This window comes from Marmota flaviventris, chromosome 5 (assembly GCF_047511675.1).
Source record: "Marmota flaviventris isolate mMarFla1 chromosome 5, mMarFla1.hap1, whole genome shotgun sequence".
NCBI classification, from domain to species: Eukaryota; Metazoa; Chordata; class Mammalia; order Rodentia; family Sciuridae; genus Marmota; species Marmota flaviventris.
In genome coordinates this window covers 9,585,143-9,709,395 of record NC_092502.1, presented here as the reverse complement: position 1 = coordinate 9,709,395, position 124,253 = coordinate 9,585,143, and the positions used below count along the sequence as shown (strand labels likewise).

At 46.1% G+C, this 124,253-nt stretch overlaps 3 protein-coding genes and 1 long non-coding RNA gene across 7 annotated transcripts; 2 read left to right on the top strand and 2 right to left on the bottom strand.

The window, feature by feature from the left end:
• Positions 1–10,578: 10,578 nt before the first annotated feature.
• Positions 10,579–13,061, bottom strand: LOC139705745 (uncharacterized). The gene is made up of 3 exons (XR_011707544.1): positions 12,943–13,061; positions 11,889–12,004; positions 10,579–10,860 (listed from the first exon to the last, which is right to left on the bottom strand). It is a non-coding gene; the product is annotated as an uncharacterized lncRNA (long non-coding RNA).
• Positions 12,819–63,902, top strand: Crebrf (CREB3 regulatory factor). Of its 3 annotated transcripts, XM_071611984.1 has the most exons (10): positions 12,819–12,944; positions 31,951–32,136; positions 33,996–34,121; positions 35,712–36,798; positions 48,222–48,416; positions 49,953–50,142; positions 51,502–51,575; positions 52,521–52,643; positions 58,264–58,399; positions 63,321–63,902. In XM_071611984.1, the coding sequence occupies exons 2-9, from the start codon at positions 32,128–32,130 to the stop codon at positions 58,377–58,379; spliced, it is 1,920 nt and encodes a 639-aa protein (XP_071468085.1). In that variant the 5' UTR covers positions 12,819–12,944; positions 31,951–32,127; the 3' UTR covers positions 58,380–58,399; positions 63,321–63,902. The 3 variants fall into 3 exon arrangements, with proteins under 3 accessions (XP_071468085.1, XP_027794381.1, XP_071468084.1); XM_027938580.2 differs by having other exon boundaries at positions 58,264–63,902; XM_071611983.1 differs by lacking the exon at positions 12,819–12,944 and adding an exon at positions 13,829–14,116 and having other exon boundaries at positions 58,264–63,902.
• Positions 63,903–68,160: 4,258 nt separating this feature from the next.
• On the top strand, positions 68,161–79,324 carry Bnip1 (BCL2 interacting protein 1). Of its 2 annotated transcripts, XM_027938583.2 has the most exons (7): positions 68,270–68,343; positions 68,762–68,955; positions 70,013–70,105; positions 73,229–73,320; positions 75,646–75,747; positions 76,488–76,606; positions 78,743–79,324. In XM_027938583.2, the coding sequence occupies exons 2-7, from the start codon at positions 68,938–68,940 to the stop codon at positions 78,937–78,939; spliced, it is 621 nt and encodes a 206-aa protein (XP_027794384.1). In that variant the 5' UTR covers positions 68,270–68,343; positions 68,762–68,937; the 3' UTR covers positions 78,940–79,324. The 2 variants fall into 2 exon arrangements, with proteins under 2 accessions (XP_027794383.1, XP_027794384.1); XM_027938582.3 differs by lacking the exon at positions 68,762–68,955 and having other exon boundaries at positions 68,161–68,343.
• Positions 79,325–103,116: 23,792 nt separating this feature from the next.
• On the bottom strand, positions 103,117–105,549 carry Nkx2-5 (NK2 homeobox 5). The gene is made up of 2 exons (XM_027938543.2): positions 105,222–105,549; positions 103,117–103,757 (listed from the first exon to the last, which is right to left on the bottom strand). The coding sequence occupies exons 1-2, from the start codon at positions 105,547–105,549 to the stop codon at positions 103,117–103,119; spliced, it is 969 nt and encodes a 322-aa protein (XP_027794344.1).
• Positions 105,550–124,253: the final 18,704 nt, after the last annotated feature.

The window sequence follows — 124,253 nt, the reverse complement described above, 5'->3', positions numbered from 1 at the left end:
AGGGAGGGGAACACAGAACAATTATTAGAGCAACAGGTTTTCTGAGGCCTTCAGACCACGAAAGCCACATCACCCTGGTCATTTCCTGGTCATTGCCACTCCTTGGCCTGGTGTCCTTTTCCTAGTGCATTGTAAAAAAGCTTCTAGTCATTATTTTTTCTTCGCCCCACCACTGAGCCACACCCCAGCTCCTCTATTAACCATGGGTTGAATGTGCTTTGTCCACGTGTCCTACCTTAGTGGGACTCCAGCTAGCTTGCTCCAGAAGAGCAATTTATAGTCCTATAGTCCTGGGTAACTTGGGTTCTAGGTTTACCACGCTGCACTGTGGGTTCTCTGTGGTTTCACTAGTTGGAAGATCTAAGCCCATCAGGTGTTGCTGCTTGTCTGTGACCGTCAGCCTTGTCAGACCTGCCTGATGACTGTGTGTTGAACGAATTCAACAAGCATCCCTGCCACTCACACCCATGAGCACTTCGCCCCCACAGTTTTCACACTTAGGCACATTGTGTGCCATAGCCAGCTTGATTTCTTCTTTCTGTTCTGTCTCTGGCAGTACTAGGGATTGAACCCAGTGAGGCTCTATTCTATTACTGAGCCATATCTCCATTCCCACCTCTTTTTTTTTTTTTTTTTTTGGAGACACATCACTAAGTTGCCCAAGTGGTCTCAAACTTGTGATCCTCCTTCCTTGGCTTCCCAAGTTACTAGGTTCAGTCCTCAGTACCCAAAAAAAGGCAGCAGCAATGATTAAATTTTTGTTTCTTTATTGCCTTTTTAATTTCAAAAGTAGCATAAGTGGCTTTATTTTTTATTTATTTATTTTTTTGGGGGGGGTACTGGGGATTGAACTCATGGGCACTTGCCCACTAGCTGCATCCCCAGCCCTATTTTGTATTTTATTTAGAGACAGGGTCTCACTGAGTTGCTTAGTGCCTTGCTTTTGCTGAGGCTGGCTTTGAACTCGCAATCTTCCTGTCTCAGCCTCCCGGCTGCTGGGATTATAGATATGTGCCACTGCACCCGGCAAGGGGCTTTATTTATATAGACATCAGAACAGACTTTTCTTTGCAGTGCTGGGGACAAACCAAGGGCCTCCCGCATGCTGGGCAAGCGCTCCAGCACTGAGCTACAGCCCCGCCCAACAGAGACTTTCTATGGAGGCGTTGTGCAAGCACTGTAGGCAGTTGACTCTGTGAAGATGCTTTCTTTATGTATTTTCCAGCTTTGCAAGGGTGGTATTGCAGTTACCATACTAGAAAAAGAGACTCATTTTTCTCCTATGCTTGCTTGTGGTAGTCAGAATAGGGAGCAACCTGGAAGGCCACCTGGAGTCCTGAGGACAGGACATGGAGCCTGTTCCTGGGGAGTGGCCACTGGAGGAGAGCTTTGAACCTATGAGAGGGGAGGGGAGAACACAGGCGCTCTGGCGCTTGCGACCCTGAAGAACCCATTGGACCCCAGTACTGTTGGTCTTGGCTTCATGCTTCCTGCTTTCTGTAACATAGTCAGACTTACTGTGCGCTGTGACAGTTCAGCAGTGTCCTTGGTAATAGGAGCTTTACCCCAGCCCTGCAAAACCTGCCCACACCTTGCATGGTGATTGCGCCTGCTCTGTTGAAGGACTTTTTGAGCACCTGCCTGTTTTAAAGCATTTGCCTGATTAACTTTCTTGACGTTGGTTTTGCTCTCCGGAGGAAGGTTGGGGACTAGTTACTGGAACAATTGTGTTTTGCAGGTGGTGAGGAGAATGCCTCCTAGCTGCGGATCGCCTCCACACCCAGATCGCCTTCTTGGACTCGCCTCTCTGGGCGTCTGTGCCCCTTCTCAACACCCCTGAAGCCCTGCCCTGCAGTGCAGTATTTTCTCCTTCACTTTTTTACACTCTGATGAACGAAGTGTCTACCAACTGAGCTGGTTGCCTGTGCTCTTCTCCTGGGAAAGCTCCTCTCGCCTGGCATCTGCAGATGCGGAGAGCTCCTGCCTGCACACAGCACTGCGGCAGGATGCGTGCGGCTCCTGCAGGGCCGTGAGGAGGAGAGCGTACTCAGAGGGGAGAGCTGTCCCAGCAGATTGACACCAAGCTGTGCCTTCAGGATGAGTTTCTTACTTCTGCCATCTTTTGGAATAAATTATTTTTCTGCTTTCTATAGAATCCGGCTTCAGTGCTTATAAAGCTCATTTTTCTAAGCTCTTTTTTCTCTAGAAAGTGCCTTTTTAAAAAATGCTTTTGTTGTGTAAACTTAGGTTGGAGGTATAATCCCTGCCGCATAGTTTGAGGCACCTGAAGAGATGGTAGGCACTTTTCTTCATCATTCAGTAACCGTTGGGAGCACCATGGGCGAGGCACTGGAGAAACCGAAGATGTTTAAACTGGGGACCCTGTGAGTTCAAAAGCTGATGGCTCTGTGCAGAGAGACGGTCAGCATGCATGGGGCTCAAATATCAGCCGGCACCGCAGTGCCTGCCTTAGCCTCAGACACAGGGCTGAAGAAATCGAGGGGCTCAACCCTGGTCAGAGAATAACAAGGCTGTGTTCAGTGGCAGGTGTCTCAGTAGTTCACTAATTTGGCAGCTCTATTAGTTTTTATTTTTTAGTTGTAGATGGACACAATATCTTTATTTTCATTTTTATGTGGTGCTGAGGTTTGAACCCAGTGCCTCATGTGTGCTAGGCAAGCGTTCTACCACTGAGCCACAACCCCAGCCCCAGATCTATTAGTTTTAAGAAACTACAAATTAAAATAGATTTCAATTTTCACCAGTACATGGCTTTTTGACAGCCAGCCAAGAATGGGTTTCCTGTTTTGCAGTTTGTACTTTTCTATTCCTCCCGAACTATCTGAACTCATTACTTTGCTGTTCTAAGACCAAGAGGGTTTCAAGTTGAAATGTCTCCCTGCTTTCATTTCTTTCTTTTCATCCTTTACTTTCATTTTGAGCCCTAAGTTCTCCTGAAAGCTGGGCTGGGCTGGGGCTCAGGGGTAGCGCACATGCCTGGCATGAGCGAAGCCCTGGGTCCCCCCCAGCACTCAGAGGTTTTTTGAAGTCAGGCAGTTCACACTTTGCATTTCAGCCCTTTAGCTAACTCCATGGAATTCATGAAACACTGAGCATCTGAAGCTGAGGGCCAGGTGTGCCCTGGTGTTTTGTAGATAAGGACTCTGAGCCCAGGCAGAGGATTGACTTGCCTGGTTAGTGCAGCTGGTTCAGGCGGCCTGGGGAGCAGGATCCGGGTTTTGATTTCCCCTTTGCAGTGCTTTTCACTGACACCCTGCCTGCCCAGGGGCCAACTCTGGGTCTGTAGTGGAGAGGGAAGAATCCTGCCGTGCTGAAGACACGCTGTCTCCCATCAGAAGGGTTTTCACAACACCACAGTGAGTAGTTGTCTGTTTTGGGAACAGGGTCTTGTTATGTTGTCCTGGCGGGGCTCAAGCCATCGCCCTGCCTCAGCATGCACCACCGTGGTCAGCTTTGCAGGGTTTTCTTGCAGGTTTTTTCCAAACTGAGTGTCACGATGGCTGTGGTGTAATGGTACTTCCCTTGAGTGTGGCATTTGCCTGTCTTGAGCTTAGCACGGGGCGCTCACTGATGTGGAGCCTACCAGGGCCCAGTGCCCAGGACCTGAGCTGTAACAGGCCTTGCAGCAGTGAGGGGGCAGCTCTGGGGCCCCTCTCGTTGGTGACGATGGTTTGGCACATTTTTGGTTCAGTGGCACAACTGAGAGCAGAGTTTACAACCCTGTCTGCTGTCACTTTTTATTGATCTATTACACTCTTCTCACTGCTCTAATTGGCTGTTGGGAAGTGAACTGGATGATGTTGCTCGTTCATTTTCTCTTGGTGGCTAGCCGAGGAAGATGAGCGTGTTGCCTGCTCTGATAACAGTGGGCAACAGGCCTGGTCCATCAGTGAGGTTTTGCTGTGGACCCAGCAAACTCTCCGGACCCTGTGGAGGCCCCGTGGGTGCCGCAGAAAGCAGGAGCCCACCACTGCCTGGAAGAAGAAAAGGGTTCCCTTCCCAGCCAGACTGGATCACAGACCTCGCAGAAAGATTGACTGCAAGCTCCTCGAGGCCAGGACTAGCCATCACCCAGCCTCATTGCTGCTGTTGAAATGAGGGCACGATGGCTTCCACTGGGTTTTTGAGGGGAAACTTGATAAGTTCCCTTCGCCCAAGAAGTCACTTTACCCTTGAGCCTCAGTTTCCTCGTTTATGAAATTTTTTTTTTCAATGCAGGGATTTGAGCCGGGGCCTCGTGCATGTTCTACTATTGAACTACACCCCAGTCCATGAAATTCTTGATAAGATTAAATGCTATTGACATGCAAACTCAGGCTATGCCCTCTTTCACCTCACTCCCAATATTGGAACTACCTTGTCAGGACCTGACCCGGCGCAGAGTTTGAGTTGATGGCTATGAATCCCTTGCTGTAGTGCTTGCCAAGACCCAGCTGGGGAAGAGCTTCATTAGCCTTTTGAGAGACATGGAAAATGCCCCTCTCCCCGCAAACCTAGGCGAGTGTGCATGGCCTCGGGGACTGTCATAAGGCTAGGAGTCCCAGGCTTGCAATTTAACTCCATTGCTTGCTATTTATGTCACTTTGGGCACATAGTTTGCTTTCTGGTCCTCAGTGTTTACCAGATGAAGTATGTGAAGATGATTTGTAAATTAAGTGTATTTTCCAAAGAAATGACCCAAACCCTCAAGGTTCTTTGCTATTTTTCTTTTAAGAGGACCCAGAGGGACAGCCAACTGATTTTTTTCTTCCTATTTTGGCTTCTCTTTGATTAATCATTTGTACTTAGAGAAAAAGAAAAAAGGCACCTGTACCAGGACCCAGGCCTGGGCTGAGTGAGAGAGAGCACAGTGGACCACACCCTTCCTGCCTCTGGGTGCTGCCAGCTCTTAACACCAGGACAAGGTGCTGCTGGCACATGTGGGAAGATGGAGTCTGAGGACCGATTGGTTTCTTAGAGTGTTTTGTTGTTTGGAGAGCTGGGGTGGAACCTGGGGCCACGTACATGCTAGGCAAGCACTCTACTGCTGACTTTTACCCCAGCCCTTTTTTTTATTTTGTTGAGACGAGGTCCTGCTAAGTTGTCCAGGCTGGCTATGAATGTGTGATCCTCCTGCCTCAGCCTCCTACTGCGTCTGGCATTTATCCAGTTTTTTAGCAATAGAAGGTGTTTGGCCATACAAGGCAAATTAGAAATGAGATAGTAAATTGTTGCTCAGACTAATGGAGCGTTCAGCCTTGGATCTCATCTTCTAAAAATTTAAAAAGAGTCAACTGCTCCTTTATTTAGTGAAATCTTAATTATATTTAAAGATATGTATCTAGGCATTTTAGAATTGTTTCCTCATCCCATCCCCCAGTGCCAGAGCTGTCTTCTGCTGGGGGAATTCATGTATTTGAAGTGGAGATGTGGCCCTGAGCAGAAGCTTATTCATTGCCTTCCCCTGCCCATTTGTCAAGTTTTCTAGTTGAGTGGCTGTGATTGTAGAAAATTCCTAATTGTCAAAGGAAACACAAGGTAGAATAGCAGTGTGAAGGACGTTGGTGGCAGCAGCTAAGGCAGCATGTTTACAGTCATGCTTCTGCACCCAGCTGAAGGAATCTCAAATGTTCTGAAGTATACATCTAGAGAAGAAATCAAAAAGAACAAAACTAATTTTGCCTCTGGGTGGTAATTATAAATGATTTTAATTTCCCTTTTCCTTTTCAGCATATTCTCAAATGAAAATGTTACAGTTAAATAAAAAGAAACAATGAAAGTTACTGTAATAACAAAAGAGAATATTATATTAAGGGGAAAGACCCGGGACTTTAAACTTCTGTATGCAGAGAAAAAGCTTGGTATGAAATAGTCCAAAATGTTGGATGTAATTATTTATTTTTTGATTTTTGTGTGTTTTCCACAAGCGCACGTGTTTTTTCACAGGAGGAGGAGGAGTGTTTTTTAGGGGACCGTCGGGAGAACATCTAGTTCGCAGCCTTCCCGCAACTGAGCTCTGGAGATCTGAGGACATGCAGTCAGACACTGAGGGGTTCTGAATATGGAACCGGGGAGGGGGTGGCTGGGTCGCTGCTGCCTGCCGCATAGGTGCTCGCAGCGACAGACAGCCTGGGGCGATGAAAGGGAGCCTTAACTGGGACCCAACCGTGTGGGAGAGGGGAGGCCGGGTCTCACGGGCTAGAGAAAGCCCCACTGTCCTTCCCCCGCCAAGGGCGAGAGCCAGTTCTTCATTCAGGCTGCGTTGTCGCTGCTTCTGTTGCAGCCGGTCCCAGCCCAGCCAGGGCCCCGGGAGACTGTCTAGAGCGCCGTCGCTGCACGTGCGGTTCTCGTTGGCGCTCGCGAGCTGCCAGCCCCACACAGAATGCGCAGACAGCCTGTCCTGCTAGGCGGCCCGGGAGGAAGCAGGACTTCGCAAGCTAAGCCGGGCTGGTTCTCCAAGCCCCGAATGCTGTCCACAACACTCAGGAGGGGTCTGCAGCCTCTGTTGTGTGGGTCACCTGCTTAAACTAGGGGGAGCAGCAGAGACTGGGTCCCTGGCCTCGCGGAAAAGAGAACACAATAATGATCAGGGGCCAGCGTCGGGGTTGGGTGTGGTTCAGAGCAGCTGGCGTGGTCACCTGGAGGTGGGGCTGGTGCCAGCCAACCGCACCGCACCGCACCGGTGCTTCTCAAAAGCCCTAGATTGCCGCGGGGCAGGGCTGGGATGTGTGGTCCCAGGGAGTTTGACCAATGGCAGGGATAGTGTTTGGCCTTTACGCGGAGCTGGCTGGCCCCCCGCAGCGCGGCATCTTAGAGAAATACAGGTTGCTAGGCAGGAGGGGGGGATTTGCACAGAATGACCTTTAAGAGTAAACCTGCAGGACCAGGAAGCCTGGCAAGGGTGCGGCTGATGTGCTGGACACCGACCAGGGAGGAAGTTGCAGAGTCCAGGAGAGGCAAGTGTCCTCAGCTGTGTCCTGAACAGAAGTATCTATCTTGGGGCCACATTTATTAGCACATACAGATAAACTTCAATGACCTTCTGGATGTGGGGTGGGGGGCTAAGGGACAGGGAGACATGAAAAAATTACACCCAGGCTCCCTGAAGGGTAGACGTGGAGTCCAGGTGTGACAACACCCACACCAGAAGATACCAGTGGGCAGCTGTTCTGAGGGCCTGGAGGTTAAGAAGGACCTGGCTGGAGAGGGGAGTGGGGGACACCAAGACAGCTGAAGCTGTGTGTGGATAAGGAGACCAGTGGGGAACACTCACTCCTAAGAGGTGGGCAGAGGAAGAGGAGGAGTTTGAGGGACAGTCACCTTAACAACCATGGCTTGGGTAGCTGTGGGCACTGCCCTCACCTCCCGCTACCAAGTGCCTATTTACATTATCCTATGAGGTAAGTAGGACACACTCCTTTTTTATAGTTAGAAAAGCGGGTTAACAATACATCAAGTTCCCTCTTGTTCCAAAGGTTTTGCTGCCCTTTCACCAGGTATTTTAGTTCCCTTTTCATGACTGCAGCAAGATACCTGAGGCAGTCTACTTTATAAAGAAAAGATAATCATTTTGGCTCACAATTGTGGAGATGCAAGAGGTAGGACCTGCATCTGATGCTAAACACCAGAGAATAATCTCCCCCATTTTGTACTGTTTTTGTTTTTGTGGTACTGGGTGTTGAACCCAGGGGTACTCTACCACTGAATTGCATCCTCAGCCCTTCTTATTGTTTTGAGACAGGGTCTCACTAAATTGCTGAGGTCAACCTCATAGTTCAGATCCTCCTGCCTCAGCCTCCTGAGTGACTGGTATTACAGGTTTGTGCCATAGTACCTACTTCCATCTGTTTATCAATGGATTAATCCACAGGTGAGCAATGTCCTCATGATCCTATCACTTCCCCAAAGCCCCACCTCTGAAACTTGCTGCACTGGGGACCAAGCCTTTATGAGCCTTCGGGGATGTTTTCAGATCCAGATATAACACATGCATACTTGTGTTTTTTCAGGGGAGCAAGTCTTTGGCTTTCCTCAGGCCCATAGAAAAGTTCAGAGCCTTTTTTTAAAAAAAATCTTTTTTGTTGTAGGTAGATACAATACCTTTTTGTTTTATTTTTATGTGGTGCTGAGGATTGAACTAGTGCTTCACAGATGGCATGCTTAGGCGAGCGCTCTTTCCTTTGAGCCACAACCCCAGCCCCAGGGCCTCTTAATAACAACAGTAGCTAACGATCTAGTGCTTACCTGGTGCCCAGCCCCTGGCATGTGATGCCATTAGCATTGCCAGACATCAGTGGGGTTGGGGTGGGACAAGGAAGGGCACTGTGCACCTCTGCTTTCTGCTAGTCCCAACTCCCCTGTCCTCTACCAGGGAGAAGAGGAGAAAACCACCCACTGGGTGCCCCCGCCCATGGCCTTTACAGGAGCCTGACCCTCTCATCACTCCCTCTGTTAGGAGGAGGGGACAGCTGTCCCTACTTTGTTCTAATCCCCCTGATCCCCTGTAGTTTCCTTCACTATCTCCCAGTTTTCCCAGGGGAGGCTTCCCCTCTTGCCTCTTTTGGGACGAGGTTATTAGGTGGGTGGACAAGTGTCCCCTCACATGGGACTGACTGTTGGTTGTAGCCCGGGCACCAAGCTCCTGGAGCCAGAGCCTGGCTTTGATCTGCATGACAGGATGTGCTCTCTTGGGGTCTGTATGGCAAGGCGGGCTGCCCCACAGGAGTCTTGGGGTCCTTTGGGAAGTGACACAGTGAGACTGCAGGTGCTGCCTCTCAGCACAGGACAGAACCTGCTGCTGGCACTCAAGTCTGCTGATCGCTTTATGGCTCACTGTTGTAACTCTGGAATGTTCTAAAACATTCATTTCCCACGACTCATCTCAAAGCCTGGGCTTTGGGAAAACGAGATGAAAACTAAAATTAAAAAACAGGTGGTAATAGTCCTGGGTCTTCCTGTATCCTGAGGGACACTTATGATTTTGTGAATTTGCAGGTTAAAAAAAAAAACAACAAAAAAAAAACAAACGACTGGTCGCATCGACCCCTAACTTTTTCCTACTTCTTTCCTTTAGCAACCTCTCAGGACTTGCCTCCTGCCCTTGGGAGTCCAGCCGCACAGCCTTGGGCTCTGTCCTGTGCTGCCCATTGCAGTTCAATAAGCTGTTATCAGGCTGCAGGTCTTGGTTCCTGCTGCTTATCACCATCCCTCCACTTTCTCTTTTTATCACCCTACTTCTGGCCTCACCACAGAATGTCTTATTGTTTGTACCTGTCCTCTGGGAGTCTTTCCTATAACAAACACTGGATTGTTCCCCTGCCTGGCTTCCTGGTTTGCTATCAGTTATAGCTGCTGATACTGACTGTGAGCGTCAGCCCAGCTCACGAAAACAGAGCAAAGCTCAAAAACCCCAAACCAGACACGATTTGGCATTGGACAAGTTTTTTGGTCAGCGAAAGAGCCTAAACGGTTTTGGAAGATGACAGGACGTTAAGTGGCCTTCTGACTTCTGGCCATGCTGTCCCTTGGCTGCTTCTCTTTGAGAAGCTCCCAGTCACATTCCTCCCTGGAAAGTGGAGGACGGGGCATCTCTTATGCCCCAAGCAGTGATTTAATCTTCAAAATCAACCTGTGATGCAAGCTAGATCAGAATTAAGGATCAGGCAGACTTGCAACTTACTCAAGCTAGCAGGGAAGTGGCACTGAAATACACGTGTCCCACTTCTAAGGCACCAAGCGCCCTTCTTATGAACTCTGTCATGTGGTCAGGTTCCATGTCAGTCTCCCTCACTGGGTTCTCAGTTCCTTTAGTGCAAGGACTATGTCTTCATTAGGGACCTATGTACACATTAGGGACCGCACACCTCTAATCCCAGCAATGCAGGAGGCTGAGGCAGGAGGATTGCAAATCTGAGGGCAGCCTGGGCATTTAGTAAGACCCTATCTGAAAATTTAAAAAATTTAAAAAAAAAAAAAAGAACTCCACGGTTCAATCCCCAATACCCCTTCCTCCCCTGCCAAACAAGCAAGCAGCAGACATGGTGGAACCAGATTCTATGAAAGAGAGGGATCTTGAGCCACCAAGGGAACAGGATTTGGATCTTTATCTTTACACCACAGCCTGCTTCTATCCCATGGCAGGCTTGGTGCTGGGGGATGAGGTGGGGTGTTGAGAAATTCTTAATAAGTGATACACTAGGGAAGGGTCCTTGGGACTGAATCTGGTGCTTTCTGGGAAAAGAAACCGAGGCTTGTCAGGCATGGTGGCACATGTCTGCTATCCCAGCACCTCGGGAGCTTCAGGCAGGAGGATCACAACATAGCAAGACACTATCTCAAAAAATAAAAAGGCCAGGGGGTTGGGGTGTGGCTCAGTGGTAGAGTGCTGGCATGCAGGAGGCACTGGGTTTGATCCCCAGCACCACATAAATGTAAAGATATTGTTTCCACCTAAAACTAAAAAATAAATATTAAAAAAAATTTTAAAAAGGGCCAGGATATAGCTCAGTGATAAAATGCCCCAGTATCAAAAAAAAAAAAAAAAAAAAAAGCCCCAGAATCCGAGGCTCAGACCTGTCACATAAAGAACACTGTTCTACTGAGTGATCAGAAGAAGAATTTTTTCTTCTTCCTCCAAAGAACATTTTTTGGGTGAGATGAATGAGGGATGGGTGCCAATGGGCGACAGTCAATGAGTCTCTTTTACGTTCACCCTCAGCAATAGTCCCTTCTTCTCAGGAAGAAGCTCCGTGTTTAGTGTCAGAGGGATACAGCTTTTCCTGGAGATCTTCCAGCTTCGAGTTAATTAATCTCACTTCTGAAGCTGTGAAATCTGAACATATCACACAGGTCCAGAGGGGTCTGGAAAGAAAACAGGCCCAGAGAGGTGACACTCACTTGAAAAGCTTGTCTAGAACCAGCAGGCAGGCCCAGGCGGCTTTAATTAGGACTTAGACACTGCGGACTCAGCCATAGGAAAGTGAGGACCTGTGGCAACTTTTTTTTTTTTTTTAAGATTTAATTTTTTTTTGCAAGGCCTGAGTTTTAGACTTCCCTTAACTGCTTCCCCTGCGGCTCTGAAGCTCCCAGCTGTACTGCATGCCCAGCAACTGTTTCAAGATGTAGGGTCTTTAAAGATGTAGGGTCACTGATAAAGCTAGAAGGATCTTCAAGAACATCTAGTTCTAGTCCAGATTCCTCATGGAGAAGAGGGCATCTTACAGTGACAGAGCTCAAATCAGGTCATGGCTCCAAGAGCAGTCTTCCAAACTCATCAAGGTTTATTTTATTTTTGAGAGCCGGTCTTGTTATGTTGCCTAGGCTGGCCTTGAATCCCCAGGCTCAAGCAATCCACCTGTCTCAGTCTCCCACACATCAAGGTTTAAAGTGAATGAAATTTTCCATATCCAGAGAATATCTGGAAAGATTCCCAGAGGGTGGTAACTGGGAAGGGAAAATGAGTGGCAAGAAACATTGGGAGGAGGGAGACTTAATATCCACTTAATATGTTTTAGAATTTTGTACCATAAATGTGTTACCTAATCAAAAAATAAATATATTTTTAAAGAACTCGATGACACCCTAAGTCTCCACTGCTCTGTTTTCCCCATTATCTCATAATGGTGTAAGGCATGGCTTTCTGACTCAGGTTACTCCAGTGTGTAAATGATTCCCCAGGAGCAAGGTGGAAGTGGCAACGCCAGTTGGTTACACTTTGTGGCTAGAACAAGAGGAGCCTCCTGAACCTCAAGCCAATGTTGTCCCAGAGTCCCAAGTTCCTGCCAACTTTAACTGTGGTAGAATCTGATTGGATAAAACCCAGAGAAACACAAATCAATTAGGAGCCGTGATTTCATTCACTTCAGAGCAAGCAACAGTCATTAACAAACCTTGATGGAAAGGTCTCCTTGAGCTCTGTCCTTTCCATGGCAACCAAGGTGCAAAGGCAGTGTCTACAGGGGAGTGTTGCAAGGGAAGAGTGAGCCATCTGCTGAAGCTTTTCCAGCTGTAGTAACAGGAGAGAGGACAGTCAGTGATGTAGTCCATAAAGAGAGATTTTTTTTCAGAACTGGGAATTGAACCCAAGGCTTCACACTTGCTAAGCAAGTGCTTTATGACTGAGCTAAATCTCCAGCCCTCCATGGAGGTTTAATGCAAGAATCATGTGAACAAGTCAGAGAACCTGGCTCAAACTTCCCAAACTAGTTCTTCAATTCAGGTTTTGATTTTAAACTTCAGTTGCTGTGGAAAATTGGAATGTGTATTGTTTGTACAGTTGTGTATGGTTCTCTCTTATTAAAGTGCACTCAGTCAAGCTGATCCCTGGGTCTGGGGATACTTGCTCAATAAATGTGAGTTGAATCCGTGAATCAATGAACGAACTGAAGGCAAGGTCAGTCTTTGGGAGAATGGGGAGGCCACTCATAAAACGTCGATGTTCCCTTAACCCTTCAAGTTTCGGACAACTAAAACTGTAAAATGCGCGAACAGACACTTCAGGCCCCGCTGCGTAGTTTTGCAATCGGATAAAACGCTGGGTAGGAAAGCTTCTGAAAAAGGCACATCCTCTAAGAACGTGAGAGCGTGACTCACACCGGCGACGACCCACGCCCACGCTGCAGCTACAAGTACCAGCCCCCGCTACACCCGCTCTTCCTGGTTTTCCCCGGCAACCCGCCCCTCCGGCATCACGTGACAGGGGTGCCCGGCCGGGCCGCGTCCCTGATTGGCCGAGCTTCAGAACGCCTTGCGATTGGCCCGAGGCCGGCGGGCCTCCGCCTCCCTCCTCCTCCTCGCCGCGGCCCACGTGAGGGGGGCGAGTCACGCGATTTCCGGGAACCCGTCAGGAAGGACATAAACAAAACAAACCCGAGGCAGCATGGAGAGGGGCCGCGGCCCCTGCAGTGGAACCGGACTCAGCCCCTGAGCGGCCCCCTCACTTACAGGTAAGTGCCGCTGCCCGCCGTCCGGGGCTCGTAGGGCTCTGGGCTGGGGGACCGGCCGGGGGGCGGAGGAGGGCCGCTGGCCTAGGAGGCAGTAGCGCCGGGGCTCTGGGCCGGGCCGGCGCGGGGCGGGGACCGGGGCTCGGGCTGAGGGCGCGCGGAGCGCGGGCGGCCGCCTGCTGGTCACGGGGGCTCAGCTCCCCTCCCCCACTCTGGCCCGGGACGGTTACATAAAAGCGCGGGGCAGCGGTGGATGGGACCCGCGGGCGGGCGGCAGGCTAGGCCAGGGGTGGGCAACGCCGGGGGTCCGCCGGGTCCTTCTCCGCTGTCTCGGAGCCCCGGGCCACGGCTGCCGGCAACCGGCCTGTCAGAGCAGCGAGCGGGTGGGAGGGGCTGGGAGGGGAGGGAGGCGACGCTGGCGGGGGAGGAGGAGAGGGGCGTGTGGGGAAGGGCCGGGCCGCGGAGGTTGGAGCCCAGCTGGCAGGAGACGAGGAGGCGCGGGCTGGGGTGGGGGGTCCTGGCAGGGGTGTTTCGGGGGTGGCCGCACCCCCTTCCGTCCCCGCCCCAGAGGCGACAGGAGAGCTGGGCCTCCCTCTCGGGATTTGTTTATATGTCTTCTCAAAGCAGCTTGTAGCGGCTCGGAGGCGGAGCTCTCAGAGCTGAATGGCATCCGGTGTTGCCCAATGGGGAAGGCGGGAGGGGGACTCCGTACCAATAGGTACAGGGGAGGCGGTGCCACGGGCCCCCCAATTGGTTAGGCTGTGCAGGGGGTGGGCCGGGTGGGGCGGCCATGTTAGATGGGAGGGGACCTGTGGTGGTGGGTCACTGAAGGGGAGGAGACGGGGCAAAGGGCGAGCGAGCCGGGCCGGGGGCGTCTCGAGTGTCCGGAGGCGAGTCCGCTGGGTCCAGGAAGTAGCTCAGGGGGACCTGGCCCCAGCCTAGCGCTCTCCTCCCACGAGCGGAGGAGGCAGGGAAGTACCGAAGGCAGCCAAGCCTCCCCTGGGGGTGGTTCCTGGGACTCGATGGAGCTCAGCCTCTGGATTCTCAGTCCCGCTCGGCCCTGCGCTTCCTGACAAACCCGGCCGCCAAACCCTGTAGTCGCCCTCCTTTAACCCAAGAAAGCAGACTGTCTACTGTCTGTGAGCGGGCTTGAGCCTTAAGACTACCTTAAGGAGGTACTTGGATAGCTAGCGGTCTGAATTTCTGCACCAGGCCTCAGATGGCAGCGAGGGGGAAGTTCTGCTTTTCTGGGTTTTACCGAGAGAAAACCGGGACTGGAAAAGCCAAGGAAGTTGAGGACTGGGTGGGGTTTCTGTTTTTTTCCGCCAGGATGCCTTCTAAAGATCAGGTCCAGTGGTTGTCCTAGGCCTGGTACTAATTTGCCCCTCTTGCTCACATAAATTGGTAGTTCACGTAAATGAACTTCATGAGAAAATTGAGCCTTGAGAATATGATTTAGGTTCAGTAGTTCCTTAGGACTTTCTTTTGCTAATACTCTGCAAGTAAAAAAGAGGATCAAAGTCTGATTGTTCTTTTTTTTTAAAAAAAAAAAAAAAAAAAAAGCAGGAAACGACTGATATGTAAATTTTGTGATCTTTGGTAAACTGATTGTCACTTGATTGTACTCTAAAATATATTTTTTCCCGGTTTCTTTTAATTCAGAACAGCTAAGAGATTCACAAGGGCAGGGAAATGGTATGCAACTAGAAAATCACTCATTTAATTGCACCGTGATTACTTCAGCATCCTGTTGGCCTTGCTAAGTGCTTAATATAAACTTAACGTTAACATAATAATTTTCAACCTGTGACTACATCGGTATTGTCAAGGGTACCAGGCTATTGATGCATCTTTGGTTAAGCACTTAGGGGTAGAAACATGCCTTAGATATATCATGCAGGGTCTTTTTGATTGTATTTATTTAGAAATTTGCATTCTCTCCTTTATCAACTGGAGAAAAGTAATTGGTAAATAAATGATTTAAAGGGTTTTTTTTTGGTATTAGTTTTGTATGATATTGATTCAGTTATGATAATGATATGTAAAGAACTGGTGATATAGCTCTGGTAGAGTGCTTGAGTAGCATGCACAAGGCCTTGGGTTTCATCCTCCACAACACATACACGCACCCACACACAGTAAAAATATTATCCCAGATAATTTGGTAAACTTTTTACTTAAGCATAACTTACAGTTAATAAAAATATTAGGGTATTAGGGCATGTTAAAGCTGGGCATGTGGCACATACTTGTATTACCAGCTACTCGGAGGCTGAGGAAGGAGAATTCCCAGTTGTAGGCCAGCCTGGGCAAATAGGCTAGACATTGTTTCAAAGTAAAATAAAAGGGCAGATACAACCATAAAAAAAAGTTAATACATATTAGTTCTTATTAATAATGTGTTGTTTTCTAAACCCTAGCCCTTTACAATGTCAGTTATAAGAGTATAGCTAAAATTAAAACCAAATAAAAACTGTTTGATACCTAGAATACTTAAGGCAGGTTTTATTGTTGAATTGGTTGATAAAATCAATTAGTGTTGCTTATTTAATATTCTCATTCTAAGAACAGCAAATACATCTAACACCTTTCTTGGATGGGATTATTTTATATGACCCATATAGTAGCTTTGAATTTTTTATTTTTAGGTATTTATTCATTTAGAGAGGATTTCTCTATGTTGCCCAGGCTACGTTTTCAGTGATTGGGTTCAAGCAGTCCTTCAGCTCTGGGACTGTAGGTCCATTCCACCCATCTGAGCTCTGGGATTTTTCTGTGCTTGTCTAGTAATCTCAGAAAAGGCTAAATAAATACATCAGGAATAGATTTTGAATGCTTTATTTACTATCATTCTGTCGTGAAAGGTGCAAATAAATTTTTACAAAGACACTGATCTGCTTAGTTTATTGGCTGGATGTGTGTGGGTTCTAGAGTGCCAGAGTAAGGAGTAAAGGAGTAACTAATATGGTTGCTGGTGATGGGTAAATAAATTGGTGACAGTGGAGGCACAGGGAATTTACATGTTGACTTCAGTGTAGTAACAGTTTTTAAGAAATTAAGAGGGGTAAGTTCACTATTTGCTTTTGAAGTTTAATTTTTATTCAAGATTGGCAGTTATGTGATTTTGAAATGAATTAGCAGAGGCTTGCTTCTGTTTGGTCTTGTACTTGGATATTTGGGGAAAGAATTCATTGAATCTTGCATTATATTCAGCATTTCATTCCAGGCCAGATACATTTGTCAGATTGTTGTGATTGTTTTAAGACCGGGATTGACAAGACTTTTTCTGTACACAACCAAATAGTTACTATGTAGGCTTTGTGGACCATATAATCTCATTTCATAACAACTGGACTCTGCAATCTGTAGCATGATAACTGATTTAAAAGAGCCATAGAAAAATATGTTGGGGCTGTATTGCAATAAAATTTTATTTCTAAGAACAGGCTGTACCTCCATGTGACCCATAGCCATTGTTTGTCAACCCCGTTTGTTTTTGGAAGACATTCACTGAGTTTTAAGTAGTCAGAAGTTAAGGTGCTGCAAAGTGTGAAAATACACACTTCAGGTAATATTTGAGTATTAGCTGACTGTGTGTGTGTGTGTGTGTGTGTGTGTGTGTGGGGTATATATCCTGCCTTGAAATTTTTTGTACAAGAGCATATGGCAACATTATATTTTTATTTCATTTCCATATAGATGTTTTCCTGAAAAGCTGTTTAAAGTATATATTGGTATAAATCCTGTGTATTTTAGAGATGTATTCTGATTGAGAAAATTTTGACTCTTTAAGGTAGGATATCTAAGAATCATATATTCAGGATATGGTCCTAATGAGGTTTAAAAGTACAGTTAGCACTACATGTGGTGGTGTGGTACATGCCTGTAATACAAGAAACTCTGGACGTTCACAAGTTCAGGGTCAGCCTCAGTAACTTAGACCCTGCCTCAAAATAAAAAATAAAAAAGGTTGGGGATATAGCTCAGTGGTAAGGTGTGTCTGTTTAATCCCCAGTTTTTTTTTTTTTAAAGTTCAATTGGTGTATCATTCCTAACGAAACTGTGTGCAGCTATTTCAAGAAATATTAACTGACTAGGTAACCTCCAGAGTTCTTATATTCAGGTATACGTTAATTTAGAAGCCACACTGAACATGCTGTTGCCTGAGATACTTATAGAATTATTATTTTTAAAGCCTCAAAAGATGCAGATTGTCTTCTCTCTCCTCCTTCGAAGAATGTCAAGTGGTACTAAGTGTCCGGTGAAGCAGAGACATCACAATTTAAAAGTATTATTCAGACAAATACTTAATTTTTTTCATCTGTTGCTTTTGCTTTGTTTTAACGTAATTCTTCCTTTTTGTTGACTTAAACTGGATTTTTTGGTGAAAGCATAAAAGTTTTGAAAGGAGAATATATTGGCCTTTTTGAAGTGAAGATATTTTAGTTAGCCTAAGATTTGTCTGGATGCTGTAGGTAATCTCAGTTAATTGGTAATGATGGGGATTAATGTTGTTTCCATCTCAGGAATGGGTTTTGGGAAATTTTTAGTTATTGTGTTCTCAGGCTCTTGTATTTTAGGCTGCTTAGGACCACCTCCCAAATCTGGACTTGAGCTTCATTGACCTTTCACTTACCTTTATTAACACTTGCTTATTAGTACAGTGTTTATCTTCTGATTAAACTGTGAGCTCCTTGAGGTCAGAGTCTGCCATTTATTTCTGTTTAGTCACTGCCTCACATTGTACCTAACACCTTTTAGTGCTCTTGAACTGTTTAAATAAATGTATGCATTGCTAAGAACTGCTTACTGGGAGATGATAAAATTGATTAGTAGTCATATTGGGCTTTTCTTAGTTGAAAGGAAAGATTTAACTACTATCTGTTCAAACAGAAGCCTTTATTGTAAAATTGAACCCCAAAAGAAATTAAGAAATCTATTTGATACTAAAAAATCCCTTTAATTTTTTTGTTAAAAGTTTGTTTTCAGATATACTCCATTAGTTAAACTTACTTTCCAGGTGTGTGTGTATGTGATATTGTGCTTTGTTAGCTCCCTTGGTTCTGAGTCTTTGAGGGGTATAAATGGAACTTCTTCCCTTCTGGGAGAGGGAGCACTATTAAGTCATTCTGCTGTGTGTGTGGTGCTGAGGATGGAACCCAGGGCCTCATGCATGCTAGACTTAGCACTCTACCATGAGCCACATCCCCAGCCCTGTAAAACCATTCTTGTTAAGCAGTTTTCTAAACTGCTGCTGACCTCCCTGCTCATTCCAAGCAATTCTTATCTTCTCATCATTCCATCTCAACACCACAACCACTTTTTACTTGTATATCTTTGGGTGTTACTATTTCCTGTGAAAATGAAAACCTCATGAGCTTGCTGATTTCTTGTTCAGTTTTCTTCAGGTTTTTCTTGTACACTTTCTTCAGTATAATGTTTTGTCTTTGAGGGTTTAAAGTTCCCACTTTGGCTGCTACACACCTGCTGAAATTGCCACCTTTTCTATTAAAGTATTGTTATTTACCAAGAAATTTAAAATATTAACAAAAATAGAACTTAAAAAAGGTCCTTGATGATTGTGGGGAGGAGTTCTGGGTAGGGTAGATGTACTTGTGTTCAAAAGATTAATTTTAGAATGCCATAAAATAATAGCAAGACACCTAGCACCCTACTTGTGTCATGTAAAATGAGGTGGAATGTAATCCCAGCTACTGGGTAGACTGAGGCAGAAGGATTGAAAGTTCAAGGCCTGCCTATGCAATTTAGGAAGACCCTGTCTTAAATAAAAATGACAAGGGCTGGGGTTGTATAGCTCAGTGGTAGGGCACCCCTGGGTTCAATTCCCAGTGCCACAAAGATTAAGGGAGTTGCACATTTTTTTTTTTTTAAACTGCTTTTGGGTAACATTTCCATCCTTACTGTTGAATCCTCTACTGGAGTTGCTGAAAGACCAGGAAGGAGGACATCCTTTGTGGTCCAGTGTTATAGTATTTTGGGAAAAAAATGTTCTGAACATGAAGGATAGGGTCTTTTAACTCTGTCTTGAAACGTTGGAGAAACCTCACTGAAAAAGTGGCATTCAAACTGAGTTTTGAAGAATAGTGAAGGAAGCCTTCTGGCCCAGTTGAGGTAGAAGGGTACAACATGTATAGGTAGGGCTGGTTCTAAGGGGGTTTGAGTTAAGGCAGAGGTGGGAAGAATGGAAGAGGAAAACTGACGGTAGGATGTAGGAGGAAAGAACTGGTTTACTTTTACCTTGCCCTCTAATTCTCTTGGGCCTGCTCTAGACTGTCGAGTTGCTCGGACTCTTTGTTTTTCTCTTCTGTAGCCCTGACTTTGGTTAGTTGGTCTTTCCCCTATTTTTTAGATTTTTTAAATCTCTAGTCAAAGTCTGACCCAATTCCTTCCTCTCTTCTAATCTGCAGGTACAGTACCTTTCGTTTTGATCCTGTGTGTCCCTTACCTTCATTTGACTGTGGCCTCATTCTCATCCTTTGTTTTCTTAGATTTTCATTTTGACCTGTGCCTTTCCTTCCTTTTGCTTTATTTAAAAGCAAAACAGATAAATAGATGTTTTCACAGTCTTTTTTTCTGTGATTCACTCTTGGGAAATCTTATAAAATAAACTAGTCTTTTTTTTTGGTATTCTGGGGTTTTGAACCCAGAGGTGTTCTACCACTGAGCCACATCCCCAGCCTCCCCCGTTTTTTGTTTGTTTGGTTTTGAGATAGGATCTGGCTAAGTTGCAGAGGCTGGCCTCTAATTTGAGATCTTCCTGCCTCAGTCAATCCAGTAACTGGTGTTATAGGTATGTGCTCAGCATATCAACTGTCCTTGACACCCATCTAAGTACTACTTATCTCTGTTTCCTTTTATAAAACATTTTTCTTTATATTCAAAGATACCACTTCTCATAGGCAACAGTGCAGAATGTGACTACTTGTGGGCCAACTTTCTCCTTTCTATTCACCTTAAAATTGCTTTGTGTAAAATTGTTTTGAATATTTGGGTTGATTCCAGATTTCAGTAGTTAATATATATTGAGATCTAGTTGGGTGAGTGCAGTTAATCCCAGCAACTCTGGAAATAGGAGAATCACAATTTTGAGGCCAGGCTTAGCAGTTTAGACCCTTTCTTAACAAAACAACCAAAAAACAAAGACTGTTGATGTGACTTATTTGTAAAGTACCCTGGATTCAATCCCCATATCAAAACAATAAAATAAATTTTTTAAAATGAAATCCAATTCAAATATTCCCTCTCCCATAGGCTTTCCCAGATTGTCTCAGGTAGAATTGGTAGTATTCTAGTCTGGTTTTCTTTTTTTTTTTTTTTGGTACTACTGGGGATTTGAATGCAGAGCCTTTTGCATGATAGAAGTGCTCTACAACTGAGCTATCTCCCCAATCTTTTTATTTTTATTTTTAAGCAGGGTCTCACTAAGTTGCCCAGGCTGATCTTGAACTTGCCATCCTCCTGCCTCAGCCTCCAAGTGGCTGGGATTACAGGTGTGCACCACCATACCCGGCAATTTTCTAATGCTTTCTAAGTAACTCTTTTTAAAAATTAGCCTTATTAAAGTATAATTTACATAGAAATTTCTTTTGATACCCAGCACTCCCCCCCAAAAAAAAGTTTCTACAAATACATGCTGTCATCTAACCACCACTAGCTGTGTCTGAAACATCTCCCTCACTGCAGAAAGGTCTATCTTGATCCCTTAGCAGTCAGTTCTCCCCCACCCCTGGCTCCAATCACAGATTCATTTTGTATCACTGTGGTTTTGTCTTTTTGGAATTTCATATAATATAATGCAATCATAGGGTGTATTGTCTTATGAGTCTGACTTCTCTCACTTAACAGTGCTTTTCAGGTACTCATGTTTTGTTTTTCAGTTGCGCCCTTGTTTTTATTGGATATACCATAGTTTGATTACCCTGTCATTTGCCAGTTGAATATTTGGGTTGCTTCCAGATTTAAGGCTGTTGAGAATAAAGCTGCTATAAACACTCATGTAATGATCACTTAAATACCTGTCCTAACATTAACTACCTTTTATTTGGAAGTCAAGTTGCAATGCTGTCTAGAGTGAACGTCGAGGAGTTAGCTGCTTTCACAGACCTTGTCCTGCCCGGTGGTTCTGAGCATTTCTCAGCTTAGATTCCGCATCTGTAAAATGGGGCGAGGTGGAGCCTGAAGCAAGCTGAGGAGCACATTTTTGTTCAAGTCATCATCTTACCAGGACTATGTACCCAGTGTTGTCAGATCTCATTTTTCACTCTCACAAAATAGTGATATTTGATATCAGGAGTCAGAAATTTTCCTCGAAATTTTCCAGTTAAGCATTGTCAGTTAAAATTAAAAAGTTTAAAAACCTGTGTGTGGGCTGAACAAAACCAATCTGTGGACATTGATTTCTGGCTGCAGTCCAGTTTGAGACCTCTGCTTTAAATCTTTAGTTAACTTTGTTTTCTGTTTCTAAATGCACTACTACTAGTAGAGTGTATTTATTAGGTTTCTGTTATTTTGTTTTATAGCTTAGCTTAATAGCTTGCTGGTTGTCCCTCCTCCCAAATTAAAAGCAAATGAATGGGGTGCGGTGGTGCACTGTAATCCCAGTGGCTCAGGAGACTGAGGCAGGAGAATCGCGAGTTTAAAGTCAGCCTCAGCAAAAGCAAGGTGCCTAAGCAACTCAGTGAGACTCTGTTTCTAAATAAAATACAAAATAGGGCTGGGGATGTGGCTCAGTGGTTGAGAGTCTCTGGGTTCAATCCCAGTGCCCACCACCCCCCAAAATGCTAAGAGCATGATGGAGGGCTGGGACAGGGTTCTGGTCACTCTTCATACTTCTCTGAGAGCAGCTGATTTTATTCAGTGCTGTTTTCTCAGAAATTAGGATACTCTGCCTCCCTTGTTTGGTTGATTTTGAACCATTTCGAGACAAGTATGGTATATACCAAACACTATAAGAAACTAAAGTGTTATGAGTATACACTAACTTTTACATACGTTCTTCAAGTTGCCCAGAATCTATGGAGAAGCCACAATATTAAAAAAAGTGATAAATCATGTAATTGCATAGTAAGAGCAGTAATCTCTCTGGAGGCTCATTCCTCTTGTAATTTATCAAGTAATTCTTTATATAAAGATGACTAGTTTGCAAGTTTATGAATTGCTTTGCAAATACAAAGATTATTTTGCTGATTAAACCAGCATAATTGACAAATCACCCTCATAAAGCTGGGGACAAGGTGTTAAATGATCTGTGTTGCTTGGGTATCCCTTTCACCCTAATTCCAGGCAGCTGAGTTTTTGCAGTAATTAAGTGGGGAATTTAGAAAGATTCTGAGTTGAATTTAGGTTTATACCATAACTGCATCATCTCAGGAATTTCATTATCAAGAAGGAATCTGAGTAAAAATAACCACCATTTATCGAGTGTCTGTTTTGTGCTCCAGCCTGTGTCACAGTATCCCTGCAAAGTAAGACCTGGAATTATTAAAAGAAGTCAGGTAGGCATCTGGAATGAAATTCCAAATATTGGCTTGTAAAGAAGAGCCTAAAGAGTTTGCTTCCCTTAGAAGAAGGCTTTCAGGGGTATTAGAACTAAAGAGGCACTCAGCCCTCCTGCATATTGGAAGAGTGGCTGTGGAACTCCATGTAGGACACCTTGTAGTCCGGTGTCCCCAGGTTCCAGATAGCTGTTGTACAGTCTTGTGCTGGCGGTGTACCCTGTTTCACACAGTAGGAAGGAATTTGAAAATTGCCTCCAGTGTATGTACATGCCTCTTTCAAAAAAGTTGGATCTGAGAAAGAAGGGAGGGAACCCAGTCAACCTGATGGTGGGCATGGATCCCTGCAGTAGGAGCCTGGAATGTAAGGGTATATCTGTCAAATCCTGTGAGGGCTGTTTCCTGTGTGTTCTGATGTGTTCTCAGCACTCTGTGTTTGTGCTGCTGCCTTTCATTGTACTCTTCCCTTTTTGCATTGGGTAGATTTCTGCAAAACAACTCAGAAAACCAAGTGATTCCTTAAAACTAAAAAAAAAAAAAATTCCAATTCTGGGCATTAAACCCAAGGCCTCATGCATACTAGGCAAATGTTCTACCACTGAGCTACATCCCCAGCCCTTTTTTATTTTGAGACAGGGTCTGCCGGAATTGCCCAGGCTGCCCTTGGATTTGGGGTCCTCCTGCTTCAGCTTCCTGAGTTGCTGGGATTACAGGCTTGCACCACTGTTAAAGATTCAAATCTTTGCTGGGCAACTCAGGAGGCTGAAGCAGGAGGATCCCAAGTTTGAGGCCAGTCCCAGTAACTTAGCAAGGCCCTATCTCAAAAAAGGGACTGGGGATGTAGCTTAGTGGTTAAGCATCCCTGACTTCAGTCCCTAATACAAAGAAACAAGAGATTCAAATCTTTAACATAAAATGGTGTGTGTGTGTGTCTGAGGGGGGGGGGGAGAGGGAGAGGGAGAGAGGAGGGAGGAGGAATATGAGAATAATGTAACACATTATCAGTTCACTGCCTGGATTCAGCGTATTTAAATAATTTTTAATCCTACTCCTTCCTCTGTTCTTTCCTCATTAGACAAGAATTATCTCAAATCTTTAAAATCAACTGCAAACAGAACACTAACTGGGGATATTGAAAATTCAGGAGTTCAGTTTTTAATATTTTACTATATGTTACCACAGTGGTTCAAGATTCATTAATAAGCTACTCAGATACTTTGGAGCATGTTAGAGATGCTCAATAAATAGATATTGAATGACAACTTTTTGTAATGTCCTCATTTTGTATGCAGAGTGTCATACCTGGTTCCTTTTCTAGAAAGACCTATAGTCTTTTGCATTCATTCCCAGCCAGCTTGTTTGAGTCCTGTTCTGGGAAAGGCTCTGCTGTGGACTCTAGTGAAATAGACAAGAGATAATGGTCAGCCTCAAAGATTTTGCAGTCTGGTAGTAAGAAGCAAGGGGCTGGTGAGGCAGAGGAAGAAAAATGTGAGCAAGATGATGAAAGCCAGAGTCTTACTGTTTTGGGATCTTTAGTAAAGTGGGATTATAAGTACCTCAAGGATTTGGAGTGATGGGAAGATCAATCTAGTATTATTGTTTATTTATAGAAGAGTAGTGGATGATGGAGTTGAGAACCCAGCACAGAACCTGGTATCTGAATATCTTGGATATCCAAGAGATGTTTGGGAGTTGCTGAAGGCAGTGGATTTTGAATTGGGGCCAGAGAACTGGAGAGAAGGAAAGGCTGAAGGCAGGAAGACCGCATGTGGTAAATTTAAGTTGATGAGAGCCACATAAAGGCTGAGTGAGTGTGAAGGGCAGAGTCAGATAGATACATTTGCGCTCAGCGCTAGGTAAACAGCTAGTGTACCTTAAAGAGAATCTGCATGATTTAATAAAGTGACTGGGGAGGAAGATAAGAGAGTTAACGCTGAGATCAGCCCTCTGTGCCAGACTGTCAGAACAGCAGGCTTGGATGAGATGGTGGGATGTTGTGTGTGAGCAAACACAGAGGTGTCCTGATCCCAGATGGTTGGCTCGTGAACTCTTGTGTTGGGGCTAAACATGGATGACTGGGAGGCCAGTAGACATCATCTTTGAGGGGTGAGAATAGAGATGGTTTCTATGCCTATAGGTTTGCTTAGAGGCGTTTGTTCATAAATTTCTCTTCCTTGCTGAACTTTTTTTTTATTAGTCCAAAAAGGGCTGGACAGGGGAGAGGCGACAGTACTTACCCTGACTACTTCACTGAGATACTTTATCAAAGTACTGGTTCTTGTTACTTCACCAGGTTTTATCAGTGTGCTTTGTAATCTGTAAACGGCCACCCAAATATGAACTCTGAATGTGTTGTCCCTGGGGTAACCAGCAGTCCCTGAGGTTAGAATGCATTCTCTGCTTCTGACTGGAATTGTTCTTGCTCTTGTGCCCTGAACAGCTTAATTACCAGGGGCCTAGGCTGCAGAAAGTCTCCAGTATCTTCTAGTTGATCATTCTCAAAATAAAAAGTAGCCCTTTCCATAAAACTTGGATTGATCCAGAGTGTTGATTTATTGGTTCCTAAAGATCTTTCACTGAGCTGCCATATGTTGTCTAGCAGAAACCTTTGGAAAGGAATTGAACAAAATTCTGAGAGATCTTGTGTCTTCCCTCAAGACTATGTTCCAAGGAGACAGCACTTTGAGATTTGGAATCTTTCTTAGTCCCTTAGGATTCTCAGTAAAATATGGCTTTAATTATTTTGTTTAATTAAATTTTTATGGCAAACTAATTCAACCCCTTTATTTTTTAAATTCTGAATATGAGGATTAAAAAGAGTCCTTTGGATTGACCTGGATAAAGGAGTTTCAAGGTGATATGAATAGAAAGATCACAACTGTTCTGTTTTGGCTAGGAAAAAGATCTTTTTTACTCAACCCGAAGGGAAGGATATGTCTTTTCCCTCCTTATTCTGGCCTTTACTTTGTCTTAGATCCTTAAAGACTAGCAACAGCAGGACTTTGAAAATAATGAGGGTCTTTTGCTAATTATTCCTGACATAATCTATAACCATTTAGTTTGAAATTTATTTGCATTTGTCTAAATTTTGAAGTCTAGAGAACTGCTATTGAAGGGGATAGCCATCTGCCTACTATTGGATTTATAGGTTCATATTGCATGATAAAGGGGGATCTTGAGTCAGGTGTGGTGGCACAGGCCTGTAATCCTGGTGACTTGGATGGCTGAGGCAGGAGAATCACAAGTTTGAGGCCAGCCCCAGCTACTTAGCAAGGCTCTCAGCCACTTAGTGAGACTCTGTCTCAAAATAAAAAATGGGCTGGGAGTATGGCCCAGTGGCAAAATCCTGGGTTAAATCCCCAGAACCAAAAAAAGGAGGGGAAGGATCTTGAACAGCAGTATATTCCTCCCATTAGGCAGTCTTTGCTTCCTCTGTGGTTTGAAGATTTGGGGATCTCTGATTTCTGCTGCACCAGAAAGTAGTGGCTTGATTTAGTAAGCATCTGAAGGACTGGCAAGACTATTCTGCTCAAGTCTTGCAGAGAAGTTTTTGTTTGGGATGATCACTGAGCTACAACCCCAGCCTTTTTTTTTTGAGACAGGGTCTAAGTTGCTGAAGCTGTCTTTGAACTTGAGGCCCTCTAACTTCAACCTCTCAAGTTGCTGGGATTACAGGCACACAACAATGTCCCCACTAGAAAAGTTCTCAAAAGGAAAAGAATTGTTGAATGGGACCTGTTAAGTATAGCAGGGTGGCTTGATGATGTGGCAGATGGATCCTGATTGGCTGAGGTGCTTGGACAAAATGAAGAGCTGTCTTTCTTGTCACATAAAGAAGTCCATAATGGGGCATACCTTTCAAATTAGCAAGTCGGTGAGTGGTTTGGTTTTCTCTCTCTGTCCTCTTCCCCTCCTCCCCTTTCGGTCTCCCTTCCCTTCATTCTTCCAATGTCTTCCTTTCCTTCTTTAAGCCTCAGGAGAAATGGTTTGTTTAAATTAGGTCTTGAGACAGTTCCCCAACTCTTAGAACTGTGGATCTGGCACAATTTAAAAGCAGTGGAGCAAAGCCCAGGATCTCTGACCACATGAAAAAAATGTTGAGCATTTCCAGCAAAGCTTAGGAAAGGTCAAAATGAACCATGGTATATGAATTATGTAACATCATTAAGTAATGGTATTCTTAACCTAAAAAAATTAGAAAAACATTTCATTGTGATAAAATATACATTTATAATTTTAACCATTTCACTTAGATAAGTACTTTGACATGGTATGTCATCTTCACCATATTTGTTTCCAGCACATTGTCATCATCCCAAACGGAAGCTCTGAACCCATTAAATAACAACTCTTCCAGCCCTTGGTAATCTACTTTCAATCTTTATGAATTTGCCTCTTCTAGACACTTTCTATAAATTGAATCATACATTATTTGTCCTTTTGTGTCTGGTTCATTTCACTTAACATAATGTTTTCAAGGTTCATACTTGTTGTAGGACACATCAGAATTTCATTCCTGGGGCTGGGGCTATAGCTCAGCGGTAGAGTGCTCACCCAGTGTGCATAAAGTCCTGGGTTTGATCCCCAGCGCCACAGATAAATAAAAGTTGTATACAATTTTAGTATGTCTAGGGAGGACAAACTAACCCAGCCCTAATAAATTCATCTTTAAAAGGAAGAATTTTATTCCTTTTTATGACTGAGTTATTCATTGTTTTTGTGCTGTGGTTTGTTTATCCATTGTCTGTTGGTGGGCACTTGAGTTTGTTCATGTCTTTTGGCTTATGAAGAGTGCTGCTGTGAACACAAGTTACATACCTGCCTGAGTGCTTGCTTTCAGTTCTTCTGGGCACATACCTAGGAATGGAATTGCTGGAACATTTGGTCATTCTATGTTTAACTTTTTGAGGAACTGCTAAATTATTTCCCACACCAGCTGCACCACTTTCATTCCCACCAGCCATTCTGGTTTCTCTAGATCCTCACCAACATGTGTTACTTTCCATGGTTAATAGCCATCCTAGTGGGTGTGTCAAAATTTTTAACATTTATTCTGATCTTTGTTGGATGACTCAGAAGGGCAACTTACCATCATGAGGAGCCATTTCCTTCAGGTTACTAAAAGGTGTCAGTGGCCATATGAAAGGGAAGGTGTGGGATTCTAGCCATTTATACAGTATCATTGTATTCATAAGATATTTCATTCATAAAGAGGTTTATATTTTTCTTGATGTGACCTTTTTAAAAATATGTGGGTTCAGGGATCAGCTGAGACCCTCAGATTGAGATGGGACACAGTTTAAGAGTTTCAGGATACATATCAGCTTTTATATTTGGCTTTTAGAGTTGCGAGTAATGGTTTGGGCAGTCCTAAGCTTTGGTAAGAAGTCCTTTGATTGTACCTATTATCTTACTCTACCTGTTGCGGTGCCTGACAGATGCCTCAACAATGCTCAGTAAACAAAAACCCAGCACAGAACCTGGTAGAAAGGGATGTGGAAGAAATTGAGATGTTGGTTGTCTTAAGTGGTCCCATTGCTGCTCAAAATTTAGTTTTTAGTCCTCCTCATTGCTTCAAAGAGCTAGTTCTGTGTTTCAGGATTGTTTTCCTGTGCCTAGGAGGTGTTATTGAATATTTTTGAATGAGCCTAGGTACAGAAAATATATTGGTAAATATTATTTCTGATGAACCATAGTTCTTTCTTCCTTGAGAAACCCACAAAACTGTACTGAGAACTGGTGAGCCAGCGCTGTCAATAAAAGGAAGTGATGCCTTGGGAGAATTTAGCTCCTCTGGTGTTTGCTAGTTTGTATTTCTGGAAAAAGCACTCATCTTCAGGGAGGGAGGGCGATTATAGTCAAGTCTGGGAAATGGCGCTGCTCTTGCCCCTATTGTGATTTGCGTGCACAGCAGCTCCTTGGCCTATCCAAGAAGTCCTGCAGGAGAGGTAGCCAGTCATTTCACCTTCCTTGGAACAGACATTCCTCAGTCATACTTTGGGAAATTAGACCATTGCTTTCAGTGCATTTCAGTATCAAAGCTCTGAGTAAAACATGGATATCCTTGAGAGTAAAAAAAGTGTGAAGCCATCCTGAAAAGCAAGTTGTCACACATTCCTCCTCAGTGTTATTCTGCCACTAAGCATTAATGCTTCCCTGTGTGGCTCCCTGGTATAGGACACAGTTTATTGGAAGATGGTATGTAATGGTAACTGCTGTAGAATCCTTTATTTTTTGCTTCCACTTTCAGATGGGAAATTTTGTTCTCATGGTTGTTTCACAGCTCATGTTTAGAATAATACTCTAAATTTCTGGGAAATGGGTCCAAAATGTTGAGTGAGAAACAACCTAGGACTGGGAGCTCATTACTGAGAGGAGCCCCACTGCTTGGAGTAGAATTGGTGCTTCTCTCATCCTGTTTCCTCCTGTTTGATTTTTATTTATTTATTTTGTGGGGGGTGGATTACAGGGGATTGAACTCAGGGGCACTTAACCACTGAGCCACATCCCAGCCCTTTTTTATTTTGAGACAGGGTTTCTCTAAGTCGCCTAAGGCCTTGCTAAGTTGTTGACGTTGGCTTTGAACTTGCGATTCTCTTACCTCAGCCTCTAGAGCTGTGGTATTATAGGTATGCCACAGCCTCTGTTTTGTGCTGTTTGAGAAACAAGGAGAACCAACTTATTAGGACCTTCAGCAGCTCTTCACTTGGGAGCTTAACCCTTCACTTGGTGGGTGCCTACTCTTTGGAAACCACATCTTTGCTATCAACAGCGCTCAACTTTGCTACCAACAGTTGTCACAAATATTGAGTTTCTGAGCTGGGCTCCATGGGACAAAGAAAGCATTGGCAAAGTATACCTATTAGTCATAATCACCCTTCTAAATTTGTATTATTACTACTTTTTAATCTGATAATCTCATTAATTCTCATAGCATCCCTATTACATAAAGGAGAATAACAGATCTCAGGTTTGTGAGCTAAGGCATAAATAAGTAACATGGTTTAATTCGTATGGCTGTTTGAATTTAATCATGAGATTACAACTGGAATCAGGAGTCAAATGTGATGGTACATCCTATAATTCTCATGACTTGGGAGACTGAGGTAGGAGAATCGCAAGTTTGACACTAGCCTCGTTGATTTAGGAAAAAATAAATAAAAAAGGCTGGGGAGTAAGAGTGGTTGCTTAGCAAGTACAAATTCCTCGGTTCAATCATGAGTATTGAAAAAAAAAAAAAGGAGAAAAACTACTTGGAGGTGGGGACGGGAAGAGCAAATAAATTCAAGGCCAGCCTCAGCAACTCAGTGAGACCTTGTCTCAAAATAAAAAAATAGAAAGGGTTGGGGATGCAGCTCAGTGGTGGAGTTTCCTTGGGTTCAGTCTCCAGTACTGGAGTGGGGGACTGGAACCACATTTCTTTCTTTTTTTTTTTTAATGGATTCTGAATTTTTTAAATACCTTTATTTTATTTTTTTATGTGATGCTGAGGATTAAACCCAGGGCCTCATGTGTGCTAGGCAAGCATTCTACCACTGAGCCACAGCCTCAGTTCCGTGGAACCACATTTCTTATTGATCAAACAAGTGCTCTTTTTTTGATAACTACATTAAGTGAAATTTGGTCTTGATGTTTTAAAATAAAATTCCAAAGAAATTCTTGTATTTGTATGGAAGTTTCATGGCTTAGAAAACCTAGCAGCCAGGAGAGGGTCATAGTGTTTTTGTTTTTTTGACTTGAAATGAGAAGATTAAGGCTTAGAAAGATTTTCACCTGGTGTTGTATAGCTTGTAAGTGAGAACTGTGACTAACACTTAGCCCTTTCTATCCAGTGTTTCTGATAAATTAGACTCTTGGCAATTAGATCTTTAGTAGAAGAAGCCAGCAAGTATATGTTGACTATGACTCAACCCCTGCCTGAGTCTTCAGCCTCAGTCTGTTACTAGTCAGTGTAAGTTTTTAGGTTTTAAAGGTTGTCAGGCTTTTCTTTCAGATCCAGGTTTGAGACCAGGATTATACTAGTTCATTTTGATGATGTATGACTTGAATTCATTGCCTTCTTGGGGCCTAAATAATAGATCTAGAATAGATGACTGATCTTATCTTTCACAGGAATCAGGGGAAGAGTTTTGACTAGGACTGCTTACTGGTAATAGGACCAAGGTATGAAATCATTTGAGCAAGAACTTATCTTTAGCAGGAGCAGGGTTCAGTCCACTTGGATGATTTCACTGAACTGGAAAGCACAGCTTAACTCTGTTTCTAGGCCCTGGCTGGGTATTTGACGGTGCTTCCTAGGTGAGACCAGTGAGCTGGAATGACATCCATGAGAGGAGAGCCCAACAAAGATCCAGGAAATTGTAGTCAATTTATTAATCTAATTAAATAGAACAGTTACTTAGTGCTTTCTCAACTCTTATTTGTTCAGTAAGAGACTTTTGGAATTGAAATAATTTACCACTCTAGCTCAGAGAATGTATGAATTACAGAGGGCAGATCAGTTTAAATTGGCTCTTTATATTAGTTTAAGAAATGTCACTGCATTTAGACTGAACCATAGCAAGGGTAAGCAGCAGTCCTCCAACATCAGGGTGGGTCAGAGTCTCCTGGGAGACTTGTTTATAAACTACTCCTGAGCCCCACTCTAGGGCTTCTGTTTGGTGATGGGGCTTGGGCCCAAGATTTTGCATTTCTAACAATTCCTAGGTTGATTGTGGTGGTCCTGGGATTGCACTTTTGAGAACTACTGACTTAGGCAAGAAAATGAGTTCTAGATATAGCTATTTTTCTTCCTCCTCATTGAGGTCTTTACAAGCAGGGAAAGGGAATTAACCTATTAGTCTGCACCTTGCAAGACCCCATGCCAGATGATTTGCAGTCATTATTTAACTTAACCCTTGAAACCACTGGGCAAAGGAATCCCCATTCCATACTGCCTCAACTTACACCCTGTTTTAAAAACCTGCTGGAGTAATTCTTTTTTTTCTTTTCCCCCCAAGGACAGTTTTTAGTTATGTCTCAAAGAATAATATTGGTGTATACCATTATAGGTCTGATTTTTTTAATGTAGCCCATATGTTAAATTTCATTGCTATTGTGGATTCATTACTCTCCTTGTAGATTTATGAGATATAAGACATAATTTAGCAGTAATGATTATATAATTGATGAGATTAAATGAGGTATGTTTCCTCTCAAGTGAATGAGAGCTTGATTTACTGTTAAGTAAAATACTTTTTCTGATCATGGGAAAGATGAGGATATATTCATTTTATCACAGTAGGTTATTTTTGAGTGTTACCAGTTGGTTATTGATCAATCCTATTTTTACAAACAAGGTGAATTTCAGGATACTAGGTACAAAGACATGACTGAATTTTTGATAATAATCAGAAGACTTCCTCATTTTTAAAGTATTCTTTGTTAATGTTGTTTTTGAAAGGTCAACTTGTTTTCAATGGAGCTCAGTGAAGTTACTTTGTGTTGTTTGACAGAATCGCACAGAATTATTAAAACAGTGACCCAAGCAATTGAGTTGAAGGCATTCTGAGGAAACCTGCTCTTTATTGTGAAAATCATCTTTGATTTTGGAATAAAAAGTAAAGCTGGAAAGGAATTTACAGACGAAAAAAAGAAGTTTGAAATTGGACTCACAGGATCTGGGCTTGGAAATGCCTCAGGTAAATCATAAGGAATAGGTGCCAAGTTCTGTTTTCCTCCTGTAGAAAGCTAGCGCCATGGGCTTATAAGTTCTGAGTCTTAACACAATTTGGCATGTTGCTATTATTGCTGATCTCAACTTGTTTGGAAATCGTGTCCTCCTTCCTTTGCTTTCTGTTTTCTCCCAGCCACAGCTTTGAACTCCAATGAACTTGTCACAGGAAGCATGGTGAATAGGTAGGTTAGGAAGTGGGTAGATCTGATAGCTTTATGGGGGCTAAACCAGCTCCCTAAAAATGAATCTCCTACAGCAATCCGTTTTCCATCTCCTTTGGTTTCTTCCTGATTTCCAACTCCTTCCTTTGATTTATGACGGTTGAGAAGTAGTTAAAAGGAAACAGGGCTCTCAACCTCTTCCCATCCCATCTGTGTCTCACATGTGTGTGCATGCACATGCACACACCTCTTGAAAAATATGTCTAAGGATGATTATATTAGGGCAGTTATTTGAATTGATCAGTTCAGGTTTGAGGCAATCACTGAAACAATAAGTAGAGCCCTCTTAGTCCCTGTTCTTTCCCAAACTCCTTGCCTTTTAATGGTTAGCTCCTGCACTCCCTGTTTGTTTCGTGCTGGGAAGAAACCAAGAACTAATGAGTGGGCAGAGATTTAGGCAGCTTTCTGTAAGGTCTGTACAGAAGTATTCCTTAAACTCGGGGAGTCAATGACTTCCAGCAGAGGTGAAGAAGGGAACTTGCTAGCTGATACTAAAAATGCCAGAGGGCCACTTCCCCCAGCCCTGTGTCACATGGACTGCACATGGGTTTTAGGATTCTTGCCCAAACAAGATTTAGTTTGTTGTTATTGACTACTTGAATTTAGGACTATACAACTTTTTCCCAGCCTAAATATTTTGAGGAAGTAAGGTCCCACAGGTCTGGAAGGGGTAGGGAAAGTGAGAGAAAGAAAGAATGGGATGGGGAGCATCAAGAAAGAAAAATGGGAAGAGAGTATGTGAAAGGCCAGTCATGGTAAGCAGAGGGTGTGGGTAGAATCTTAAGCCAATAGACTAAAAGCATTTTAAAAACTTGTGCAGAAATTTGCAGAAGAAAAACAAAAAAAGTTAAAGAGAAACATTTTATTCTTTCTCATCAGAGTTAGATTTCAGAATGAGGTCTTTGTGTTATTTGAGCTGCTTTACAAGTGTGAGCTTTGACTTTGAAGTGATTTTGGATAGATGTTGAAATGTAAAAAGGCAATAGAAAGAAAACAGAGGAGTATTAACTTTGAATGCAGAGTCTTTTTTTCCCTTTCTTGTTTATTATAGAATGAAGTGTACTTCCCAAGAATCAAGATGAAAGCTACAGAGGTCATGCCCAAGTTTCTGGTCACAGCCGGGAGATTTGGGGGCTATTTTGTTGATCCTGTTTGTTGGAGTAAAGATGTCATAATTGTCCTCCAGTTTGTTCTGGGAAATGAGATGCTAAACGCACTCAGCAGTACAGAGTAGAGCTGATGTGAACCTTTGCAGGTCCCAGGAAATGCCAGGATTCTCTACTTTAGGAAGGATTTGAAGAAATGTTATAAAAGTGTTCATTAAGTGCTGCACACTGACTCTGGTGCTAAATAAACTTTAATTTTTATAAGTTAGATATTATTAGCAGTTGCTACTATTTTTTTCTATTTTTTAATGCACCTTAGGTATTTTCCTCATGTAATTCCACAGTTAAATGCTAGTGAAAGCTCTTAAATGTTTCTATACAGTAGAAAAAAATGCAGAATTATTTTCTGAAAATAAATTGCTTTGAGTGGGGTTCATGTGTAATAAATTGGTCTTAAGTACTGTTTAGCTTTCTAAAATGAAATCACTGTATTATAGCCTAGCGTCAGCGGAATGGACCCACCTTTTGGGGATGCCTTTCGAAGCCACGCCTTTTCAGAGCAGACTCTGATGAGCACAGATCTCTTAGCAAACAGTTCTGATCCAGATTTCATGTATGAACTGGTAAGCATATATATATATATATATATATTTTTTTTTAATTTCAGCTTTGATTGATTTGGGGTAAAAGTTGTGGTAGATTTTCTTAATCTATAAATGCCTGAAAAGAAAAAAAAAATATTGTGATATTTGATTTTTGTGACTATATGTCTAGTAATTTTAGAAGGATATATAAACCCATTGAAAATAGAGAAGAGGTTATAAGTATCTTCAAGTTTTTCATGAGGAGAATAAGAATCTGGCTTGTTCATTTGTTTTGAGGTGCTGGGGATTGAATCCAGGGCTTCTCGACTGCTAGGCAAGTGTTCTACCACTGATCTACATCCCCAGCCCAGAAGCTGTGGTTTCTTTTTGTTTTTGCCTGCTTCTGGTTTTTTAGCTAGAAAATTAAGGAATGATGCATTGAGCAAGATGGTAGGATACAGAGTATGTGAGGCAAAAGTAGAAATTCAAAATAATACTTGAATATACTTTTTATGATATAAAATTCTTAACATCTTCTAAAAAATAATTTTGATACATATGACATAAGTAATGTGGAAGTATATAAAACTGGAAAACTGAGTGCACAAAATGTAAATTTATTTAAAAATCATTGAATCATACACTTAATAAAATTGAGTTTTATGGTATCTAAACTCTACTGCAGTGAAGCTGTTAAAACACAGTTACACAAGCTAAAACAACCTAGATGAACAAATAAACTAAAAACTTAGAGTAGAAATGAAAAACTTCCTGGTTTCTTTTCTTTTTTCTTTTTTTTTCTTATGGTACTGGGGATTGAACCTAGGGCCTTATGCATGAGAGGCAAGCACTCTACCAATTGAGCTATATCCCTAGACCCTTCCTCATTTCTTTACTGAGTCTCCACCTTCCAGACCTTTTCTCAAAAGGTAACTACTACTAAACCAAATTTTTCCTGTGCATTTATAAACATATGGGTATGTTTCTTAATTAGATGACATACTTTTAGATGCAGTATTCTTTCACTTGCTTTTTAAACATAGAAATATATGAATTGTCTTTTTTAGGACTAACCTTCATTCTTTTTAATGGCTACAAAGTGTTACAGACTTTTAAAATCACATCTCTAAATTGCATGAGGAATATTTTACTTCCCTGTCCAGAAATTGTTACCGTGTTTTGCAAAAGATCTTACATTCTGTGGCTGAGTTCCAGCTTTCTTTGGGGTGCTCTTTGCCTCTATATTTAATCTACTTAGGAACACATATTCTTCTGTAATGAAGGTGAGGTCTTCATTATTTGCTTCTTAATTGAAGCTAAAGATACCCTGCCAAATCCTCCCAAGACCAGGAAATGTAAACTCATTTTAGGAAGCATTCATAGTAAAGCTCCAGAGCCTTTGGTGTTTGGACCATGCCTAAGCCTCTTGAGGAACACATTTTCCCTCCTTTTGTTTCTTGCCCAGTGAAATGATGATGTAGGTACAGTGGTTCAGTGTCATGTCAGTAGCGTTCTTAAAGCAGACCAGAGGTAGAGTAGTCATCTATCAGTTTGATATGTGCAAGTGGGGATGGAAGTAATTATTTTGAAAATATGGTGTGTGACTTGTTTTTTTAAAACCTTTCTTAGGATAGAGAGATGAACTATCAACAGAATCCTAGAGACAACTTACTTTCTTTGGAGGACTGCAAGGACATTGAAAATCTGGAGTCCTTCACAGATGTTCTGGATAATGAGGGTGCTTTAGCCTCAAACTGGGAGCAGTGGGATACATACTGTGAAGACTTAACCAAGTACACCAAACTAACCAGCTGTGACATCTGGGGAACAAAAGAAGTGGATTACTTGGGTCTTGATGACTTCTCTAGCCCTTACCAAGATGAAGAGGTCATAAGTAAAACTCCAACTTTGGCCCAGCTTAATAGTGAGGACTCTCAGTCTGTTTCTGATTCCCTTTATTATCCTGATTCACTTTTCAGTGTCAAACAAAATCCCTTACCCTCTTCATTCCCTGGTAAAAAGATCACAAGCAGAGCAGCTGCCCCTGTGTGTTCTTCAAAGACTCTTCAGGCTGAGGTTCCTTTGTCAGACTGTGTCCAAAAAGCAAGTAAACCCACTTCAAGCACACAAATCATGGTGAAGACCAACATGTATCATAACGAAAAGGTGAACTTTCATGTTGAATGTAAAGACTATGTAAAAAAGGCAAAGGTAAAGATCAGCCCCGTGCAACAGAGCCGGTCCTTGCTGAGCCAGGCGCATGCAGATGCTGCGAAGGAGAACATGTGCTACTGTGGTGCCGTGGCAAAGAGGCCAGAGAAAAAGGGGTTGGAACCTCTCCAGGGCCATGCCACCCCCACCTTGCCCTTCAAAGAAACCCAGGAACTATTACTTAGTCCCCTGCCCCAGGAAGGTCCAGGGTCGGTTGCCACAGGAGAGAGTAGTAGCCTTTCTGCCAGCACGTCGGTCTCAGATTCATCCCAGAAAAAAGAAGAGCACAATTACTCTCTTTTTGTCTCTGACAACTTGGGAGAACAGCCTACCAAATGCAGTCCTGAAGAAGAGGAGGATGACGAGGAGGATGTTGACGATGAGGACCATGACGAAGGGTTTGGCAGCGAGCATGAACTTTCTGAAAATGAGGAGGAAGAGGAGGAGGAAGAGGATTATGAAGATGACAAAGATGATGATATTAGTGACACTTTCTCTGAACCAGGTATTAAATGTTTGGAGGCTTACAAACTGACCTTTCTATCTCTGTTTTGAAGTGGAAAGATTTTGTTTGGGTGGTTTCTTTTAGTTTGAGGATTAAATGACTATATTGACCTGGATATATAATTGCTTTCTTAAAAATCTTTTTTTTTTTCTTCCTTTTTTTGGTCCTGAGGATTGAGGAATTGAACTCAGGGATGCTCCACCACTGAACTAAATCATTAACCCTTTTCAGTTTTTCATTTTGAAACAAGAGTCTAAGTTGCACAGGCTGGTCTTGAACCTGTGATCCTTCTATCTCAGCCTTCCAAGTGGCTGGGATCACAGGTGTGCATTGTAATGTCCAGCTTGTAATTTCTTTTTTCTATTCAAACAGCTCTAAAATGATTGCTTCTCCTCATACAGTAATTCATATACTGCGTTCCTTTCTTAAATATCTTATGTTGTGACCTGATTTGTCACTGTCCTTGAGCAGTTATGCAAAGATGCCAAGAATCTTTTGGTCTAAAATATATTACTATCTAAATATGACCCTCTACGACAGTCACAGTATATTAGAAGTATCTAGATATTGAACCAAGTAATGATAGTTCATGTTACTCAGGCCTATAACCATCAAATCCTGTTTAATGATGTAATGGTGGGCTTTTTTTCTGTCATATTTTCATTTCCACAGTATTTTCTCATTTAAGAAAAATAATGTTATAATTTGAGCATTGGGGAGACCCCTCTTCATTTTGTACAGTGCATGTAAATAAATGGGAGAAAGAAGTTGAAACTTGCAGGGAACTGGATGACTTTAGCATTTCCAGGTTTGGGCCATTATCTTTGTAGGCTGGTGTAGTCTGTTTATTGCCAAGTGACACACAGTTAAAAATGCACAAGGAAGTGAAGGTCTTTGAGCCGGGCCCTTTGGCACACACTTATAATCTCAGTGACTTGGGAAGCTGAGGCAGGAGGATCACCAAGTTTTAGGCTACCTTAGCAAATTAATGAGACCCTCAGCAACTTAGTGAGACCTTGTCTCAAAATTAAAATTAAAAGACTAAGAGTGTAGCTTAGTGGTAGAGCATGCCTGGGTTAAATCCCTAGTCCAAAAAGAAAGAAAGAAAAATTAAGATCTTCAAATTCAAACAAAAGTTATTTGCTTACCATGTTCAGCCAGAGGAAGGAGAAGCTGTGCTCCATTTGTGTACAGTATGCCAAAATGTATTCTTCTGTCATATGTAACCAATTAGAAAAAATTGTTATAAAAGATTATTTGCTTAAAAAATAGTATTGAACATTTAAGATCTGCCCATCGCAAATCTTGAGTACACAATGCAGTGTTATTTACCATAGTCAGCAAGCTATATCCAGAACTCATTCATCCCGCAGAACTGATGCTGTTGTCTTTGATCAACTCTCCCCATTTCTCCCACCTGCCAGCCCCTGGAAACCACCATTCTACACTCCACATTCTAGATTCCACATATGAGTCTGTAGTCCTCTTTCCATGCCTGGTGTGTTCACTAAACATACCGTGCTTCAGGATCAGCCTTTTAAAAAACTTGACTAATATTCTTCTCTGAGTGTGTGTACACACGTTTTCTCTCTATATATGTCCACTGATGTCCTTAAAGGCAATTCTGTATCTTGGATATTGTAAATAATGTTGCAGTAGATGTAGGAATGCAGATATGTTCTAGAGACTGATTTTGTTTCCTTTGGCTGTGTTCCTGGAAGTAGGATTGTTGAAGCATATGGTAGGTCTGTTTTAATTTTTTCTTTTTTGGTACTGGAGATCAAACCCAGGGGTGCTTTACCCAGTGTTTGATCCCCAACAATCTATCTGTCTATTTATTTTTGTGGTGCTGGGGATCCAACCCAGGGCCTCACACATGGTAGGCAAGTGCTCTACCACTGAGCCACATCCCTGTCTCATTTTATTGTTTGAGACAGGGTCTTGTTGAGTCGCTCAGCGCCTCACTGAGTTGCTCAAGCTGAGATCCTTCTGCTTCAGCCTCCTGTGTCACTGGGATTCTAGGCATGCAGTGTCTGCAGTGTTTTAGGTGTGGGATTTTTTTCAGATTTTGAAATGTTTGCATGGACTTCATTGGTTTAGTATCCTTACACCAGAATGCTCCAAAATATAGAACTTTTTGGTCATCTAGTACTCAAAAAACTTTGGATTTTGAAACATTTCAGATTTGGGGTTAGGATGCTTACCCAGCATTTTGTTCAAAACTTTTGTGTCTGTATTTATCAGGTGAATGGGCCTGTAATTTTTCTTTTCTGTTGTCCTCTAGTCTGGCTTTGGTATCTTGGTAATGTTTACCCTTGTAGAATGAGATTGGAGGTGTTCCCTTCTCTTCACTGTTTTGGAGGAATTTGAGGATCTGTGTTAATTTGTCCTGAAATATTTAGTAGAATTCACCACCGAAGCCATCATGCCCTGGGCTTTTATTTTTTGAGAATTTTTGACTACTGATTCATTCTCCTTACTTGTTACTGGTCTGTTCAGAGTTTTTGTTTCTTCTTTCCTTCCTTCTTTCTGAGAGGCAGTCTTACTGTTTTGTCCAAGCTGGCCTTGAACTCTGACTCCTCCTGTTGCAGCCTCTCAAGTAGCTGGGACTGCAGGGATGCAGCCTTGCTCCTGGCAGGGCTTCTGTTTCTTTGTGACTCAGTCTTGGTAGGATGTCTGTTCAAGAATTTATTTATTCTAGGTTATCCAATTTGTTGGTGTATAAAATTACTCACAGGGTTTCTTTTGATCCTTTGTATTTCTGTGTTATTTTGTTTTTCCTTTCATTTACAACCTTAGAGTTTTCTTTTCCTTAGTCTAGCTAATGCCTTATTAATTTTATTTCTATTTTTAAAAAACCTTCATTGATATTTTCTATTGTTTTCTAATCTTTATTTCACTTACTGACGTGATCATTGTTATTTCCCTCCTTCAGCTAACTTTCGGTTGGTTTCTTTTTTCTAGTTCTTGAGGTGTAAAGTTTACTTGTTCACTTGAAATCTTTTTTTTTTCTTAATGTAGACATTTATTATTATAAAATTCCTTCTTAAAACTCTTTTTGCTACATCTCATAAGTAAAATGGATATGTTGTTTCCATTTTAATTTCTCTCAAGGTTTTTTGTTTCTTTTGTTTTTTGACTCATTGGTTGTTCAGGAGTTTAATTTGTACATATTTGATTTTTTCCAGTTTTCTTCTCTTTATTGCTTTCTAGTTTCACGCCGTTGTGGTCAGAAATAAATTTTTTAAATAATTGGTGTGAATTTCAGCCTTTTAAATTTATTAAGACTAGTTTTGTAGCTAATTTATAATCTATTCTGGACAATATTCTTTTTATGCTTGACAAAAATGTGTGTTCTGCTGCTGTAGGTTGGATTTTCTATGTGTGTTTTTTAGGACCATTTGTTGTTTTTTTTTTTTTTGGTCCTGGGGATTAAACTAGGGAACACTTGACCACTGAGCCATATCCCAGCCCTGTTTTGTATTTTGTTTAGAGATACGGTCTCACTGAGTTGCTTAGTGCCTTGCCATTGCTGAGGCTGGCTGTGAACTCAGGATCCTCCTGCCTCAGTCTCCCGAGCCACTGGATTACAGGTGTGTGCCATCGCGCCTGGCCCATTTGTTTTTTAGTGGTTTCCTGATTGATATTCTGTCTGGACCATCTGTCCATTTTTGCAAGTGGGTGTTTAAGTCCTCTACTGTTTTATTACATCTGTTTCTCCTTTCAGTTATGTTAATGTTTGCTTTATTTTAGGTGCTCTGGCACGGGTACTATATATTAATAATTGTTTTACCCTTTAGTTTTTAACTGAAAGCCTGTTTTGTCCCAAGTATTATTCCCCCACCCCAGGTCTTTTTGGTTACAGTTTGTGTGAACTATCTTTTTCCATGTCTTTTAGTTTGCCTTCATTTATTTATTTTTTGTGGTATTTATTGGGGATTGAACCCAGAGCCCTGTACATGCTAGGCAAATGCTCTACCACTGAGTAGAGCTACATCTCCAGTCCTTGCATGTGTTCTTAAAATTGTGGGGTGTGGTGGCACACACCTGTAATCCCAGTGTCTGGGGAGTCTGGGGCAGGAAGATTACAAGTTTGAGATAATTTAGAGAGACCCTGTCTCAAAATTTAAAAAAAAAAAAAATTAAGGCTGGGTATGTGACTCAGTGGTACACATGCCCCTAAGAACAATCCAAGTACTACCAGCCAATCAACCAAACATCCAACAACCAACAACAACAACAACAACAAAAATTAAAAGTTAGTCTATTACAGCAGCATATAGTTTATGCTTGTTTTTATTCATTTAGCTACTCTAGATCTTTTGATTGATATTGATAGGTAAGATAAAGATTTACTATTGCCATTTTGCTAATCAATCTTCTGACTTTTTTGTTCTTTTGTTACATTCTTCTCTCTTCCTTTGTGATTTGTTGATTTTTTTTCCCTAATGTACTTTGATTCCTTTATCATCTAATCTACTACAGGTTTTTTTCTTTGTGGGTATTATGAAGCTTAGTTTGTCTTAGTCTTTAGTTTGTTTTAAACTGATAATAATTTAACTTCAACTGTATATAATAACTCCATTTTAACTTTGATACTTTGTTTTTGATGTCACAGTTTACATCCTTTATATTTTTGAATTCATTGACATATAGTTGTTTTTAATAACTTTGCCTTTTGACTTTTGGGCTACAGATAAAAGTGTGATTTACATACCACTATTTTAGTATCAGAGCATTCCAAATTTGGCTATATTCCTACTTTTACACAGTGAGTTTTATATTTTCATATGTTTTTGTTGTTAGCTAGCATCATTCCAATGCAAAGAACTCATGTTCATGTTTTTCATAAGCCCCATTTAGTAGTGATGAATTCCCTCAGTTTTTGTCTGGGGAAGTCTAGTCTTTATTCCTGAAGGACAACTTTTCCTAGTATTCTTGGTTGACAGGGTTTTTTTCTTTTAGCACTTTGAATATACTATCCTCCTGTCTTCTGGCCTGCAAGATTTCTGCTGAGAAAACCATTGGTAGTTTATAATGGTTCCCTTGTATGTAACACAGTTACTTTTCCTGTCTCAAAATTCTTCACTTTAAATTTTTAGAATTTAATTGAAATATATCTTTTTATTTATCTTTTGTACGTGTTTCTTTGATTGCAGTGTATCTTGATGGGAATCTTTTATTTTTAATCTACTAAGGTTTTTGAGCTTTACTGATCTAGATGTTCATTTCCTTTTGTAATCTGTCTGTCTTTTTTTTTTCTTTTTGGTACTGGGGGTTGAACTTAGGGCACTTAATCACTGAGCCACATCCCCAGCCCTTTTTATTTTTTATTTTGAGTCAGGGTCTTGCTAAGTTGCTTAAGGCCTAAGTTGGCGTCAAACTTGAGACCCCCCTGCCTCAGTCTCCCCAATTGCTGGGATTACAGGTATGCACCACTGTGTCTGGCTAAGTCAGTGGTTATTCCTTTAAATGAGCCTGCTGCCCTCCCCGTTTTTTCTGTTTCCTCTGGTATTTCTGTAATAGACATATTGTTTCCCTTGATGGTATCATGTAAGTCCTGTTATGCTTTCTTATACTGTTTTTCATTCTTAATTTCTTCTTGTTCCTCCAACTGGGTAATTTCAAATCACCTATCTTTGAATTCATTGAATGATCAAGTCTGCTGTTGAAGCTTAGTGTGGAATTTTTTTTTTCAATTTAATTCTTTAGTTCCAGAATTTCTGCTGTTTTTTCATAGTTTCTCTTTGCTGAATTTTTCATTTTTCCCATTTGTTATTTTCCTGACTCATTTAGATGTCTGTCCATGTTCTTCTACAGTTTTCTGAATTTATTTAAGATAATTATTTTGAGTTCCTTACTGGGCAGTTCTTATATTCCCCATTTATTTTGGGTAGTTACTGATGTCTTCTTTTTGTTTCCTTTGGTGGTATTCTATTTTTCTGATTATTTATAATCTTGTGGCCTTGTGTTGGTGTCCATGCAGTTGAAGATGTAAATACCTCTTCAAGCTTTACAGACTGGCTTTGCCATGAAAGCGCTCCACTGGTCAGCCTATCCAGAAACAGAGGCTAGCTGGACAGGTCCATATGTGGCTTGCTGCTGGAGTCTCATGGTAGCTAGCCTGCTACTTGGGTCAGTGGGCAGATGGGCATGATGGCTGGGTCCGTGGGGATCAGCCCTGAAACCTAGCTGACCTGGAACAGGGATGGGCATGGGCCCTGGGTGTCTATAGAAGCCATCCCAGCACCTGGAGCCAGGGATGTGGGGCTGCTCTGGGTCTGTAGCCTTCAACCTTTTTACACCCCTGATACTAGGGATAGAACTTAGGGCTTCACTTATGCTAGGCAAGTGCTCTACCACTCAACCACATCCCCAGCCCTTTTTACTTTTTATTTTGAGACAAGATCTTGCTAAGTTGCCCTGGCTGGCCTCTAACTTGCAGTCCTTCTGCCTCAATCTCCTGAGTGGCTAGGATGACAGGCATGTGCCACCGTGCCTATGTCCTTTCTTTGGTTTTTCATTTTTACTGTGTTTATTTTATTTTTGAAATAGGATCTCACTGATTTTCCCAGGCTGCTCTTGCACTTGTGATCCTCCCCTCAGCCTCCCAAATCGCTGGGATTACAGATGTGTGCCATCATGCCTGGCTCTCCTTTAATTGACTTTTTTTAAAAAAATGTTTTTAGTTGTAAATGGACACAATACTTTCATTTCATTTATTTTATTTTTATGTGATGCTAAGGATTGAACTCATTGCCTCACATGTGCTAGGCAAGCGCTCTGCCACTGAGCCCTTGATTGACTTTTATCTCCACTTTAAATTCACTGTCAGTCTTTTCACTTGGTTCCATCTTGATAAATGGGTTGAGAGTTGAAGTCCATGTAAAGAGGTCGAGGTCACATTGACCTCTTTACGTGTAGACACATAAAGTGACAATTGTAAATTGTCATATTGTAAATTGATCCCTATTTCCATTTTGTCAGCCTTTTTGACTAGCATAGAAAGAGGGAATATATTTTTGTAGTTGGTGTCCTGTCATGCCATATTCCCTTCCTTGTTCCTCATAGCAGAACCCTTGATTATGAGCTTGTTGTTCTTAAGCAACCAGGCAGTGACTGTGCATTATCTGGCACTTAGCAGGGTCAGTTCTTTTCTTGGACCTATTTAATAATGCTACTGAATGTGTGGAAGGTGTTTAAATCATCATTTCCAGTTGACTTGAAGTAAAACCCTTTTGGGTAGTATTACTTGGTCAACTCTCTCAAATGTTAATGAACAACATGCTTTAATCATAAAATTAACACATTTTTGTGATATTATTTGGGTTTTATTCACATTTGCTAATGAAAATCTCCCCTTTTCTTGAAATAAAGAGCTAAACAAGCAACTTCAGGGATATGAAAGTGAATTATTGGTGAGAGAAAGAAATTCTTTGAATCCAAAAAAGTAAGGATAAACTTCCTTCCCAGTGCTAGTTTTAGGGTGGGCTGAGGGTTGAGTGTGCAGCAGATGGTTTACAAAGGCCCTTTTGTGGTGACTCGCTCTCTGGATGCTGCTTCTTGGCAAATGGTTGCATCAGTTCATGAGCCTGTACAGTTCCAGGAAAGGTGCAAAATGGAGTTTCAGTGCCTATTCTGGACTGACTGCCAAGTTTTAATAGAGCCTATTCTGTGGACAGGCTACAACTGTTAGGAGTCATGAAATTACATGGTTCTAAGACTAAAAGTGGGGCCCCTAGAGTGAGAGTTTGTTTTGTAATCCCCACTAATCATTTTCACAGTTGACTTTACCAGCTTAATGGCAGTAGTCTGCTAACCACAGATGTTTGATTAGAATTTAAATGGTCTTCTTGACTTCCTTTTGATAATCATATCAAGAAGGAATGATATCTTTACAGTGATATAGCAAATGGAAATAGAAAAGGGCTTCATGAGAAATGTTGCATTCAAAAATTATTTATTAAATAAAGGTTTTTTTGAGCTGGGTGTGGTGGCCACACCTATAATCCCCTGGTTCTGGAGAGGTTGAGACAAGAGGATCACAAGTTTTAGGCCAGCCTGGGCAGTTTAACAAGACCTGTCTTAAAATTAAGTTTACAAAGGGACTGAGGATGTGGCTCTGTGCTAGCATGGGGGAGGTTCAATCCCTAGTACTGGAAAAAATTTTTTTTCAAGTATCTACTTTGGGTCAGGTACTGTGTGTATTAGGTATTGGCTATACAGAGATAAACAAAACAAACATAATCCTTGTCTTCATGAAACTTAGAGTTGATATGGGGAAAGGTAATTTTTCTCCATAGTTTTTATATTAAAAAATGGATGGTTTGAGGCAACAAATTTAGTGTGTGGGGGGCAGGGAAATAGGGATAGAGAGAATAGGAGAGAGAGAAGGATGGTGAATTTTTGGTATTTGCTATTAGAATATATTAATGTACTGAGTTGGAGAAAACCAATGACCCTTAACTACTTTTGGGGAAAAGGCTGGATGTGTGTGACTAAATAATACTAATAATTAATAACTAATTTGGGTAAGGCAAGAAGAAATGAAAATCTTCCTGACTCTGAACTCAACATAGAATGTGAATAAAATCCATTCAGACCATGTAATGAGTTAGGCACAGAGAAAGCAGGAAGTCCACTTGGAGGTAGACTCCATCAGTCATGTGACCTGACTCGGACTTACCTCTGCTGGATCTTGTTACCCCTCCATGAGTGTGTGTGTGTTGTACAAATGGGGTCAACAACCTCTTCCTTACCAGGTTTTTAGAAGCTTCAGATGAAACATATGAGTACATTAAGTGAGGGAGACAATATTTTGCCATCTGAGGAGAGGCAAAAAAAGATGCTAGCTAAGGGAACATATAGAGTATCCAGGAACAAGTGACTCAGCGGGGTGAGGCCAGAGGATTGCCAGTTCAACATTAAATTAAAGGGCTGGGGTTGTAGCTCAGTGGTAGAGCGCTTACCTAGCAAGCATGAGGCACTGGGTTTGATCTTCAGCACCATATAAAAATAAATAAAAAAATAAAGATATTGTATTAATATTCAACAAAAATAAATAAATTAAAAAGCTCTGGGAATGTAGCTCAGAGGTAGAGAGTCCCTGGGTTCAATCCCCAGTGCCCCCCCCCAAAAAAAAATCCAGGGGATGGATTGCCTGGGAGCTATATGAAAAATATCTCTATGCCTTGGGCTGTGTTAGACTTGTGGACCAGAAGTTGTGGCCATCAGTAGGTAGGTAGAACTCTTTTTTTTTTTTTTTTTTAATACCTCTGTTGAGGCATTCCTAGCTTAGTTATTAGCTTAGTTATGGTAATACAGTGTGCCCCTTGTGCCTTTTCCTAAGCTGGGTTGATATCTGGAACAACAATAAATCCTTTAATTTGAAATGAAACATAAGCACAAGTAAATAGTTCAAAGCTTTATGTGTCTGACAATTTTTTAAAAATCAGACTTTTGGGGGCTAGGGGCATAGTTCAGGTGGAGGGCCTACCTTGCATGCATGAAGCTCTGGGTCTTTGATCCCTAGTACTGAGGGGAAAATTCAGACTTCTGAAAATGGTTATGTCACTCAACTAGTGCATCATTTTAAAAGAAGAACCTAAGGTTCACTGTCAAACTGATTGCTATATTTCTTTAAAGTACCACATGTGCACCAGTATATACTTCACAGGTTTGTGAAGTATACTCTGTGGTGTTCAAACACCAACAAACCACCTAATGACGTATTTCTCAGATATTTCTTACTGTTATTAAGTGGCACATAATTGTATCATTCATGCCAGAATTGCCACAAAGATCTTGCCTTGACCATTGCTCAGAAAATCACTCTGCTTTCCAAATTCATCCCTTTTTTAAAGCCATGGTTATGGAGTATAATTTTCAGTCAGATTCACTCTTCTTGCAGAGTGTGCTCCTGTGAGTTTTGGTTTTCTGCAGTCCTGGGTGTAGGTCTTGACAAACGCACGTCATCATGTAGCCACCTCCCCAGTCATAACACAGGATGGTTTGGTCAGCCCCCAGATTCCCTTATGCTCCTTTACGGCCATCCTCTTCCTCCATACCCCTCCTGGCAACCACTGTGACTCTGGCTTTGCCTTTTCCAGGATGTCATATAAATGGAACTATACTCCTGATTGATTCCTACTTTGAAGAAAACTTGGTAAAATTCTGAAATTCAGACTTTTCTCCCAAAACAAACAGATGCCATCAATTTCTTAGTGATGGTCCAGAGGAGTCTTGGTTTTTAGCAGGAAATGGTTGTTTTGCTTGGCTAGTGCTGCTGGTTTCCCTGCTGCTTCAGGTTTGGATGGTGTACATGCTGTGCGTGGTCCGCCCTCTGTCCCACGTACTGAGCACTGGAGAGTACACCTCCTTCTCTGGGGAACTTTAGGTATGTAGGGCATCCTGTATTGGGTCTAATCAACAGATGTAGTAGCTTACAATTAAGTATTTTCTGAAGCTTCTTATTAGTAAACAAAATAGCTCCTTTAAAAGTGAAGTATCTGGGTGATGGTGGTGCACACTAGTAGTCCCAGCTCCTTATGAGGCCCAAGCAGCAGCAGCAGCACTTGAGCCCAGGAGAAGACCAGTGTGGGCAATGGCTAGATCTCCATCTAAAAAAAAAAAAAAAAAAAAAGTGAAGGAAATATATATTGCTTCTACTGAAATATTAGCTAGAATAGGCATATAAGTTTTTATTTGATAGTCTGGGTGAGAATTGTCTTTTGTACGTTTCCAAAGTGGGGCTGGGTGGGTGGGTAGAAAACCATTGCTGCCTCAAAAATCAGAAGAATACACAGCTTTTGGTTGGAGATGTATTAGATATATAAAAGCTAAAAGGAGGACATTTAAAAAATCACACTATAGCTTAGTTACTAGTTATTAGCTTAGTTATGGTAATAACTAAGTTATTAGTTGAGGTAGTAGCTCAGTGGTAGAGTGCTTGCCTAGCATATGTAAGACACTGGGTTCCATCCTCAGCACTATATAAAATTAAACAAGTAAAGGCATTTTGTCCGTTTACAACTAAAAAAATTTAAAACACACACACACTATAGTGTCTAAGTACATTATCGATTGGAGCTTTTGACATTCCTGTAGCTGTGTTTGTTCTTTCAATCCCATGTGAAGGTACTAAAAGAAGTGTCATACATCAACTTAGAAAAACCAAAGAGAAACCTAACAAAGATAAACAGTATAGTTAGCTATGTGTCTTAATCTCTGATATTTTATGAATTATAGATTTACCTTTTGAGTTACTTTATAGACCTGATTTATAATCTTTGATATGCCAGTTATGTTTTCAGATGAAAGGATGTATCTCAGCTTACAAATAGAAGGGTCTTTTTATTTGTACTGATTAGTTTATTGAAATTTAAGGTGCTTAACAAATTGGTGGGGCCTTTTTTTTTTTTAAGGCTATGAAAATGATTCTGTAGAAGACTTGAAGGAAATGACTTCAATATCCTCTCGGAAGAGAGGCAAAAGGAGGTACTTCTGGGAGTATAGTGAACAGTTGACACCATCACAGCAAGAGAGGATTCTGAGGCCGTCCGAATGGAGCCGAGATACCTTGCCAAGTAATATGTATCAGAAAAATGGCTTACATCATGGTAAGAGGGGGGGATTGCAGTAAAACTTTTAGTGTTGCTAAAAATGAGGATACTGAACCATGATGCCAGTGTGCTTTAGAGTCTAGCACTCCTGAGCCCACTAGAGAGTAGTGTCTAGAGCTGTCCCCAGGCTGAGGGTGCCTGGGAGGCTTCAGGTTCAATGGATTCCCAGCACTGAAAGAAGAGTAAGAGGAACATTACCTAGAGAGATGGCATGATGGTGTGAACAGTTGTTTCTAGTCCCTTCTTATTCTACTTACCACCATCTAGGAGGCTTGTGGGCCCTGGCCTGTCACAGTCACTATAACCAGAAGCATTGGTGAGAAACAAATGGCTTTAGCATCTCTCTATTCTGTACTTTTCTGGTCTCCAGACTTGAATGTAATCTGGGAAACTGGAATACCAAGGTGGTGGGGAAAAGAGAAGGAAAGAAGAGAAAGGGTGGTTGTGGAAAAGGGTGGAAGGAAGAGTTAAATGGTAGAAATCGAAGACATTTACAATCTAAGGTCAGATTTTGAATTGTGAACTAAGAAAGCTGTAATTAAATAAGAGTTTCTTCTGCAAAAGTATTTTTACAGTAATTCAAAGTTTTTACCCAAAGAAAGGCAGAGAGGGGAAGTACTAGGAAGCTTGGTGTTCAACAAAGACTTTAGTGTTCATTCAGGCTGCAGATTTAAGTCACAAGCATTTTTGAGGATAGGGATTTTATCTTAAGAGTATTTGTGCCTCATTTGCCCTACCATCAGCACCTGGAGACTCTTCTCTCAGTGAATAATTGTGTAATTTTTATATTCAGATTGATTTGCTACCAGAAATGAAAAGGTAAGTCTACTAGGTGCTTGAGATGAGCTCTAGAAAAGTTGTTGTTAATATTTTAGGAGTTTAGAGGACAGAGCCATCCTTTTTGCCTGGAGTGATAAGGCAAGACCCCTGGATTCTCCTGTAATGTTATGTATCAAAGCAGCTGAAGAAGAGCTTTCAAACATATTCTTTATTTCCTGTTGGATTTTTAGTCTGACACACAAATGTATATGTCTGACAAAAATTTCAGTACTAGCCTCAAAATGCCTGGGTTTGGGTAAAATGTACAAACTCTCTTCTGACCATATGTTATATCCTATCCTTGATTCTTGTCTGTAGTTGAACTTGAACTTCATTCCTGAGATTTGAGATATTTAGTACTATCTTTCAAAGAGTTAAGAACCTGTTATCCTGAGGCTAAAACTTAGGGGTAGAGAAGGACTTGGAAAAGCTTGAAATTGCCATATTGCTCCCATTTCTGTATGCGTGTGTGTGTGTGTGTGTGTGAGTTTCTGGAGATGGAACCCAGGGCCTTATTCATGCCAGTTCAGTGCTCTGGCACTGAGCCATACCTGCAGCCCACCCGTATAGCCAGGGGAAGGAGAGAAGGCTCACCTCTCTTGCTTAGGTTGTTAAACATGCCAGGACTTCCAACATGAAAAGGTGATGGTGTAGTAGGTGCGGAAAGTGTTCACTAAAATAATCTAACTTAAATTTCTTTTAAACTGTATATAGGGAAATATGCAGTAAAGAAGTCACGGAGAACTGATGTGGAAGACTTGACTCCAAATCCTAAAAAACTACTCCAGATAGGCAATGAGCTGAGGAAACTGAACAAGGTGATTAGTGACCTGACTCCAGTCAGTGAGCTGCCCTTAACAGCCCGGCCAAGGTCAAGAAAGGAGAAGAATAAGCTGGCTTCCAGGTACATGCTGATAATGTTCACTCATGTGAATCAAGTCTAGGAGTGAGATTAGACCCCAGGCTTTAGTAGGAGAGGTGACCTTCAACTCCATTCAGAGATATTTTTCTTTTGTAAATACTACAATGAGAATATTGTGTTTTTTCCTGTTAAAGTAAAAAATGGCATTTATGCTTTCTGGAAAAGGTTCTAAGGTGGAAGAGGTGAATGGATTTCAAGTGCATTATAATATAATAATTTTTTTTTTTAAATTTTTGTACTGGAGATTGAACTAAGGGATACTCGACCATTGAGCCACATCCACAATCCTACTTTGTATTTTATTTAGAGCAGAGTCTCACTGAGTTGCTTAGCACCTCACCGGTGCTGAGACTGGCTTCGAACTCGAGATTCTCCTATCTCAGTCTCTGAGCTGCTGGGATGACAGGTGTGGGTCACAGTACCTGGCAACAATGGGAGATTTTTATAACTGTATTTTCTGTTTGCTTTTTTTTTAGTAAATCAGATTTATTGAGGTATAATGTAAAAGTAAAATTCACCCATTTTAATGTATTATAGTACAAGTTTTGACAAACATATCCAGTCATAACATTACCACCACAATCAAGATATCAAACATTTTCATCGCCTTAAAAATTATAAAATTCTCTCATCTTAGGCTCTCACCAGCTCTGCTCTGTTTTCTGTCCTTACAATTTTGCTTTCCTTGAATGCCTTATAGATGGAAGATTATGTAGCTTAGAGTTTGGCTTCCTTCATATAACATGATGCATTTGAGGTTCATCCATATGGTCTCATGGAGTAATTGTTCTTTTTTATTACTGAGTAATAGTCCTTTGCAGGGACATACTACAGTTTCCTCTGTTTACCATTTGAAGGGTCTTTGGGTTGCTTCTAGTTTTGGGCAAGTATGAATAAAACCACCATAAACATTGACTTACTGGTAGTTTGAGTGAACATAGGTTTTCATTTCTTTTGGATAGATGACCAGGTGTATATGTTCAACTTTGTAGGAAACTACCAAACTGTTTCTCAGAGGAACTTCTATGTTTTGTTTTACATTCCCACCAGAGCAGATGGGGCACTACTTGCTTCACACCCTGTATAGTACTTGGTATTGTCAGGTTTTGTTTTACCCACACTTAATAGTTGTGTATTGGTTACAGCTTTATTTCTGAATGAGTGCTAAATTTTAAAAATTCAGTTAGATGATTATAATAAGTGTGTTTTATAATTCAGTTCCTTGATACACACTAGTAGGCAGTGATCTTTGGTTGCTATTAGAAAATGTCTGACAACAGCAAAAAAGTATATTCCAAATATTCTCTTAAAAAGTGAACTAATAGCTCCTTCCTTTTGCAGAGCTTGTCGGTTAAAGAAAAAAGCCCAGTATGAAGCTAATAAAGTGAAATTATGGGGCCTCAACACTGAATATGGTAAACCTGAGTATTGAAGAATTTGATTAACCCTCTGTGAACTTTGCTGACCACCGTTTCCCTTTAGTTTTGTTGTTGTCTTTCCCCATATGCTGCCCAGTGTTTGGCTAGCTGCCTTTGTGTTCATCCATTTAGTAAGCCACATGCATGCTTCATTCATTCTTGTTCTTCTCCTGGCGGGAACGTCTGCATCTGTGGCTCTGAGCCAGATCTCATGTCTGGGCTAGTAGCTGGTCCACTTGGACCACAGTCCTTTCTTCTATAATATAATGATGCTGGATTAGCCAGTTTTGTTGTCTGGTGTTAACACTTTTCTTGAATTGATTAATGGTATTTTAACCTCTGTGTGGATAGTTTAGATCCATGTTTCCAATTTGATTGCTCATTAGAATGTCTGTGTACTTGTTAAAATACAGATTTCTAGGCTTCTCCCCAGAGCTTCTCCATTGAAATAGAACCAAGGAATCTATATCTATACATCTCTATCTATCTATCTATCTCTCTGTATATTTTTGTACCCGGAATTGAACCCAGAGATGCTTTACCACTGAGCCATATCTCCAACCTTATTTTTTTTTTTTTCCATTTTTGAGCAGGGTCTTAGGGCCTTGCTAAGTTGCTGAGGCTGAACTTTGAATTGGTGATCCTCCTGCCTCAGCCTCCTGAGCAGCTGGAATCACAGGTGGCCCCACTCTGCCTGGCTGGGAATCTGTATTTTTGTTACTCCCCAGACTACGACTATGACTCCTCCTCCTCCTCCTCCTCCTCCTCCTCCTCCTCCTCCTCCTCTTCTTCTTTTTTTTTTTTTTTTGCAGTGCTAGGGATCAAACCCAGGGTTAGGGGCAAGTGTTCTACCACTAAGCTATGCCCCTGTATCTGTTATTACATCATTAAAAGCAATTTCTTCCATGTTAGTGACATAAAGTATTTTGTTCTGTCTTACAGATAATTTATTGTTTGTCATCAACTCCATCAAGCAAGAGATTGTAAACCGGGTACAGAATCCAAGAGAGGAGAGAGGACCCAACATGGGGCAGAAGCTTGAAATCCTCATTAAAGATACTCTTGGTAAGAATAATATTAGATAAATTCACAGCCAGTAATAACATGTAGATAATATGATTGAAGGAGATATTAAAAGTTCTTTAAGGAAAAACTCAAGTGTTCTCATAATGGTTACTCTTTCTCTCTCTCTCTTATTTTCCTATGCTGTGGTTTGAACATGAGCCTCTTGCATGCAAGGCAAGTGCTCAAACACTGAGCTACACCACATCCCATAGTTACAAAAAGAGTGATTTTGTCTTTTGATATTTAGTATTCATAAATGACTACTGTCTGCCACAATTTGTAATTTAGGTTTAAACACTGAACTGTGTTAGTGCCTAAGAAAGAACTTGTAACAACTTGAACCTCTGTGGGGAGAAGACCCTGAGCTGCAGGCCTGCAGCCGGCACTGTAGTGGGGCATCCTTCATCGCTTGCATGTCATGGGCTTCTAGCCACCTTGGTTCTCTGGCTTCCACCCTGAACAGATGCACAGTGTGGGGAAGAGCAGAGAGGCAGGCACCCAGAGCCACGCTGATGGGTAGCTGGTAGGGAGGAAAGAGCAAGCCAGTGTCGACAGAAAGAATGTACAGGAGCAAATCACCCTATGGATTGTAGCATCCCAAGGGCTTCACATTCAGTCCATGAAAATCTAAAAATCAAATTCATGCAACAAAAGGCTTATATACATCTCCTCTTTTCTCTTTCTTTCTCCACCCCTCCCCCTGCCCCAGCACTGGGGATTGAGCCTAGTGACACTCTTCTACTGAGCTACATCCTTGGTCCTTTTGATTTTTTTTATTTTGAGGTTAAGTCTCACTAAGCTGCCCAGGCTGGCCCTGTGCTACAATCCTCCTGCCTCATCCTTCTGAGCAGTTGGGATTACAGGCTGTGCTTTGTTCCCTCCCTCTGGGATTCTGTTTCTTTTTCTTTTTCTTATTTTTCTTTTCTTTTTTTTGTGGTGCTGGGGATTGAACCCAGGGTCTTGTGCATGCGAGGCAAAACTGAGATATATCTCCAACCCCCCTGTTTCTTTGTTAAAGCATTATTTTTTGTTCCTCTTGTGTCCTGCTGAGGATAGAACCCCGGGACTCTAACATGCTCAACATGCAATTTGCTACTGAGCCATTTCCCAACCCATTGTGTTCCTTTTAATTTGGTTTTAATTCCAGGAATTAATTTTTCCTTTTATTCTAATTATTTTTTGTATTCTGTTATCTTATTTCTGAGTTTTTCTATTTCTGGTTCATTTTCTTTCATGTCTTGTGGTATTTTCTTTACTGTCTTTTAATTCATTTTGAAATACTAGTATGTTATATATGATTTTCATCCAATTCAAGGTCTTATCTAGAGGCATCTGTTCTCTGTTTGCAGAAATATTTTTATACTTATATATTTTTTTCATAGAATACTTTTATGGGATTCTAAACTTGATATTTTTCTGTTGCTCATTTATATGCACAATTAGCTTTCCTGAACTTTTTTTTGTTTTGTTTTGTTTTTTTTATGCTGGGGATTGAACTCGGGGGCACTCGACCACTGAGCCACATCCCCAGCCTTATTAGAGACAGGGTCTCACTGAGTTGCTTAGTGTTTCAACTTTGCTGAGGCTGGCTTTGAACTTGTGATCCTCCTGCCTCAGCCTCCTGAGTTGCTGGGATTATAGGCGTGTGCCACCTCACAGGGCTAGCTTTCCTGAACTTTTAAAAAGAAGGCATGGGTCAGAATACTTTTTCTAGCTTTAAAGACTGCCCCCACACAGACTTTTTTTTTTTTGGTCAAATGTTTAAAACCAGGCCAGCTTGCTTTCTGACATTTCTTTTTTTTTTAGAGAGAGAGAGAATTTTATTTATTTTTTAGTTTTTCGGCGGACACAACATCTTTGTTTGCATGTGGTGCTGAGGGTCGAACCCGGGCCGCACGCATGCCAGGCGAGCGTGCTACCGCTTGAGCCACATCCTCAGCCCCTATGACATTTCTTATTCTGTACCTGCCATCCCCACTTTATTTGGACCATCTCTTTTATATCTTTTCTCCTATCTTGCTTAATTTTGGTTCCAGCTTCAGAGGTTTCTTATCGGTACTGGAAGAGTCCTAGAACCTGGAGTGTGGGCCCTTCCATCTTACCTTAGGTTCCAGGCATTCACCTTGGGTTCACTGTTGAGCTGGCCAGAATCTCACAGCTCTACCTGCAGTTCTCAAGCTGGCCCCCTGTGCTGTACAGTGAATTACAGATTGGCTATTAGACTTCTTTTGCTCTTAAGTACATGACTTCTTTTGGGTCAGCCCATATAAAACAGATAATGATGTCACCATGCAGGTCTTACAGCTTTTGGTAGTTTTTTCCCATCCTCTTAAATGTTGGGATATATGGGGATACCTTGAAATTTGTCAGTGTTTTTGTGGATTTGTTAAGAAACAGGGTCTTACTGTGTGGCCCAGGCTGGCTCTGTTCACTTGGACTCAAGTAATCCTCCTGCCAGCTGGGAACACAGGCACACACCATCATGGCCAGATTGGTTGTTCTGTTCGTTTATGGGGAGATGGAGATTAAAAATCTCTGCTGCCATACAGCTACCTTCTCAGAATTTTTCTCTGCAGTAACTTAAATACATTGCAATTTTTCATTTTTTCTTAAAGATTTGGAAGAATATTCTTTGAAACTATCTGGCTACAGGGTTTTTGTGATTAACTCTTTGAAAACTTTTCTCTATCTTTTATGATACATAAAAAATTATAGCCTCTTTTGGAGTCAAGTTTTGATTACTAATTATATATTCCTACAAAATTATTCACTTCCTCCAGGCCCTCAAGTTTATTAAAATTGAGCCAAGTAGATCTCATCTTTTTTATTTCCTCCATATTCATGGTTAGTGCTTCATTTTTATTCCTTATTTTGTGTCTGTTGTGTCCTTCTATATTTCTTTATGAATTAGTTAAGTTATTCTACTTTTCCCTGCAAAGAACCAACTCTTGAATTTACCAATTCTTATAATTTTTTGAGTTATTAGATTCTTAAGTCATTTTTTAAAAATTCTATATGTTCATTAATATAAACAAAACCTCTGAAAATTTCTTTTGACACTTGCTTTAGCTCTTCATCCTAAAATTTTTTTACTAATTTTTTTAATTTGTTGATAGACCTTTATTTTATTTATTTATATGTGGTGCTGAGAATCAAGCCCAGTGCCACACACGTGCTAGACAAGCGCTCTACCACTGAGCTACAACTCCAGCCTCTCCATCTAAATTTGATTTGCATTGTTTTCTGAGTATTTGGAAATTTTAGGTTTGATTTACTTTTTTACCAAGAATTTTTGGAGATTTAAAATTTCCCAGAAGGTCAGAATTATTACTTCTTTAGATTGTTTTTATTTTTTTGTAGTTGTAGATGGACAGAATGCCTTTGTTTTATTTTTAAAATTTTTTTTATGTGGTGCTGAGGATGAATCCAGCGCCTCATACATGCTAGGCAAGCGCTCTGCCACAGAGCCACAGCCCAGCCCTACTGTTTTAGTTTTATTACTTTCATTTTTCATTTATGGAGCTTATCTATATGATCAAGTTTTAAATGTTCTGTGGGTCTTTGAAAAAGAAGGCATATTCTCTGCTTTATCAATGAGTCCTATACCTCCCCCTTTGTTCTCATGGGGAGTACCCCCCTTTGTTCTCGTGGGGAGTCCATTCTGCAGGGGCTCTCACAGGTGGTTTCAGTTTTATCTCACGTTTTCTGTGTTTTTGATTTTTGAATGCTGAGTTGCTTGAACAGGCTTCATTACTGATAGATCTTCATATGGATTATAATTTTTATCATTTTAAAGTATACTTCTGCATAGTTCTGTCATCAAAAGATCTGTTAGGATTTGTTTATGTGACCTTTTTTGCCTTTTTAAATTGTTCACTCTATAGTCCATTATTATGGTTTCACTTTTGTTTGTGTGCAGTGATAATTTATGAACTTTATTTTGTGTCTTGTGGGTTGCATTTTCACTAGAATATAAAATGTATACTTAATTTTTTCTCCTTCCCATTTAAGATTTCAATCGTTCACTGTACTGTTGTGTAGATCTTTATTTCATTCAACTCAGTCCATCAGTTGTTAATATTTGTTTTCTGCTCCTGTCTACATGTATTTTGGGGAGAAGGTATTTGAAGGTAACTTGTAAGCATCATGATTATTTATTCCTATTTCTGCATGTATCTTTTGAAGATAAGAGCATTCTTCTACTCACCCACAGTATCAATATTATATTCAAGTACTTGAGCATTGATGTAACATTAATAAAGAGCTGATATTTGCATTTCCCCATTTGTATCAGTAATGTCCTTTGAGCCAGGCAAAGTAGTACATGCCTGTGATCCCAGCAACTCAGGAGGCTAAGGGAGGAGAATTGCAAATATGAGGCCAGCCTGAGCAACTAGGCAAAACCTTGTCTCAAAAAGGACTGGGGGCATAGCTCAGTGGTAAAGCATCCTAGGGTTTGATCCTAAGTACCCCCAAAATAAAAATAATGTCTTTTGTAGTCTTTAACCTACTTCAGTCTTCTCATCTTTTTAAATGAAAAGTTCAAGTAGTTGTTTTTTAAAAAACATTGCTAGCATTTGAGTTTATTTGCTTCCTTATGGAAAGATGCAATTTCCTTTTGGAAGGATTCATCATATTTTCTCTCTATAATCCATTCATCTCTATTCATTTAGAAGCACATGGTATCAGTCCTGTTACTGGTCAAGTTAAGTATGATCACAGGGTTAGTAGGTATTCTTGATAGTTTTTACCTTATCTTTTGATTTCTTTCTATGAGCTATGACTAAATATATTTTCCTCCTACCCTTTTGTTTTTCTTAGTCTCTTATTTACTCTTTTTTTTTGGCGGGGGGACCAGGGATTGAACTCAGGGCACTCTACCACTGAGCCCCATCCCCAGCCCTATTTTGTATTTTATTTAGAGACAGGGTCTCACTGTGTTGCTTAGCACCTCACTTTTGCTGAGACTGGCTTTGAACTCTCCATCCTCCTGCCTCAGCCTCCCAAGCCCGCTGGGATTACAGGTGTAAATTTACTGTCTTCTCCTATTGACTCTTAATACTCTTATTGACTTTAAGTATATCATAGCTTTGCCATAGAAGATCCAGAAGATAAAGTCACCTCTTTATGCTGCTCCTATCTTTTTTCCCTCATCTCTTCCACTTTTTCTTAATTACTTTTCTGTAAAAAAGAACAAAAGAATATCTTTTGGTTCTATAGCTTCAGTTGTGCGGGTGAGACCTACCTGAGGAGCAGGTGAGGATAGAGCAGTTGGGATGGGTGTGGGTGGAGGCTTGGGGAAAAGGGAAAGCAAGGGCAGTGGGCGTAAGAGGTATTGTCCCCTGACAGGCTTTGAGCCTGGCTTTGTACTGTTATAGCTTGTCATCTACCCCACTTTAAGATGTTGATTAATCACTGTTCCTGGAAATTCTTGGTTTTGACTCTTCTAGTCTTAAAATTATAGACCCAAATTTGATGGGTGGAGTGGTTTTCTCGGAGTAGAAGCAGCAGAGCACCTACTTGGGACCAGTGTCAAGCTGAAGACCACACCTGACTTCCCTTTCCTTTCCTTGATGTTCTCTCCATTTCTGGGTCTAAATGTACTTTGTATTTTCTTCAGGTCTCCCAGTCGCTGGGCAAACCTCAGAATTTGTTAACCAAGTGTTAGAGAAGACTGCAGAGGGCAACCCCACCGGAGGCCTTGTAGGACTAAGGATACCAACATCAAAAGTGTAATCAGCCTCGTTGGACCACTGGTCAGAAATGTCTGTTTTTGTCACATTATCCATTGTAAATTTCATTCTGTTTTGCATGTCAGTTAGCATTATGTAAACATTTATAATTAGGTTACATTGTTTTAAGAACTTGTAGCATAAGTGAAGCATGATCCAAAATACTTGATTATTGCATTTTCAGAGCGTAAACCATGGTTAATCGGCTACTGGCATTAGAATTGAAACACACGTGCAGAACGCAAACACCCGTCAGAGCAGAACATTGTGGAGGCAGGAGCGTGTTCATCTGATGCCCAGCGTGGTGCCAGGCTGTGCTCTGCACCACATAAAATATTGAGGAAGCATTTTTTAAGCAGTCCGTTAGATTGTTTTTAGAATTCTGCTTTTTGTTCTAATTTTCCACAACCATAAATCTCACTTGTACATGGCACACCCAGCACTCACACCAGTGTGCCATGTTAGATGTTCATTTTCAGAGCCCAACATGATATATATAATATATATAGATATATATATATATATATACGTAAATATATACGTGTCTGTGCAAGTAAGAAAAAAAGCATATTCTTTGTGCCTTGTATTTTGGGGAAACTATAAAACTGGTAATATTTTGTATGATGAAAACCCTAATGAGGAAAAATAAGATATATAGATGGAAAAATTATGGGGTTTAAATGTTTTTTTGTTCCAACTCTTTTTCAGATTTTTTGAATGTATATAGGACTATGTTGAAATGTAGATATATGCCACAGAGTCTGTGTATTGTATAAAAAACAAAACAAAAAAATAACAAAAAAAAGATGGCTCTAGAAAAACTCATATTTCGGTACTTGACCGGAAGAAGACAAATACTTGCACATTATTGCGATTGTTTTATTTTTTGTACCAAAGACAAATGCAACTGATATGGCAAACTGCCAGTCTAAGTAAAGTTTTGCACAGCTTACATGATACTGTATGAATGTATGAAAAAAAGGAGAAAAAAAAAGAAAAAATTAAAAGGTCAGGGTTAGGGATCTTATTGAACTGTGAATTTTATTTCTGTTTGGGTCCAATTATCTACAGAAGGAGCATCCATACATACAAATGTTATTTTGCTGTTCCTCTAGTTCGCTTCCATAGTAGATAAGTTGGTGGCCATCTAGGTATCTGTAAGTCTTTTATTTCTGCACTTATTGTAGGAAATTTTAATATATTTCATTTTAGTAAGCTATTGATAAAATAGTTTTTGACTTTGAAAATTAAAGTTTATTTAGCTTATTGTAGTATACTTCCACCAAACAACCAAAATACAGATTATTTTTATTGTATTATGTATATATGTGTAAAGAAAGACAAAAGCTAAAAATATCTAATTCCTTAGTTGCCACTTTTCCAATTGATGTATTATTGTGCATGTAATATTTTCAAAGATCAACACAAGCTTAAAACAAACAAAAAAATTTATAGATTTTTATATTTTTGTACAGGTATTTTCAGACTAGCTTCTTCAGACTTACATGTGACTTATTCTTCTATCGTTTCTAGAATTGAGAAACATTAACACATTTAGTTTTTAGGTGCTCTTTTTTGCTCACATAAAACGGCTTCACTAGTCAGTGTTTTAACTGTTCAAGCTTTACCTCTTGAAAAATCTCTTCTATCAAGGCAGCATTATACCCTTCCCCACAGATCTTTCCCTTCTGTCTCTCAGACTGTTCTATTCTCAAATTTTGCATTTGGAACTCTGAAAACTGGTGGCTTAAACACTATATTTAAAAGAAAAAACAAACATTTAGCAAAGAAAACAAAAACCAAAAATAAATAAAAATAAAAAACCAAAAATTAAAAAAGCCTGAAAATTTCAGACCTACCTACTGAAAAAGAATCGTTTTCTTCATTACCTGTAATAGACTATATTCCTTCATTTTACTTTGTCTCTCTGGTACATTTCCTTTTCTTCCACTCCCTCACCTTCCCCATTTGTAAGCTCTGGCACACGAGGGTTCCATTCTGCAACATACAGTGACAGCCTGCTCTGTTGCTTGCTCGCTTCTTTGACACCATGAAACATGAAGCTGGGAAGGACTGTCTGACACTTTAGCTGGACTGTGGTGCACAAGATTTTCCTGCGTTTGGTGAAAATGCACCTGGCTAGTGCGTTCACACGAAGCAGATGATGAACTCAAGTCTCATAGAATGTGAGTTCATCATGTGGGGTTTTTCCTTTTAGGTGGGAGAAGGCAAAGCACAGGTTTGCAACTTGGAGGTATATGAAGTCTTGACAGTGTGTCTGGTAAATTGACCAGACATATTTTGTTCCAAAATATGGCAGTTTTGCAGTCAGTGAAAATTGCTTCATGATAGCGATTTATCTGGCAAGGTTTATAAAATTGCCCCTTTCTAGCTGCTCTCTTAGGAATTCTGGTTTTTGATACTTTTTTCCTGTCTGCAAACCAGAATTTGATTTTTTGGTCTTGCATTTCAAAAAAAAAAGAATAAAAAAAAAAAGACTTTGAATCTGTTTAGTAGATTCCATATCCTTGCATTTCAGTGTTTTATATGTACTACTTAAGTTAAATAGTTAAAAGCTTTTAAATAGTTGAGCTTTTTAATGTTGACACTTTATTTTGTACCTATTTATATTTGTATGTATATCTTAGAAAAGCACTTTGTTAAAAAAAATTGCATTTTATATGATTCCTGCCATTTGCTGCTAAATCTGGGCTGGTCAGAATGCTGCAGCGATACTTGATCTAAATAAAAACCTGGCAGTAAAATGTAGAGTGAAAGTTAAATCCTCTTGCTGTTTTAACTTTATCATAAAGATGACATAGGCAAGCTGTGCAGCTTTACATTTTAACCAGGGGACTCTGTGGCATTTAAACCGTCTAGAAATGGTTGTACTTTAATGCCAGTAATAATCTGCTTCCTCTATTGTCATTAAAATATGTATGTTTAGTGTATCACACAAACCAATCTTATAAGGTAATGTAAAAACCCCAACAGTTGTACATGTTCTGTTTTTGAAAATTGTGGCGTGTATTTTTGGGTGAAGATCATTAGAGAACATCTCTCTAAAGGTTTTCTGTGCTCATACATGGTATACAGATTGCTCATAATGAAGTCCAGAATCTTACTTTAAGTGAAGGCATTGTGAATTCACCTCAAATAAACCCATTGTTCCAAAAGCAATGATAAACGTTGACTCTAGTACTATTATGATTTTCAGAAAAAAACAAAAACAACTTTCTTCCTAGTTTCAGATACACTGGATTCTTTACTGAATTTGTCTCCATGAAAGCATGCTGTCCAGTTGCTCTTGTTAAGATACTGTCTGCGTGTTGAGTTGGGTGCCACACCTCCTCAGTCAGTACGATTGCTTGTTCTGCTGCACCATGTAGGATTCTTGTCCTTTCCTCTGCCCTCCATGACAGATTATGATGTGGCTTTATATTGTGCCTTACTTGTACATTTACAACTCCATGTCTCCATTCCCTTCCACTTCCTAGACTTTTGACCTTTTTGGTAAGAGAATCTGAGCTGTTACAAAAGCATCATGAAGGATTTTCAGATGGGTATGGTTTCATATTCCCTCTCTTTATAGTTATTTTATATTTGTATGAAAGACCAGTTTTAAATGGTCTTTGAATAAGAGAGGGAAAGGGTAGCAGTAACTTCACTACATCCCCTTCCTCTGACTTTCATGGATTTCTCATACATCTTCTTTCTGATGCTTGACTTTATTTGCGTCTCAGCAATAGTCTGCATTTAGAGAAAGGTGTATTCAGTTCATCTGCTTTCATTTTTCCAGAACTTTTTAGGAGAAGAGTTCCCATTTTGTTTGTTTTATACAACAGATGACAAGTCTCTTTAAAAGAAACAGAAGAACAGTACTTTTGAAATACAATGCTGTTAGTTTGGATTTCTTTTTTTTATATATAATATTCATACAGTTATATGATGTTTGCCTTCATTAATAAAGCTGTTAGTTTATTCACCAAAATGTCAAGAATGGATGTGCTTTTCTTTATTCCATACATTTAAAATATTTTAGCTGCTAAGATTTAGTTAACTTTGTAAGAAATGAATTCAAGTTGCCTTCAGCAGGAATTAACAAAAACTTACGTTCCCTGTCTATATTTTATATAGTCTTCCTAAAATTCTGTTCAAGTATTTTCTAGTTAATTGTGTAACAGAATGTCAGCATCTCTCCAAATCTTGAAACTTGAATTTTGAGAATGCATTGAATTATGCTTTCAGTGTTAAAGTAAAAGGTTTCAATTATTCTTCTGGTGAAGTCTGTTGTGGAAAACATTTCCCATGGAACTGAGGCCATTTCCACAACTTTGCACAGAACTGCAGTCTTGTTCTTCCCTTGGATCATGACAAATAAGTCTCACACAGTGCCGTAATACTTGTGGATTCTTTTGTAATCTTTGTAATCTTAATAAGGGCATTATGAGAAGATGACTCCATGTTTTTTAATATTTCAAACACATTGGGATATAACAATGAATGTCAACCATAGGAGTGGTTGTTTTGTTTTAAGGAATCAGTGTGTCGGGGAAAGATGGTGAAAATGTACTACTGAGAGGAGCACTTCCACGGCAGGGGAGACTGTGTGTTGAAGCATGGTCCCCGTGCTGACCTGTACGCTGACGGAAATTGTAGGAAACACACCTAGGGACTGAACTATGCCAAATTGCCATTTTTGTTTAGAAAAGAGAGATTTGGAGTGGTCGCGAGGGAACAGAGCCTCACGATGACCTCCAGATAGTATTTTGAAGACTTGGTTACTCATGAGCCCGGAGTGGGTATTCAGTGTGCCAAGTTTGGGTGGACCAGGCTGCCTCTTTCCTAGTGATGGAAACAGTGGTTTTGTGAGCTGTCCTGGGTGAGAGGAGCGAGACCGGGTACTGAGTCTTGCCCTTCACCCTTTGTTTTTTTTTTTTTTCAGAACCAAATAACAGAAACGTGTGTATGTGTGTACTGTATCTGCCTCTCCACCCACTGTTACGACACTGTAATCCGCTGCCTGCTTTTTGACCTTCTCTCCCCAGGATTTGTCTTGTAGCTTAGCATTTGTGGTCAACAGTAACACTAGGGCTACCAGCACAGAAGTCACAAGAGAAGAGTGGAAAGGCGAGAAGTCAAAGCATTCGTTTCTACACTGTGGCAACCTCTTTTGCATAGTTGCTTAGGATCCAGTTTGTAACGCTATCATGAATATTCTGTAGTTTTTGTTTATTTTTCCTGCCCCCCCCACCACCACCTGGAGCTATGACACCTTTTATTGGATTCAGTCTTGTCTCTTGTCTGGAAAGAATTTTGTCTTACTGACGCATGAGCTGTTTAAAAACTATTCTATTCAATGTTGGTTAATAGTTGTGCAGTTTTTCATTTCAGACGAGAAGGCTGTGCCAAGGCTGCCCTTGCTTTCTGTCCCTTCCCACCCCTGGCACTTCCAGTCAGATACAGATTCATCAGTGTATGCAACACCCTTTGTAATTTAAAATAAAAAAAAAAAGATGAAAAGGTTTTGGATTGTTTGCCTCATATTTTTGTCCTTCGCTTCTCTCCTGCCTTTCCATTGCCTCCCAAGAGGACCATCCACTCCTCCACAGCCTATCCCAAAGCAGTTCCCAAGTGCAGAGAGCAGGGAACCACCTGCTACCTCTCTTGGTAGTGTACAAGGAGCGAAGTGATTTTTTTTTTTACACTTTAAACGGAGTTTTCAATATTTCAGTGATACTCAGATATGACATAGATTTATTGATATAAACATTTGTGTTCTTATAGTTTTAGGTCATAGTTTATACTTAATTACTTTTGATTTGGGGGGCAAATGATTTCTCCAAAATATCCAGGGTCTCTCCTGGTTTAAACATTGGTGTTGGAGTGTTTAATTATTCTGATCTTTAGGCTAGGCCAGGCATGTACAGAAAGCCTAAAGCCACTAGCCAGAGTGTCGCCTCCATGGCAGCATGTGCTCCTGCAGCTGACAGACCCTAGGTAGCGTTTAACTTTGCCAGGAGTTGTGCAAGATACCAGGCTGTAGAGCGACTGAAGGGGCCTCCCAGAGCTCAGTCAGCCCAGGCGCAGGCCACATGCAAGGACCTCAGAGTTTTACCAGCGACTGGCAAGGGCACTAGGCTTCACACCAATGAACATGTTAAGACTTGACATCCTGCTGTGATTGACAGGCTAGACCCTTTTACTTTAATTGAGTGACACTGGGGTCATCAGGAAGCAAAGTAGACAGGGCCTCCCGTGAACTGGTTCTTCCCCAGGACTTTTCTCTCAAGACCACCGTGCACAGGAGCCTCCTGGTGGTCCTGGAACATGAATTGGGTGAGCAGATCAGAACAGGCCTTAGAAAACAATTTACTGTGGGTCACATCCAGTTAGGTAAGTTCTTTGGTAGTTCCTCCCCACTGAAGGTGAATTTGGAAGGAGGTGAGTTTGTTAGCTACAGTGCAGTGAATGATTTGAAAGAACAGGAAGTACACTTGCATCCCAGCTAGAAAGTAGAAAACAGGAAGGTCCTCCATGTCCTGAGGGGCGGGGTGGAAATCCTCCAACCCCTGCTAGGGAGCTCTGCTGCTGCTCTCAAGACCAGTGAGGCTGGGTGGGGGTCATGTCCATTTACAGAAGAGCAGGCACGACTCAGCCGAGCTGCGTGACAGCCCAGTCCTAGTCACTCAGGGACGATTCACACTGCTCTCTGTTGGACCAGGCCAAGTCACAGGCAATATTTGGAAAGATGTCTGTGTAGGAAGTAAGTAATGGGCTTAGACTCTGAAAATCAAAAGGAATTAAAGCCCAAACCTAGCAGATGTAGTAACCAAAAGCCAGTCTCGGGATCAGTGCATAAAGGTAAGAGGCAGAGCAAAGAGAGTTGGGAACAATCGGTGACGGGGTTTGCAGGTCACAAGATTGTGCACCTGCCCCTCAGTAATGACCTCCAACTCAAGGGCACAGGAGTGGGTCCCTTGGTGAGAAGGAAGTGTGTTGGGAGTGGAGGAAGGGGGGCTGTTTTCTCTAGCTGCTGTGTGGAGGTGCAGCCGAGGCCACTGATGGATGGCACAGAGATGTCTCACCAGGAGCGTGGTGGGAGGGGCCGCGGACAGGGGCACCAGTGCTGGCTCTGGGTTTCTCCAACCTCCTCAAGAGGAAGCTGCCTTTTTTTTTTTTTTTTAAATTTTTTATATGTACTTTTAGTTATCAGTGGGCCTTTATTTTGTTCGTTTATTTATATGTGGTGCTGAGAATCGAACCGCGTGCCTCACACATGCTAGGCAAGTGCTCTACCACTGAGCTACAGCCCCAGCCCCTACCTTTCATTTTCAGTTAAAAAATTTTTATTAAGGCATTATGATCACCTGTGACTGTGGGGTGTGCTGTTATGTTTGTATGTGACACACAGCGACACAGTGTGTCCGTTCCGTCCCCAGCACCTCGCCTCCCGTTCCCTCCCTCTCAGCCCTCTTTCTCTGCTCTACTGGTCTTCCTTCTATTTTCATGAAATAGAAAATTTTAGTCTTAAGATATTATCAGGAATAAACAAAAAATATATAAAGACTAGATAAAGAAAAACACTACTGAGGATACAGAAGAAAACTTGAACTAACGGGAAGATATTCCAAGTTCTCGAACAGGAGCAATCAGAGCTATCAGCTCTAAATTACATTAAAAACGTCCTGCTCCTAGTAAAACACCAGTCACAGAGGGTTAAAAGACACGACGTTCACCCGAGGGAAATACAAGCTGGAAGATGTTGGAGGACAGGGATCAATGGGGTGTGTTATCCTAGTCAGATATTAAGAAGCCCATGAGTGGCCAGGCCAGTAAAGCAGATGAAAAGTCTGGAAATCGACTCCACCACATGCTAGCATTCAGTTGGTGAGTGTGGCAGGACCACAGAGAGAGGACGGCTGCAGTCAGTGGTGTTGGAACCACTGGGCAGCCCAGAAAATGTGCAGTGACTCCATACCTCACTCCATAAGCCAATATATTTCAAAATGGATAAAGATCTAAATGTAAAATAGAAATAAAACCATAAAATCCCTAGAAGGCAATCCTTTAAAGCCCTGGGTGTGGGGAAGTCCTTTTCAACTTGGACCCCAAATCCAGGAGCCTTAAATGAAGACCAATCAAATTCTGTATAAAACAAAATCTTCTTTAAGAACAACAACAATAAAAACAATTTGAAATTCTAGAGACCCCCCAAATAAAAGATTCTCAACACATCTCTAATGATTGCTATATAAAGAGCTGCTAGAAACTAATATGAAAGACAAATGACCCGATACAAAATTGAGCAAAGCAAATACAGAAAGGAAAAGTTTTCAATATCATTTATGATAAAAGAAATGCAAAATAAATAAAGCCTGTTTTTTTTTTTTTTTTTTTTTGGCCTAATCTGATGCGTGAAAAAAATCCACGTGTGTGGAAAGGCTATGGGGGACCAGCATTTGTACCACTTGTCTGGTGGGAGTGTAAATCGACATAACCCCCATGAAGAGTCATTTTGACAGGATTGGTCAGAATTTTAGAAAGGACATATCCTTGCACTGGGCAAGTCACTCTTCCTCTCTGTCCTATCTTTTAACCTTGTAGAGTTCTGAGAATTAAGAGATGATGTCAGTGAAGCCCTTAAGATAAAGTGTCTGTAACATTGATGTGATCCCATAGTACTGGTTAGTAATAGGGCAACAGCAACTAACAGGCATTGAGCTCTTAGCACTGCCACATTATCTGTGTCTCATTTCTGTGAATTGTCTCATTCCACACAACAGCCTCCTGCTTCTGTATCAGATGTGGGTGAAGCAAACACTTAAAGGGAAGGTTCGCGGAGTCCCCTAGGAACGCAGATGGGCCAGCACATAGCCCTGCTTGTACCATTCTACCTATGGGGAAATTTCTTTCTTTTTTTTTTTTTTTTTTTGGTGGTGCTAAGGATGGAAACCAGGGCCCAGGGCCTTGTACACATGTGCAGTACCAACCACCTCAGCCCTCCAGGGGCCATATTGGTTTTGTGTGTTTGAGTCCATCTCTGGGGAATTACCATTTTCAAGGGTGGCTGTGAGGATTAAGAGAGATGAACATCTGTAGGCCCTCAGGTCCTCAGAATCTGTGGAGGCTGAGGGGACGTGAAAAGTAGATGGGGCAGGGGATGTGGCTCAGCAGCGGAGCACAGGAAGCTCCCGGCTAGCCTGGCAAGCCTTCCAAGGCCAGAGTCAAAGGAGCCTTCGGAGTCCAGGAAAGGGTGGGGCGAGGGGGTGGCTGAGGGCCTTGAGGCCAACTAGAAGCATGGACTGTTAATGATCAAATGCAGGAGCTACCACTTGTTGAAGGTTTGCTCTGACATTATCCCCATCAAAACCATTCCAGCCAGACAAATATAATCTGATTACACAAGAAAGGGAACTGAAGGACTATAAGCACGTCCCAGTTCCATATTTTAGAAGCATCCCTTTGATAGAGATTGCATACGTTTAAAAAAAGTTAATCACAATTCATATAGTAGAAAATATGAAAAATACAAGGAAATTAAAAAAAAAACCAAAATGACACATCCCAACTGATACTTTTCTTATGTTTTTTCTTCTATGCAAAAAAAAAAAATGTAGTCATTAGAAAGCCCGATAGGTAGAAGATGGACAGTGACCACTGTTAAGCATTCTTGAAATTCTCTTTCTTTTCCTCTCCGTTTTATTAGGGCCAAACCGAGAGGACCCGCGAGTGCTCCCGACTGTCAGACTGTCGCCTGTCGCTCGCCGCTCGCGGCGGTCTCTAGGGGGCGCTGCCCCGAGTCGGGAGGGAAGCAAAAGAAGGCGGTGCGAAAACGCGTTCAAACTTGGGCCCCGCTCCGGCCCGTAGCCGGCGTCTCCAACATGGCGGCCCCCCAAGATGTCCACGTCCGGATCTGTAACCAGGAGATCGTCAAGTTCGACCTGGAGGTGAAAGCGCTTATCCAGGTACTGTTCCTGGGCCCTGCCGGCCTCGCCCTCCCGCGGTGCCGAGCGCGGTCTTTTCCGGGCTCCCTCGCGTCCGCCCCACCCCCCGCGCGCCCGGCGGCGTCCCCGAGGGTGGCACCCGCCGCCTGGCGCAGACCGCCCGCACCTCGCTGTGGTCATGAATGGAGAAATCGAGTAAAGGGCCAGAGGCGGACCCAGGCAAAACCCGGACCCGGACCCGGACCCGGACGCGGAAAGTCCGGGGGGAGGCTCCAGCGAGCGCCTCCGCCCCGCCGGCAGAGGGTCCCCTGGGCTTCGCCGAGCCTTGGGAGGGTCGAGGCCGCGGTGCAGCGAGCCGCTCAGCGGAGGAGGCCGAGTGGGGTCTGCGGGTGCAGCAAGAAGAAACCGAGAGTCCAGACAAGCTGCTTCCCTTTGCTAGGAGCGCCTCCTGACAGTAGAGGTAGATTGCAGAGGTGGCGACCAGCTGTGGCTAAAAATGAAGGACAGCGGGTCTCCCCAGGCAGACCAGCCGCAGAACGATCCAGGCTGAGTGAACCACAGACAAGAGAAGAGGCTTGGTGCCAACGTTGGAATTTCCTGAACTTCACTTCTCCGATGTACAATCTACAGAAGGTCGGGGCCAATTCTGGAAAAAGAAACTGGGGATTGGATTAACACAAATGAGTGACCAGGGTCTGAGCGTGTGGCTCGGTGGTAGAATGTGTGCTCAGCATGTGCACGGCCGTTTGATCCGCAGCACCAGGAAAGAAAGAAAGAAAGAAAAAAAATGACCCTTTTAAGCTCTCTGAATTGCCTGGACCCCCTTCTCCTTCTAGCGCTTGGGTTCTTGTGGTTGCTAACAAGAAAGAGTGGTTGTAACTAGATGTATTGCATTCTGACCGTGTTCCATCTGCTCCATTGAGTGCCTTACACAGATATATGGCCTTAGGACAGGTGCTGTGATAACGATATTGAGGTACAGAGAATTTAAGTAACTTTTAAACATTGCACAGTCAGTTCTTACAGCCAGAATTTGCACATAATCTGGATCTAGAGTCTGCTCTGAAACCTGGCCCCAATGATTCTGAATTTATTTTCAGAAACAAATTCTAAATCTACCCTTAAACATGTCTGTAAACACTGTGACTTATAACAGATGGTTTGTAAAATCAGATCAAGTTAATCTTCTCATACTTTGCCAGGAATTTAAGCATTCTGGTTTTCAAGTTGGAAGGATCTAAAGTTACAGTATCACTTTTGGGTGCCCATTCTTGTTGGGCATGCAAGCTGCTTTAAGTCTTCATGCTGACTGGGTGATGCTTTGTCAAACTTAAGGGGCTAATAATTTGGGTCAAAGCATAGTTATGATTCTATGTACTTGATATTTCTTTTTTATTTTGTGGTGTTGGTGATCAAATCCAGGGCCTTGCACATGCCAGGCAAGTGCCCTACTACTGAACTATACCCCTAGCCTGCTCTTATATTATTGGTTCAACATTAATCTAAAGAAGGATGAGGAAAATGCAAGAGAGAATGGTTTTGCTTGTGTCACAAAAGTAAACAGCAAAGATCAGGATGAATTATAGTTAGGCCAACCTTAGTGGGCTGAGTCAGCTTTCTTGCTGTACAGATGACATGATTTCATTTTGTTGCCACAAGAAAGGCCCCTCATCTCTTCCATGTCTCCTAGGATATCCAAGACTGTTCTGGACCCTTAAGTGCACTTACCCAACTGAATACTAAAGTGAAAGAGAAATTTCAACAGCTACGGCACAGAATACAGGTGAGTGTGGCTGCAGAACTGAGATATGGAGAATGGGTCACAACAAAGAGAGCTGTGTCCCCTGTGTAGTCTCTGCTTAAAAGTTGTCCAGGTCCCTCAGACACTAGCTGGAATGGGTCATTACATTTGGACAGCGAGGGTGACCGCTAACCTCTCCCCAGTGAGGGAGCAGTGAGGAACTTGAATGCCAGCTGGAAATTTTGAACTTGAAGAACCTAAGATCACTTCAACTATTTTCTCTTGTCTACTGCTCTCTCTGGCCAACTCATTCTCCACCTCAGTCTGTCAACTGCTTTTCTTGCATGTGTCTTCCTGTTTATGGAGACATGGGTCACATTAGTATGCCTGCGTTCAGCAATGGGCTAGGTATCTCTCCAAGCACACCAGGGCATGAGAAGGAGCTGTTGGAGTAGTGGAGCCTCTCCACTGCCTGCCCAGCAAGTGTGAGAGGGGTAGCAGGGTCTGCCCATCTCTGGTGACTCTAGAGGCACTTGGTCTTGCTCCCTGTGGTAAAGACTTGTGCCTCGAGTGTGATGTCACCCGGAAGCCAGCCAGCAGCTTTGTTGGTGCTCAGCAGATGAAGATAGTCTGTTCCAAAGCTGCAGAAACACTGGCCTGTTGGGTCACAGGGCAATAGGATGTTGTGTCCTACGTGTGGCCTTCCTGGGGAGTCTTAAGTTCAATTCTGAAAATACTCAGTTTTTCCCGTAGAGTTAACTTTAGAATTTTAGCAGTCACTCTACCTAGCTCATCTCTTTGTCTCTATCTCTGGCACTTATAATCATCTTAATTTTTGAAAGATTGTTACTTTCATGGTTTATGTTTGTGTGCGTATGAGCAGAAATAAGTTGCTCAGTTATACCTCTTATTTGTTTCTGTCCCCCACCCCTCACACAGGTACCCATTTTCATTTTTTACTTATATATCTTTCCAGAATTTCTCTACTCAAATATTTTAAAAGACAAATGTAATTTCTTACTTATTTTCCATTTCTCATTTAAAAGTTAGCCTAATTATAACACCACTTTTGTAAACTTACAGTATGTATTGGAGGACTTTTTACAGCAGAAATTAAAGAGCTTCCTTGGTCTTTTTGTATAACTATGATTTGTTTTGGCCTCTTCTCTATCAAGGAGGATTGATTTGGATTGTTTCCACTTTTTTTTTTTTTTTGCTTTCAAAAGCTAATTTATTGCCTAAAAGGCTTTCTTCAGCTAATCCCCTACACCCTCTACCTTCAATACAAGTATTTCCTTGTTCTATTTAAGTATTTACATGCTTACCTGATGTTTATTTTCTTCACTAATTTATGTAAATTGCCTCACTAATATATTTACATATTTACTGTGGTCCTTGTCCCCATTAGCTCCTCAGCACAGGTATGTCTCCATCTGTCAAGGGGACAGGCTCATACCCAGTGAATGAATAACCCCACCGCAATTCTAATCTACATTCCTGCGCATGTACATGTTCTCTTCATGCCTGGAATTATATAAGAGATTTCTGTTGGTTTGATGTTTTTAGCTCTTATGTGATTGTCTTTTTTGTGCATTTGCAACAAAATTGTGATACTAGAAGAGAAATGGCCATATATTCTCAAAATACACTGTTCTACAGGTAGTCGGTATTGACTGTAAATGTCTTGGTTCTCAACCTGGAATTTGAGAATTACTCTACCCCCTTGCTTTTCTCCAGAACTGATGCTGGTTCTCTGTGACTGAACTCCAGGCAGCTTTTCATGAGGAAATCATACATTGCTCCCTCCTGTCCTCCATGTCTCCTCTCCCTGTGCCTCCATTCTTCCATTCAGTAATTCAGTGCCTACTACATGCCAGGCACGAGGGATAAAGGTAGTGAACAACAGTAGATACAGTTCTGCCTTCGGTTTTCAGCCTACTAGGGAATTTTAAACAAACAGTTATGCAAACATCTGATGACATTTGCAAAAATTTTCCAATTCACAATTTTCTCTGCGTTAGCTGGTATTTGGGGAAATAAATTGGAAGTAATTTCTGAGCTATTGAAATGGTGGATACATAGCTTGTTCCAAATTAGCACATGCAAATAAGCATGTAAATAAATAAATTAGTATACAAATAAGCTAACACAGAGGTTTTAGATGAATAGCTGGATTGAAACTGGAACTTGTTTCAATTTGTAAACAAAAAAGTGTGACTTGAGACTTGAGGTGCAGAGACAGCTTTAATTACTGTGTGCTGAAGTCACGGGGGTCTGATAGGCTGTTTGCTGTTCAAGTCTGCAGCTCCTACGCAGGCTGGAGTGTGCTGGTATTGGTTTCCAGGCCATGAGCCTCACCTTCTGCAGACCTTACTGTGAGGCTGTGGCCTGGCCCCGGGCTGATCCCTCTAGAGGCTTTCTGCTTCTGCTGGTCTCCTGAGATTATCAAACCTAGGCGTGCTTTCTATTATTTTCTTTAAATTTGAACCCCAGATCAATGTGAGAGCAGCTTCTCTAATTATAAATACCCAGGGAAGTCTTGCTTTTTGTTGCTTTTTTGTTTTTGCATCTCTATCCAGAACCCCATAGTGCCCCCACTGTGTCTCTGTTTTCACTCTGTTGATGGATAGACCTCTTTGCTGAGGGTGTGGCCTTTCGTGGGTCCTGGATTTGTGATGTTTTCAGTTCCAAATCTCAGCCTTAGATGGCTTGAATCTTCATTTTTCTGTCCCTACATGAGCTTTCAAACTCTCAAACTCTTCGTAACCATTCTCTGATGAACTAGGGACAGTAGCCGAGAGAGAGCATTTGGAAACATGTGGCCGTTTGATCTTCTCATGATGGCTAAGTGTGGGGTCAGTGGCTTTCCATGTCAGGCATGCCCTGGTCATAGGGTGGCAGCTCCCACATCCTTGCCGGCTGAGCACTCTGGCTTGAGATTACTACTCACTTTTGGGCCCTGGGGATTTTCCTTACTTCTTGCAGACTGGGCTGTAAACTTGCAGACTGGGCTGTAAGGATATACGTTACCTATCCTTCCTGGATGTTCTGTTTTAAAGGGGGGCTTCAAGTGCCCTTATGCACCTTTGCTAGAAATAGAAATGCTCTTCTGTTTTCATATCGGCTTTCAAAACTGTTTAACACAGAGCTGTTTTCTCCTTGAAGGAACTTGAGCAGTCAGCTAAGGAGCAAGACAAAGAGTCGGAGAAGCAGCTTCTACTGCAGGAAGTGGAGAATCACAAAAAGCAGATGCTCAGGTAGCAGGGCCTGGCCTCACGCCAGCGCCTCTGGGTCCCTTGCTTCCATGAAGCTTAGGGGAGTATTTGCCTAATAAACCCAGGCTCATTGAGTGGTTTGCACAGGGCTGAGGGTGCTCTCCAGCAGTGATTCTGCAGTGGAGGGGGCAGGGGAGCTGTGCATAGTTCACACACAGGAGCACATTTAACAACATGCTGTATTTTATATTTTCGAAACAAAACAAAACCCATGATTAGTTTTATAATACAGGGTCAATTTTATCTAAGAGTAATTGGTACTAGGAAAACTCCAGTGGAAGTGAACCTACTTGAGGGAACAAAATTTTAGATAATGTTATCTAAAAAAATGTCACACTAAAGATGTAAATGAGCTTCTGTTATGTCCAACAAAATGGAATTTTAATCCATCTGTGTGCCCATCCTGACTATAAAACCACAGCTATGTGCTACTTACTTTTTAAAAAGATTATAACCTTTGTTCCTGTGTGTGTTTATGTATTTATGTGGTGCTGGGGATGAACTCAGGGCCTCATGCGAAGGAGGCAAGCACTCTACCCAACTACACCCTAGCCCTGAGCTATTTCTTGATTTGAATTGAGGGGGGAATAACTTTTCCAACCGGGTGATCTGAAAACGCGAAGCACTACCTTTCCCTTCACATTTGGCTTATGTGGGGTCATCTCGGAGGGTAAGGGTGGTTGCTGCGGAGATTCTACGGGCTCCAGGAGCTTTCCCAGTCCCTGGTCTTGGGGTGCTCTCACCTGAAGCCCTGCTGTGTCTGTGTTCCTGGGGGTTTTCTCTGAGGCCCTCCTCCTTGGCTTTGATTCTGAGTCATCTTCCAGCAGCATCCTTGCTGGCCACTGGCCGCTGGCCGAAGCTGCGTGCCCTCGGGGAGGCGCTGACTGGTGGACGGGGTGGGTGGAGCAGTGTCTGGGGCTTTCGTGTTAGTGACTGCTTCGTGTTAGGATACTTTTGCTTTCCTGTTCTACCACGTATACTCCCATCTCAACCTGGAATAGAGAGGAGCCTTGTGTCAAGTTCAGCAAGCTGCTCCAGACACGGTCAGCTCAGGACAGGCTTGAGCTGCAAATGGCCATGCATGATGTGGAGCTGGCTGGCATAGACGTGGAGGTGAGAAAGCAGTGCCTGAGTACGTATTGGTGGCTGCTGTGGTGGGGACAGTACTTGAGCGGGCTTGGATAGCCACGCTTGTCACACTGTGCAGTGAGTATCTGTTCACCTGTCCTCACCCGGTATATTGTGAGCCCCGGAAGGGCAGGCACTGTGCCCCCTGGTTGCTGCACACCGGGCCTTGCAGAACTCTCTTGCAAATTCTTTGAAGATACAGTTGATTCTTTTAAGATGGCAAGTGTGAAGTGGCATGGCAGGTGCTGCACAGCATCAGAGAGCCCTTGGGAGACCTTTGGCGTTTAGGTGTTATTAGAAACCACCTGAGTTCATGTGCTCTGCTTTGGTTTTGAATATTTCCAGGGATTAGTACAATTGCTGTGAGCTGGTGCATGAGTTCCTGAGCATGGGTTTCATCCCCAGAGGGGTACAGTTAACTTTTATTTTTTTATGTTTTTTGCAGTGCTGGGGATTGAACCCAGGGCCTTGAGTATGCTGGGCAAGTGCTCTGCCACTAAGCTGTATCCCAGCCTCACAGTTAGCTTTTTTATGGTCTGTCAGCTGTATTGCTATATCTTAGGGAGCTGTTCACCAAATTGGAGTTGTAACCACAAAGTAGATTAGATAAAGAATGTAAATAAATCATGTCAATAAGGCCCCTGCCGATACAGTGTATTTGTACTGCTCTTGAGTGATCTGTAAAGAACTGCAGATCTTGGAGAAATACTGACAAAGGTGGTGCATTTGGTCTTTTTCCTTCTATAACAACACACATTCACTGAGCAGCTAAGGGGTCAGAAACGGTTCTTCCAGTGATGGGAAGGGGCCTAGTGGGTTGGGGCTCTCAAGGAATGGCCGCACCAAGACACACACAGCAGACCTCTAATGCCTTAGAGGTCACTTGACAGAATGGGGCCTTTTGTGCCCAGCTAAGGGGTTGGATGCCACCCTGCAGTCTGGAGGTGTCATGGGGCTGTAAACTGTGCCTGCAGGGAGAATGGCAATGATAGGACATCCTGGAGACAGCTTCTGGGGTCCAGAGGAGAGCTGTTAGGACCTGAGCTACATCAGTTGCCAGGGCAACTGAGGGGCAGGGATGGGCGCCACGGGCTGCGCTTGGAAGGACGGACTGCTGTGACAGCTGGCTGATAGCCGGGGGAGTTGACGGAAACTCAGCTGGGACCCTTCTTCTTTCAGCAACCAGACCTCCTGGAGGAAAGCCAACCTCACCTGCAAAATTGCAATTGACAACCTAGAGAAGGCAGAGCTTCTCCAGGGAGGAGACCCCCTAAGGCAAAGGTAACCTGCCTTTTGTCTTTCTGGGCTCAGATAACAGGTAACAGTTGGCCTGCTGTCCAACCCTCTGTGGGACAACATTCGTGCTTAATGTTATTATATTTTTAAAGTATGAAAGAAGTGTATGCTTATTGGTAGTAAATGAGTAAAATAAAGAAAAATGCCACTTACAGAATGAGCATAGCTGCGATCTTGTTGTCCATAAACATTTGGCACATTGCCTCCCCTGTTACTTTTCCTTTCATGTCTTTTACAAAGTCAAAATTGTACTATATATAAATTTAGCATCCTACACTTCTGCATTTTGAACTGTGGCACAAAGACTCAGTTATTTTTTTAAACAATGCACAAAGCATCACTTTAACGTGCCCAGAATGCCATCGTTTAGCCAGTTCCTGCTTGCATATGTCCCCGAGTCTGGTTTTTCGGTGCGGTGAGCGGCACACCTTAGAATGAAAGGCTTTATCCACGTTTTGGGTGGTTCCTTGGGAGGCATCCCAGGCATGAGATTGCCGCGTCAAGGATGAACGTGTCTAACGTGCTCTGTAGACAGTGTCACTGATTCCGTCCCTGTCGCGCTGTCACAGTCTGCACAAGCCCCGTCTCTACACACACCCTAGCTGGTGACCAGTCATTTAAAATGCCAGCTAATGTGATAGACGAAGAATTGGGGCCTCGTTTGAACATGGGGCTTTCTTGAGGGCGGTTTAGTTGACATTCCTTCCCCTCCTCTGGGCTTTTAGGAAAACCACCAAAGAGAGCCTGGCGCAGACATCGAGCGCCATCACGGAGAGCCTCATGGGCATCAGCAGGGTGATGTCGCAGCAGGTGCAGCAGAGTGAGGAGGCCATGCAGACTTTAGGTGAGCCCACCCTGGGCGGGAGTCTTCTCCCAGGGCCCCCAGCTCCAGGGCGGCTGCCCCCCCCACTTTTGCCCAGGGCTCCTTCGCCTCTGCCCACCTGAAGCTTCCTGGCTTGTGTGGCATCTTGCTCGTGAGGTGAGGTGACATCTCGGGCCTGTCCAGAGTAGGGCACACTGCTCCTGCCTCTCCTGTCTGTGCCTGCAGGTGTGCCACAGACAGCCCCCCGCAGCATTTCCAGTAGAGCATTCCTAGGGCCTCAGGGATTCCTGCCCTCCCCTGGGGACTGTGTGCCAGCAGTCGGAGGCAGGAGGCCTGGCGTCTAGTTTTCAGTGAGTGCTCTGGGGTCCTGTGTGACCAGGTAGGTTGGGAATCACGACTGCTGTCGAGACGCCCAGACTGCTACAGCTGTGCTCCTGAGCATTATTTACCGTGCGCTCCTTTTCCCAGGACCAGTCAGAGGCTGCTGAACTTAGAAGAGTCACAGTAGGCGGAAGTAGAGAGCATGGTAGTGTGCAGCCCTGAGCGCCCCCTGGCTCCAGCTGGTCTATCTGTCATTTTCAAAATGCTCTGTTTCCTCTGATGATTCATTTTTTAGCTTAATTTTGTGAAAAGGTAAAATACATAACGTGGTTAAAGGAAAGATGCTGTCCATGTGCTGCCTGGTAGAAACATAATGGGAGTCACGCATGTGACTTTGAATTTTCTGGTAGATATGTTATAAACAGTAAAAAGAAATGTGAAGTTAATTTGAATGATATATTTCATTTAAGCCATTAGATGTAAAATATTCCCATTTCATCAGGCAGTTAGTAGTAAAATTATTGAAATAGTCACTGCTCAGTGTTCCTGTGTGGTTCAGGAACCACACAGATGTCAGGATCTGAGGGTGCTCAAGTCCCTCATGTAAAATGGCACAGTATTTGCATACAACCTACCCACATGCTCCTGTGGACCTTAAGGTACCTCTGGATGATTTACAATACCTAACACAGTGGGAATGCTGTGTAATAGTCGGCACGCTGTGTCCTTCAGGGGAATAGGACAAGAAAAAAATTTCTACATGTTTATTACGGATACATTTTTTTCCCACACGTCCATCCTGAGGTTGGTGGAATCCAGGGGTGTGGAGCCTGAGGAGGTGGCGGAGGCCTGTGTTGTACGCTGTCCCCTCCTGCTGTCTTGAGACCACGTGTGTATTTTATACCTCCAGATCTCTCAGTTTGCATTCGCCATATCTTACATGGTCAGGAGTCATAGAGTGTGTCGCGGCTGCTTATTGTCAGTGCAAAAGGTGCCCAACTAAGTAGAACAAAAAGAAAATACAACAGACCACTGTCCCGAGAGGTCAGAGACCCCTGACCTTCATCCCTCTGGTTCCCTCCCCAGAGCCCACCTGGGCTTCCATTTTCTTTTACATCCGGGGTCCTCCAGGCTGTGAACACAAGCAAATGAACATCCTCAATGCCCCTTCCTGCGCAAGCGGAGTGGCTGTCACCCTTAGCTCCTGCCTTCACGATCAACGCTTGTTCAGTGGATGTTCTGAGGACACCTTACTGGGCTTTGTAGGTGAAGTTGGCCAGGCAGACCTTCTTCTCTGAGTGTCAGGCCCATAGTCTGCACTCAGAAGGATTCCTGACTTGGCACAGTGAACCCTTAAGGGACACGGACCTCTTGGGAGTCACCCAGGTGGAGCATAGGTGTTAGTTACATCTTTAAAGCTGAAGCCAGTGTCCAGGACTGCAGGGCTGGTACATGGGATGACTCTTGCCAGGGCCCAGGCGGTCCTTGCCTTTGTGTGGATTGCAAAGAGCGCATCTGACCTCAGGTGTCCTGGGGGAGCCACAGCTCACAGGTGGAAGTACCGGTGCCCCCAGCCCATGAGCTGACCTAGCCTGTCTACTTTGGAGAGCTGAGTTTGGTACCTGGGTGGCCCACCTGCCTCCCTTCTCCTTGCTAGTGTCCCTCTTCCATACTCCTGAGCCAACCCCATCAGCTGGCTGGACCTTGGGAGGAGCCTCCCTGTCCGGGCCGTTCTCTGCTCCCAACGCAGTGTGCCTTCTTGGCAGCCAGCGGCAGCAAGCTCCTGGCCACACGTGCAGAGGGTCTCTGAGTCAGGCCCTCCCTCTTCTTTTTCAGTCAATTCTTCGCGGACCATCCTGGACGCAAACGAGGAATTCAAGTCCATGTCCGGGACCATCCAGCTGGGCCGGAAGCTCATCACGAAATACAACCGCCGCGAGCTGACTGACAAGCTGCTCATCTTCCTGGCGCTGGCCCTCTTTCTCGCCACAGTCCTCTACATCGTGAAGAAGCGCCTCTTTCCATTTCTCTAACATCCGGGAGCGGCCAGCTTGGTTCTCCTCAGGCCCCTGTCTCAGGAGCCATCCAGCCCGAGCTCCGGCCAGGCTGCCAAACTGAGCCAGTCCCCATCTGCTCCGGTTGCTCAGCAGGTCAGAGAGGAGACTCAGCCCCCAGCTTTTCTGCAGGTGACTGGTGTGTAAAGGGCAGGCAGAGCAATGGGCTGCTTGTGTGACACAGGGACTCCGAGGGCACTGGGCAGTTGAGCACTGTGGGTGGCTGCCACAGGGGCACCAGCTCCAGATGCCCTGCCCCCCTGGAAGCTTAGTGCCCAGTCTGGTGGGGGGACAAGAGAAGAGATGGAAGAAGGGTGACACAAACTCCCGGTCATTCCTTGAATAAACTAGCCTGTATTCAGTAGACGCGGTGTGTCTGTTTCTCAGAATTCGCTCTGGGATCCCTGTGCCTCTTCTTGTCCTGGTTTCTCAGACATGAATTTAAACAGTCTGTCCATTTGTTCAGTGAAGCCTTGTTAGGCAGCCAAGGCACCATGTCCCAGACGCTGCGGGTAGTTGCCGAGGTTGGGAGGCCAGCACGCTCCTCCCTCAAGCAGCAGAGTGTCTGTCGGGAGGGGCCTCGCTCCAGCGAGGTGACTCAGGCCAGTGTCTGACAGTGCAGAGGGAGAGGCTTTCTGACCACAGCAGCCTGGCGAGTCCAGCGCTGGGCAGTGACTGTGGGGCCAGCTGACCCCTTTCTGAGGTCCAGACCAAGTGGAAGCAAGGAGAGGGAAGCCAAGGAAAGCTGAGGCCCACTTGGACCTGAGTTCTGCCAAGGCCGGGGGCAGGGCCTGGGCCTGGCCAGTCCTGGAGGTGTCAGTGTCTTCTTGAGCTATAGGCCTGCTTGACCTCACACTTGAAGTCCCCCTCCCCACTGCCCCAGAGGACCTGGAAGGGGTGATGTGGAGGAAGAAGGGTCAGTGGAAAGAACATGGATTTTGGACCTTGGTTGAAGCACTGGGCTTGGAGTCTGGGGCTCTAGATTGGTGCTAATACACGACCCAGAGTGGGTTACCCATTTGTAGAGTGGGGGTGATTGTTGGTGTCAAGTTCAGAGTCAAATTGAGAATCAGAGGACAGTGTGAAGAAGCAGATGCAGCCCCTGGCCAGGCTTCCTGAATGCTGCCATCCCCGGGGCTCTGGGCCCTGAAATGTCCTGCAGCAGAAGCCCCCGGGTTCCAGAAGAGCTGGCCAGGCAGAGACCAGTCTTTAGACCTGTGGGAGTGGAGGGTGTTGAGGGCTGGGGCAGTGTGTGGGGCAGTACCAAGGGCCACGCTGGATTGCCTGCAGTCCTCATTGCTGGCTTCACAGTAGGTCCTGAGTAGTACGTTATGTGTTTCGATAGTTCTGTGGTCCCAGTTACCTATGGTCAACCATGATCTGAAAATGTTAAATGGAAAGTTCTGGAAATGAAAAGTTTGCAAGCTTTAATTGCATGCTCTTCTGAGCAGCACAATGAGCTCTCAGGCCATTCTACTTCCTCCTGCCCAGGATGTGAGTTGTCCCTTTGTCCAACACGTCCACACTGTGCCTTTAGCCTCCCGCTAGCCCTTCGGCGGCCTGGTCAGCTGGCGATGCACTGCTGGGGATCGCAGTGCACAGGGTCTGTGCTGGCCGCACTGCAGCACCCACCAGGGGTTTCAGAGCCAGCCCGGGGTGGAGGGCTATTGTGTGGGCCACTGTGATGGAAACATACTTCACATAGACCATCTTTAAACAGTTCTTGGCCCCAAAAGACATTCAGCACAAATTATACACACATGTGTCTTATTTTGGGTCAAATTAAAGCTGAGAATAAAGCACAGATGGGAAGTTCCCACTCGGATTCCAGCTGTACGCGCAGCAGATGGGTGCCCTCAAGTCGGGATTTTCTTGTCTCAACATTTCTCTTCACTACTTCCTGCTAATCGGAACAGCCTCCTCACAGTATGGAGATGTGTGGCTCCATACTCCCTGAAATTCTCCCTCTGACCTGCCGCTTGAATATAGCATCAAACTTGACCCATTTTGAAACATCCTGTCCTACAACCCTGCCAGACTGGCCTGCAGAAATCCGCTCTCCTGCTATCAGCCATGAGAGGGCAGTGTCCACATTCGCTCTGTCTTGAGATAGGTATGAAGGGCTCCTTAGGCCATTTGAAAAACTCTTGTGGATTTTTTTTTTTTTTTCTTTTTCTTTCCAGATTTTTTTTTCTTAATCAATGTGTGAAGCTTACCCATATTTTGGTTTTGGAGTATATTTCATGAGTGGTTTTAGTTTTCACTCTTAAGCAATAAGGTGAGTTCATGTGCTACATTGCTACATGTGCTACACCGAGCCTTCGATGAGCCGACAGTCAAGGAATTAAAACACAGCAGCCCTCAAGACGGTTTTCATTCAAGAAGTGTTTCTGAGCACCCACTATTTGCCAGGCATTTGTGTTAGGGACACAGTGAACACAAGATTCCCTTTGTCGTGGAGCCTATGATTTGTGGGGGAGGGTAAGCAGGTAATTCATACGCAAAGTCTGCACTGGGTTGGAAAATGCAGCTGGCTCTCTGCATCCCTTGGATTCAATCATTCTTGGGTTGAAAATGTGTGTGACTTCATTCCCTGTCATTACCCCCCAATTAGCATAGCTATTCACAGACATTCACATGTCTTAGGCATTACAGGTCACCTAGAGGAGATTCAAAGTGCACAGGAGGGGCTGGGGCTGGGGCTCAGTGGTAGAGCACTCGCCTGGCTTGTGTGTGTGAGAGGCCCTGGGTTCGATCCTCAGCACCGCATATAAATAAAGTGAAAAATCCATTGTCAACTAAAAAATATTTTAAAAAAATAAAATGCACAGGAGGATGTGCATGGGTTCTCTGCAGATCCTATGCCATTTTATATGAGGAACTTGAGCTCTGTGGGGTTTGGTGTCCTCGGGGGTCCTGGAACTGGTCCCTTTGGACACAGTGGACAACACAGTGCCTTCGGGGAAGGGGAACAGGCTCATGGCTATCTGGGACATGGAAATGGGTAGGTATGCAATAAGCAGGAAGAAGAGCAGTCCAGGATGGCTTTTTTAAAAACAAGAAAAATTATCTAATAAAATGTCTTAAATTTTAGATCTATGGTCTAAATCATTTTAAATGCATTCAAAGAAAAACTCATATACACACGTTGGCAGCAGCACTCCCCCCAGGATCCAGAGGTCCTTTGGCAAGTGGGTGAACAGAATGGTGTATGCACAATGGACGCCACTCAGCTAGGGAAGGAGGCTGAGCCGCCGCTGTGCACCGAGCCTTGAAAACTCTGCGCGTTTAAGAAGCCAGCTATGGAAGGCCACATGTCATGTGATTCCATTTATATGAAGTACCCATGTGGACAGCTGGTTGGTGGTGGCCAGGGCCAGGGCCAGGCGAGGAGGAAACTGCAGTGACTGCTTAAAGAATGTGGGATTTTCTTTGGGGCTCATGACAATGTTCTGGAGGCACCCATGCTGCATACTGCCGTGAATGCACAAAGCATCACTAATGGCAAATTTTATGTGTATTTTGCCACAAAAATCATCAAAACTGTCTTGTTTATGGGAGGGCTTTTAAAAGGATTTAAAACGGGATCTGATTGGACCTGAGGGCAGTGGCGAAGCTCAATGTTACAAATAGACAAGGCTGGGCGCCTCCTCTTACCTGAGGAGTCTGAGGCAGTCAGTCACAGCCAGGGAGAGCCGCGTGGGCTCGCTGCTCTACGGCATCTGGTCTCTGGATATGTGTTGAACGACGAACTCAGAACTACTGACCTGTGTGCTGAAGGATGGTCTGGATGGCCAATGTTATGTGACGTGCCACAGTTAAACCTTACAGCCACCTTCTGCGTGGTCAGGTGGTGAGCTAGGGGAGGGTCCTGCTGAGAGCAGGGGGAACAGAGGCCAGGTGGGGACAACACAGGCACCTGCAGGAACCGCAGGGAAGCCAGTGTGGCCGGAGCAGAGCGCAAGGTCTCTATCCTGAGGACTCTACACCGAATCCCTCCCGGAGGCAGTGATCCCCTGGACACTGGTTCCCTCAGAAGCCTCCCCGCCCCGGGCACCAGGCTCTCTGGGTTTTCCTCTTGCTTCTTGGACACTCTTAATTTTGGTTCATCTTTTCAACCTGAAGTGCAGACTTAACTCGGGTTCTCTCCCCCTGTCCTGAACCTCTCTCAAAGACAAGGTGGCCGCGGCCTCACAGCAAGCCCGTCACTGTGGGAGGACCTCCAGTGGTTCCCAAGCCACAGCCGTGCCACGGACTTCCCGGCAGAGCTGTGGACCCAGACTGTCTCCATTCCCCTGTCCTGGGCTCGGCAGACCTCCTGGCCTCCCTGAGGCCGGCCGACCACACTGTCCTCAGGGGTCCTGTGGGGCTCAGCGAACACCATCCCAAAATGTGACTGCGAGACCAGAATATGCTGTCCCAAGGTACACCTGCACAGCCGTCCTCTACACAGCACTTAGGCACACAGGGCCAACCCACAGCAGGACGCATCTGCAGGGGGAAGAGAGAGCTGTCACCCACCCTCCCCTGGCCCCCCATAACCCGCCCCTCCCTGGGGCCCACGGCTGTGGTCCTTCCTGGAGCTCAGGGGGCTGGACAAGCCTCAGTCACCGGCCCTCCCTCACCTTGTGTTTTCTGCGGCTCCCCTCCTCAAATATGGCTTCTCCCCATTCATCTGTTTTCCGTATATTTAATTCATTATCCAAAGAACCTAAAGGCGGGAGGGAAGCCATATTTCCCTCCACTACGGCCCTTTCCCTTCCCCAAGCCTGTCTCCTCAAAGCCTCCCTCCCATGGAACCAGGGGACAAGACGTCACTGCAAGTGGCACTTATGGTGGTGCTCAGGGCAGGCTTTGGTGCACCGTGTTCTCTGTGTAGGAGGCCAGGACTCCCTGTGGGAGGCGCTTCCACAGGGGACTCGACGTGCGGATAGACGTGTGGATATGTCTCAGGGGACAAAGGTAGTTTAAAAAAATTTTTTTTCTTTAAGGCTATGGCTCAGTGGTGGAGCGCTTGCCTGGCATGTGTAAGGAGCAGGGTTCCATCCTCAGCACCACGTATAAATAAATAAATAAACAAACAAATAGAGAGTGTCCATCTACAACAAAAATTTATATATTTTTTTTAAAAAAAGGTAGTAAAACAAGTTGTTTTCTCCCCGGCTCACGGTGGTCTTCCAGGGGCCCTGCCCGGGGTTGGCCCACGCTGCGTTTCTCCCCTAAGCAAGGGCAGAATAAAAATAGCTGCAGGCTAATCTAAGAGATAGCAGGCGGCAGTCTCAGTGGTGTTGTCAGGAACCAAGGGCTACAGCCTGGGAGCGAAGGGAGGGCTGGTGTTATCACCCCCCCCCCCCAGTGTCCCTTCAGACCCAGCAGCAAGCCCAGGCTCCACACCAGAGGCCCCAGGCCCACGGCCTCCAGCACGTTGTTGGTCAACTGTACCTCAATGGGTCACAGTGCCATGGTCATTAAAAGCGTGGCCTTTGGTGGCAGAGAGGCCTGGGTTCTAATTGCACTCTTGCTGGCCATATGTCCCTGGGCACAGGATCGCCCTCTCTGATGTGGGTTCCTCATCTACATCACAGGGACAGCTGGGCAGCTCTGACCCTAGTCGTGCTGGGGGATTCTAAGTTGCACCTCCACCCCAAGAGCTCACATGGTGCCTCTCAGAGTGGCCCCCACAGGTGACACATTCTACATCAAACAGAAGCCAAGCAACCTCACTTTGGACTTAACTTTAGGAGAACAGTGTCTAGCAGGGGTTGGCAAGGAGTCAGGATCCAGGGAGGGAGGGATTCCTCAAATGGCACTCGGCAGAGTGGGCAAGCGGCGGCAGACAGCCGGCCTTCCAACCCGGGGAAAGGGCAGGCGTGGAAGTAGCTCCATGTGAAGTGATCTTCACTTTTAAACTTGAATCTTTGTTTCCCTTCTCCCCTTGCCATCTTATTCTCTGGCAAAGAGTACTCCCAGATCAAATTATTCCACAGGGAAGCAGATGTGGAATGAGGATGGCACTGGCTGGTTTAAAGCCGAGCGTTCTCTGGTGTGGAAACCGCAGTGCCCCAGACCCAGCTGAGTTTCTAAGAAAGGTGTTCCTGGTTTGCACAAGACAGTCTCCGAGGTCCTCCACCTTCATCTGGACAGGCTGCAGGATAGTGGATGGGAGGACCAGAGGGCGTGAGTTAGACTGTAATCTCCCGGCTGCCCCGTGACCTCCCCTCCCCTCCCCTTTCCACTAAGGTACTGCTGTGTCCTTGGGCCACACTCTGTGCTGAGTCCTGAGGACAAGAATACAAGATCCCACCTGCTCTGCAGAGCCAGCAGCCTGCTGGAGGCTGACCTGAGTCCCAACGGGTGCTCCAGAGAGTGTTAAGTACTCAAGAGGAGGCCCAGGGATCCCAGGGGAGCCTAAAGTGACAATTCCTTTGAACCACTTAGAAATAATGGTGCTCAAAATAAAATTAATGATTAGCTGTTATACATGGAGCACTCGCTGGTGTGGAAACTGCAGTGCCCCAGACACAGCTGAGTTTCTAAGAAAGGGGTTCCTGATTTCACAAGACGACTCTCCTGGGGTCCTCCACCTTCATCTGGACAGGCTGCAGGACAGTGGATGGGAGGATCGGAGGGCGCAATATTTGATGAAGAGTTTCAGTTCAGTATGTGATGATGCTACTTTTTAAATTTTTGTTTTTTGAGATGAGGTTTTGCTGTGTTGCCCAGTTGGTCTTGAACTGCCTCACCCTCCCCAGTGCTGGGACTGCAGGTCCACACCACTGTGCACAGCTCCGGATTAATAAATCTGAGCACTTACTATGTGCAAATATGTCACTTTATCCAGGAATTCCACCAGGGAGGCAGCGGACGTACAGTCAGCTGAGGCAACTGAGGCCCAGGAAAGTCAAGGAACCTACCCACGGCAACAGCCAGGAGCTGGTGGATCTGGGCTTCAATTCAAATCCAGGCAGGTGGGCTCCGGAGTCTCTGGACACCAGAAATGAGCAAGGCCAAGGAGGCTCTCCTGCAGACAGTCTGGCCTCCTCAAGAGACTCCGCCCACAGCCACACTGCACTGGGGAGGTGGGAGCCACCTGGCAGACCCTGTCTCAAGCCATGTGGAGAGGCCACCGCAAGGCACTCTGGCTCACAGTTCCGAGTCCTGTCTCCGAGTCGTCCCACTCTGGCACCAGAGGAGTGAAGAGGCCTCCAGATAACCCAAGCCCACAGCCTTCCAGTCTCCCAGCGGAGGCTGCAGCAGACCTTGTGGAGTAGGAAGGAGCCATCCACACGGTGCCTTGTTGGAATCATTGGCTACAGAACATTAGAATGCTGGGGTTTGGGGCTGGTGATGTAGCTCAGTTGGCAAAGTGCTTGTCTTGCATGCACAATCTGCCATCTCCTGGTACCCGAGGCCCCAGGGCTGCAGTCAAGGTGTCCAAGGCCACGCCCCTGGGCCTCTGTGGAGAACCCTCCCAGCCTCTTCCCGCTTCTGGGGCCTGCTGCCAATCGCTGTGTCCTGGCCTGCTGCCGCCCACCCAGCCCCAGCCTCCACCCCCACGTCATCTTCTCCTGTGACCCCGCCCCCGACTCCCCTCTATGCCCAGGCTCTGTGACCTTTACTGTAAGGACACCAGTCCTGCTGGATTAGGGCTCACCTGATGACCACATCCTAACGTAAGGTCACATTCTGACGTACTTGGGCAGGACTTGGCTGCGTCATTACAGGGGACACAGTCCACCCTGAATAGCCTGGATAACCTGGTTCACCCTTGAGACAAGGACCGACCCTGTGCTGCTGCTCCAAGGTCTTCGGAGTCAGTGGGAGAAGGGGGCGAGCCAGGCCTGGAGGGGTCCATCAGGCACCCCCTGCGGCACCTCAGGGGCTTCTGGGGGCCCTGATGGGTCCCCTACCCGGAGAGGCTGCTGCCGCCTTCTAAAGACGTCCCTACTCTCACGATCCTTCTGCGCCTCCCTGCAGGTGGCGCTCACCTCAACCCCCCAGTGTTGCCCATTCTAAGGGCCAGGAAGGGCGGGTCCCGTGTGTCACCTTAGCGCCCCAGCGGGCGGGGGGGGGGGGGGGTGCTGGGATAGGCCCCTCTGGTCGGTGCCGTCCCCTGGGCTCCACGGGTGGACAGAGCGCCCTTGAACCATGCTGAGGTTGGATCCAGGGGGACGGGGAGGTGGCCGCAGCCACGGCGGTCATCTAGAGGAAATCACTGGACATTTGATTTGCGGAGACTTAACCTGAAAGCAAAATGCAGCCGCCCCGCGATAAGGGCCTCCTTCTGCCGCCGCGGGTCGGACCGCTGGGTCGCACGCCCGTCCCCCCCGCCCTGGAGCCTGTTCCCCCTTTCCTTTCTGGGGCTCAAGGTGCCTAGGGACAATGACAGGGGAGCAGGCGGGTACCCTTAGCAAACCTGCAAGAACCAGTCATGTTGGCCAGGGATCAGACCCGGCAGAGCCATTACTCCAGCTCCTCTGCTTAGTGGTTTCCAAATCATGCGACAGCTGCCACTCAGTGAGGGCCTCGCCTCAGCCTGTCGCAGCCGCTCTTGAGATGGGGCTGCTGTTATCCCAGGGGCAGGGGAGGAGCCAGAGGCCCCGTGGGCCCAAATCACACAGCTGGTCAGTCCCAAGCCTGTTCCCTGACCACTGCACCATCCAACCCAGTTCCGCCTGCCCTGGAGTGTCTCCCAGGAGCCTCATCGGGGAGGGGAACCACGAGAAGGGATCGACCTTTGTCATCATCTGGCTTTAGTGTCCATCAGCAGGGTAGTGGGATTTGAGCCTCATTTTGCAGGCAAGGAATCAGAGGGGCAGAGGGGTTGTCTGGTGGTGATGGTGGAGTGGGGATTGGCCTTGGTCAGCGGATGCTAAAACAGGTACCCTGTGGTCTCTTTTGGAAGAAGGCCTCCTGGTCCTCTTGCTCCCCAGTCATCAGGTCCCCATCCATCACAGCAGGGACTCCTGCTCCAGGCCCAGCCCCTACGGGCCACCTGCTCGTGGCTGCAGGGTGTGACTGGCTCTCCCTGCCCTTTGGAAGACAGGAGGGTGGTGACTGCTGGGCAAGATGGGGTAGCATCGAGGGATGGAAGCAGCCTTCATGTGCATGAGGCCCGGGTAGAGAGAGACCCAAGTGACTCTGTGGCCCTTGTGGGCCAGCAGGATTTGAGAGTGAGGTTACTCTGTGGAAAACCAATGAAGGTGGACAAGGTCCAAGGTTGAGACACTCTTGAATGTGACCTTGACCTCTCATGGGAAAATCGTTGGCATGAATTCTGAAGCGAGGCTGCCTGGTTGATGCTCTGGCTCCTGCAGCTGTTGCCACTGCCATTGTAGCATTTGCCACATCCCGTCACACTCACCCATTTATAATCCTTTCTGTATCAGTTAGCAATGGCCCCAATAATGCTGCATAACAAAGAGTACCACAGACCCTCAGAGGCAAACCCCAGCAAACATGAAATGAGCTCTCTGGCCCTAGCGGGCCAGCTGGGGACTGGTGGGGACGGGTTGGGCTGGGCTGGCAGACCTGATTCCAGGGGCCTCCCCACCTCCTGAGCCACAGAAAGACACACAGAGCACAACCTAACTGTGCAAATGCTGCTCCAGCCTCTACTGCCATGTGGTTTGCTAGGATGTATTTTCTGCTTATAAAAGTGGAGAAAAGAGAAATGTAATGATAAATATGTTGTAGTAATAAATGCATCTACCGCTTCCCACAGCTCCATGGGACCCTTGCTGATTGCTGGATTCCTAGCCCTCGATAGACAGGAACACATCACTACTGTTGTCTGAGCACCTATTATGTGCAGGTGCCGTGATACACTTGAGCTGGGTTTTCTCGTTTGTCTCAACCACTCTGGTGCAGGTCCTGACGTTCCCCATTTGTGGAGGAGAACACTGGGGCGCACGGGAATTCAGTAACATGTCCCAGGTGAAGGGCTGCATGAGTGGGAGTCAGAACACAGCCCGGTGGCCCCGCAGAGTCTGACCCACAGGGCCGAGCACTCGCCAGGGGAAGGCTGGGCTCAGCGGGGCAGGGGCAGGGGCAGGGGTGGGCAGGAGAAGCAGCCAGGCCAAGACTGGAAGGCTGAGGGAGGTCTTACCAGGGCCACCAGGGGAGGCTTCTGCACAGAGGGCACAGCAGGTGGCACACAGGTGGACAGAGTGGCTACTGGGAGCCCGAGGTGGTGGAGCGCTGTGGAGAGCCTGCTTCAGAGGCAGATGGCGAGCTGAGGCTGAGGGTGAGCAGGGCAACTGCGGCTGGGGATGTCACCCGCCCCTTCCCCAGGCTCCATTGCTAAGGGCATCGCTAGGGTGGACTGTGATCCCCAAGGGTCACGTGCTGGGAGCTTGGTCCCCCTGTGGCCATGGTGGGGGTGGGGCTGTAAGGGGGGGCCCGTGGGAGGTGCTTACTGACCCCCATCCTCTCTGGCTGTCCCAACCCCATCTGTCCACAAAGTCCCTTACACATAATAAACACCATGATGGTCTGAAAGCGAAGGGCACGGGAGGCTGGAATGGTGATACACAGGAGTGTCCGAGGTCTCCTGGGCCTTACCTGTCCTTGGGTCACCGTGGTCCCTGCTGCAGCAGCCTCCCGCCCCAGGAGCTCCGTGAAATTCACCCAGGCACCGCCCTATGGCGCCAGCCCTAGGCCACACATCAGGCCTCTTATGCCTGTGCTAGGGCTGCCGTGTGCCCCCTGAGGGCCATGCTGTGCCTGTATGTGGGTCCCCATGCACACAAAACCCACAAACAGGGGAGCTGACACCCTGGGGCCACCCACCAGCAGGAGACGGGCAGCTTTACCTCCGCTCTGCCTCCTGACGAACTGGACCACGGCACCAGGAAGGCAAGTGGAAATGGGAGTGGACTTCCCACTCACAAAACGGGTTAAAGTATTGAGAATATCACCTGGTGTCTACCAAGAGGGTACTATGAATAACACACCGTGGAACACATAGCTAACCATATGCCAAGGAACAGGACAGTAACAAATGATTCAAAAACTAGAAATACAGGAAGTATTTGACAAAATCACCGTGTCATGGAGACTTTAATAAAATCTAGTAGGGTATTATCTAACCAACTAGGCAAAATACACACATGGAGGAGTCATATAATAAACAGGCTAAACTCAATGTTCCATGCTTCTAATTTAAGAAGATAAAAAGTAAACTGAAGGCACACAAGAAGAAGTAATTTATACAGAGATGTGCATAAGTTCACCAAGGCCCCGAGTAGTTACTGACAGTGGTGAAGATAAAGAGGGAATGGATAGAAAATATGTCGTAGCAGTCAGCGCTTGCTGTGTAACAAACAACGCCCAGCAGGGCTTACGTCTTAGGCGCTTGCTGCTGCTCTTGAGTTTCCAGGTAACTAGGCACTTTCTGGTGGGACAGGGTCGGCCGGGCTGTGAGCCAGTGTGTGTTCTCCCCACAAGCTCTGCTGATCTCGGCTGGACTCTGCCCTGCCAAAGGCCAGCTTGCGGGAGGCTGGTCTGGATGGCCTGTCTCCCCCTCTGGCAGGCCACCTCTGTCATGCCGTAATGACAGGGACAGGGTTCCAAGACAGTGAGCAGAATCACCAACCCTCTTGAATGCTAGGCTCAAAGCTGACGCCCTCATCCCACAACCCGGTGCTGCTGGGAGGCACTCACGAGGCCAGCCCAGACCCCGGGGTGACTCCTCGCGAGGTCACATGGTAGGGGTGCCGTCCAGAGGGGGCTGAGGGGCCATTCTGTCACCAACCAGCCACAGACACCAACTTGAATGTGTCGGTTCCTTATCAGAAATAGGAGTTTATCAGATAAAGATAAGCAGGAACTCAAGGGGGAGCCTGCAGTTTGGTTGCTGGGTGGACAATTCTTTTTTTTTTTTTAAATTGTAGTAAAATACACATAACATGGAATGTTCCATTTTAGCCATTTTCAAGCAAACGGCTCGATGGTAGTGAGCACACTCGCATCGCACAGCCATCACCTCCGCCATCTTTGCATCTTCTCAACTGAAACTCTGTAGGCAGTAAGCAGTGACTCTCCTTCCCATTCCAACCCTGGGACCCACCACCCTCCAGGAGCTTTACTGCTGTAGGCACCTCTTATATAAATGGAATCATACAGTATTTGTCCTTTGGCATCTTGCTTACTTCGCTTAGCATAGTGTCTTCAAGACTTGGTCATTCTGCGGTGTGGGTCAAAATTTCTGTCCTTTTTATGGCTGAATAATATTCCACTGTTTACACATTTTCTGTCTGTTGACTGACACTTGAGTGCTTCCACCATTTGGCTATTGTGAGCAACACTGCTGTGGCTGTGGGTGTTCAGTGTCTATGCTGGTTCCTGCTTTTACTTCTTTGGATTATGTACTCAGAAGTTGGATTGCTACATCATATGGATATTTGGTTTCTTTTTTGGCCATTGCCATCCTGGTCACCATAGCAGCTGCCCCACTGTGCCTTCCCCGCACTCTGGTTTGATCTGCCTTTCCCCAACTAGTGGTGTGGACCATCATTGTTGTTGAATTGCCATAGTTCTTTATATATTCTGGATACCAGTTTGTTATCAGATATATGAGCTGCAATATTTTCTGCCTCTTGTGTATGGCCTTTCATTCTGGTGACAGTGTTCTTTATAAAAGTTTGTGATTTTGATGAAGGACATCTTTTCCTTTGTTTCCTAAGGTGTCCTCTGTGTGTCGGGCTGTCACTTTCTCCAGTAGCCTCGTTGTTCTTCTGGAACTACCAAATGGGGCCAAAGTGGGGCCACGGTCACAAGGGACCTACTGTTAAAAACACCTGCCTTCCTGAGCCCCCAGGGGTGCTGCCGCCCAGGAGCACAGCTCAGGGCAAAACCATGTTTCTGGTTAAAACATCAGGAACATGAAAAGAAGTGCCGTCTAGGCAGGGGGTCTAATTGCCTCACCTGCCCGGCAAGGGGGGGGCAGGGGGGCTCGCGAGGGGGGGTGGGGGAGGCTCGACCCACACTTGACTCTGGACCGCAGGCCCTAGAGGCTGCAGATGAAAGAGCAGAGAGGATCAGTTCAGAATCTTGATTTCGCCCGCGCTTGGACAGCTGGATGAGTCAGGCCCCTTATTCCACAAGGGAAAGGAGGGCCCGCCATCTGGTTGGGGGCGCGAGTGGCTTCGTCTAAATGTGCCTAAATGTGTCTAAAGACCCCCTGGCTTTGAAGACGATGCCTGCAGGAGCCATGAGTTCACTTCCTCCCTGGGAAACGCAGGTTTGAAAGCGCTCATTCCCGGCAGCCCAGCCCCTCTGTCAACACCGCTGAGGGGGGACTTGCTTTCAGCTTTAGCAAGATCAAACCCCTCCAGCGAGCTTGCACTTGATGAGAACAGGGCAGCACAGGGAACAGATGGGCAGTTGGGCCATTGATGGCCCCGAGTAGTTTGATGTTGTTCTCTTTTGATTTTCATTTGTGTATCTTATTTAAACAGAGGTCACTCTTCCCATCAGAGGATGTCTAATTCTCCACCTCGCCGCTGCACCTCCTACTCATCCACTTTCCTTACTGTAACAAAGCGCTTGAGGCTGGGTAACTTGTAAAGAAAAGAGGTTTGATTAGCTCATAGTTTTGGAGGCTGAAAGTCCTCACAGCATGGTGCAGGTTCTGGTGAGGCACCCCCTGGCTCCATCACTTCATGACAGATGGCATTGCAATGGCAAAGATGCAAATGGGAGTGACCAAATGCGAGAAAGGCTACTAGAGGGCACCTGAGAACTAGGTTAATTCCTTTGAAGACCTGGGTCCCACCCCTTCCAGGCACTACCACCTCTTAACATGGCCAAGTGTGCGACACAGGGAACATTTGGGCACACCCTCACACTGTCTGCGTACCCAGGACACTTCTAGATCACAGCCATTCATTTGCTATACATTTATTGAGTGACTACTGTGTGCCAGGCAATGGTGAGCCAGGCGGTCAGCAGGGCCCTGGGTGCAGGTGATGGAGGCAGCCTTCCCGGGCCTGGCTCTGCTTCTGGCCCTCTGCGTCCTGGGCCTGTCTGAGCAGTGCAGGTGACGGTGCTGTCTGCCTTAGGCTCCCGCAAGGGCCGTGCCTCATGTGGAGAGTGCCATTGCTGAGTAAGATGAGCCGTGATGACACCTCCCTGCCATCGTGTGCTTGACGTCTAGGAGGGAGGACAGTAGGTCAGCCAGGCCTGGGGGCCCGGGCCTGTACCCCAGCTGCCCAGGAGCCTGAGGCAGGAGGGTCTCATGTCCCAGGCCAGCCTCAGCACCTCAGTGAGACCCCGTCTCAGAGGAGAGCGCTGAAGTACAGCCACAAATGAGAGCCGCAGAGTGTCCCAAGGGTGCGGGAGGTCCAGCCTGAGAAGGGGCTTCAGGCCGGGTCCAGGGTACCAGGGACAGGCAGGCCACGGTGGCTGAGGAGAGATCTGCAGTGTGGCTGGACAGAGTGGCCATGGGGAGCCAGGGCCAGTCCCCCTCCCCACAGGTGTCCATCTGCACTTGAGCCTGGGTGTCCTGGTGCCCCAAGGTGCACACCCCATGGTGGGCCACTTCACAGGGGCTCCTGGCCAGAGACACACCTGCAGGCAGGACGGCATTCCCCCACCCCCCCACAGCTTCCTGCGCCTGGGAACCTGGGGACAGCTCGCAGTGAAGCCTGGCCCTGGCCCTTGCTGCCTGCAGATCTGGCCATGGGTGATGCACACGGCTGCAGCCCCCCTACTCAGACAAGCAGGTGATCAGCGCACCCTGGGCCCACCTCATATGGGGCGAAGGGGCCATCCTCGGGCCACCCAGGAGGACATGTGGGTGCTGGTGGGCTGCCCACTGCCTGCCACCTGGCCGTGGAGACGCGTTCCGGCAGCAGGCCCAGCCTCCTGCTTCCTACTGCGGTCCCCTCCGCACAGTAGACAATGGCTAACCTGGGGTCAGCTGGGCCTCACTCAGGAGACCAGCTGCGAGAGCCCCTGTGAGAGGCCAGGAGGCAGGTCCCTGTTGGGAACCTGGGTGACGGCCAAGGTGGGGAGACAGAGCCAGTGCCAAGCCCCGAGTAGCCGAGGCTGAGTCCACGTCTTGCCAGGAACTGTCCTAGGACCGGGGAGTGCTGCAGTCTGGCTGGGCAAGAATCACCAGCCACTGAAGCAGGAACACACTTTATTTCTGAACTCCACCAGCACGCTCCACACACGCTCCCCGGGAACTCTCCCGATGGCCAGGCTGCTCCTCCAGGAACCGCCAACCGGAAATATCCCTCCTCCGGCACTTCCCCAACCAATGGGAACTCTTCAGGAATCCCCGCAAGAGCTCAACGGGAACTCCGCGAGAACTCAAAAGTCATTATCTTAATGGCTGATGGCGTCACCTCTCAACCACTACTTGTGGCAAAAATGCCATGCGTCATCCCGACTTGGCTGTGGCCCTCAACAGGGGAGCCCAGAGCCTCAGTCCTCACAGGGCCTCCAGGGCAGCTTCGAGACAGGAGCAAGGATGACGTGGGCATTTCCTCCGGCCTGGACCCGGTTCATAGCTTCTGGAAGCTCCTGAGGCAGGCCCTCCCCACCCACCCGCTGACTTATATTTAGTATTTGCATTTTTAAACTCTGATCTCGTCGCTCATTATAGAGGACGGGCTGGAGGGGCCAGTGGTATTCTCTGTATGAATCTGAATCAGCAGAGGACTGGGAAGTCCCTCCCTGAGACCCCTCCGCCAGCTGGTGTTCCACCAAGTTTCCAGGAATCACGCTGGGGAGACACGTGGCCTCTTCAACACGCGGGGAGGCTGAGACTTTGCCCTCTCTCACCATCACACACATCGGACCAGAGGGGATCAAAGACCCAAAGCGCAACCGGAAACTAGGGAGCTGCCAGAGGAGAACAGGTAACTTTCTGGGCCTTTCACACCGTGATTTCCTGGCTCGGCCTCCAAAGGCAAGAACTGACACATGGTCACAGCCAGCTCCAAAGTGGCCAGCAGAGGAAGCGATGTGCACAGAGAAGAGCGAGGACCGTGTGGCCGCTCACCAGGCAGGGCACTCACACCCCGAATACGGGAAGAACTCAAAAAGCCAGCTTAAAAGATAGTGCCATCGAAGACGAGCAAGTAGTCTGAATAGACACACCTCAAAAGAAGTGCCAGCGACCAACAAATACACAAAAGATGCTCAGGCTCTGTGGCCAGCAGGACGCGCAGATCAAAGCCACAGTGAGGTTCTACCGCCCAGTTAGGATGGCCATCATCAAAAAACCAGAGGATCGCCAGTCATCCCAGCAGCTCGGGAGGCTGAGGCAGGAGGGTCAGGAGTTCAAAGCCAGCCTCAGCAACAGTGAGGTGCTAAGCAACTCAGTGAGACCCTGTCTCTAAATAAAACACAAAATAGGGCTGGGGATGTGGCTCAGTGGTTGAGTGCCCTGAGTTCAATCCTGGTACCAAAAAACAAACAAAAACTAAAACAAATTGAGGACTGGTGTCTATAATTCCAGCCATTTGGGAGGCTGAGGCAGGAGGATTGCTTGAGCCCACAAAACCAAGGCCATTCTGGGTAACATAGAGACCCCAATCTCAAAACACAAACAAAAATAGTAGACACAGGCACACATGTGGAGGAAAAGGAACCCTCACCCACTGCTGCCCGGGATGTCAGCTGGTACAGCCACTGTGGAAAACAGGATGGCACTTCCTACTACACGACCTCTCCTGATATAAATCCAAATGAAATGAAGCCAGCCTACAAAGCGATATCCACTCACCCATGCTTATTAAAGCACAATTCACAATAGCCAGGGTATGGAGACAGCCCAGGGTCCCATCAGCAGATAAGTGGATAAAGAAAATTTGATACATGCACACAATGGAGTATTATACATCCATAAAGAAAAACAAAATCCTGGCATTTGCTGGGAAATAGAAGGAACTGGAGGACTTTGTGCTGAGTGAGATAGGTCAGACCCAAAGACAAGTGCCGCAAGTCTTGTCTCAAATGTGGAAACTGAGAAACAAACGAAGCCATCTGGGAGCAGAGAGAAGGTTCACGGGTCAGGAGACAGGGAGGGGACTCAGGGAGCTGGGGAGCGGGTAGAAGGGGGTGAGCGGCACAACCCATCGCGATGCGTGCCTACTGGGGATGACCAGTGAACCCCATCCTGTGCACAATGAACAGGGGTCAGTAAGTTTAATGATAATAAAACCAGCAATCCTGCGTTCCTGCAGGCAGGCATGCCCATTTCTTCCCTCTGGTGACCCGGAACTGCACTTTCCCGCCACCTTCGGCCTCGGTGGTCCTGGGAGGTGTGAAGTCGGAGTCATGGAGTCACGTGGGCCAGGCCGTGGTGATGGGTTTCCTCTCCACCTCCTCCCCTGCCAGCCCCTGACTTGTGGGGGGGGGGGACAGTGACCCCCCACGGGGAGGCAGAAGTCCCTGTCCTGGCTTTGACTCAGCCCTGCAAGCTCCAGACTCACCCAGTGTCCTCAGCTGCAGCAGCACCTGCGCCCTTAGGGCAGCTGGGAGTTCCCAGTGGGCATGTCCCTTTAAAGGTGCAGGGACAGCCTGCTAAGTAATACCTGAAACCCAGGAAAAGCAGCAGCTAGACAGGATAAAATGATGTCAGGCCGGGCATTAGAATGTCTGCGCCTTCCTGCTTGTTTGGTTTGCATGATTGAGGCCTCTTTCATTTTATTGTCTTTCCCTTTAAATTTTGTCTTGGGTGGAACCTCCTGATGCTAAGGCTAAGTCACAAAACTCCACAGGACCCTGGGTTCAGTGGAAGCTGCTGGGGATGTGTGGGGGCACCGAGCTGGGCCTCACGGTGAGGCGGCCTTTGAGTGAGCACTTCACCAGGAAGGAAGGCATTCCAAGTAAAGGGAATAGCAATGCAAAGGCCCTGAGGCAGGAATGTGCCTGGCTTTTGGGGGCAAACAGCAAGGAAGCCAGCAAGCAGCGGCCAGGGCCAGTTTGGATGCCCCGCCGCGTGTGGGAGGCCAGGGCTTTGTTGGCGGTATGTTTTCCAGTGTCTTCTCCCATCTCGTGGCCTGTCTTTTCACTCTCCAGTGGTGTCTTAGGGAATATCCAGTTTAAATTTTAATATAGTCCATCTTTCTTTAAGGTGTGTGCTTTTTGGTATTATATTTAAGTGCCTTTTCCTACCATAAGGTCATAAGGATAGTTTCCAATATTGTCTTCTAAGTGTTGTGCGGTTTTGCTTCTCACAGGTGAGTTTTATTTAATTTTTTATTTATTATTATTATTATGTGTGTGTTGGGGGGGATTGAATCACAGGTGGGTTTTTAATTGACCTTGATTTGATTTTCGGGAATGTGTGAGGTAGGGGTCTAATTTGCCGAGTTTTGTCCTCTAGGGAATGGTTTCTAGGAGGTTCACCCTTCCTCTGCTGACCTTAAGAACACATCTGTCACGGATCGCCAATGTGTGGGTCTGATTCTGGGCACGCTCTTCTGTTCGACTGGCCTTTGTCCTCCCCGTAGCACGCAGTTCATTACCACAGCTGTGCCGTCCTGGTCACTGGTAAAGAACCCCACCTCATCCCCCCATCTGAGAACCTCCTGGCTGGTCTTCCAGCTCTGCATTCCTACAGTTTTCTGACCCACTTGCAAAGTTACAGAGTGCGCAGGAGCAGCCTGGGACCTCACCGAGACCTTTACCTTACCTGTGGCAGGTTGTTGGGCCACACCTGTAATCCCAGCCACTCAGGAGCCTGGGGCAAGAGGATCCCAAGTCCAAGGCCAGCCTGGGTGACTGATGGAGACTCTGACCTCAAAATAAAAAATAAAAAGGGCTGGTGATGTGGCTCAGCGATAGAGTGCCCCTGGGCTCAATCCCCAGTACCTCAAAAAAAAAAAAAAAAAAGGGGACATTTTAAACCATCGATTCTTTACATGTTTTTAAACCTCAAATCTTCTCAAGTCTTCTGCGGTGTTTATATTAGGTGATGAGGAAATCCAGATCATGGGAAGAAGTCACACAGAGCCACTAGTGAGGGCAAGTTTGTGGGAATAATGGGGCATCATATTTGCCTGGATTCGGGGGGAAAGGAAAACAGATCTTTTTAATTTAATCTGTAAACAAATCTAAGCAACAGCCACCAACCAGACCCAGTTGAGACTCAGGGCCCCTGAGAATGAGAAGAATGACGACTGCTGCATCACTGAAACCCAGGGCTCCTTCCCCAGAGCTGCCCACTGAGCTCGCCTGGAACAGGGAAGCCAAGCAGGAGGTGGAGCTCTAGCAGCAGGAGCGCTGGGCGTGGGGCTGAGCTAGAGAAGAGGCTTTGGGGTCTGACTTGGCTTGGCTCCTTCTCAACTCTGGGGACAGGGCACGTGGTAGAGCCTTTCAAGGCTGGCTCTGGGAGCAGCTGACTGCAGGCACCAGGGATCTTGCAGGCTGCGGGCGCCCGGGGGCTGGCTCCCCTGCTCCCCTTCCTGCAGGACCCCAGGGTGGAGCTGGATCCAGATCAGGTGGGTGTCTTTGAATAGTCCTCGGAGTCCCTCTTCTCTGGAGCACGGGTCTGTGCAGGCGGCAAGGGTGGCTTCCCCTTCTGGGCCACACCGAGGGGGTCCCAGAGTCCCTCTCCTAGCCTGTCCCAGCTACTTTCCCAGCCCCTTCCTCCCTCCCCAGGGTGGGTCCAGTGGGTCACAGAGGAGCAGGAAATCTGACTCCAGGTTTCTCCCAGGCCTTCAAGTGCTGTCCCCCGGGAGGTCTGGGGCCTCTGTAGGTTGTGCTTCTCCAACTTGCTGAGTGACGAGAGTCACCTGCTACCAAGGCAGTTTTGCAGGCCTGGGTCTGCAGAACCCAGGGAAGGAGCTTCGAAGCCAGGGCTTGGGTCTGTCCCAGCTTCAGCCTCTGTGTCTGCAGGAAAGCTCCGGAACTGTTGGGAGTATCTAAAGAGCCAGGGCTCTGGTGGAACCTTCTGGATTCAAGCAAGGACTCCCCCACTCCACACTACTGAGGGGGAGGTCTTAGGTGGGTGACGTCCTGGACTTGTCTGGGTTTCAATTTCCTCTTGGAAAATGGCAGAAGGGTATTTGAAGGGCCAATGTTTAGTGCTGGCCCTGGCACAGAGTAAGCGCCAACAGATGTTGGGCAACACTCCTTGCTGTTACCCTGTGCAGCTGTGGGTGGGGCAGGGTAGTAGTCCAGGGTGGCTCTGGGTGACCCACCTGTTGGGTCTCTCCACTGCCCACTGTTTCTGGAATAAGCTGTCCTCTGAGAGCAGCAGAGTGGGGCCAGAGGGACAGACCGCTGGCCAGGGCCCAGCTGTCATTCCTTCCTGCTCCCAGGGAACCATAGCAGCTGATCTTCCGAGAGGTGGGCGCTAATGCTATCACTGCACTCTTTAACCAGTTAACCAACATGTCACAGTGACGGTTCCTTGTCAGCCCTGAGCTGGGCATGGAATGGCTCCGGGGCCCTCAGGCTCTGGAGCTGGGTTCCCTAGATTTGAAACCAAGTGGTGGCACTGACTAGCTGTGTGACCTTGAGCAAGTCACTCCCCCTCTCCCAGTTTAAGGTGAATTCTTCAGCTGTTTCCTAGGCTGAACTCAGAGGAGTAAAAGAGGATTAAATAAGTTCATTGTCAAGGGCTCAGAGTTAGGGTTGGCAGGAGGCAAATTCTGTGAGTGATATCTAAATGAAATCCAGGTCACAGGCCCCTTTCTTTGGGAGACCAATCTAGTAGGGTGGTCAGCGAGAGGTGGGGGCCTGGAGGTGTCCGGAGCAGGAATGTATCTGGGGAAGTAGGGAGACAGGTAAGGAACCAGAGGTGGCCCCCGGAGGCAGAGCCCAGCGCTGGATGGCTGCTTCTGAAGTCCTGGGAAGAAGGCGGGTCCTGCAGGTTCATCTAGTTTCAGTCAATGTAAGGAGAAATCTAAACCAGAGGACGGGAGCTCTTCCGATTCGGCAAAGCCTGCGCCGGCAGATAGGGGCTGACCAGCCGCTGCGGAGGCTGGGAGGGCGGGGGCCAGGCCTCCAACCTAGGGCCCCTGCAGCAAGGGGCCCGCGGAGGAAACAACTTCAACCCAGGCCGGGAAGCCTTCTTTAAAAATCAGTTTATTTCTGATTACTCTGAAACTTCTCTTGAGCTTTTGTGATTTCTTCAAAAATTAGTAAAAACCGTCGCGTGTCCCTGGCGCTCCCGGCCTGCGGAGCCCACGCCACCCCGCCCCAACCCGAAGGCTTTCCACCAACTCGCTTCTCCTTTCTCTCCACTTCTCTGTCCTCTCCACTGTCCTCACCCCATCTCGTCGTTTATATAATAATTGATAAACAAAACAACACCGACCCAATCGCGGCGGGCGGGGAGCCGCGGACCTTCCCCGCAGTGCGCTTTGGCTCCAGCTCCAACCCCCTTGGATGAGAGCCTGGGCGAGGGCTGAGGGCTCAGGAGCTGGGCCGGCCAGCCCCCTGGCGCCTCTCCCCAGAGCAACTCCCACTGCAGAGTGCGGCTGACCCGACCCCTGAGGCTGTCACTCCATCGAGGGTCCGCTCCGTGCTGGGGCCAGTCCGAACTGGAGGGTGGCCTCTAATACGCCCGCTCTGGCCTCAAAGCCACGCTCCCCTCCGCCCTCCTGGAGGGGCTCCGGCGCATTTCCTGGCCTCGCCTACCACGACCTGGCTTGGACCTCTTTGGTTTCCCAGTCTGCAAATGAGAATCGGTTATATCAGAAAAAGTTTCTAAAGCAAGTTGGTCCGACTCGGGCTTTTCGCTATCCTTCAGCAAACGCCCATCGTTGCTATCCCTCTCTTAGCTCAGGAGACCCTGGAGTCACTCACCTGGTCCCTGAAAACAGGGTGACAAAGAGAAGGGCATTCTGGAAAAATCCTCCGGAGGGCTGGGGATGGAGCTTGGCGGTAGGGCGCCTGTGCCCGAGGCTGGGTTCCATCCTCAACATCACCAAACACGGGGGTGATGAAGTGTGGCTGTTAAGTGAAATAAATTTTGCTTCTAATGACATTGCAGACAAATGTCACATGAAGTAGATGAAAGCAGCTCGGGGGTATGCAAGGCCCAGAGGATCTCCTTAGGAGTGCACAAGTGGATGGCTCTGGGTAGCAGGGCTTTCCAGACAGACTGTGTACTAGGGCTGTGCCCCGGGCTGACAGAACTGCTGTGCAGCACAGAGGAGCAGAGAGCACAGCGCTCACCACAGAAGGACTGGGATCCTTGGTCCACTAGGCTCTTAGGCTGAACATGCCCAGCTACCTGTAGACATGCCAGCCCAGCAGGGACCTTACAACAGAGGGAATTCAGGGCTGGTGACTCCTAGCCAAGCCTTAGGCACAGCCCTTTCCCTTGGCTTCCCACAGCCCAGCCCATCTTAAGTGCTCCCTTGTCCAATGTGGCTTACCACTGAACAAGTTGGGGTGGGGCTTTAAATAAGTGGCTGCACTAAGCTCAAATCTTACCCTCTTCCTCAGGCGCTTGGGGCTGGCAGCGGGGGTGGGGCTGCACTTACCCAAAGAGATGACTCAAAGGCACTGGCAGAGCTGTGGGATTCCCATAGAGGCATCAAGACATCCCCGGATTGCTCCAGATTTGGTCCAGCTATTTTTCCTGGTATCAAGGGCACAGTGAGCAGCTCTGTCCCTGGACTCCATTGGCAATATTTTGCTGCTTCTGAAAGCTCTCAGCCGATGCCCTGATGCCCAATGCAGCCAGCCCAGCGCTTTCCGAACAAATATCAAACACAAAAGAAACAAAACCCCCTTATTCCGTGGGTAACAAAACACCAGCCCCCCCCCCTTTTGTTCTTTTTATAAAGCTGGAATATTCCTCCTCTGGCCCTGGGGGTTGGGGATAGACAAGTTAGAGGTCGGGTCTGAGCCCCTAGGGACTTAAGAGGCCAGGGCTTGGAGCTAGGTGTTCTCTTTCCCCCCAGTTTACACACAAACAACCACGAATGGGCACAGTAGGTGAACCCTCCAACTAGCAGGTTTTTAATCTTGATTTCATCAAGCCTTAGTTTTCTCATCCGTAAAACTGGTTCAGCAATAGCGTTTTATAAAATTGTGCCACCTATGGTGAAATTAGTTGAGTGTCCTAAGGAAACACACTAGCCAGGTTAGGGCACAGGGTCTTCCCTGCGCATGTGGATTCTTGCCATCTGGCCACAGCGGAAGGTGAGCCCTGTTTGCTTCTAGGGTCTGCTCAACCTAGCTGGGCAGCAGTTGAAGCCTAGGCAGGGGACCCCGAGGTACAAATCCATTAGGAGTATCTTGTCCAATAGGAACAGGGCCAGGGCCTTGGTTCTCGGTTTTTGCATCTGTGAAATAGGCTAAGGCATTCTTTTAAATAGGATCAGTCATGGTGCTGTTCCAGTGGCATAGAACACTGCACCTTTGCCTTTCGTTTTGTGTCCAGGACCTGTAACAGTGCCTGCCTGGCACATTTTAGAATTCAAGAAGATGTGGTTGGGGACCAGGCCAGCACCATCAGTCACTAAAGTGAAAGAATCAAACAGCTAGCTCCATTGATTCTGGCTAGTTCGTTGGAGGAAAGTCATTAAACCTCCGCAGGCCACAGTTGCTAAACTTCAACATAGGATTTCTCTTAGATTATATGAGACAATCCTAGAAAGTCCTGATAAGGGGCCCGCGTGGGTTAATTGGCACAGCGCAAGCCTGGCCCTGGGATCCTCTGGCTGTCTCCGCCTTAGAAAGTCCGTTTTTGAACCGCGCAAGCTGAAAGAAGCACACGTACCGGGTCAGCTCACTCACTTTAATGGAAAGGGGATTCTCATTTCTTACAGCAATAGGTAAAAACATAAATACGGGTGGGTGGGTGGGCAGCGACAAGGCAGCAAGGTCCCAGGCACCCGGCCCAGGCTCGAGAAAAAGCGGTTGGATCTTAGGCCCGCGCGTCCGGGCTCTCGGTCCCGAATCGCTGGTGTTGGGTCAGTCGGAGGTGCCCGTGGGCGCTCGGAGGGCACTCCCGGGGCAGTAACCAAGACACCAGACTGCGCGATCACTCACCGCAGGCTGTGTGAACGCGCCTGGGGAAAAGGTAAATAAGGCGGGAAAAAGTTCCGAGACCCCCCCCCTCCCCAGGAGTAAATGTGAAACCCAAGGACGCAGGGCCAGGGTCTTGGCGGGGGCCCTTCCTCCCCCCAGAGTCAATGCCCTTCTCCTAAGGTGGGATCCGGTCGGGTCCCTTCCCTACCAGGCTCGGATACCGTGCAGGGTGGACACTCCCGAGTTACCCTGCGGAACCCCGGGGCTCTGCACAGCGTTCAAGTCCCCGACGCCAAAGCTCACGAAGTTGCTATTGGCTGCAGCCGAAGCGGGTTGCGCCGCGGGAGATGCAGCGGGGTAAGCCGCGGCGCAGCTGTAGCCGGGGCTGCAGGCCGCACCACCGTAGCCGGGGTAGGCGGGGTAGGCGTTATAGCCGTAGGCGTTGAGGCCCACGCCATAGGCAGGTGCGTAGGGTGCCGAGTCCCCTAGGCACGGCTTGCCGTCGCGCACCAGCACCGGCACCGCGATCCTGCGGGCAGGCGGCGGCGGAGGCGGGGGCAGCCCCACCAGCTCCAGAGTCTGGTCCTGTCGTTGCCGCTTGCACTTGTAGCGCCGGTTCTGGAACCAGATTTTGACCTGCGTGGACGTGAGCTTCAGCACGCTGGCCAGCTGGTCGCGCTCCGGAGCGGACAAGTACCGCTGTTGCTTGAAGCGGCGCTCCAACTCATAGACCTGCGCCTGCGAGAAGAGCACGCGTGGCTTCCTCCGTCGTCGCGCCCGGGGACGCTCCGCGCTGTCCGCCTCCGGCTTCTCCAGCTCCACCACCTTCTGCAGCGCGCACAGCTCTGAGCGGGAACAGAAAGGTAGAAAGACATTTGATCAGAGCGGCCCGAAGCCAGTAGCACCAGGTAGAGGTAACAGGTCCTCGTGGGTGCCACCCTGTCCTGCCTGGGGCGACCAACTTGGCACTAGGCTCCACGGACGCCGAGCGATTTTCCCTTGACAGTCAGTTAAGCATTTGTTGAAAGCCTAAGTGCCAGGGACAGCCCTAGGCGCTGGAGAAGAGAAGTGTTTGCCCTGGGGCAGTTCATCCTGGTGAGGGAGACCCGGGGTTAAGATTTCAGACTGCCAAGAAAGAAAAAATAAAAACAAAAACGGGTGATGCTCTGGGGTGAGATATATTTGGGTTACTTTGGTTTGAGGAGTGAAGTGAAGGGAGGCCAGAGTTCTCACCCTGGAGGCGGTCACGTTGTGTCAAAATTAAGGAAACAAAGAAACAGAGGCCAAGAGGTGCTGGTTTGGTAATCAAAGACTCCTGGTAGCCGGCGCAGCATTTACGCAACGTCCAAGCTGCCACGGGTTGGCAGGGGAACCTTGCCCGCTTACTCAAGCCGGATTCCGTTCGCAATCAATTCTAGTCGCCCACAGAGGCTCCCGGGCCTCATCTCGGCTCCTAGACAAACCTAGGAATCCTTTTCTGGCTTACTGGGGTTTACAGCACTCCGGCCCTCCAACCTGCTTGCCGCTGACCCGGAACTGGGCCCTGGTCTCCCTAGCCCCCTCCTTTCTGTGAGCAGATCAGGCTCCCCACTACCCACTTCCACGGGATGTCCTGAGAGTGAATCCGATCACCTTCCACAGCCTTCTCTTCCCGGGCTATCAGTGGCACGACATTTTCTAACGTATCCCATGAGAGAACCTCTTGGCCCTGGCCCTGTCCGGAAACTGTGCTGGAAAAATAAAACTAAAGCATTTTCCAGAGGGTCCGCAGTATCCCATTTTAAAGTCCAGGCCCTTGTTCCCAAAGACTGCACTCTCTTGGCCCAAAGGAGAAAAGGGCCCTGAAACTGCGGAGGCCAGGATTCCTCTCCAATTGTGCGCCCAAGCCTGTCTGCTGTGCGGCGCTCTGATTTCTGTTTAGCACTCCCCTAGATCCCCAACAGACCCGACACCCCAAAGCGATACTAAATCCTCTGGCGCAGAGATTCTGTTTCTCGCTTTGTTCTACCACAAGTGATCGCTGGACTTCGCCACAGATCCAAGAGCAGGGCCGCAGCCGCCGGAGGCTTTGTTAGGCTGAAAACTCCCACGGTTTTTGGTCTCTCCTTTCTGACCCCCTCATTCCGGCATTTCCTCTGAACACTGGTCGCGGGGACCCTCACGACAACCTAGCATCTCACTTGGAGCTCTCTGCGACCAGCCCTTGGCCCAAGCGCGCTCCTCCTCCTCCAGGGCCTGGGTTCCTGGGCGGAGAGGTCTGGGGGTGAAAGCGACCCGAGAGGGGAAAGGGGCCGGTGTTTCCCCCTTACCTTTCTTATCCGCTCGAGGGTCCTTGGCCGGGTCGGGGTCGCCGTAGGCTCGCGGATAGAAGGTGGGGCCGGCGGGAAAAGCAGGCGGGCACTTGGGGGGCGAAGACGCGGGACCCAGCTCGGCGCGCAGCTCTGGGAGGCCAGGCGCCGCCTCCGGCCGGGAGTAGGCCTCGGGCTTGAAGGCGGCCAGCATGCAGGAGGCGGGCGCCAGGGTGGCCTCCAGGCGCGCGGAGAGCTCCCCGGCGGCCAGGCTGCGCTGCTGCTGCTCCAGGTTCAGGATGTCTTTGACCGAGAACGGCGTGGGCGTGAGTGCAGGGCTGGGGAACATGGTGGCACGCCAGTCTCACAGCGCCAGGTGGGCGGCAGAGAGTGGCGCTGCCCGCGGCCCCGGGCAGCCTCCCTGCATGGTGCCCGCCGCCCACCGCCTGCGCACCCGCCTTCCTGCTCTGGATGTGGCCGGGCGGCAGGTAGCGCTAAGCACAAGGGGTAGGAGAGGCGGGACCAGGACCGAGGAGGGGGATTCAGCTTGCCATTGGGCCAGGGGCCTCGATGACAGGAGCGACGGGCAGTTTCGTGTCACCTAATATAGTCATACGGCTAGGAAAAAAAAAAAAAAATCCTGCTCAGCTTTTTTAAAGGGGCCACGACGCATTTGGAACTCTCCTTTTGCTCCAGGAGCCTGAGATTGTTCTACATTAGCCTGAAAAACCGAGACGGGGGCAAGGACCTTATTCTCCTCCTAGTTGGGCTTCTGGGCCAGTTGGGGTAGATCTGGAATTTGGGGGAAAAATGGCACCCACAGCTGAAGCGGAGAGTGAAGGGTGGGGTAAGAAGTTGGGGGAGAGGGGTAATTTCCAGGGGTCTTTAAGGCTTTATTGCAGAGGTGTGCCTGGCTGGGAAGAGAATGAATAAGAAGAGAAGGTTGTTCTGGGGTGAGGGCAAGAGGGGAGATTCTGGAAATCTAGAGGAGCAGCTCGGTCATGTCCCAGGGGTCCCAGTCATGTCCCAGGGGTCCCTCCTTCCCAGGTATCCCAGGCCCCGAGGGCTCCTGGGTGAGTCACATTTTAAGAAAAGTCAAGGTGGGTGACTGTGGGTGGAAGGGGCCACTTACAACAGAGCAAGTTGCTAGCCACAACTCCAGGGCTGCCATTCACACCAGTACCCTCACAGGGCAGTGACTCACCCCTTAATAATGAGACAGGAGGGAGCTCTCTTCTAGGGGGGCACAGCAAAACCAGTGCCCCTTTTTTCCTCTTCTGGAGCCCACCAATCCTGCCCCCCTTTTTCTTCTACTCTCCCTGCCCAGCTTCAAGGTCCTCCAGCCTCTGCCATCTCCAGTTCCCCTGAGCCCCAGACCAGGTTTAGCTCTCAAGCAAGGAGGCCAGGATTTCTTCCTTCCTTTCTTTTTTTTTTTTTTTTTTTAAATTGCATTCTTAAAAATTTTAAATTTGTTTTAATTAGTTATATATAATAGTAGAATACATTATTGCATTTTATATGTTTATTTAATTAGTATTTTTATGTGGTGCCGAGGATGGAACCCAGTGCTTCACACGTGCTAGGCAAGCGCTCTACCAATGAGCCACAACCCCAGCTCTGGAGGCCAGGATCTCTCCCAGGCATCTGGGTTGTGCTTCCAGTGGGGCTTCCTGACTTCAGGCTTAGGCAGCAGGGGGGACAGGACAGGTGAGATGGTCATTTTTAGTCCAGGGTCACTAAAGCAGGTCGCTTCTGCCAGACACATCTGCCAGGGTTTAGGGAGTACAAATGAAGTTGCCAGATGCTGGGTGCCCGGCCTCATTCCCAGGAGAAGCAGCACTCCTTGGGAGAGCTGAGGAAAACTGGGCCTTCAGCCCCCAACCCCCAGTCTAGAACGCTGCACAGCAGCGCTTATTTGTTGGTAGTTTCTAGACAGAGGGGCCAGGCGAAGGACATTGCCTTACCCTACCTACCGCCTGGATGGTGAGGCCTGTCTTTGGAAATGCCTCGCTTTCCCACGACCCACGCTAGTGCGCGGGCTCGCAGAAGAAGGAGTTGCGGAGGGCTCAGCTCCTGGGGAGGGCTGGTCGGGCACCTGGTAAGAGGGTCTCAAATAGGAGAAAGGGGATGCAGCGCCAAAGACTGGCTCAGGACACCACCAACCCGAGGGCCCTGAATGCTCGCCCGAAGCGCAGCGGGAACGAGCGAAGCGCAGGGGCTTCGTATCTGTCCAGGATACGAATGTTGTGCTCTAGCGGGACTGTGAGCCGTCGGGCGGCACCAGCGTCGGGGGCCCAGCGGTGACTAGGGTTGGCCTGGTTGGGTCCCAAAGTGTCTCTCATCAAATCCAAATTCCCAAGGCCTGCAGCCTCCCTGCGAGGGCCCTGCCGGCAACCCAGGCTTCTAGGCGCCAGCCGTCAGTCCCAGGCCCGGGCCGCAGTCAGGGATGTCGCTCGTCCTGGGACTTGTGAACGGCACTGCGGACGGAGAATGCCTTTTTCCCAAGCGTGGGGCTCTTCGGCCCCAGGAACACTTCTTGTCCCCCTCGACTTTCCTGCAACCTGTTTTTTCTTCTTCACTTGCTCTCGACTCACCTAGCCTGGGGGCCGGCCGCTCGCCTTTGAAGACTGTTTTTGGGGTGTGGGAGAGGATGCCTATCACCAAGGCGGTGATGTCTGGCAAACGAGCCACATCCGATTCAATTAAACGTCTCGCTGAAAAGAGCTCGGAGCTGGGGTCCTGGGAGCGCTGTTAAGTGAATCCGCTGGCCGGCGGCTCGCGATGACAGTTTGAAAGATTAGTGTGGGCCGACGCCTGAAATATTACCGTTTAATGGGGGACATCGAGGCTGCATCCGGGATCCCTGTTTTGAGAATTTTTTTTTAAAGGAGATAGTCCTAAGAAAGAAAAAAAATTGCATTTCCTTTGCAAATCAAGGCAGTGAAGATATATCACCTATTTTCAGATATAGGAGTTCCCAGAGTAGACAGATCTGTGGGTCAGGTTCATGAAGAGGGAAGGGAAGAAAACCCGTCCTATTTGGAGAAAAAAATCTGACTTTTCCACCCTTATAGCCTCTGCAAATCTGATATTGGTTTCTCTCGGCTGCAGAAAAAGCCCTGGAATTTGGGGAGAGAGGAAACAGGGCAAAACTGGATAAATACCGCGCAAAATCAAAACCGGGGCATCTTGCTTTGCAGTCTTGATTGTTTCTGAGCGAGTATAAAAAAAAAAAAAAAAACACCAATTTTTTTTTCTTTAAATACGCAATGGCTGCGGGTCGGGTGGGTGGAAATTTGATTCTCCAGCCCCAGCCCGGATGCGTCTTTCTTCCCAAGGGCGGCGGGCCCAACCTGGCCGCCTCTCTGGCCGCACTTTGACCAACCTGGCAGGACAGACAGTCCTCAGCTGAAAGACAGAACGAGGGACCAGAAAGCTGTGCACCGACTCCGTTGCCTTTTAGAGACTTGGTGCTCTAAGATTAGTGACCTTCCAGGGTGACTCGAGCGCATTCTGCGCAAATAAATTATTATTAATTGAAAAGCGAACTGGGGCTGCTAGAGCCGGTCCCCCTTTCCTGCAATCCGCGGGGCCGCCCTCAAAAGGTATATATGATTAATTGAAAGATAAGCGGGAACTATCGCCGGGAATGTCATTAATGCGCCAGGGAGACGTCCACTGGAGACAGGCGGCGTTATCCGCGGCTTTATCTTCAACAACGCCTCGCTCTCGGCCGCGCCGGGGAAACAGATGGGGGTTTCTGTCTGGGACGCTCGCCCCGTGTTTATATTTTGGGAAGAATCGCAACTCGTGGGAGTCCCCGGCGGGCCCCCTGATAAATGGACATTAGCACTTTTTCGGACTACTGTATCAACAAAGGGGCTGCGGCGCGGCAATAATTGGCGAGAAAGCAAACAGAGGGCGGAGAGCGCGACTCTGCTCTTCGTCCGGCTGATGGATGAGCAGCGGCGGCTGCGGCCCGGCTCCCGGCCTCCGCCTGGGCTCCCGGCCCGGCCTCCGCGCCCCTGCGCGCCCTGGCTTCCTTCCTGGCCCCGGTTGCGGGGGCAGGGTGGGTGTCCGCGGCTTCCAAGACACCGGATTTTTCCTGCCCAGGGACGGGCACAGCCCCTTGTGTGGCACAGCCGGGGGATCAAGTCCTAATTCTGCAATTGCTTGAGAGCCCCCTGTGTTCCAACGCTCACAAGACGTTGTGGTGGACTGTCTTCTCCCGATTGCTTGTCCGAAGGGAATGAGGCTCAGAGAGGTGGAGTGACTTGCTGGAGCGCACACAGATCTCCAGTGTGTCGGTGTCAGGATGTCAGGATTCCAACATAGACCGGACTCCAGAGGTGGGACTGTTTTCCTTCCTTGCACTTTGCTGCTACTATTGATTGCAGAAGGAGCAAGACAGCCCCTCCCCAGGCAGCTAGAGAACAGGGCTAGGGCTCCAGGAGTTGAGATGCTGGGTCTCCCACAACCTCCACAATCAAGGGAAACTAGAGAGAGGGAGGGAGGGGAGAGGGGAGGGAGAGAGAGAAAGAAAGAAAAAGAAGAATTATTTAAGATGTTCCCATCTCACTTTCCCCTCCCCCTTCTCTTTTGGGATCAGCTTTACTGAAATATGATTGATACAACATACAATTCACCTGCTTAAAGTATATGATTCAGTGATTTTCGGTATATGCACATAGTTGTGCCACCATCTCCACAGTCGATTTTAGAATGTCACAGTCCCCCAGAGCTGTAACCATTATTCATCGCCCCTGCTCACCCCTACCTTTGTTAGGCAGCCACTAGTCTGTGCTCTGCCTACAAGGATTTGCCTATTCTGGATGTTTCACATAAACAGAATCGTTTCCGGTGTGACCTTCTGTATCTGCCTCATGTTCTAAGGTTCATCCATGTAGTACCATGTATCAGCACTGTCCCTTTTAATGGCTGAATAATATTCCAATGTATGGATATGCCACATTTTATCCATTCATCAGTTGATGGACATTGGGTTGTTTCCACTTTTGCTGTTGTGAACAATCTCCCAGCTCACTTCTCCCTACCATCTAAGCCCTCAAAGGCCCTGGGATGATCCTTCTTCCCTCTTCCCATAACCAGCCCTCTCCTTCCCTCAAGTCTGGCTTCATGGCATGAAACCTGTGCAAGTGGCACAGGATCTGAGCTTGCTTTAAGGTTCTGTTCTTGTTGCCTTGAAACTTGTAATACGTTTTGAACAAAAGACTCCACATTTTCATTTTGCACTGTCTACAAATGAGGCACCCTGCTTTCTAGGTAGTCTGGGAAGAGTCCTGGAAATACCAACTCTAGTTCCTCAAGTCCCTGTTGTGGGTCTGGCATTTGGCTTCCTTTCCCCAGGATCTAGCTCCAGCTAGTCAATGGGGGCAGGCAGGAAGCCCCAGGAGCTGATTCAAAGGCTGTATGCAAAGTGGCTTAGCCCAAGGACCTTGAGCCATCAAAGGGAAGAGCAGATCCACCTGTGTGTGTGTGTGTGTGTGTGTGTGTGTGTGTGTGAGAGAGAGAGAGAGAGAGAGAGAGAGAGAGAGAGAGAGAGAGAACGGAGGGAGAGAGTAGTAGGTCAGAACTCCCACCCACTATTGGGTGCTTGGCTCCATTTCCTCCGTTCCTTCACCCACATTGACTGGGTACCCAGCAACCACCTGGTGCAGGGGTGCATAGCGCTCCCCAGGCCCTGAGGGAGGCCCAGTTGTATGAGAAGGGATAGTGGACTCTGAGCCAGTACTGGACACAGTCCTGCCTTGCTCACCAAGCAGCCAACTTCCTCCTGTCCCCTCTCAGGCCATTTGTATTTGCCTCCTTAGGGGCATCAGGTACACCCTTGCTTTTTCCAGCTGTGCTATTCGACTCACCTGAACAGTTAAGAGGGGCATAGAGCAATGTTGGCGGTCATCTAACCTATACAATAAAGCGAGAAATAGGCCCCTGCCAATGTAGTATTATACTATTTAGTGGGGGTGGGGCATAGCCCATAGGGCAGTGCACCTTCAAACTAAGGGAAATATAATGGATTAGTCTCATGATGAATATACTCAATACCATACAGATTGCAAATTTAAATCTAAAAATGAAGTATAGGATTGGTATACATGATAAGATAATAATTTTGGAGTGTTTGTATATTTTGGAGGGTGGATGAGGAGGAAAAAAAGACATAGAAACCATACAAGATTTTGTAAAAACTGTCATACAGGGGAAAAAACCAACAACACAGAGGACACAATACAAAGGGAAAATGCTAGAAATATGTGACAAAAGGATGTCCATAATATGGAAAGAGTTCCTGTAAACCAACAAAAACACGACTCAATAAAATTGAAAAAATGGTGGAGAGCAGTAGGGCCTTGCTGGAAACAGGAGAGGAAAAACAAACAAACAAAAAAATAAAGAACTTGCAAATTAAAACACAAGAGGCAGATGGATGTTTCACTGATCAGATTGTCAAAGATCAAAAAGTTTGATATTCTCAGCAGCACAAAAAAAAAGAAAGAAAGAAAGAAAAAAGAAGAGAAAAAGAGAAAAGGAAAAAGAAAGAAACTGAGTGCAATGAGAAAAAAATTCACTTGGGGCCGGGAGTGTAGCTCAGTGGTGGAAGGCTTGCCTGGCGTTCCTGAGGCCTGGGTTCCATCCCCAAGTTAGAGAATGACTCTGCCTGCTCACCTTTTTATATGGTTGATTGGGCGTGTAAGGTGGTAAACCTCTTTGGAGCAATTGGGTACTGACAAAATTTTGAATGCAAAAGTCCTTCAAGCAGATATTTCCCCTTCTAGGACTGTAGGTATAGACACATGCACACACAGTCTTTTCATGGCAGTTTTTCATATTTTTTAACAATGAAAATATTTAAAAAACAATGCAAGGGCTGGGGATACAGCTCAGTTGGTAGAGTGCTTCCCTCGCCTGCACGAGCCCTGGGTTCAAACCCCAGCACCACACACACACACACACACACACACACACACACACACAGCAATATATCCACATTAGGGACTGGTTAAAAAAAATCATGTTACACCAATACCAGCAGCCATAAGAACTAATTAGTTTCATTTCTACATGTTCTTATGGATACACTTTGTGATACATTAAATATCAAATCAAGATTCAGAAATTTAAAAAACGTATTTTAAATATGGGCATACTCATACACACACTCACTCATACGGCTCTATGGAGTTGTTTGTTTGTCGTTGTTGTTTTCTTTGTGATGCTGGGGACTTGGGGGCCCTGTGTACACAGCACTCCTCTACTGAGCTACATTTCCAGCTGTGGAATTTTTTTTTTTTTTTGAAGGGTAAACAAAATGGTAGGGAATCGCCTGGGGAAGAGTACTTGGGAACGGGGCTCAGGTATAAAACATGACATTTTAAATACTACGTTTTTGGGGACGCTTGCTTTTTCACTTTCAGGGCTTGGGAAATAAATAGGTCAGAATCCCCTGAGGCATTTGTTAAAAATGCAATTCCTGGGTCCAACCCCTCATCCTGGAAGTTAAAAATCAGAGGTGCCTGTAGTTCCCGGCAGCGGCAGCGAGAGAAGCCTGCCTGGTAGGGAGACCCAGTACGGTGGTCAGCAGAGCCCCAGAGGTAGGAGGGGCAGTGGCCTTGTCCAGCATTGTCTGAGGACAAGACCTTAATGGTTCTGGCTGCATAAGGCAAAGACTCTTCCCCAACTGTGCTTTGGTCTTAAAGGCCCAAGTTTTGGGGTCACTGGGGATGCAGTTCCCCCACTGTGGTCAGTGCCCAGTCCTGCTGGTCCCTGTGAGTGGCACGATGAGGCTGGCCCACAGGCTCCGGAACCCCCTCCTGGCCTGCCCCCACGCCCACGTGAAGTGTGGAGGTCCCTCCGTTCCGGAGCCTGTCCTTGGGCCTACTGTTCAGCCTCTCCTGAGAGCCAGCCTCCAGATGCACTCGGGAATCCGAACCAGACCTGGAATGTCCTAAAAAGACTGAAGTGACAATCCCCAATCTTGGGTGACAGGGCCGGTAAACATAAGTATTTCATACCTTGTCCCCCCCAAACACATGGGGACCTTTACAGCCACTGGTCCCGAGTTGCACGCTGCAGTGAGGTGGACCCAGCAGCTCCCTGAAGCTCTGAGGGACACAGGTGGCACGGCTTCAGGCCTCTCTGGACCCTTCAGGCTATTAAGGTCCCTTCCATCTGGGCGACCCCCTCCCCCTTCCCAGAGGGAGCCCAGGGTCCTGAATTCGCCAGGGTCTGGCCTTAAGCCACAGCGCAGCCGCCACCACATCTTTGCTCCAAGCGGGACTTTGCGGCTGGCGGGAGCCTGAGCAGCGAACTGAACCCTTCTTGCTGTCGCCCCTGAGATCTACATCCTGCTCCCCTGTGCCCAAGCGCCCTATGGCCCTCAAGGGGGATATGACAGCCACGCACAGCACACCTAACCACCAGGAAAGTTCTGGGTCCTCTTTTTCTGGTGGTGTTAAATATATGAGCAAAGCCCAAACAAAACAAAGCGGCATGTTGCAGCCATCTCCCTCCCCAGAGAGTTCCCGGGCTTGGATGGCTTCTCCTGGTCTCATTTACTTTGGTTTTCTTAACAACTGATTTACAGACACATCAATGACTGCTCAAATATTATATTTAAAAACAAGTAATACATCGTAAAAACAACACAAAACAAGCATGTAAAAAAAGGGGGACTCAGGGGACCAGGTCTTTCCCACAGTCACCCAATTACCTCCCCCAAAAGCTTATTTGGGTTTTCTCCTCCTCCCTCCTCTGGGTGCTGGGGATCCAACTCAAGGCTTTGCTTGTGCTAGGAAAGCCCTGGTTTTAAAACCCACTTTATCAAGGCATAATGTTCTTAGAACAAAATGAACAGTTGGAGCTACATTTCCACGGCTCTGGGACACGTGCCTGAGCTTGTGGAAAGACCACCAATAATCAAGAGAAGAGAAACATTGACATCATCCCAAAGGTTTTTTTTTTTTTTTTTCCTGCTTCTTCCTAGTTAATTGCCACACAGACTGTCACTGGTTTTTAAAGGTATTTTTTAAAGGGTCTGAAGATATTTTCTGTGAATTTTATTTGTTGCTAATTAAGTTATATCGTAGAATGCATTTTTTTTTTTTTTTTTTTGTCCTCTGAGAGCAACTGAGTTCTGCGGTTTCCTTTGCATTCTTGCTGTTGGCGGGTTTTGTTGGTATCTTGGTGGAAGTCACTTTCCTAATGTTTTTGGGAGTAAGTTTCTAAAACCGAATTTGTCCTGGGTCATTGGGCATGATCGATTTTAAAACTCGTCTTAGGGCTGCCGGGTCCGAGGGAGTCACTTTTCAACTTCCGTTGTCCTTTCGCATTAATTTCGCCCTCTTTCCTCCCCGGGCTCGGCGGCCGGCCGAGGACATTCCATCCCCGCTCCCCCGACGGCTGCAACCGCCCGGTGACGAACACCGCGTGGAGAGGCAGGGCGCAGTCCTTTAGGATCCCGTCGTAGGAGGCCACAGCTGGGAAAATCAGGTGACATTGGAGTCGGAGAGATGACGATTCAGAAAATGATGAAGAGGAAACTGCCCAGCGGGCGCGAACCTGGGGAGCCGCGGTTTGGAAGAACTTTAGGCTGGGCGCTCGGGCTGGTAAACGCCAAGCTTCTTGGGCTGACTGCCGCCAGTTTTTGTCCAAAGCGCAGGGGCGAGCTGGGGGCTGGGCTTGGGTGATCCGGCACAGCTCGGGGGAAGATGAAGTGTCGCGGGTCTAGACGGACCCTGGCTCCGGCTGAGCCCCAGCCGCGGTCCCGGGAGCGTCCCCCTCCCGCAGGCTGATGCCTGGTCAGTGTCGAATTCTGGCTGGAAACCGCCGGGTGGGCGGACGATCAAACCTTCCCAGGTCGCCGCCCTGACTCCCTCTTCACCGGCTTTCTTCCTTTCAACCTGCTCTGAGGAAGGGCTGCGACATTTCCACTGCCCAACGGAGCTTGCGGTGACCAATAGATGGGAAATCGGGGCACTGGAAAAGCCCCATTCGATCCCGTACAACTGGGTTCCATCAGTTTCTATGGAGAGTGTCCAGGGGCATGACGCGGGGGGCCAGGAGGCCAACGAGCTCCGGGATTCCGGAGCACATTAAGGACCGGCAGCAGGATGTCGCCGAGAGCCTTCGGTTCGCCTCACAAAATTGGCAAAATGCGGGGATTCGAACGCCAAATGAGCGTAATTGACCCATCCCCTACTTTGAGCGTACACGTGACGGTTGTAGATATTCAAGCCCTTAAAAGGAGCACAATGCAGCGTTTACGACGTAGACCTGCATCGGTGGGCACGTTCACAGCGACCAGAAACGGCTTCGAATGTGCATGCTGGTGTGCTTTAGCATACTGAGACCACGCGAGGACACAAACGTGTTCCCTGAGCGCACAGTCACTTTTTGTCTCTCTTTGCGTGTGTTTTACGAGAGCACGGTCAAAAAAATTTTCCAAGGGTATAGAGGCGACATGGTGAAGTGCCCTTTGCTGTCCCCTCCGCTCCTACAGGGCTCCAGGCTGCTCCTGGCGCGCACGTATTCGTGCACTCCACGGTGTAAACGAGTCTGCTCTCCCGGTGCCCTAGCTGGACGTCGCCTGGGCAGTCCTTCTGCTGTGTGGCCCTGTATCTTTAGGTAGGGGACATCTTTTGTCTCTCGGCAAGAAGCTTTCCTCCGGGAGAGATAAAGTAATCGATAGGGTCTTTTAAATAGCTCCGCGTTTCCTGTCCGGCGAGGAGTATCAGCGTGTGCACCAAATCTGCTCTGGTATGTCACCTTATCTCCCGTCCCCGCTGTTGTCCCCAAACGCTGCCTGTCAAGGGAGACGCCACCCGCATTAGGACCCAGACTGGGGCCCTTCCGCTCGGGGTCATGCGCTGCGCCCTCAGCTCGGGCCCTGCTGCCTCTTTGGGGTCCTGGGGGGTGGTGGGAAGATGAGGCGGGGGACAGGATAGGGGCGCTGGGGGATCGGTCCGGGGAAGGGGAAGGGGGAATCGTTTGGGTTCATATCACTCAGGGATGGGCTTCTTCTAACTACAAAAATAGCTGGACTGCAGCTAGCTGAGAGCAGTGAATGTCATCTAGGTGCACAACCTGGCTTGCCGGTCGGTGCCTGCAGGAAAACTAGGCTTGTCCTTCGGAGAGGACTGCTCAGATTTTAGAAAGCGCTGCCTGGCCTGTGGTCACCTTCCACACAGCGGTGAAGTGGCAAACCCTGGAACAATCCTAGAAGATCTTCTGCGGGCCAGGTCTTGTGCCCAAGTCTTTCTAGGGGTTGGAGCAAGCTCTAAGACCAGGAAGACCCCCGGCCTCTTCCAATGTCTAAGCACTGTTATGCACATCTCTTCGTGCACCCGGCCTCAATTCAGAGTCTGCTTTATCTATTTTTTTTAAAGAAAATAAATCAAATTACAATGATAAAAACTTGTTGCCCTCCTCCCTCCCATCCCCAAATCATGCACCAGTCCACCAGCCATCTAGGCAACAGGACATAAGCTCCCCGAGTCTCCAGACTCAGAATTCCCCACAGGGCTCTTTCTCCTGGGAAGCCGGAGGAGGAGTGACTTCTTGGCTTCAAATCAGACTTGCTCCCTTGCAAATGGCCCAGGATCATTCTGGATTGCTCCAACTGCTGGGGGAGGACCACCCACCAAAACAACCAGGGGAAAACCCAGTCCTTGGAAAACCTTGTTTTCCCGTTTATCAGGATTTATTTCTCTAAAATAGAAATTTCTGTCGGGAAATAGAATAGGGGCAAACATCACTTTTCTCCATCCTGGTGAGGTAGAGCATTCCTGAATCTTCTTTAGGTCTTCCTTCTCCTTGTGGGTCTTTCCATATCATCTCAGCCCTCATTTAAAGGAAAGAAAGAAAATAATTTGATTATTAGCGATTGCCAAAGGTTGGTGGTGTGGGAGGGGAGTGCTTGCTGTGCTCTCTGGAAGGGTGGTCCCGCATATCATGGGCTGTGCTGTGCTGTGTGAGCAGAACACCACCATTGCATTCTGGGCCCAATGGTTTCATGCACTCTCCTTGAGTGACTCTGGGGACCCAGCTGTTCAGTCCTGGGTAGACTGACGGAGAAGGCCTTTGTGGAGGGGCAGCCACCTCCTCTGCCAGGACAGGGCCCTCCTGGGAGGGCTGCCTTTGAGTGGGCACCTGTTAGGAGGGGGCCAGGGTGCCTGGATTCTTTTCTTATAACAAAATGTGTGTGGTGAGATGGGGAAGTTGGAACATTTACAAGATGCAGAGTGATAAGAACAGCCGGCTTCTGGTATGGACATCTCCCATCTCCCTTTCCCTAGATGTGACTGCCCTGTGGGACCCTTAGGTACTTTTCATTAGGGAAAGCTGTGCTGCCTGTTCAGTGGAAAGTGACCAGAGGGGGAGGTGAGACAGGTAAGATTGGGAGCAACTCTCAGCCTAATCCTGGATCCTAGGCTCCGGGACATGCTTCTTAGATAGGAAAGTAAGCTTTCCTATTTAGGACATTTAGGCAAGTGAGCTTTCTTAGTTCCTATTTAGGACAGGAGTGAGCTTTCCATTGCTGTGACCAACCTTGGGGTGCCTCAGCCCCCTCCCAGATCCAGCAATGCTCTTGCTCCCCTCTCTGGATGGGAGTGTGTGGCTTTGCAGCCTTCCTAGCTTTCAGGAATCTTTTACTCCAGCATAACCCAGAAGTGCCCAGAATAAAAACAGCCCTGGGAATTTTCACAAGCCCAACTCAGCCTTGTAGTAGCACGCAGTCCAAGAAACGAAACATGCTGGCACCTGGGAGCCCCTTGGAGCACCTTTCCCTCAGGGTAATCACTGTCTGACCTCCTGCATAGATTGCTTTTGCCCAATTTTGAACTTCACTCTATGTCTGATCATACAGGGTGTGGACTGTGTCTGGCGATTTTTATGCAACCTATGTTGGTGAGATCCATCCACATTGTTTGTAGCCCTAGTCAAGCCCCCTTTCACTGCTATGTGGCAATTTATTTTATTAATGTACTATAGGTTGAGCCACCCTAACTGACATCTGAGATGCTCCAGGATCCACAACTTTTTGAGCCTCAACCGGACATCACAAGTGGGAAATTCCACACCTGACCTCCTGTGATGGGTTGCAACCCAAATTCAAGTGCATCGACATAATGATTTTTGTGTTTAGACTTGAGTCCTTTCCCTAAGATATTTAGTTTTATATGCACGCAAATATTCCCAAATCTGAAAAAGTGTAAAATCTGAAATACTTCTGATCCCAAGCATTTCCATAAGGGACATCTAACTTGAACCATATGTTCATACTCTGTTGATGAACTTTTGGGTGGTTTCCAGGTTTTTGTTTTGTTTTGTTTGGGGGCTGAACCCAGGGGCTGTGCTTTTTTGACAGTTGTGAGTAGTAAGTGCCACTGTGAACTCTCTAGACATGTGTTTTGGTGAACATATATTACATCTTGCTTCTGGGCAGTAGACATAGACTTGGTTTTAGAAGATTCTAAACCAAATTCAATAGGCTTTGAAATTGTTTTTTTAAACTACAATTTCTCCATGTCCTCTCTGGTTTTTGGTATTGTGTTTTTAAATTTAAGCCAGTCTGGTGGGGTGTGGGGATAGCTCATTGTGGTTTTGTTTTGTCTTTCTCTAATGACTAATGAATCAAACACCTAAAATCTAAAAATAGATGTTCCTTGGCTTTTTGAATAGTTTCTTTTGTGAAATGTTGATTTAAATCTTTGGCTTTTTTTTTTTTTTTCGTGATTAGTGGAGTCTGTTATTTGTTTGTTTGTTTGTTTGTTTGAGCTGGATTCAATCCAGAGGCACTTAAGCACTGAGCCACATCCCAGCCCCTTTTTGTATTTTGTTTAGAGACAGAGTCTCACTGAGTTGCTTAGGACCTCACTAAGTTGCTGAGGCTGCCTTTGAACTCTCAATCCTCCTGTCTCAGGCATTGGGATTACAGGCCTGTGCCACTACAACAGGCTATGATTTATATATTTTTTTCATTCTTTTCAAAATTAGCTTTTATTTTAAAATTCATTTTAACTGGGACTAGTATGCATGAGGCCCTGGGTTCAATCCCACCACTGCAAAATAAAATAAAATAAAAATAAAATACCTGATACATACAATATAACAATGATGCATATTGATGGGATATAATGTAATGCCTTGATACATTGTGTAATGTTCAAATCAGGTTAAACCTCTGTATCTCCTCAAATGTTTATCATTTCTTTATGATGAAAGCTTTCAAAATCTTTTCTTCTACTTTTCTGAAATGTACAGCATATTATTGTTATCTATAGTCACGTTACAGTGCAATAGCTCACCAGAACTTCTTGCTGCTTTCTAATTGTAATTTAGAATCCATTGATTACATTTCCCCTCCCATCCCACCTGGTCTGCATTTAACTCTCCTGATGACTTAGCACCTATTTTAACCCTCATCTAGGAACATTTTTGACCTCTAGGTTGTGCACTGCTGGTCTGTTTTGGGGGTACTTGTGGCTGAGATATCTTCTTGGGCTCTGCTGTCCCTGTGAACTCCTTGAAGACAGAATCCAGGACTCATTCTGTTTGTTTTTCTCCTAGTTGCTAAAGTATTATCTTTTGCAAGAATATTTTAATGACCCATTAAACAGGGGAAGCCCCAACAGAACCATGTGGATATGAAGAAGAGGGCTAAACTGAATATTAGGTCTCTCTCTCTCTCTCTCTCTTTTTGAGAGAGAGAGAGAGAGAATTTTTTTTAATATTTATTTTTTAGTTTTCAGCGGACACAACATCTCTGTTTGTATGTGGTGCTGAGGATCGAACCCGGGCCGCACGCATGCCAGGCGAGCGCGCTACCGCTTGAGCCACATCCTCAGCCCGGAAAAATTAAAGTTTTAAGAGTTTTTTTTTTTTTTTTCCTTTCAGTGCTAGGGATTGATTCCAGGGCCCCTCGAGTACCAAACACATACCTCTGAGCTATAATCCTAGCCCTATATTTACATGTCACTTTTAAACTTTAAAAGTGACATGTAAATATAGAAGGGTAGCTGACCCCTACCCTCTTTCAAAGTCGCAGACCTAGTGCTGTCTCTTCCAGGTAGTCTTTCCTGATTGCTGCAGTTTAGAGAGAGACACTTGCCTCTTGGAACATGAGCAAAATAAGGAATATAATTTTATACAATCTTTCCATACTTTGGGAATTATCATTTTAAAAAGTCTGCAAAATTTGGAGTGAGAATAGCAAATGATAATAATAATAATAATTAATAATAATAATAATCATTATTATTATTGGGATTTGAAACTGGGGATTGAACTCAGGGGCACTTGACTACTGAGCCACATCCCCAGCCCTCTTTTGTATTTTATTTAGAGACAGGGTCTCACTGAGTTGCTTAGTGCCTCACTTTTGCTGAGGCTGGCTTTGAACTCTTGATCCTCCTGCCTCAGCCTCCCGAGATGCTGGGATTATAGGCGTGTGCCATCACGCCCGTCTGCAAATGATTATTTTTAATTACTTTGACTAGTTTCCAGCCACCAGAACTTCTTGCTGCTTTTTTACTAGTATTGCCTATTTACACCTTCTATTGAGATCTTCTTTTTTAGTGATTTTTTTGGTCTCTAATTAATTAGTGATGCTTTGTCATTTTATTTTACACTGCAAATATTTTTACCAGTATCCCATTTGTCTTCCTCAAACCTTCACTTTTATTTTAAGGCATTTGGTGATGTATAAGGGGGATACTTATTGCTGGTGGGGTTTGAGTCCTAATCAGGACTGGCTATGGTCAATGGCAGAGCAAGGCGTGAGCACCATCAGGGCTCTGACCATTCTGGCAGTGACCCTGCAGGGCAGGGATTCCACAGCCTGCTCCTACTGTGGCCTATTAGAGGCCATAAATAGCTGACCTTAGAGATTGGAGCACTGCGTTCCTTGAAATTTCCATCCCAGGCCCAGGGGGAGGGAGTGTGGATGGCTCCTCCCCGGACAGAAGGAGATTCAGAGCAGGCGACCCAGAGGAGAGCGGAGAGGGAAGGAGGGTTCTGAGTTTAGGCTGGCGGCCTTTGAGGCACATGCATTGGTCTGGTGGGCAGGTCCACCTCTGGGTGAGCTCAGGCTCTGTGGAGCTGCATCCTCCTCCAGAGAATTGCTTGACTTCCCCAGACCTCAGTGTTCCCATCTGAAAACTGGGATAAAATTTATAATTTCTCAAAAGATAATTTATGAGAATTAAGCAGGACAATGTGACATGAAGCCTTGAATTCTCTGATGCTCTTCCCATTGAGAATCAGTGGTGACTTTGCTACTGCTTCGGCCAACAGGACACGTGGTTTCCAGGGCCAGGCAGGCCAGGGAAAGGCACTGGCTCCTTTCTTTTATCCTTTCTGCTCTCTGAGCCCTGAGCTTCAGACAAGAAGCCAGTCACTGGAAGAGGCCACCCGTGGGACCCTGGTGAACAGTGAGTGACGGGCCCTCCAGGTGACCCAGCATCTCACTGGCCCAGTTTTCTCAGACTTCAGAGACCTGCTGGGTCCCTTCCCGTGTTTTGGCCCACAGAATCAGCGTGTATGTGTGTATGTGGTCATGCCACTGGGTTCTGGGATGGTTAGTTACACAGCAGTTGATAGGCAGAGCACAGTCTGAGCAGAGTGGTGTCCTGCACTTTTTGCTCAGTAGTAGGTGCTCAGTAAACAGAGCCCTTCACGTTATCAGTAGCAGAGCTGTCCCAGTGTAGAGAACAGGGGCTGTTAACAGAGAAGAGAGCAGAGGGGCTTGCTCTAGGCAGGTTGACCTTGATGATCTCAGGTTTTCCACCTTGGCTCCAATTTTAGCTTCTCTTTCCTCTACCTCCAGAGTCCCAAACTGCCAATAGTCACTGTAGGAGATGGTCAGAGGCCTTAGACTTTTCTCAACCTTCTTTTACTAGTGGTCTTGGCAGGGATTGCAGGGTGGGGTGGAGTTGGGGAGGTGGGGTGAGGAGCAGAGGAGGTGCATTTCCTCAGTTCTAATGATGCTGAATGCTTTTCGTGTATTTGTTTTGGCCGTTTGCATTTCTTTTGAAAAGTATCCGTTTGATTCACTTGCCCATTTATTAACTGAGTTATTTGATTTTGGGGTGTAAAGTCGCTGAGTTCTATGCATTCCAGATATTCATCCTGTTAAAGGCGTAGCTGGCCAACATTTCCTCCACATCTGTGGGTGTCTCTTCACATTCCTCATCGTTTCCTTGACTGTGCAGAAGCTTGTTTAAGGCTTTGGATTTGCCAAACAAAACTTTCAGCTGCAGCGGGCTGTGGCGGGCTGTCCTGGTCCCTCGTTTTCTTGAGCTGGTGTGGGCCCGCGGCAGGAGGGCGGACTGGGCCGGCCCTGAGCTCCGGCTTCTCGGGTTTCCTGGCAAGCGCGTCCATCTCTCCGCAGCTCCAGGAGGAGGCTGGTCCCTCTGAAGTGCAGCAGGCAGAGCGGCACCAGCAGATTTTCCACGACTTGGGGAACATCTGGACGGGTCGTTACTGCGTTAATGCGGCTGCAGGGCTCATCCCGGCTGCGTCCGCATCTCCCAGCGCCTGACCTTGACCTTCCCCTTGGGAGGCACCTTTGACTGCTGGGGGTGCTCCTGCCAGGGAGGAGAGAGGGAGAGGGCGCCTGGGAGATGGAGAGGGAGAAGACTGAGAGCGGGACACCGCCTCTCCTCCTCCGGTAAGATGGACAGCAGCCAGCTGCCAGGAAGGACAACGGGCATCAGATTATTGGAGGACAGTTCGCTTTGATGAAAACCTTCATCTTCTCCTTTAATGGCATAAGAGCGCTTTCCTTTTAATCAGCAAAATGAGCCAATTGCTGGGCCAAGAGACTGTGAAGGGGGCAGGGGACCGGCCAGGCGGAGCCCCCACCTGCCCCTCAGGCCCAGCCAACCAGCCCCTTCCTTGGAAGTTGTGAGCAGAGGTCCCCACGGTGGCTGGGGTGGAGAGCACTTGCCTGTCACAGAGAGGCTCTGGGTCTGTCCCCAACACACACACACACACACACACACACACTTCAGAGAGGAAGGAGGGATAAGTTTTGAGATCTGTCTGCTACACAGCAGATGACATCGGCCAATGATACTGTATTATGTATTTCAAAGTAACTCAGAGTTTCAAATATATCACCATAAAAGATAATAGGTAAGCAAGGTGACAAGTGTGTTAATCGGCTTGAGGTGACCACTTCACATTGTGCACACGTATCAAAACATCACATTGTCCCATATATGTGCGTGCAATTATGACTGCCAAACAATAATTTTAATAAACATGAGAAGAGCAACAATACCAACTTCTCAACGACTGGGATCGCCTGTGTGAACTACCGGGCTCGAGGTCAAGTTTAGCTTCCCCCACATCCTCTCTTTTTCTCAACCCTCACCACCTTATTTCTTTTCTTTCCTTTTCTCTTTCTTTCTTTCTTTCTAAAATGGGGATAATGTCACTTGTAGACTTCCTTGGGCTGTTGAAAGGGATCAATGCGCATGAAGGATGTTATGTACACGTAAATGATACTTTTTCACTATGGAGAATATGCCTTTGAAGAAGTTGTCCTTATTTATTCATTTAATGTTGGGTTGAGCTGACCTACCATTGAGCTACACCCCCACTCCTCCTCACTCCTTTATATCGTGAATTGAATCTTTGTTTTATTTGGTTTATTTAAAAAGAAGGAAGAAAACCACTTAAGACCAAATAGTTATAAGCTCTCGCACCTAAGGGAACACCTATGCAGATGTCCCAAGGTCATCTGTGGGACGTGGAAACTGAAACACCTCTTTGGGGCTGAGGTGGGCTCTGCCAAGGTGGGCTCAAGCCAAGCACGGGCTTGGCTTTATCTTAAGGGCTTGCCTGGACAGGGAAGTGTGGAAGGGATGCCTGCTTTCTTGTTGTGGGGTGTTTAAACATCCTTCAGGAAGAGTTTTCACATGTCTTCCTCCAGGTGGGCAGCGAGAGGCCAGAGGGTTTGGATCTCCTGCCTTCTAGGCAGGAATCCTTAGCATTGCAGAATCACCTAGAAGACAATGGTATCCGTTT

Excerpts from the sequence above, each read along its gene's own strand:
- Crebrf (XM_071611984.1), top strand. Across the intron at positions 34,122-35,711 it reads CAGATTTCATGTATGAACTG|GATAGAGAGATGAACTATCA; the intron begins GTAAGCATATAT and ends AACCTTTCTTAG. Across the intron at positions 48,417-49,952 it reads GAAAAATGGCTTACATCATG|GGAAATATGCAGTAAAGAAG; the intron begins GTAAGAGGGGGG and ends AACTGTATATAG.
- Bnip1 (XM_027938582.3), top strand. The coding sequence starts at position 68,260 with ATGGCGGCCCCCCAAGATGTCCACGTCCGGATCTGTAACCAGGAGATC. Across the intron at positions 70,106-73,228 it reads AGCTACGGCACAGAATACAG|GAACTTGAGCAGTCAGCTAA; the intron begins GTGAGTGTGGCT and ends TTCTCCTTGAAG. Across the intron at positions 75,748-76,487 it reads GGAGACCCCCTAAGGCAAAG|GAAAACCACCAAAGAGAGCC; the intron begins GTAACCTGCCTT and ends CTGGGCTTTTAG.
- Nkx2-5 (XM_027938543.2), bottom strand. The coding sequence starts at position 105,549 with ATGTTCCCCAGCCCTGCACTCACGCCCACGCCGTTCTCGGTCAAAGAC. Across the intron at positions 103,758-105,221 it reads CCCTCGAGCGGATAAGAAAG|AGCTGTGCGCGCTGCAGAAG; the intron begins GTAAGGGGGAAA and ends GTTCCCGCTCAG.